The following is a 144,179-nucleotide window of genomic DNA, read 5'->3' as shown; positions in this document are numbered from 1 at the left end:
TATAGCTTTCTTTAGTTATGATAAAAGATAAAGTAGATATAAATAAATTGTAACTGCAATTCTTGCTTGATAACTGTTTTGTTATATGCAATTTTACTATGTTAAAGTTAAAGCCTTCCTTTTTGTTTAAATAGAAAAGGGGAAAGGTGTGGGAGGTCCTTCTGTCTATGTGTTGCTTTTATTGGATAATAAATAAAGGAACTGGTTTGGGCCTAGGAGGGGAAAACTAAACAGAATGCTGAGAGGAGGAAGGTGGAATTAGAGAGAAGCCATGGAACCGCCAGAGACAGACATTGTGAAACTTTGCTGGTAGGCCACAACCTCATGGTGATATACAGATAAATAGAAATGGGTTAAATCAATGTGTAAGAGTTAGTCAATAAGAAGCTAGAGCTAATGGGCCAAGCAGTGATTTAATTAATACAGTTTCTGCTAGCTGGGCGGCCTGGAAGAACAAGCAGCTCCTCCCCCTATAAAACCATGTGTTACAAGGTCCAGACAAAGTCTGAACACAGAGCTCTGAAGCCACTCAACACACGCTTGTTCCCTCTTCTCCCTCTCCCCCCTGGATCCTGGAAGCTACCCCTAGCTAAATGACACCCCAAATCACAGACTCCTCCCAGGGTACAGCTTTTAGCCTGTTAATTCTGGGTTCATTCATTTCCACAGTTCTGATTGCAAGGAGGAAAGGTCCCCAACACACCAGGCTCTTGGCTCTCACAGCGGGTGTGTGCTCAGGACATGCACAAACAATAACAGTATCAGCAGGGCAGTGGACCAAAGGAACCATCCTGGAGGATGCAGGAAGCCCAGTGTGGAAATGCATCCCTGTGTTTGTCCCCTCACACCTCCTCTTATGAGCATAGGGGAGAACATGTTAAATCCACACAGAACTCTTTATCCCCCCTTTCAACTATTCTGGACCAAATCAAATCCTAATACTTACATGACAAGCACCTTACCAACTGACCCATCTTCCCAGCCTCTAAGTGATTTTTAAAAATCTATAAATGAATTTCTTTTCTTTTTGGTATATTTTTATAGTAGAATATATTTATTGTATAAAAAAGTGAATTTCGTATGATATCTTCATACATATCAGTGACATATCTGTCTTCATCCCCATTGCTTACCCCCCCCCCCACTGGTCTCCTTCCTGTTTCTGAATTCTAAACATTTGTTATTGTTTTAAATACACATGCACATACACACAGAGTACACACACAATGTGCACTCATGCATTTGATCACACATGTGCACTCAAGCATGTGTGCAATGGAAACATGAACACACACAATGCAAAGGAACCAGAGTACACCAATCCACACCCTCTAGGACCATTACCAAAAACAAATTACACACTTATAAGATTTTAAAACCAAACTCATTTTTGTTTGTTTGTGTTCTCTTGTTGGTTTTTTAGACAGGGTCTCTCTATTTAGTCCTGACTGTTCTGGAACTTACTCTGTAGACCAGGCTGACCTAGAACACACTGAGATCCGCCTGCCTCTGCCTCCGGAGTGCTGGGATTAAAGGTGTGTGCCCCCATGCCTGGCCCACCAATTCATTTTAAATTCACTATTAAAACTGTCTTTCTCTATAACCCTTAGAAGCCAGTGTTTCAGAAAAGGACAAAAATGTTTGCCCCAGGGCATTTTTGTGACAGTAGAGCTGTGGACACCTACCATGACACAATGTCACTGTAAAGGGACTTCAAATCTAGATCCAAACAACAAACTAACAGCCTGTTGGCTGAACTCTCAGAAGCTACACACCTGGAGGCGCTCTGCATCGCCCACGCCCACCACAAGTGTCCAGGAAACGGAAAAGATGAGGCAAGGCGTGCACACTTGCTGTACACTCGCTTTAGAAAACATTAGAATGAGTCAGGTGTGGTAACGCATGCTTGTGTCCCAGATCGCAAGGCTGCGTCAGCAGGACTGTGAGTTCAAGACCAGCTTGTGCTGCACGACAAGCCCCGGTCTCAAAAGATGAAGAAGAAGGAAAAAAAGCAGTAAGAGGGCTATGATCACTAGCGACATTCCAACTATGATCAGTGCCATGGCCCTTGTAGGATCAGTCAGCTCTGTGCAGGTATGTGCCCTGTGCCCTGTTCCGGGGCTATCCTCAAAGGCTGTTCACTCTCTGTTCCCATCAGACCACATGCATTGCCAAGGCTTGACACTTCCCTCCCTCTTGGCCACCCCCCCTTCCACTGCACACCAACACTGAATGTTCACACTGAGGGCAGTGGCCATCAGTTGAAGGACTACCATAACCGGCTCACTGTCTTCCGCATGTGTGTTTCCATTTGTTACTTTAGGGAGGATTTTTCTGTTTGTTTGCTTGCTTGCTTAAAGAAGTGTTTTCTTCTTCTTGTGACTTGGAGCTTTCCTGTCTGAGGTTTTCTTTTAAACTCTAAATTGACTATAAGCTTTAGAATGAAAGTGTCTATATGTGATTAATCTGGAGAATTCCTTTCTTCCTTCCTCTCTTTCTTTCTTCTCCCCTCCCCCCTCCCTTTTTTCCCCCTATGTAACACCCCTGGCTATCCTGGAACTCCCTTTGTAGATCAGGCAGGTCTCAAACTCATAGAGACCCACCAGCCTCTGCCTCCCAAGAGGATTTCTTTCTTACGATGTTTTAAGGTCAAAAGAGCCATGTTCACACTGGGTTTACAGCTTCTAACGAACAGATTAAAATCACTTCCACCTACATTAAAGCCTGTTTCAACCCTGCCAAGCAGGGAGCAGAGTTCAATCTCCATGGCGCTTTCTGACCAGCTTGTCAAGCTTCTTGGATTTAATTACACGGTCTTTAAGACACAGTGCCCAGACTAGAGTAAAACGATCACCTCAGAACTGTTCTGCTCACTGGACTGGACTTCCACTTTTTTTTAAATAGTAGATAAAAAATGGAGGTGGGTATCTATGAATGGCAACATGAGAAGAATCTTTAGGATAGTCTCTGTTATCCAGCAGCAAATTCAAAGATTAGATTCTCCATTTGCCTCTTGTTTTCTTTAATCACCGAGATACATAGCCCTTAAAACAACAAAAGAATCTTCAGTTTATTTATATGGTTTGAGATGTATCTGGCTGAGAATGGGGTGGAGAGTCATTATAGTTCATCAATACCACGAAATCTATACAGTAAAACAATCAAGATCTTGGACTTTAGATTCTGAAAGACTTGGGTTGCTTTCTCAGCTTGGCCGCTTACGTACAACGCACACACAGACTGGTGCCTCGGTATCTCCATCTGTACAATTCAGCCATGATATCTGGTTTACCAAACTCGTGATTAAATGAGCTCATGAATGCAGAAAACAGAATAAAGAGTGCACTTAAAATAGTGTGCACTCAAGAAAGGACCAGCTACTGCTGCCATTGTTATCAGGCATCCACAGCATCAGTACCATCACTGCCTCCACCAGCAGTATCATCGTCATCATCATCATCATCACTATCGCCATCACCATTACCACCGTCGCTACCAGCAACAGCAGCAGCATCAGAATTCACAAACACTGAGCACTTGTTATAGTCAAAGCCCCATCAAAAACACAGGAGTATAACGTTTTTCCTTGGAAGATTATCTGATATTTGAGAAGCTATCAAGTATGACAATAAGTTTGCACACAATCAAGAAATACCTGGCATTATTATCACTTTAATGAGGCAATGTATAATCCATATTCATTCATTTTTAACCACAGGAGTAATTCAGACTATCTATTTTTAAAGCAAAGGAGGGTCCATTTGCTTAGACATTCATTTGTTAGCTGTTGGCTCTTGTGTCTAAGTCACTTGTGTTTTAGGAATTGGCTCATGGTCACATCAAATGAATAGGTTGAGAACAATTCTCAATTGTGCTACTTAATATCAGAGTTCACAGGGGCAACCCTGTATCCAAATGGTAGCCATTGTCATCATTAACAGTGCTTCTTATGGGACTTTCATCCACTTCTCTGGTCTTCTGTGCACAGGCTTGCTCTTTCCCCCCCACCCATGGAGTCTTGTCAGCCGGTCCTTCAGACCACCATACAGAACATGCAAAATGTTCTACGCTTTCTATACAAAACGCTAAATGGTAGAGCCCAGAACAGCGGTCGCACTTCCAGCGTCGGAGGGATAGAAAGTACGTCCTTCATGGCTCTCTGTGTCAGAATTTACAAGCATTACAGCTCTGAAAGACCTTCCACTGTTTGAACCCACTGGCTTCCTTGAGAGAGGACCATGTGCGCTAACAGCAGAAACACTCCGTTAATTCTTGGGTTAACCGAAACACACTCTGGCTTTGGCATCCTTCCCAACAGCTGGTGCTTTGGCCCCCAGATTAAGGGTCACCGCTGTGTGGGCCTCCTCAGGAGGGGCGCAGCCACAGACCAATTTGGAAGGAGCCACTGGAGGGCTTTGTCCTCAGCAGATCGTTTACAAGATTAGTAACAAAGAGTCCTGACCTTTTCTGAACGCTTTGGGGACTTCTAACCCTCGGGAGAGCCTGGAGTAGCAAGGCTTGTGCTGACTAGCCGAGGAAAATGGAAACAGATTTGTTATGAACCTGGAATTAACTTACTCTAAACATTCATTTTTGTTTCCAGTTGAAATTCATTCACCAAAGCTCAGCTAATGCCAGCTCCAACGGAATCCTTCAACTCTGACCAGGCCATTCTTTGTCCAAACGTAATTCCGGAAGCAACCTCAGGAGAGGTAGAGGACTCTAAATGGAGAAACCCTGTATGTTGTGATTTACATGCCCCTTCCTAGTAGCGCGCCGATTTGCTACGGGGAAACTCACCACAGATACTTGTGAAGCAGGGCAAATAAAGACATACACCATTGTCCAGGACGCTGTTTTCTAAGGAATTCCCAAGCTTTTGAGGAACGGTGGTGTGGCTTTCTAGCTCCAGCCACACCATGACTACAGATGAATGTTTGGCTACACACACACACACACACACACACACACACACACACGCCCTCTGGTCTTAACGGCCCATTGTTCGCCTACAGGGGCCGTCAAGGACTTGGATACAGATTTTCTGCACTGCACCTCCCTGGAATTCCCAGCATATGTGGAGTCTATGAGTAACTGTCAGATGTTGGCTTCCACTCTCTGTCACCAGATAATATCCCTTTCCTCCCACAAGCCAACTGGAATTTGAACCTGAAATACCCTTAGAAGGATATTTTCATTTCTACTCAGTCTCGCTGCGGCGTCAGCCAGCCAGGCAGGACACAGGGTCAGCACGCACTCCCACTGAGCCCGAGAGCCCAGGCCTTTGTCCTCTGGGCCTTACCAGCCACATCCGCCCATCGTGATGCCATGCCGTCTAAAGGCCTTCCTCAACACCCAGATTCTTCTAACTTATTATTCTCAGGCACTTGGCTTTTTTTGTCCCTGTAAAGTTGCTAACACAGATGGCTTTTCTTTCTTTCTTTCTTTCTTTCTTTCTTTCTTTCTTTCTTTCTTTCTTTCTTTCTTTCTTTCTTTCTTCCTGTGTGGATACGTGCGTGCCACAACTATTAGAGGAATTTTCCCCCCTAAAACTTACTCTGTAATCCAAGCTGGCTTTGAACTCACAGTGATCCGCCTGCCTCTGCCTCCTGAGTGCTGGGATTACAAGTGTGCGCCACCACTGCCTAGAGGACAACTTCCAAAGATCAGTTCCCTCCTCCATGTCCCAAAATTGTACTTTACGGCCTAGAGCAGTGGTTACTAACCAGTGGGTCACGACCCCTTTGGTAAACCTCTGTCTCCAAAAATACTTACATTATGATTCATAGCAGAAGCAAAATTACAATTATGAAGTAGCAACGACAGTGATTTTATGGTCGGGGGCCACCACAGGAAGAGCTATTGTAAAGGGTCGCAGCGTCAAGAAGGCTGAGAACCACGGGTCTAGAGGATCTAGCTTGCCACTCTTTTCCAGGACAGGAATATTTTTCCTATATGTTCTTTCCAAATACCTGTGTCCAGCATGGTATGTCCGGTAAAGGTGGGGTTGTGGGATTGAGACGAGAGAAATTCCAGCAAAGAGTCCCCAAATAAGGAATCTCAATGTGGATGCCGCCACAGGAACCAGCGGGTGCACTGCGGTCAAAAGATAATCCAGCAGTGTACACTCCTGAGAGGCAGCTGCCTCCTGGATTCCTTAACTGGGAGTGGAAGCAAACTGTTACCGAGTCCAATAGAAGGGGACCCTGGACGCCTTCCACTTCTGACTCCCTTCTCTCAGAAATGATGTTATGTGACTCCGAGTATACAGGTATATAAAATAAATAAATCTGGAGGAATGACAGTAAGAAAACAGAAAGTCTTAGGTTTTTTTTTTTTTTTTTTTTTTGTAATTAAACTACTGTTTTTCTAAACAAGCAGGAAAAGGTGTGTTCAGTAAAAACACTACAATTCATGTATGCGAGCACAAGCGTCTCATGGCCATGTGAGCAATACCTACAGGGGATATGGGCCCACAAAGAACAACAGTTTCCCAACTTGCTATGACTTCCGTTTTGCCATCTTCTTAAATAGTTCATTCTTGCTTCCTTCCTGTAGTTTTCACTTTTTAATGCTTCAATGTCTAACAATAGACATTTTAAAATGTGTGTCCTCGTGCTAGGGAGATGGCTGGGTGGGTACAGCGTCTGAGATTTAAACTCAGGTAAACATGAGGACCTGGGTTCAGATCTCCAGTGCCCCGGCATGGCAATGTGTGCATGTAATCCTAGCATTGGCCCGCAGAGACAGATGGACGGAGGGGAGCTTGCTGGCTAGCCAGTCTGCCCAAACCATGAGCTCTTGGCTCAGTGAAAGACCCTGTATCAATCAATTAATCAATGGAGAATCTCTGCAGTGTTTTACAGAATGAAACTCTACCTCAAAAAAAGAAAAGAAAAAAAAAAGAAACGCAATATGTTCTATTTAAAAGGGATTGATAAAGATAGGATTTCAAAATGTATCAAATTCCAAAAAAGGAAATAATAATTATTCGAATTAAAAAAAAATCATCAGACAAAAGCAGGTAGTAAACAACGAATTGATCTACCAACCCAGCCAAGTTGTGGAATCCTAGCGGGCACTCTCCCACCCTTTGGCTGTGTCAGACAGAAACATATGGTTTCTCCTGTAAGATGTTAGGTGTGTGGAAGCTGGTACTCGGACGCCTGTGCAGCCAATCTTGACGAATACACGAAGGAATGGATGAACCATGACCTGTCATGCTTCCTTCCCTGGTGACTAGGAGTCGCTGGAAACCTTTGCAGGTGTGTCCGGTAAAGGTGAGGTTGTGGGACTGAGACCAGAGAAATTCCAGCAAAGAGTCCCCAAATAAGGAATCTCAATGTGGATGCTGCCACAGAAACCGGACGGTGAGGCGGAAGGGGCGGGGCCAAACATCTGAGTACCTGGGTTCTGTTTGGTGCAAGCGGCTGTTCAGAAAGAGAAGCTAAGGCATAGGAAGAGGGGAAAGGAGCCTGGGAATCGGAGGCAGGGCAGGGAAGAGTCTCAGGGAAGGTGGGAAGAGTGGTAAAGACCTTGGGGAAAGCAGTGGTTTCAAGCTGGCTCTCTGTGTTACGGGGTGCCAGTCTTGGCTCTCTTTTAGGGAAATGCACATTCGTGGAGCACGGCGCTGTCAGAAGCAACTGAAAATGAGAGATGTGCTAAGAAGACATGGTAAAAGAGGCCATGGTGCAGGGGGGTGGGGACACAAGGTGGCGGGAGAAAGCAGCTCTGGGCACTCAGAAAGTGGCAACAATATATTGAAAAGCATGAAAATCTCCTGATGGGGACTAAGAAACAAGCTGGCCCGTGTTTCTTGTTCACATGTGAACCAGATCTCATTGGCACAGTTTCTCCTCCCAGCTCATTCATTGATTTCCTTCGGCAGTCAAAGCCATTCTTTCTGCTTCCACTGAGGAGTCCTCAAATCATAAAAGGCATGCTGAAGACAGTGGGGTGTCTTCTGTTGGCTACATCAACATCTCAAACTCCATCACTATGTTGCTTGGCAACTGAGGAAAATATTGTTCTGATTCAACAAGAATTATCTGGAGTAAATTCACAATGAAACAGCTAAAAAGCATTATATCCTCCTACATTCCACTAGTAAGATAAGAAAAGAAGGCAACATTGGGCCAGGAAACAGAAACACACATACAACACGGCCAAGAGCAGGCAGGCCAGGAAATGCCTGGACTGGGATCAGGAGTCCTGGGCAAGTCTTGGGTCCTTTGAGACTCTCAGGGTCTTTCATCAGCAGAGAGATCAAGTGTAGTTAATGAGCTCTGACATTTCATGATTCAAAAGAAGCAGTAAAAACTAGGAGGATACGACCAGTTGGTTGTCTGTTTGGACCACGGCGTCACAGGCCTAGTGGGAAAAAAAATCACCCACTCTCCACGGGTGAAGACTCCAGAGCTAATGCTTTCGCATACACATGCATGCGTGCATGCATGCACGTGCGTGCACACACACACACACACACACAAACACATGCACCACACCTCAGTAAAGTTCAGCGTTATCCTATTAAGTCAAAGAGTCTCTCCTAGAAACTTCTTCAAGACTATATTGAGCAACTCTACAGTTCAAGGAGTTCTGGAAAAACTACAGCAACTCCTTACAGAAATTACAAACAATGTACTGTACTAACTGCCAAAAGGGAAGCTCCAGCTGAAAGGGAAAAGGGCCATAGTTGGAGACCATGCTGTGGTGACCAGGAGTGAACAGTGTTGAGTTTAGAAGGGGAGGTTGAGCGCTCAGTTCTAATAACACAGCTATACTAACCACCTTAACAGGGGACACCATGGAAGAGGAAGCAGAAAAGAATGCAAGAACGGCAGGCTGGAGGGATGGCTCGGTGGTTGTGAGCACCCACTGCTCTCCCAGAGGGCCTGGGTTCTATTCCCAGCACCTACGTGGACGCTCACAGTTCCCAGGTGACCTGAAGATGTCTTCTGGCCTCCATGGGCACTGCACACAGGTGGTGCACAAACACAGACAGGCAAAATTCACATATTGATAAAGTAAAAATAAGTAAACCTCTTTAAAAAGGAAGGATCTAAGATCCGTAGGATAGGAAGGAACGCTGTAAAAAAAAATGTTGTCTTCTAGACATAATGTGGCTAGCTCAAGGTCTCACAGCGGCTGCGGTCACCTGCACAGGATCTATGCAAGAGCAAGCCAGCAAAAATATCCTCATTGATGGAACAGATGATGTCCTGACCCTGTCCCTTACTGAGGATCTGTTGGCAGTGGGTACTTGCTGGGGGGAAGAATCACTCTTCATGAGGATGTGGCCACTGGTAGGTTTCCCATGCTCTACTGGAGCTCCATCCCACACACTTATGGATAGTTCTAACTAGATTCAGTGAGTTAGCAATAAATAAATAAGTTGGGAGGGGGACATGTTGAGGCTAGATGGAAATAGGAAGGGAGAAATTGGGGGGCTAGGTATGGTCATATTTCATTCTACATATATGTTCCACATATCTGAACAATTTCAAAAATAAAGAATATCTTTTAAAAAGATGTCAAGTTCAGATCCTGGCTCTGCTACTTACTGATCAGACCAGTGTTCCAGCTCTGTGTCGGGGTTTATGCACCTGTGATCAGCATACACACCTTAACAGGTGCTGTATGAGTGAGCAGTGTGCCAGCAATAGTCACAGACACAGAGTTAGCTGCTGTTGTGATTCCATGGGAGTTAACAATAGCTTTTTTGTTGTTGCTTTAGACTCTTTGCTTTTGTCCTCCTGGAGACAGAGTCTCACTGTGTAGTAAGGCTGGTCTCAGGTAATTGCATGTGTGTGGGGGTGTCGTCTACATTGGGTTGATCTGTGGGCATGTGTGTGTGTGGGGGGTGTCTTCTACTTTGGATTGACCTGTGGGCGTGTATCTTGGGTATCTTAATTCAGTTAACTGACATGGGAAGGCACAGCCCACCATAGGCAGCACCACTCCTATGGAATATCATCCCTGAACTGTGTAAGAATGGAGAACTTGAACTGAGAACTCATTTTTCTCTGCTCTCGACTATGCATGTGATGTGACTAGCTGCTTTCAGTTCCTGCCCCTTTGATTTTATACAAGGTATGTTTTCACAGCAGCAGAAATGAAACTAAAACACTGTCTAAAAGAACTGGGTAGATTTCATATTGTGTTACTTTTAGAAGCAAACAAATGAATAGAAATATCACTGGAAAATACTAATGTGTGGTGATATTGTTGTTATTCAGCTCAAGTTTGAAAAGAGGCCTGAATTTCCCATCTTAGAAGACAGAACCTCAAGCAAAGAGCCAGCAGCGTCCTTGGGTGATTTATATCTGACCAACGATGTGACCTCAAGGCCACAAACTACAAAGGAAGAAAAATGGAAGAACCCCACCCAATCACAAAAGTTTGTTAGAGGCAATTTAAGCTCCCTCCCAAATTCTTATGTTTAAAGTAAACATTTCTTTCAAAATTTTTACCTGAATTCTAAAGACTGACAAACTTGTATAAAAGAGTTTCAAAAGTGTAGAAGTTCAAAGTGATGAGGATTCTATGAACGAAGCCTAGAACTATCTTCCAGGAGAAACTTCCATAACAAGGAGAAGAAGGAAGACCATTTCCCAGGATGGCTTTTTATCAACAATGGCTGCTATTGTTAGGCTCAGCGATGCCTTAAATACATCCTATATGATATTTCTAATCCTCAAGCAAGTCCCTGTTTACAAACGAGACCGAGAGAGCTTGAGCCAGTGAAGGGTCACCAAGTCCAGAGTTTGAAGTGCTTGTTGGGTCAGGCCTTGCATCCTGCTGCCAGGCCTGTGGCCATCCACAATGGACAACCAGAGGCTGATCCATCAGATGGGACCAGCCGGGCATTTCCCTAGGCTGGGCTATGTATGCTTCAGGCCTAACTGGGACAGTTACCCTGCCAGAACTAAAATACTGAGCTAGGCAACCCACTTTCTTTCTTCCTTTTTAAAGTTTCTATCCAATAGAATAAAGATTTCCAAACCAGACATGAAAAAAAATGATTAAAAAAAATCCTTTTTTTATTGTGGAAAATTTTAAATACAGACAAGTGAAGAAAGTGGTAAAAAGAGAAACTTAGCTCTGGTCACCACCACCTTCCTCTGGCATTTTGGCATTCTTATTTTATCTGTTCCTCTTATTTTCTGTGACGTTTTCAATTTCATCTCACTTCATGACATTTTGGTATTGATCTCTGTATATAAAGATGACATCCCCACAAACTAATTATCATTCCCAAGAAAAGTAATAATTCTCTATTATTCCTTAATGCGTTGTTTTTGTCTTTAATTTTCCTTTTATTTATGGCTTTAACTTATGGAATTGATACAGAAAGATTGTTCATTTTGTGGGGTTCCATGTGATATGTCTATGCATGTATACATTGTGCAACATTTAAATCAGGTTAAGCATATCTTGCTCTTCAAACACTTATTACTTTGAGAAATTATTCAAAATTTTTTTCTTTGCCTGTTTTTGTATTTCTTTTTGTCTTTTGAGACAAGGTTTCTCTGTCTAACAGCCCTGGCTATCCTGGAACTCTTTCAGTAGATCAGGCTGTCCTTGAACTCACAGAGATCCACCTGCCTCTTGCCTCAAGTGCTGGGATTAGAAGTGTGTGCTACCACTGTCTGGCTTTTCCTCACCTTTTTGAAAAACAGAACTGCTTAAAGTTTTTTTTTTTTTTTAACCTACAAGCTGGGTGGTAGTGGCACATGCCTTTAATCCCAGAATTCAGGGGGCAGAGGCAGGTGGATCTCTGCAAATCTGAAGTCAGCCTGGTCTATAGAGAGAGTTCCAGGACAGCCAGGGCAACACAAAGAAACCCTGTCTCAAAAAAAAAAAAAAAAATAGGTAGATAGATGGATGGATAGATAGATAGATAGATAGATAGATAGATAGATAGATAGATAGATAGATGAGGAAGAATTTTAACTCACAGTTACCTCGGAGGGAGATCATGGGAGCTGGAACCTGAGGCAGCTGATCTCACGCAGCTGCGGTCAGGAAGCAGAAAGAATCCCAGTGTTCAACTCCCTTCCTCCCTGTTATATAGTCCAGAACCCCGCCTCGTGACCTCACCCACAAGGGCCATGTCTTCTTGCCTTAGTTAACCTATCAAGACAGTTCTCACAGCCATGCCCAGAAGCTCTTCTCCCAGGCGATCTATGACCCATCAGGTTTGACAACTGGGATTAAACATCACACCTGTCTATAAGTGTATTAAATAGGTATATAAACCAAACATTTACTGATAGTAGATCATGAAATAAATTGAAAACAATCCTTTGATACACATATATTTTTACCATTAGAAAGTAAAGCAATTTCACATACTAATAATGAAATAGATGTAGTTATTTGTCTAACACAATCCAATCCAAACATATACTAATCTGATAGATAGTGAGAATGATAATAGGGAAATATTAAAAGTCTTTTGTTTTCCACAATTAAATCATTACATTTCTAAAAATCATATTTCAATTCATAACATATGGTAATCTGAAATCTAAGCTGAGCTTCTGGTGTGGAGAGAGAGAATACGCGGTGCAAAGCATGTGTGTTGTATGTTCAGAACCAAGGCTGCAGTGAAGTCACAGTATGCCAGACATACCTCGGAGCTGCTATGTATTTGACCCTGAATTAAATTTGTGTTGTGCACTGAGAACATACTTACTATTACCCATGGTTGCATGCTGCGATCATATCTAAGAAACTCCGAATAGACAGCTCACTTTTTCCGATACAACTATAACTAGGCAAAATGTCTTCTTTTTGGTTTGACTATAGTTCACACCTTACAAAATCTATCGGTTTGTTTAGTCCTGGGGAATGTATTTCCTGGAAACAATTACGAATGAGGAAATATTATTTCTAGATGGTAAAAGACATTTCTTGCACAATGGATGCGGGAAGACATAACCATCCAAGCAAAGCAAACTGTATTATCCCAGCCCTGTGCTTCATGCCAACTTGAAATTATTTCAGGGTTATACATTGGTTCCTGCCGTTGCCAGAGGCACAGCCTGGATCTTCATTGCAACGGGCAATGTGTGGCTCAATGGAGGAAACCGAATGAATGGAGTGGATGAGAAATGAACCTGTGGATTGCCTTAATGTTTATGTAGAGGATTATTTCTGAAAGATAAAAATATATCCACAACATAAACAATAATACACTTTAAAAATATAGGAGAAGTTTCATAGCATCCTCTATAATGTGAGGGATGCGTTTAAGCCATTTTGTGTCTCATAATTAATATGCAAAAAGGTTATTAACACATAAACCATATTTTCACCCTCTGTGGACCTCATTTTATTTTTTTACTAATTTTAAACAACTATTTATGAATTTTATGTATGTATGATTCGCTTTTTGTGTGCTGCAGGAGGCGATCAGTTGACAACTGGCTGGGGGCAGTGCTCTCTTTCCACTGTGTGGAAAGGGATTGAACTCACATCATAGAGGTTTGACAGCAAGCACCCTCTCGCCATCTTGTTGGTCCTCTAGGCCTCATTTTCTTTGGCTTCAGAGTGACGGTGTCAGTGCTGATGCGCAGGTAATGATCTTGGAAGGGCTCTCCTGCCAGTCATCTCTGCGGTACACACTGTGGTGTGCCGCTCAAACGCCTTTTCAGCACTGAGCCGCTCCTCCCCCAGGCTGCCTGGAGTCTTGGTAGCTGAGAAGCATAGCTAAACCTTCCCCTGAGAACAGTTACTGACCCAAATTCATACCCTGCCCCAATGGGTCACTCACAGCCACTGACTAGTTCACGTGGAGGTGGAAAGGTCCGGGCGTCAAGCCTCTGTGACAGTCGCTATTGCCACTGCCTGGGGTCCAGTGTCTCCTTCAGTTAATCCCTCCACCCACCCTGCTTACAAACCATATTGGAAGAAGCATTCACCTGCACACTTCTGGCTCCCAAACCTGAGTTCCAGAGTCTATGTCCTGGGAGCTAACAGGATGCTATGACTCACCTCCACGGGTCACATCTGGGATCTCACTATTTATCTGGTCCTCAAACCCCAAAACTGAGGGCTAAAACCCAATATCAACCAGAAAGGAGGCACCTTCCTTTCAAATACAAGAGTTCTGAAACCTATAAAACCAAGAGAACCACACCCGAGCAAACTTGTAGCCAGAATTTTCTCAGAGGTCAGATTATTTCCATAATCTTACTCAGTTACAACTGCCACCCACAGCTGTGAACCCAGAGAGGGGACGGGCGACACGACCCAGACTTGATAACCCACAACACCCCCATTTCCAGGGGATAGTTAATGCTGCAGCCAGAGCAAGCCTTTTAAACCAACAGCTGGACAGTGATGCCCCCGTGCCAAATCCTCCAGTCCAGTAGGTCCTCTTTTCAGCTCACCTTCAAGACAATCCTAAACCCCTACCTTGGACTCTAAGACCTAGCTTACTGCTAAAGGCCTCTCTGAACTCCTTCCGTGTGTCCCTTATTGGCCAACAGAGGCCTCTTTGCTTTTCTCTAATTAATATTCCATGCCTGTTGCTGCCTGAAACCTTTGCCTTGTTGTTCTTGATGACAGTTCCCTAATTAGCTTTACGTTTTCAACATTTTTTTTTTTTTTTTGAGACAGGTTTCTCTGTAGCTTTGGAGCCTGTACTGGAACTAGCTCTTGTAGACCAGGCTGGCCTCAAACTCACAGAGATCCACCTGCCTCTACCTCCCAAGTGCTGAGATTAAAGGCGTGCGCCACCACTGCCCGGCCTATGGTTTCAACCTTTCTTGAAGTCTCAATAGAATTCCATCGTACTAAGGGTGCTGTTATGGTTTGGATATGTGTCCCCAAAGGCCTGGGACCCTGTCTGGCACTGTCTTGGGAGGGATGACCATGAGGGGGTTTCTTAGGTCACTGAAGGCATTCCCTGTCAGTGTACACAGGATGCCCACTTAAGGCCCACGGTGACAGGGTCACCTGATTGGAACTGCTACTCCGAGCACAGAAGATCCTTTTCTCTTTGTGAATTAATCGTCCCACATATTTAGAAAGATCTTCAAAATAGCATATCAGCTCTCAGGTCATAAAACCCTTCCCAAGACACAGCCAGACTCTTGGGGGCTTATAAAGGACATACTTTTCAGAACCTCAAGAGCTAAGTCGGAATATAACAAGGGGAAAGAGTGTCACAAGTTCCCCAGTCTCAAATGACCTGTGGGAATAGGTGATATTCTCAGCCTTATAACATTGTACTATCCATGCAAAACCTGCAGGGTGCCAGGAAATGTTCACACAAAATCCTGATGCTGATTCTGAGCAAGTGTCATCATTCCAACGGCTAATAAAATATCTTCCTGAAGTTTAAGCAGTTTATAACACTGCTTTCCATAAAATGGAAAGTCTTTAATAGAGTTAGTTATTTACTACTAATACCTAAAAATTACTTTTGGCAAAACAAAACAAAACAAAAACTTCAAGTGATTTCTGGTGTTTAATTCTGGAGGGAGTCACAGACTTGACAAACATTGCTCTAATAGACTCGTTCTAGTCCTGCTTAGTTATACAGGTGACTTAGCACCCACAGCTCTGAAAACCAAAACTGTACGGAGACATCATTCGAGTTATAAGTCATGTTCAACCCTCGATGCTAGGACTAACTTAAAAGGGACCCTGAGTCTGTTTCAGAAGGTGAGATGTTTCCAGTAGAGTTTTGCTTTTTTGTGTTATAAGAAAATGTTAACGCTTCCAAGTATAAATTAATTCATTATTAAGATAAAGTTCTGGAAGATGAGTGAAATGGAAACACAAGTTCCAGGAGAAAATGGGATGTTAAGTGTTCTCAGCACTTCAAACGATACGTATGTGAGGTATACATACGCTGATTAGCTCAACTGAGCCTTTCTAAGAAGCAGCTGTTACAAAATACCACGCTGAACATAATAAATATATGTTTGTTAAAAAATAAAGAAAATGAAACGATATATAGACAACTTTGCTTACATAATTTTAAATAGATGATTATGTAGTTATTAATATAGTATTTAGATTCCCTTAGATACATATAATCATTTAATTTTCAGCGAAAGTAATGGATTATATAGTTTATAGGATATTCTAGTCTTTACAGCTACATATAATAAGCTTAGAAGAATATTTAAAATTGTGAGCATGGTGGCTCACGCCTGTGGTCCCAGAACTCAAGAGAGTTGGAGGAGGAGGACAGCCACAAATCATGGAAAATAAGGATGGGAGTGTATGACCCTGTTTCAGATAAAAAATAAAATAAAGTCAAGATTATCATTATTAGTCCCATAGGCATTAAAGGAATTAGGAAGATATACAAAATTCTATAACTACAAATACGGTAACTTAGATGGAAACAATCAATGCTTCAAAGACACAAGCTGCTATCATTCAGCCGGGCGGTGACGGCACACAACTTTACTCCCCGTACAGGAGGCAGAGGCAGGTGGACTTATCCCTCTGCGTTTGAGGCGAGCTTGGTCTACAGTAAAGCTAGAGCTACACAGAGAAATCCTGTCTCTTGGAAAGAAAAGAAAACACAGAGCTTATCATGAACACCTTCATAAAAAGAAAGTATCCCAGGCTAGATGGTTTCCCTGATGAATTTCCAAACATTTAATAAAAAAAAATATACGAATTATACACAACCTCTTCCAGAAAAGGCAAGAAAGAGAACACCTCCAGCCCTTTCTAGAAGGTCAGCATGGCTTTGATACCAGAAGAAGACAAAGGGCATTTATAGACCAAGTGGTACACACATGCCTTGAATCCTAGCATTCAGAAGGCTGAGGCAGGAAAATTGTGAGTTTGTAACAAGTCTGGGAAACCTTACAAAACCCTGGTCTCACATTACAGCCCTGTAATACTAGCTACTTGGAAGGCTGAAGAAAGAGTATTTTTGCAAGGCAAGTTCAAGTGCAGCTTGAGCAATTTAGCAAGTCTCTAGGGCGATGGTGGCTCTCGCCTTTAATCCCAGCATTCAGGAGGCAGAGGCAGACAGATCTCCGTGAGTCCCAGGTCAGCCTGGTCTACATAATAAATTCCAGACCAGAGCTACAGAGTATGACCCTATGATCCTGCCACAAAACAAAACAGGAAACAAAAACTATATATCTTTCAAGAACACAGACACAACAGTCTCAATAGAGCCTTGGCAAAGTGATTCTAACAACACATGCAAAGAATTCTAAACCACAAATTTAAGTGGCAATACCTCACACGTTACAGTTGATTGAAGAGACGCACAGCAGAAATTCCACAGAAATGACTCCCTATTAAAACAGAAACTTCCGCATTAGTTTTACTTGTAAATAATAAAGATAATTTCACACAAATGCCAAGAATCTCTCTATATATAATGGCATTTTCCAGAAGATTCTGGTCTTTCTGTGTGTGGAAACAATCTCCTAGCGCCTTCATTTATCCCGTGGAAACTCTGAGTACAGGCAGAGCCGTCCCGCCAGGGAGAGCCCAGCGCCACTTCCTCCTGCTGGCCTCCACACTGGCACCTCAAGCGGCTTTTCAAAACAGCCACCTTGCTGAATTTGAATTACCATAAAACTCCAATAACCAAGACAGTGTACACATATAGGTATAGCTAGGGCACGCATAGAGATGAATGGAGAATTAAAGTCTTGTTTATGTGTATGAAGTTTTGTCTGCATGTACATCTGCACATCACATGAGGACGAGCACCATGTGGGTGCCGGGAATTGAACCCACGACATCTGGAAAGTCAGCCAGTGCTCTTAACCACTGAGCCATCTCTCCAGCCCTACTCCTTCTTCTTCTATTTTTATTTATTTATTTTTTTGTGCGTCAAGGGCTCTTTATGAGTACTGGGGTTTCGTGTCAGCACCACCATGTGTGCAGAGGGGGATTTCTTATTTCATGTAGCTGAAGTGCTCTTTAAGCAGCTCTCGTGCTCAGTCAGTAGGCTGCACACTCAGCTCTCATTGGTTCATTCTGTTGTTCATGCGTTCATTTGTTTCCAAGCCAGGGTTCCTTTGTGGAGTCCTGGCTGTCCTAGAACTCACTTTGTAGATGAGACTAGCCTCAAACTCAAAGAGATTCTCTCTTGCCACTACCGCCCAGCTAAAACACTAAAGTTTTATTCTGAGATGAAGAGTTAACACAGGCTAATACTTTCAAGTGACTTTAAAACCCAGCAATATTCTGTGTATTCGGGAGTGAATCTTTGGCTAGCTTAACCTGTCGTCGGTAAGCACATTGTTTGTGGCCGTACTGGCACGACTAATCCAAGACTCTAATGTACATTGAAAAAGTGAAGAAGCGGTTATTGTGGTGTGACTGAAAATAAGAAGATTCAGGCTGTCATGATGATGTCACCAAGCCTGACAAATAAATACCCTGTGTCCTGTCCCCAGGACCACACGCCAGAAGGAGAGAACTGACTCCCAGCACAGGTCCTCTCCTAACACACAAATAAAGAAATGAAATTTATGTTGTTAAAATAAAAGGACCAAAAGATTTAAAGCACAGGAAGGAAACAGAAGTGTAAAAGCAATTAAACCAAACCCAACTGTCTTGAATTTGAGTAAGAGTATGCACGATCATGCATTTTATATGAACTACAATTTTTCAGAGTTGGTGAAATGGCTCAGGGGTTGAGAGCACTGGCTGTTCTTGAGGAGAATCCAGGTTTGATTCCTAGCACCTACATGACAGCTCACAGCTGTCTTTAGCTCCAGTTCTGGGGGCTCCGATGCCTCCTCGGGCATGGGGCGTGTACATGGCGCACATAAACACATGCAAGCAAAATATTTATACAGTTAAAATAATTTTTTAGCAAAAATATTAAGGTGATTAAAAAATTTAAAAGCAGTTTAAATTTTTTAAATAATTAATTTGAATTAAATAAATTAAATTTTAAAAGCACTTAAAAGAGGTTTCGTCCACTAAAACTGCCAGTGGGATGATTGTACATGTCTGTTGTACCAGTTGTACAGTTACTATAGAGGTTGAAGCAGAGGCTAAGAGTTTAAGGCCAAGTGCACATACATGCAGGAACTAACATATTATACAGATTAAATTTCTATTTAAAAATTTGAGGTAAGGTCTCCCTAGGTCATTCTGGTGAGCCTTAATCTTGCTCTGTAGATAAACTCACAGAGATCCACCTCCCTCTGCCTCCAGATTACAAAACCTTCCTTTCAGGGTAGATACAGGGATAAAATAACAGACACACCTTTAAAAACCCACTTGATTTTAATTGAACACGTATGAACCACATGCATGCCTGGTGCCCAGAGAGGTCAAAAGAGGGTGTTGAAGCCCTTGGAATGAAGTTACAGATGGTTGTGAGTCACTTTCTGGGTGCTGAAACTGGCAGTCATCTGTAAGAGTAGCTAGTGCTCTTCCTGCTGGACCACCTCTCCATCTCCAAGACAACACCTTTCATACCATGCCCTGCACGGAGATGCTAACTAAAACATGGCTCTGATTGTTTCTAAACCCACAGCGTTTGGGAGAATGAGTTAGACATGAGCCTTGTGGTCCGTTCCACCAGCACAAAATCAAAACAAAACAAGGTGCTGTGGATGACCTGGCAGGGCACGCATCTAACAAACAGAATTTTCCAGCGATGATCCTGAAATGGCAGTGATGTTTAACAGAACTCCACGGGACTGTGGCAACCTCTGAGAGCCTGTACTCCTGGCCCTGTCACCTTTCAGAGCTGAAGCGGCATCAAGGAAGGAAGGGCCAGTCAGACAGAAATCAAGTCTTTGTCCCGGCGGGCCACCCTTGGCCTTCCACACCCTCCACCTCCTCTCCTAGACACAAAGACAAGCAGGGACGGCTTTGCGGAGGAAGGAGCGACAGCTGCGGTGTTGGGAACTCCCTGACACTGGACTCTCAGAGCCAGGGCTCCCAGACACTGGGCTGCTTCATGCCCAGGGCAATCTGGAAAACAAGGTATTCTTATCCCACTCTGTCAACAAGCAAAGAAAAGTTCCGACTGGCGAAGGCAGTTGCCCAAGGTTATATAACCGTGGGGTGACTAAGCCAAGCTTTAGCACTGGGTCCAGATTCAACTCTTGTAAACAGCCGGCACCAACCTGGGACATAGACTGGCCCAGGCACCACATGTAGGACAGGACAGGACCAGTTAGGTCTCACCCAGTCCTTGTAACTTCATTGTACCCAGAGGAAGGTATAGCCGAGCCCTTGATGCAGCTCCCTCTTTACTTTAGCTGCCATACGCAACCCTGGAGTACTCAGTAGGATCCTGGGAATTCGGAGGCTTCAAAAATGTGACTGGGGGATGTCTTTGGCCTCTAGTGGCCACTTCCCAGAACAATATGGCCATTCACCTCAAGTCTGTGTCTTTGGAAAACGCATGAATGGAAGGTCTGCTCTGAGTCAAGCCACCAGATCCCCAAATTCAGAAAGCATAAGAGCCTCTTTTACAAGCTACATGGCCCACTGCTTAAACTCCATAAGCCAGAGTTCTAGTCTCAAGATATCCAGGGTTAACCTAAGTCTAAAGCCCCTCAGGTGCCCGGTACGTCCCACGGCTGTGAAGCTGTCCAGTTGCTTTCAGGTTGATTCCACCCAAGCAGAGCCAAGTGTCCTCCCTCCAGCATGGGACGGCGCCCAAGAACCATGTGTTATGGTTTCCATCACACATAAAGTCCAAGTTGAGCCTGTCATCTCTTCGAGCCATGTCACTACACATTACCTAGGTCACAGCTGCCTCACCCCCAGGGTCATCACTTTCTGCAGAAAAAGCCACAGTCACTTGCTATGAGTCAGAAGTTCCCCAAATGTCCGGACACAGCTCAGAAGCAGAAGGGAAGGGACAGCAAACAGACTCGGCGGGGGCTGTCTAGCCATGACATAACAATCGAGCACATTGACTTAGAGGAATACTCACCCCCTAATCAGACTTGCTTCCCAACACCTGCGGAAGCTCTCAAGCCAGCATTTCCATGTGGAGAGACAGAAAACTGGCGAAGCAGCACTTGTTCCCAAGGGCACGCTCAACATTCAAGGTCACCGGGCTGGCTCAAGCAACCCAGGATCTGGAGACTCAGGAGAGCCAAAGAACCCTTTCCCAGGAACTGAGAGTCTGTCTGAGCAGGAGTATTTTTCGCTGAGGAGATACAGTTTCCAAAAAGAAGTCATCCTTCAGCAAGAGACACATGGGGCAGAGAGTGGAGGCCAGGTATAGTTCCCCAGGGACACCCATGGACAAGGGATGTGGAATGGGAGTCTTCTGTCTGCCTCTCAGCCTCATTCCCTCAGCTCCTACAACAGTCTCTTTTTGATTATTTATTTAGCCTACCTAATGTTGGCCTGAAACCCACTAGGTAGCACAGGCTGTCCTGGAACTTACAGCCATCTCCCTACCCCACTCTTCAAAGACCACACCAGGATCCACAAAGGCCTTTGAATACCCTATTTGAGTTGCATACCTTGGGTAGCTTTTGAGCTAGTTGGAACAGATTCAAACTCAGCACCCCTGATTCCTTCAGTGGATGAGCCTGCCCTGGGATGTACAACCAAAAGGTCCTCATTAAGTTTGCCTGGTGATCTACTTCCCCTTAACACCACCGGCTTAGCCTCCTCTGCTCCATCAGGCCTTGGCTGTCCAGCCAAACTTGCCTGTTCATTCTTCTTTTGGTGGTTCCTACTCTCAATGTGGCCAGATCTTTTAGATACCATCTACCACAAACGCTGTACTTTCCTACTCCTATCCTGGGAAGCAAATGCCTCCAGCTTTTCAGATGCCATCAAATGAGCCAGTGACCAAGGGGTTATACTCGATCCCCTGCAACTGACTTTAGGTCCATATCTCATTCTGGGGGTACTTTATCCTGCCCACCTGATGTGGGATTCCTGTCTGTATGCTGTGATTACCATTGATTTAAAAAAAAAAAAAAACTGCCTTGGACCTATAACAGGGCAGAAAAAAGCTAGGCAGGGAAAACTAAATTGAATGCTGGGAGGAAGAAGGCGGAGTCAAGAGATACCATAGAGCAGCCAGAGGAGAAAGACATAAGCTGCCAGCCAGAACCTTGCCAGTAGGCCACAATCTTGTCATAAAATATAAAATAATAGAAATGGGTTAACCAAAGATCAAAGAGCTAGGTAGCGATACACTTAAGTGATTGGCCAAATAGTGATTTAAATAATATAGTTTCTGTGTGATTATTTTGGGAGCCTGGGCAGCCAGGAAAGAAACAAGTGGCCTCCTACAACACCCACCCAAGTCAGGAGGAGCTATGAAAGTAGAATTCACTTTACTTTCAGACCTGTTGTGGCATTGTATCTTAGTCTGAGTTATCAGGTTGCTTGTGTGTATATGTGTATTGTCTTCTATTATTTTGAGCTAAGTTAACATTCAAAAGGGTTATAACAGAAGTAGAATTTTAATTTAACTGTCCTTTAGTTTCCTATAATGCCAAAGGCTTATAGAATCATAGTATAATAATCAAAATCGGAAATTTAATATTTATATTATATTGCTACAAAAATACAATCTTTATTTAGATTTTTCTGATGTTCTTTTTGTCCCCTGTCAATTCCCCCTGCCTTTTTCTTTTTCTGTTTCTGTTTCAAGAGCCAGTCCACATCTGGCAAGATGACTCACTGCACGAAAGTGATGACCTAAGTTCGGTTCCCAGAGCCCATGTGACAACGCTGGATGTAGTGGCATGCATCTATAATGCCAACATGCCTAAGGCAATATGGGAAGCAGAGAAAGAACTGCCTTGAAATTCATAGGCCAGCTAACTGGGAGTAGATGATGTGGCAGAAACAGGAAGGTGAACACCAACTCCTGACAAGTCTCTGGTCTCTATCTATGGGCTATGGTATACATGGGTTACAATAGGCACACCACACACACACACACACACACACACACAAAACAACAACAACAACAACAAAAACAAAATGCCTGCACACATACACACACACACAAACATACACACGGACACATGGGCACATATACAGACACGCATGCAAGGTAAATACATGAGTGTAATAAAACATTTTTTAAAAAAACATAAAAAGATCCAGTCTGTCAGGCAGTAGTGGTGCATGCCTTTAATCCAAGCACTCGTGAGCACTTTAATCCAAGCAGGCGGATCTCTGTGAGTTTGAGGCAAGCCTGGTTTACACAAAGAGTTCCAGGACAGTCCAGAATCCCTCCTTGCCTTAGTCACCCACCCACACCTCATTAGTCTTCTCCAGTTGGGAGGCTTGTCTGTCCTTCACTAGTATACTGACACTCTGGAAGCACATCAGCTGAGTTTTGTAGAATATTTCTTTTTTTTTTAAATTATTTATTTATTTATTAAAGATTTCTGTCTCCTCCCCGCTACTGCCTCCCATTTCCCTCCCCCTCCCCCAATCAGCTCCCCCTCTCTCGTCAGCCTGAAGAGCAGTCATGGTTCCCTGCCCTGTGGGGAGTTGTAGAATATTTCTTAAAGTAGATGTGTGATGTTTTCTCACCATCAGGTTCAGGCAAGGCCATCATAGAGCCTTGCTTCTCTCTGCACATCCGATCAAGAGCACCCAATACACACGCATCTTGTTGCCATTGATGCTGATGTTGACCACAGAGTCAAGACATTATCTGTCAAGATGCTCCTCAGTTATCTCATTATCCTCCTCTTTGCTGATAGAAAGTCTTCTGGGGAAGATGCTGCCAAGGTACACAAACACTGTTTCTCCCTGAACTTTCACCTTGGAATTGATTACCTAGGTCAGCAGTGGTTCTTCTTCCTACAGAATTGCTAGGATATTCTAAAGTTGGTCACAAATAATTCTCTGGGTAGTCCTGTCACTTGCTCTACAGACCAGAGCAAGTGGCCTCAAATTTAGAAATCTGCCTGCCTCTGCCTCCCAAGTGCTGGGATTAAAGGCATGCACCACTATACCCATATAGATATAGATATAGATCTTTTCAATAGATTTTTGCTGTAAGAGTTGTCCCATTTATTTATTTAAGTCATTTATACCTCTCAGTGTGAACTCAATGGAATTATTTAAAAAATATGCAGGCAGGTGGAACACATCTGTAATCCCAGCACTCAGCGGGCTAAGGCAGGAGAATTGCCATGAGTTTGAGACCATTCTGGTCTATACAGTGAGTTCTAGACTAGCCAGGGATTTGAGAAGTAGAGGCAGGAGATCAAGGGTTCAAGGTTATCCTTTACTACACAAAAGAAGATGAAGCCAGCCTGGGCAGTCTGAGGCACTCTCTCAGAACAAAAGCAAAAATCAAAAAACATAATGTATCTATATACTTCATAACAGAATATATAGTTATTTATATTAAGAAAAATGCTAAGACCCTATCAAGGACATAAGACAAGGGGGGTAATGAAAAACCAGCCTGCCTCCATTTTGGGCTTGAAAGCCATCTTATAAACAAACAACAAACAAACAAACAAAAAACCAAAAAAAAACTAGATTTGTTCCTCTTTATGATTAAATCTGCTTCTCCAAGGACTGGGCTATGCCCCACTTGAAACCTTAACTACAAATGGTTCTGTGCTGTCTGTTTTAGGAAATTACAATCATGTCTTTGTTTCAAAAATTTATTATGATTACCTTGTTATATCCACCGTGCAACCAAGTCTTTGTTTCAGGAGGTTTATGAGCAATTTATTATGCTTATGTTTTGTTTCTGTAACCCCGCCTCTTTTCAGCCAAATCCCTATTTGGAAATCCCTACTCCTAAGCTATAAAAACCTTTATCTTCCCTATGTGTTGGTATCTTGAACCTCACCTTAGGAGAAGGCAGTCCATTACAGGCATAAAGCTTGCTTTAACTAATCTGGCCATGTTTTGGGTCAGTGGCCTTTGCTCTCCGTCTGTAGGATTAACAGTTGCTCTGATTAGTCTACTACTTTCCCTTAGAGCCTTGCCTGGTCAGCAGCAATTTAATCAAGAGCTTTTAATCTTTTTCTTTCTGCAGAGCTAAGGGTTGACTCAACGACCGTCTACCACACTCCACTTGCAGTCCTTGTTGTAAAGTTTTGAAGACAGGAATCATGTCCTCCTGGTCTTTCAGTTGGACTGTCCTTCACACTATATCATAGCATAGTTATGATTCTCATAAGTGATAATGTTTCTCTACATTTTAATCTTTGAAAAAAAAAAACGTTGTTGTAGATACGGCCTCACTATATTTCTGAGGCCTGGAACTCACTCTGTAGCCCACGAGTGCCTCTAACTTGTTGAGGTCCTCCTGTCTTGGCTTCCCAAATCCTGGAATTACTAATGTGTGTCACTATGCCTGGATTGACTCCTAATACATTTTTCTTGTGGCTAGGCCAAAAGGTTCTAGAATATTCTATCAGGTCATGAATGTCTAGCCTCCCGCTGTAGGGTACAAACTTATATCCACAGAGACAGGCTGGTAGAATTTGGGACAGGTGGCATGGAGTGAATCCAGATTTAAAAAAAAACAAAAAACAAAAAACAATGTTTCCTAGTTATTCCAAGTCACAAGTGGACTAAGATCAGACCGTCATTCACAACGTTGCTCTCCCTATCAGACAGGGACACCTGTGGGACCTCTTAAAAGTAATCTATTTATTTAGGAGTAGCCAGGAAGCCATCCATACAACCTGATAACTGCTGTCTTCATTTTCCCCTGGACCCTACTGCTGCCATTAGCATGCCTGGCCGGGGTAACTGTTTTGTCTAATGAGGGTGCCAGTGATCTGTGATTTAAAACAGGACATTTATGACAGAAAAAGATGGTAACTGGACAGATGGCTGAGTAGGTAAAGGTGTTTGTCCAGAGACCTGTGTTCCATCACCAGAATCTACATAGAGGTAGGAGAGAACCAATTCCATAAGGTTGTCTCTGACTACTATAAGTATGCTGTGGTGTGTGTGTGGCCCCACTGATAATAAATACATAATTTAAAAAATAAAGTACTTATAATTGCAATGAGACAAAAGCCCAAGTTGGGCCTGTCCCCTAGTAACCTGGGATACAGAACCACTGTGGGTTAAACAGCATCTCCAGGCGAAACAACTGAGGTGGGCAATGCTCACTAAAAACCAGCAATATCTTCAGAAAAGCCCACGGTAGTACCCAGTGAGGTGTGAAGGGGAAATAAAATTATGGCTGAATGAATATACAAAAACTTAGAAATGGCTGGATGGTTAAGAGACACTCTTATGGAAGAGAATCAAGGGACACCGGCAGAATATAAAAATACATAAACACACATCCTATGCCATCAAAAAGAGCAGGAAACATCTGTCTTGGAACCAGCTGGCTGGCACACGCCCCTGCACACATGTCCCTGTGGGCTGGTATGTAGCATGTACTCATTAGTTCTCTGAGTCCTCAACACTTTCTTCTAAATCAAAGACAATTTTAAGTATTCTGCCTAATAATTTCCTTCAAATATCTAGTCACTTAGATCACTTCCTCTTAAAAGCCGTGAGGCCACAAAGGAGGCAAGATGGGAACTCTCCGCAGGCAGGGGGTGTTCTCTAGGGTGCTGCTCCACCACGTTTGGAAGCAGTTGTGATTCCCATAGCTACCAGAGCTGTCTTCGGTTAGCCTATGGAGGAAAACACTTTTTGGCTCAAAGTCATCACCCTGTGTTATCTCTCTCCTGTTCTGCTGAGGAGGAAATGGAGCCTTCGTGAGGGGCAAATGGCCTGTTTAAGCTCTTGGCTTGATTCAGTAAGCACAGAGATGTGGGATTACTCATGCACCAGCTATGGCCCTTCTCTTTCAACTTTAATGGGAATAATCAACATCCTATTATTTGAGTGTTTATCCTGGCTTCCTATTATTTTGCGCAGAGAAAGGCATTTGATAGTTGAAAAAAAAATTTATTTCAAATGTAAGAAGTTTAAGACGAAGGGGGCTCTTCCTGGAATCCACACTGGAGACAGTAGCCTAGAAGAAACCCACACAAAAGATCAAAGCTAGACCAGCTACCTTGGGACAAAAGCCATGAGGGCCTGTAAGTATAAATGGCTCCTCTGAGGATCTGCTGAGTGGATTCAGTGAGTGCTCAGGTTAGCACCTGGCAGAAACAAGGTAGTGTACATACCACACCCCAGCCCCAGGGAAGACTGAGAGAGACCTTACACACGACAGAGGCAAAACAAGAGTAGGGGCTTCAAAATCACCTGCATTCCCAGAGCTAATTAAAATCGGGTGAGGCTGGGCAGTGACAGCGCACGCCTTTAATCCCAGCACTCGGGAGGCAGAGGCAGGTGGATCTCTGGGAGTTCAAGACCAGCCTGGACCACTGAGCAAGTTCCCGGACAGGCTCCAAAGCTACAGAGAAACCCTGTCTCACAAAACAAACAAACTAAACTAAATGAGTTCACAGGCATCCAATTGTTGTTTCAGAAAAGTCTGCTTCTGGGAGGTTTCCGTGGATGAAGCTGGAAGAAATGATAGGATTGGAACCACTATTTTATAACCCTCACGGAACAACCATGACCAGTTGCCATGGAGAGCACACATACAGGGATAATGGTAACAGGCGCTTCCACCACCTCCATTCACAAAACACTTTGGGCTTTTCTTGAAAAAGCTGAGACTAAGCCAGGCAGGGTGGTCCAAGCCTGTAATTATGGCATTCAGAGGCTGAGGCAGGAGAAACACCAGTTCAAGACCAGCCTGGGGTGCACAGGGAGAGCCTGTCACAACAACAACCAAACAAACCAAAAGACACTGCCAAGAAAATATGTAGCATATTTAAAGGAAATATGTGGTAGCCTACATCTGAATATGTGTAATATATAAATATCTCTATTATCTCTACATTTCAACATCTAACATCTATTCTCTTCTATAAAGGCCTCCTTGATCGGGCATGGTGGTGCACTCCTTTAGTTCCAGCTCTTGGGAGGCACAGGCAGGCAGATCTCTGAGTTCTAGACCAGCCTGGTCTACAAAGAGACTTCCAGCCAAAGAAGAATTTGATTAAAAGACAAAGACAACTCAATCTCTAAAATAGGCAAAATATTTAAAAGTCCCTTTGTAAAACAGGATATACAAGTGAGAAGGAAGCTGAAGTCAGCTCAGTGCCTGATTCTCAGTAACTGTAACTGACTGACAGGGTAGTGGGGAGCAGAGGAAGGTCTGTGAGAATGGGTATTGTCGACAGGAGCAAGGACTTCAAAGCTTCGTCCCCGTGGGAATGGCAAAGCTCCCTGGCCCAGGGAGTGAGGCTCATGAGGCTCAGAGAGATTGCAAAGCTTTCCTCTGGTCCATGTGCCGAGCCTGAGGGTGTGGGATATGTGCATCACAGCTCTCTCCCCGACACCCCGTGTTATGGCTTGAGGACTGCGCCCTGGAGAGACTGCTCCTCCTGAGATCAGCTAAACCTGCGTCTGGGCTTATCTATATGGAATAAACCCACCTCCTTGTCCAGCTGTGTGAAACAGCCAAGCCTCCCTGTTCATATATTTATATAATACGTATATAATATATAATACATATATATATTATATATTATAAGACATATTGAGCTTCTGTGGTGCTGAGACTTCTCCATTAGAAAGTGCAATTCACCTGATTCCAGCTTTTCTGTCCATGTGTCCACATGTATGTTTTTGTTCCATTCCCTTGATGTCCCCAGTCAGGTCAAGGCCCAAAGGCTGTGTGAGGGTACAATAAAGTGGCACAGAGAAGGGCCAAGGAAAATATAATGTAACTTGATTTGCAGTTGTCCAAATGACTCAATGCTATATTTAAGTTTTAAAGATTTGATTGTATGCAATTTATATGCAAACATACTCTAAAACTTTGAAGCACCTTAATCATTATATATTATAGAACACTTCCTGCATTTGAGTCTGTACTTATAGGGGAAATTACATATTTTCTTCAAGACAAACTAGTGCTAAATGTAAATAGATATGAATCAAGTTTAGCTACGAGTCAGTGATTACTCAGCCTTTGTGAGGAGTCTCCATTACATAGTGTGTGTGAGAGAGATCTTGGGGATCGAACTCAGGGCCTCTAGAACGTAAGCAAATGCTCTACCACTGAGCTGCACCCCAATCTCTCATCGCACTTTTTATTCTTTTTTTATGTTCGAAATTTCCCATAATAAACCTCACAGTGAAATCAATTAATATGTACAGTTAATATATATTACCAATGAGAACAAAATGCCTATGCCATTTTCCAATAATAACGAGTGACAAGAAGGCAAGAGTGAGGAGGCAGAAAGAAGAGGGAGGGGCAAAAGGGAAGGAAGAAAGGACAGAGGAAGGGAGGAAGGGTGGGAGGGAGGGAGGGAGGGAGGGAGGGAGGGAGGGATGGAGAGAAGAGAGAGGAGGACAGCTCCCAGCATGCTGGACACCATGTGCCCAATCACGTATGTTCCTAATGATGACTCTGAGTCATGAGAAAAGGTCAGGTTGTATTGGATATGTTTCTGACTTTACAAGAACGATTGATTTACATCCTACTTTGGAACACACTTTACAAAACGAAATAGAAAATTCAGAGGGAAGATGAGGGGACCGTGGAATAGAACCTGGTTCCCTTTAACAAGTGGAAACTGTCACTAAAATCAGAAAGCCTCTTGAAGAAAAAGTCTTCCATAGTAATCCATACACTTATGAAACTTTTATGCTTCGTTACTGTGTGTGCATAGGTTTATGTGTGTAGGCACCTGTGCACACGGGGATCAACTGAGGAGCTGGTTCTATCTTTATGGATCTTTATGGAGGCTCTAGGGATCATATGCAAGTTATCATTCCTTTCATGCAAACGCCTTATTACACCGAGCCACCTTGCCAGCCCCCATTCGCTCTTTACCATTAGTAAAACACTGAATTCTTGGAACAGCCCCGGAAAAATAATGACATCGGCATATCTTACGGAGAAACATCCAATTCCAATGTTTACTTTTTTTGCTGGCCAGTGGCCAGCCTTGCTTGCAAATACTTCATTTTTGTGGAATTCCTCCTCAGAAATCTACAAAGGTGAAGGACCCCCCCTGAGCAAGTTGTAGCTGTCTCCCATGTTTCAACGCCCGAGACAAAATCAAGAGCTGTGTCTCAGAGTGCTGACTTCCAATGGGGAAAGGAAGTCCGAGCAGCACCTTAGGGACCCAGGTTGATGTGAACACTTTTGCTGTCAAAGAACATTAAAAGCTCTATTCCGCAAAGGAGGATCATTGTCTCTAGGAGACTGAATTTTTATTCATAAAATTTACACTAGTTGGCCAACACTCAGGTCCAATATCAGGAAGATGGGTGGATTTGTAGAAACTGTGGAATCAAATAAAAATACACAGACTTTGAAAGTATTACATAACAGAATATAGAGCCTGGGAACATTCCAGTCTTTTTATAGTCAATCACAAAGGTTTGAGAGTGGTGTGGCTGAGGGCTCCAAGTAAGCTGTTTTCGTGTCTTCTTCGCTCTCCCTCTCCCTGCCAGCAGCTGAGCGATAACAGAATTATTGCTAGCCGTCTAGTTTGTAATCATGCGATTGCCTTACAAAAGCCAAGGACAATTGCCCAGGTTTTTGTTTTCCTCCAAAAGCACTTTCGGGTCATCATGAGATTCTGGAGTGCTTCTAGCCGGCTCCACGCAGGGTTTTGAAAACCGTTACCTATGCCTTTAATAGAATATAGTATTGAAGAATCACCCCTTCACAAATGAGTCGGAGGCACTAAAAACTTAAAAGATAATACTGATTTAAAATGTAGCCCATAAACCTCTCTGAACTTCTGAGGTCTTGGATATGTTTATTAGAATAAATGAAATTTTCTTTCCGGGGTATATTTCATCATAACTTTGTAACTGCCACGGGTGGGTATCTGTACCTGTGTAGGGGTGGGTAGATTTTAACGGGGAACCCGGTGAAGGAAAATTAATCCCTTTGCCCCAAATATTTCATTTCAGAAAATAAAATCAATATTTGAACTTCCAAATGTTGCAGGATATTTAAAAAAATAAAAATCTATTTTTCTCCTCTTGGCTGGAGACAGGTACAGGAACTAGAACACTGGGCAGAGACTACACACGGGGTCAGCAGGATGATTCCGCAGATAAAGATGGTACACCCATGGCACACGCTCACACGCATATGCTCACATGAAAGAAATGTTTAAAAAATTAAAGCTACATCAAGGTCCAAATCAGGAGCAGAAGGAGAGAGAGCACGAGCAAGGAACTCAGGACCGCGAGGGGTGCACCCACACACTGAGTCAATGGAGATGCTCTATCGGGAACTCACCAAGGCCAGCTGACCTGGGTCTGAAAAAGTCTGGGTTAAAACCGGTCTCACTGAACATAGCGGACAATGAGGACTACTGAGACATCAAGAACAATGGCAATGGGTCTTTGATCCTACTGCATGTAGTGGCTTTGTGGGAGCCTAGGCAGTTTGGATGCTCACCTTACGAGACCTGGACGGAGGAGGGTTTTCCTCGGACTTCCCACGGGACGGAGAGCCCTGATTGCTCTTTGGGCTGACGAGGGAGGGGGAATGGATTGGGGGAGGGGGAGGGAAAGGGGAGGCGGAGGTGGGGAAGAGACTGAAATATTTAATAAATAAATAAATAAATAAATAAATTAAAGCTACAAATTGGTAGTGTTTACGCCTTTCCCAGGTGGAATGCAGAAACGAGTCAATTAAGGGTAGCCACCTGCCTCTTTTTAACTCGGAGGATGTGACGGGGCCAGGGACAGTACAGCTTGTTTCTGCAGAGGCAGCGTATGAACTGGCACTCACCGCCCAGACATTGCCAATAGCAATTTTAGAGATGAGAGCCAAACAAAAGGCTAGCTGTCCTTGATGCTAAAGCCAAGCTATACGGCAAAGGAGGTGGCTAGCTGGAAGACCGGCAAAGGTCCCTTCTAGCCAGGCCATCTTTGGTTGTCCCCCTCCTTCCCATTTGCTCTTTCCTTGGTGGAACGAAGTGATTTGCAGCTCCAGACTTGTCAAAATAGTTCTGGTTTCTTGTTCTGTGTTTAATTTGCGGCAATGTTGGCAGACACAGACTGGCTCACCAAAGAGGAATGTCTTTGGCTATGTCCAGGGTCAAGTGCACTGGCAGTTGCTGTAGACTCACTGGGAGCCAGGGTGTGACCCAGTCCCTTAGGCCTGGCCCTGACTTGGTGGGACGCCCCTGGGCTACCACTGAGGCTCGCTGCTGCTGTCTATCCAGAGCTAAATACAGCTACAGGCTTGTATTTGGAAAAGGTCCTCTACTCACCCAGTTTACCGGTTTAGCTCCTCTGAGGGGCTTGGTTCCTGTTCAGGACAAGACCTTGACTACTAGGGGAGGGAGGGGAAAGCAGTTCAGATAAGAGACATTCTAGCAGGCAAGGAGGCATTAGAGGGAATGGCTGTGGTACATGGACGTGGAAACAGATGTAGAAAAAAGCGGGGAGAGTTTTGGTATAATGTCCTGTCTACTTGGGCTGTTAAATGCTACAGGCTGGGGGGTTTATAAAAAAATACAAATTTGGGACTGCCAAGAAGATCCAGAGGGTTCAGATACTGGCTGCCAAGCTTGACAGCAAGTGTTTGATTCCTAAGAGAACCAATGCATGAACACACACACACACACACACACACACACACACACACACAGATTTAAAAAGATGGCTAGGATACGCATTTGCATTGGGTGGTGGTGGCACACATCTTTGATCCCAGCACTTTGGGAGGCAGAGGCGTGAGGATCTCTGAGTTCAAGGCCAGCCTGGTCTACCTACTGAGTTCCAGGATAGCCAGGGCTACACTGAGGATTCCTGTCCCAAAACAACAAACAAGCAAAAAGATACAAATCTGGTCTCATGAAATCAAATAAATCCCATTTCTGAGGGTTCTGTAACCATTATCACCTCTTAAAGCTTGCACCTCCTAGTGTGATGACAGTGAGGGCAGGGATTCAAACTTGTGACTTTAGAAAGGGCACACAAACGTTTAAACCATAGCATGGGTTGAGGTATCAGGCTAACATTCCTTCTCCAAATAACCCTCCTATCCACAGCAATGTCTTAGTAAAACTTTTATGTCTTTTCATCTATCCCATGGAGTCTCCTAGCACATCCACTATCTGTGGAGGTTCCAGGAAGACCTTTAATACAAGTGGTTTTTGTTTGTTTGTATGATGTGCTGGTAAAGACTTAAAGGCCCACTCTACATTCGTGTGCTTGTTATACACACACCAACACAGAAGACGTGCAATAATTAAAAAATAACCAGTATCTTCAATGTCAGTTCCATCAAGCCAATTGAGTTTGGCAAAATGACATCATTGGTTTTTGTTGTAGGAAGCAGGACCACATTGCTGCCCAGGCTGACCCCAAATTCACCTCAGTCCTTTCTCAGCTGACATCACAGGTGGTTTATAGTAAGCACATGCAACTGAATTCAGTTGGTAATTATTTAAAATGAGCATGCAAAGTTCCCAAGTTCTGGGGAAGGTGCACAGATCGCCACAGCCCACAGTGACCCCACATCAGTCCTTTTCTCCTGGTTCCCTATGGTATGGAAGAATTATCTGGAGAGGTCATATAGGGATAGAGACCCTGAGTCTACTCTAGATTGCAGCTAGGGCTGAAGAGGCCCCGAATGTCTAGCACAGGACCACAGTGAGGAACTTTTTGGGTAATAAACACCACTACTTCATAACTGGGATGTAACAGATTTATAGTTCGTAACTGGTACTTCTAGAGTCCCCAAGACAGTATGAGCTGATTAAATTGTACTTGAGTATGGGTCTGGTAAATTGTTTACACAATCCCTTTCTCAAGATGGAGGCAGCAAATGAGAGCCTAGAAAACACTGGAAATGAACCTAGGAGCCGGTCAACTTTCCCACTTTTAATGTGGGGAGATGCAGGCCATCCCAAGGGCCCACTAAGGAAACAAATCCCCGAAGTCTATAATGACCTAAGGTAAAGCCAATTAGTACCCAGTCTTTCTCCCTGACACAGGAAGTCTCTGGAAGACACTCAGCCTTGTTAACCCTCATATCAAACCTGAGGCAGGTCACCTATCTACCAGCAGAAAGTCTTACCCAAGTATCACTTTCTTCTTTTATGTAGATGTCCCAAGTGTTTCCAGATTAACGGGCATCTCTGGTGTATCTGATGTCAAGCACTTAAGTGCAAACAGACCTCTGTCTCAATTCATCAGTTAGAGAACTCTAGTCCAAAATCCTCTACTAAAAGAACGTACTCTCAACAGCTGGCTCACCTAAGGTCAACTCATTCAGGCCGAAATTTCAGAAAACTAACAAGCCCAAGACCACAGAAACTACAGCAACTCTAAGAACCCAACATGGTGCCTATTTACATAGCGACAGTTAATCTCCATCCATGTGACTGAATTTCACATCACCTAGGATTGGCTGTGAGTGGTAGTCACTCACACTGGTAGAGCTCTTCCTGCCTGGCATGCCCATGGCCTGGATGGGGTTCTGTCATCAGTACGCAAGAGCAGCTGCATATTGAATCAACTAACACCAGTGAAGCGTGCCTCTCTGGCTGTGTCTGTGAGGAAGAAGATTGCTCTGAATGGGCAGTACCATCTCTGGAGCTGGGAATCCAGCATATATAAAGGGCGAAGGGAAAGCTAGCAAAACCAGGCCTTTTTGTTTTTGCTGTTTTTTGTTTTCCAGGACAGTGTTTCTCTATGAAACAGTCCTAGCTGTCTTGGAACTCACTATATGACCAGGCTGACCTCGAACTCGGAGATAAACCCGCCTCTGCCTGGGATTAAAGGTGTGCACCACCACTGCCCGGCCCTCTTCTACTTCTTATCCACCATATTTTCCTTGCCAGGAGGAAGGGAATTCTCTGAAACTGTTGAGCCAAAATCTTGTCAGTTTATTTCAGCAACAAAATTTCTGAGTAACACCACACATTCCAGAGAGAATTCTGAAAGTTGCTGCCGGGAGACAGTTTATGGAAATGACTTACAAAGGCTGGTTGAATAGAGCTCGTCTGCAACCCCAATGCCCAGGAGGCTAAAGCAGGAGAATCATGGCTTCTAAGCTAGCCTGTGCTACACCATCAGAGCCCAGCTATAGGCCCACAGGCCCGTCCTGAGCACCGTCAGATGGCATAACGTCAGTGTGCAGGTGATATACTTCGGAGATTCATACTGTAGGGTAGCTGGCCCCCAGGTCAAGGAGCAACCCTAGGCACGTAAGGATAGACAGACTCTACGGTCATCTCTCACCCACAGCAGGACCTAAGTGCTGTTGAGAATCCTTCTGTCTCCTGCCACTTAAGAAATGTCTACCTAGGGCCTGATCTTAAATGTTACAAGGAGCTAGTAGGTTTCTGAGTTCTGTTAGGCTTTACCAATCAAGGAGGCCAACATTTGTCTAGATCAAAAGCTTTCAAAACTCATGTGTACAAGAGCATCAGTTTAGGACCTGTGCAGCGTCTAGGTGCTTGGCCCAGGGGCTGGCAGAGCCGGGGAAAGGGCGCCTTCGGGCGGACCCTGGCCTTGGAAAGACATCAAGTCTGCCACATCACCTCACGTTACTCTAACCGGGACCCTGATCTCTCCAGACCATCCTGTCTTCGGTCTGGTATTAAGGTTATATACACATTTATAATTACTAGTCTAAATGAGGGTCTAGGCATTCCAACTGTTTTTTGAGACAAGGTATATGAAGCCCTGGCTATCCTGGAACATACCATGTAGACCAGGCTAGTCTGTAACTCAGAGATTCACCTGCCTCTCTCTGCCTCCCAAGTGCTGGGATTAAAGGCTTATACCATCCTGCTATACTCTGTAGAGCAGTGAGTGGTTCTCAACTTTCCTAAAGCTGCGGCTCTTTAGTACAGTTACTCGTGTTGTGGTGACCCCCAACCATAACATTTTTGTTACTACTTCCTAACTGTAATTCTGCTACTGCTATTAAATGTAATGTAAATTGTTGGGGAATATTATTTTTAGATGAAAGTTTTGTTTATGCTGCATTTACCTGGTGGTCCTAATAGAGATGAACAGCCAATAGCAAGGCAGGAGCAAGGATAGGTGGGGCTGGCAGGCAGAGAGTATGAGAGAAATCTGGGAGGAGGAGAGAAGAAAGAGGCAACAAGAGAACAAGGAGAGGACACCAGGGGTCAGCCACCCACAGAGTAAGAAAGAAAATAAGACATACAGAAGAAAGATAACCAAGGCAAAAGGTAGTAGGGATAATTTAAGCTAAGAAAAGCTGGCTAGAAACAAGCCAAGCTATGATCAGGCATTTATAACTAAGAATAAGCAAGCATTCATGTGGGATTTCCTTGGGAGCTGGGTGGTGGGACCCCCAAAAGCCAAAAAAGTAAAACATCACACACCAGTATTTAATATGCAACCCCTGTGAAAGGGTCATTTGATCCCCAAAGGGGTCATGTTCCACAGACTAAGAATCATTGCTCTAGACTGTTAACTTTATATTGCACTTCTTCACATTAGGGACCATGGTTCGGTTGTATGGGGACGGTTCCCTCTTTCCTCCACAGGAAATGCCAGATCTGAATAAGCCATTAACAGCGGGGTTGACAAGGTCTGACTCAAGTGCTTTGGTAGCTACATAAAGACATTCCTGACCAAGAGCATCTTTCAAACACGAAGGAAAGAAACACACCAAGCCACTTAAAGATAATTTATGTACATTTATGGCTTTATACAATTATAGTAAAGATTGTTCTTATATCTGTAAGTACATCATCATCATCAGGCACTTCTCAGATAGTATCGGAACAGGACCATGGAATCTGCACGGTTACTCAGTCAGGTGGTAACATGTGGGAGGGTGTGGTTATCCTGATGGAACTGATGTGGCTACTGCTGGCCGCAGCGCCAGGCTGCTCTGTGTGCATCAACCACAATGCACATGACACTGAATGATCACTCCCCAGTTGAAGCCGGAGACAATTTTCACTTAAGAGCTGTTAACTAAGAATTCCAAGGTGGTTTTTTCTTGGGGGGGGGGGCATATATTCATCAGTTGAACAAGTTCAAATTGCACACCTTTGGGGAACGGTTTCCATTTTAAGTGTCTTTATCCCTTCTTCTTATATTCCAGGATTTGACATTTGGTAATTAATTTAGACTCAGTTTGTCCCAACAGAACTCTCCATGTTAAGTACACTTATCACTCAAATATATTCCATACCTCTACATTATGGGAACAATACATCTTTATATTTAAAATATCCGAATAGCTCTATAATACAGTATGCTTTGAATAACAGTACAAACCAAAGGAAATAAATCAACCAAGGCTGCATAGGTGAAATCATTTCACAAAGCAATCATGTACAATAATATACCAGGTACTCTAGAAAGTGAGCATTCGTACAGAAAAGGACTCCCAGAGGCCACACAATGTTTGCTTTTAAGAGACACAAAGTCTTTCCTGGACTTCACTGTACCCCAGAAAACTACACATGATTCATTCACGTTGTGATCTTAACATTAAGGAAGCTGGGGGCGGAGATTTATGCAGCTTCAGGAGGGAAGACACGCCTCCAAGTCACTCAGCATTGTCCGCAAAGTCTACCACTGATTATTACGGTTGTAGCTGCCTCTATGTTGAATGATTAAACGCAGAGGCTCTTTCTGCAATGAAGAAATGACACAGGAAAGAGAAAAAGTGAGACCTAAGTTCTTTGACACCATTGAATTCTACTCTGACCGGAGGAACGAAGGCTTCTAAAATGAGCCCTGTTTTAGAGTGCCGAACCAAGATGATGATCAGAGGTGCAGTAGTCAAAAACAAAACAAAAACAAAACAAACAAAAAGTCACATCGGGAAACTTATGACAAAGCTGACCAACAGTGAAAATCAGGAATATCTGTTTTCTTGTTAACGCGCCCAGAAGAAATACTAAGCAAAAGGGGAGGTAAGTAACACGTTAAAAACCAGCAGATCTGATTTGGGCTTTGTACATAGAACCAGGCCTTCTCAAGGCAAAGAGGAAAGCTGCTGTACACATATTCCTCAATTTGCAGTAGCTTCGGGCACTCAACAGGACTTGGAAATGTTGATGGATGGAATGGGAGGCAAAACCAATTATTCTGGTCTGTCAGTTACAGGTAACGAGAAAGTATTAAAGTTTAATGTTTGAGATACAAGTTAGGCTGCTCAAGGCCAAAAAAAACACCTCTCAAATTCTTAAGATTTCAAAATAAATGTACACTTATACTGGTTGGCTTTCGAGTTTATTGTCTCAATTTTTAACTAGTTCTATGCCATGTGGTAAAGAATACAAAGCACTACATAAATCACCCAAGTCCTGTTTGCAAACGTCCTCCGTAAGTGTACACTGTTTAGAGCCAGAGAACAGGGACGGAGACTGAGGAGTGACAGGATTCTTTCCAACCTGGATAAAAACCAAGAGCTCAGATGATGAGGAAAACCTCAGCTAGACAAAGGAACGTCATTCTAGGTGAAGTTCTCCTTTCCTGGCCCACAGACAGGAGGCTTCCCTGAAGGAACAAGGCATCAATCTGCTGTGGCCTCCCCTCGGGAACTGTGACAATGTGACACAGGGCATCTGTTTGGAAGGGACTCACCGGAGCGGCTCTAAGAACGTGACCTGGGACACCCACCTCAGACTTGCTGCTATGCGCTGCACACAATTCACTGGGTAATAGGAGCAGGTAAAAGTTCTTTAAAATACACACATAAAAACATATTAAATTCTTCTACATACAAAACACAAAGTATCTGTAAATATACATCACTTTCCTGCTCAAACAGGGCCAGAAACATTGTGTATGCAAGTACTAATTACAATGATTTAGGATTAGTCAGAAACATCATCAGGTAGCATCTCAAAGTGTACAAACCAGTGAAGCACGTATAAAATTAGTACTAATCCAGTTAGAAATACAAAGTGAAAATTATGAATGCTGCCCCCAAATACCTTTGATTTCACAAATTTACAAGCAGACAATGTAACAAAGTAGACTCTAGTTTTAAGAAAACATTACAGTTCAATATCTATTCCAAAAATGATCAAGTCCTAACAATAACATCAAAAGTCATTTATCTGGAAATTAGAACCATTTTAAGGTGTTTGTACAAATTTGCAAATAACAAAATAAACAACAACAAAAATAATAGAAAAGACCTGTACAAAGCTGGCACTTAATCTTATTCTGCCCCAAAGTTTCACAAGTCCACTTATTCAGCAGATTGATCACAGGCTACTTGTTTCTCAACGAATCCTGTGGCAAGATGATAAGTCATTCAGCAGAGGTGCAGAATGGAGATCTTAGTTCGTGATTCATCACTTTCGCAGAACACAGGTAGTACAAAGCAAAGTTTATCAAGACATGAGACCATCACAGTATTACAAAAGAGTATAAACTTTCCTTGGACCAAGTAGATATTAAAAATACACACACACACACACACACAAATACAATTCTGTGTCTACTGCATATATACAAAACTTGAAAGCACGCCAGGATCTGAGTCTTTTCTGCAATTACACGGTGTAGTGAGTTTGGCACGTCATTGCAATGGTTCCCAGCGGCACAGTCCTTATCTGCAGGAGCACATAACCTGCAAGCGCCGGGCAAACATCCTGTACAGGAAAGTGGCTCTGCTGCCAAGTCTGATGAAAGGAAAAATAGGATTTTTTTTTTAAACCAAGAAAACTAAAAGGAGGGTGAAGGGCATCTTTGGACTGCTTCTCTCAGTTCCATCTGTCAGACACTCTGCAGTACTTTTAAACGTAGCCTAAGGGGGAAAAACACACACAATGAAAATATAGTCAAATTTAATTCAATTGTATTTAACCAACAGAGTAACAGGCACACTTAGGGGTGAGGGAAGCTTCAGCTTTCTCAAACAGCTCCAACATTATTAAACAGGGGGAAATTCCTCATTATTAAAAAAGGGGGGACCTTTGACATCTGATTTGTAACAAACTTGTTCATTTATTCAAGAGCTGGTAAAAAGAATGCAGGCATCGACAAGTAAAAAGAAAATACAAGCTATCAAAGGAATCTGCACTGTATTTTAGCCTCAGAAGGGAAACTGCTAAGCTGGGAGGGTGGTGGAGGATGGTACATATGCTTCCCGGCATGCAGTTAGGTGACATTAGAAAAAAAGCCCAACATGATCCCAAGGAGTAGTTCTGCCGGAGTGCTGTCCTGGGTTAGAGCCCCAGCACCACACAGCCCAGGCATGTGGAGATGTCCAGATACAGAAGACGCTGTCTTTATTTTTAAAGAGTCTAACCATGAAGACATGGGTAACTGTGTCCCTCTTTCAAAAGTCCTTTAGATACCAGAGGGAATGAACTTACCTGCTCACTAGCTCTTAGCCTGACACCCAGCTGTGTGTCGTAGTCTTGACACTGTGTGGGAAGCTTTGGTTGGGCAACACATTATCAAAGTTAAAATCCAAGGTATCTCCATCCATGAGGTCATTCCGAATGATGGACTCCATGTCACAGTCCAAGTGCTCGATGAGCACTCCATCCAAGTCACTTGGGAGCTTCTCCTGGTGGAGGACACCCATCCTCCCATAGCCATTGCAGCTGCTCACAGAGGAGTACCCACCCAGGGCACTCATCTGCATGGGGTGGGACAGAGGCACTTGTAACGGTGTCTTCACAGCGGTCAAGCGGTTCATGGCAGGCGTGTGAGGCATGGGGTTCACTCCGTGGGGCAGGGCGCGTCCATTGACTGAAGATGCTTGCTGTGAATGTCCAGGGTGGGTGTGGGAACTGGGGTTCATCATTTTGTTATGAGATGCCTGGCTTCCATAGGCTGGCATGACTGAATTAGGGCCCATCATCACATTCTGGCCCAGGACCCGAATGTTGGGCTGGGCTACTCCAGGATCAACTGGTGACATGATGTCACCGTGGGGAGGAGAGTCAGAAGTCAACAGCTCTTTTAAGAGTCCTGGTGCACAGTTATACTGGTTCAGTCCTCCATAACTGGATTTGCTGTCCTGAAGAGTCTGCATGGGCATCTGGGGCAAGGAGCTCATGCTGGACTGGCCATACGTGTACTTTGAGTAGTTTGGGCTGGGTGAATTCAGACTGGTGTTCGGTGGTGCAAACGAATAGCAAGGTGTCTGCTGCATCATGCTGCCAGGCGAAGACTGGGTTGATACAGTTAAAGGCGTTGGGGATGACAGAAGATTGAGATTATCCAAAAGGTTTTCCATGTTTTCAGGATTGCTGATTTCAGACAGACTGGGCAGAGTGGAAGCCATCTTTGCAGTGGAAGGCGGATAGACCAGAGAATGCACATCCCCATCTCCTAGGTCATCCTGTTCCGTCATGATGGGAGAAAGCCTCCCACTGATCGTACTAGCATTTGAGCTGGTTCGAGGACGAAATGTACTCCAGTTATCAAAGTCATCGTTGCTGTGGGACCCAGGACTTGCAGGCCATTTAGAAAACTGAGACCCAGGGCTGTCCCCGGGACCCTCCTGCCCGGACTGGAGGGATGCTTTTTTCTTGGCAGCTCGACCCCGGCTCTTAGCAAATTTACTGTTGTTGTCCATGGACGCAGCTCTTCTCCGAGGGGATTTTCCACTCTTGCCTCCCTCTGGGTTGAGCATCCACCAAGAACTTTTTCCAGTTCCTTCATTCTGTACACGGATAAACTTACTGTGAAGGGACAGGTTATGACGAATTGAATTCTGTAAAGCAAAACAGTATGTTAGAAGGATGGCACTCGCCGCTTGGAAAACATACTGTTCCACATGATCATCACATAGTTCCAATCTGAACAGCCTAACAGTTCTTTACTTGTGAGGAGGGCAAATGTACCACAGTACTTATGCCAGAGCACGTATGTGGGTGGCAGAAGTCAAGTTCACAGTCTCTTCTCGCCTGCTACCTTTACATGAGTTCTGAGAATCAACGCAGGTCACGAGCTAGGCTTGTGCCACAGATGCCTCACCAACTGAGCCACACCACTGGCTCTCAACAGTAGAAATAAACTCACTATAAAAGACCTCAAATTGGTGTACGAGAAATAGCGTTTTTCTTTAAAACATAATTAGCGCTTATGTCTTTAACTAATTAAATACAATTGTATTTTCTTTTATACAGATCAGCTACATTTCTTTTATATATAGTTTCCGAACCTATCTCAAAAACAAAGCCCTTTCCAATTATTTTTTCATTACAAAGTGAGATATTTTATATCACTGGGCCGACAGGCTCACAGAATGGGGAGAGAAAGCATGATCTATCCCCTCCCTGCTCGGGAACCATATTGCAGACAGACATTCAGCAAGCACTTGGGAGGAAAAGGTAGGAGGACTGTGAATCTGAAGCCAGTGAGCTTCCTCAAGAGGCCCATTCCAAAAAACAAACAAAAACCCAAGTAATTAAGACCTCAATTCATTTATACCTTGAGTCTTTGCATCAGACAAGTAAAAATAAATATAAAGGAAACAGTTATTCTCTTGAGAAAGTTAACTTGCCATAAAATGGAACGTTTAAATTCAAGAACTCCTCTAACAGAGAGCAGGAAACCACCAGCTCCAGGACCTGTACAAAAGGGCGCACTTTTCCCAGAGAGAGATGAGAGGAAGGAGGGTGAAGACGGCACCCTAAGTGACACTCCTCTGCTCCTGTTCAGCAGGGGTGAAACACACCCACAGCAGGCGTGTGCAAACTGCAAACACACGGGAGAATAAATGGGTCAGTCCCTTAGTCCTTAGATGAAGACATGTGAACTTGGAGGAGCCTGTGACACCCACCTAGGGAAGTGAAAACGCTTAGTTCAAGGAGGTAGCTCATTACTTAAGCCTTCTGCCCCAGCCCGGTAGCTAAATGTTCACCTGGCAGTCTGATTAGGTCCTGAGAGAGCTAATCCCAAATCCAGGAACAGGACTCTGAGCACCTCACAATCTTCAGAGCAGAGCTATGCACATGGCTACCCACTTTTTGGCCTTCTCTGCCAACTGAGTGCAAGGCTTAGCTGCCCAAATACTCTGTGGCCCCTCTTGGACCACAAAAAGACTCTAACTAGATTTGTGGTCACCCGAGGAGGCAGCCACAATGCCCACATCCTCATGCTGTTGACTGGGAATGAAGGTGCTCATGTGCCAACCATTGTGCCAGAGCAGAACAATGCAGGAGCAGATTTCCACATGACCCCGACCCACTCACGTCTTTTCTTAACAAGAAGAGGAAAACAAAAGGAATGTAGTGGCAACCTTACTTTCTAAAGACAAAAGTCAGAGAGAGGCCCAAGAGAGCTTAGAAACCCACACTTAAAATGCATTCTGCACTACATTCCCCCCGAGGATTGCAACACAGCAGCTGTGTGTCAAGTGCTCTGCCAGGGTGCGTGGCCTAACAGGAGCTTTCCGGTTGGATGCCAGGCAGATATGTAGGTATGTGGCGGTGGTAGTCAGACTCTCTCTCTGCTCAGACTTCATTCTATACTCCTACTTGGGATCTCTCCCAACTCTAGGGCCTGTTAATGAGGGGACAGGTGCTGAACTCCAAACCTCTCCCAGAGAGATTAAGGGATACATGTCTTTCATGTCGTATTTTCAAAAACCTTGCTGCCCCAATCCTCCCTGTCATCCTCTCCCCCACCTCATCACCCTGAGTTAGCTTTGGCTGCCATGATCACCAACACTAGTGATCAAAATTCCCAATTCCTCCTTGAAAGCAGCAGTCTGCCTGGGGTGGGCTGGAAAGCAGCCAGTTCTGTAAACCTGCATTCCGCAATGCCGTCTACATGCTGGAAGTCTGGGCATTAGCACAATATTCCATCATGACAATTTCACTCTCTGAACACAATAGGCATACAGATAAGCTCTGATGAAACCTCTGGAGGAGAGGAAGCTTGACTCCTGTCCAGTCACATTTAGTTAATAACAAAGGAGTATGGGGGAGATCTTCCCAGAGATCAGCTTTCTGACTGCCTGCAACTAAGGGGGGAAGAGGGGCAAAGCTCCATAACACCCAGGCCAGGACGATCCTGCCAGACCATGGCAAGCACATGTGAGGGAGGGGCATTCTCAACAGGCCTGAAGAAGACGTAATAATAATAAAATCTTCAAAAAAAAAAAAAAGTTTAAAAACAGTTCACTAACTTCTGGGTGAGTATCTACTAACTGCTTGGACTTATTTTTTTGCTTTTGTTTTGGTCATAGCAATCCTTTACTTATCAAAATATCACACTACATATTTTTCTGAGGACATTTTAGGTCACTCTGAGCAACAGAACTGTACACTAGCTTTGCCAACAATTACCCCCTTCCCCCAACAGGAAAAAAGTTTGCTCTGCAGGGCTTGTTACATAAATTCCTGTTTTTCATGCAGCCAGTGGGACATTAAAGAAGGGGCAGAGTTTGGGGAGGTGCTGTGTCCACAATTCTCTGCTGAGCTGCTTGCAACCCTCAGAACTGAGACAGTGTGCTCTCAACACCGCCACAGTGAGAACCACGGATAGCACACTCACCCAAACCCTGGTTCTCTATGACACCATTAGACGGCTACGGCAGGCCATCTCCTCTGTATTAGCCAGTCTGCTAGCTTTTGGGGCACACTCAAGTCTCAGCCACATTCCTGGTGCTACCTGAGTGGCTGAACACTGCATGCAGCACAAGACATCCCAAGGAAGCCTGACACAAGCTCCGGCAGTAAGGTAGACAGAGACCCTGGTGGACTCTGATGCTCAACCTGTTCTGCTCTTGAGCATTCTTCCCTACACCCTACAGACCAGACTCCAAGTCCCTAAACACAAGAAGATTAAACTTAAGTTTGTAATCAAAGTCTTGAGTAGATGTTCTGCACAGAAGATTAATTCAATAAACCTTTGTTGACCGACACCCCAGAAACATTACAGGGAAGATGCGATGTCTCACTGTTATCTCATAGGCATCCACTTACGTTCTAAATTGTGACAGCTCATGGTACGGGGCTTTGTTTTTGCTAGCGCAGGAAAGGATGTAGGAAGGAAGGAAGGCACGGGCTACCCTCCAGAGATTTTGTGAAGGGAAAGGAACAAGTAGGGAGTCATTTGACAACCCAGCAGATGCATTCCAAAGAACTGTCTAGGAGTAGCAAACTCCCCCCTTGGCTCTATCTCGAGGACAGTCCAACCCATTAAACACAGTAGTGCATGTGAAGATGTTTGTCTCCATCCAAACAAATGAAGTTTACGCTACTAGGACAGGAGCATCTTTAGACTAATACGTTTTATACTTGTTTATATTATATATACATATCATATAATGTATTTTTCCCACTAATACAAGGCATTTATATATTATTTACTGGAAATAGTAACTCATGTTGACAAAGGTTATGGTGGTCTTTAGACATTTCTACAGTACTTGTTGGCCCCCCAGGTCTGTGCTGAAAAAAACTGCCCAGCTCTCTGAGTACCAGTTACACTTAAATTCCAAACTTTCTTACTGTTCACAACTGTTACAGATACCCAGCAAGTCTCCATCTCCTCCTCCTGCTTCCTCTCTTACACTGTCTCTTCCTACACTTCCCAAGTGAAAACAAACTAAATTCCAAAAACAGCAAAACTCACGATTCAGAGTTCCCATCTGAGTTACTAATAAAACGACTTTAAATTGTCTGGTGTGCTTGCAAATGAGAAAGAAGTCATGTGACATTTGCTCAACAGTTTGTGTGTATGTATGTGCATGTCTATCAATATAAATTGTCAACAATGTACCATAATTGGACTCAAAAATATGTCACAATGGAAGATTTGCTATGGACAGTCAATCCATGCCTTTCCATAAAGATGATCTCATTTCCCAGAGCCTCTCCTCACCTGAACACTGCTTAAACCATTATCTGTCTACACAAACGTCTTGGCACTAGTCAGGTGATCCCAAAGTTGTCAAACTCATGGTCCTCAAAGTGCTAACACAAGTTAAAGGTGCTAACACAAGTCACCTGGTCTACATTCTCAGTGACCCTCTTACATGCCATCTAACATGTAACTGGAGATTACCAAACTGCTGTGGATTCACATTTCCCTCTAAACTGCTTTATCTGGCTCAACTCATTCCACAGTAAGGAGAACTACTTTCAGGTAGTCTTCCACCGACAAAGGATGTGGGAGAGTCTGCCGTCATGTAGGTGAGGGGATTCATGGGTATCGTGGGAAGCCTCCTGCATTTGGGGAATGCCTGATGAGGTAGAACCAGAGGTGCTGGCCCTGGAATTAGTCTGGACTGGGCAACCCCGGGTCAGTCAGTGGTCTCAGTGAACACTGGCTCTTAACATCTGTCGGTAGCCATGGCGATCAGAGGACTACCTATAATATATGTATCAGAGTGTGCTAGTGGGCATAGAAAGGGCTTGAAATATCACTTTATACAAAGTGAGGGAAATAAACTGGCTACTTTGTTATAGGAAGTAAAGGAATATATAAACAGGAATTTTTAAGCCATCACGAATGGTTCCAACTTGATTAAGTCATTCATCACAAACTTCCTGTTTAGAGGCGTCCTCAGGCTTGTTTCCATGTCCTCACAGCTGAACTGCAATCCTTGGGTTTTTCTCCTCCTTACAAAGACTGCAGATTAATTCTGGTTGTGTTTAGCATATTTTGGTGTCTTTGGCAGCTTATATCAGAATGCCAACAAGATTGCTCCAGGAAAGGGAAGACAGGCTAGTTGACAAATCAAAGATCATAACTGAGATAGTAACTATGAAAATTATGCTTTTCCTCAAATACCGATCCTTAGGATTACTTTACGGTACCTACCACAACTGTGGACGGCAACTTGTGGCTTCTTAAAACTGTCTGTACTGCAAAGGTCTGAGTGAATTCCTGGGTCAATGTGTACTTTGACATGGGGATGGCCAAAACCAATTGGCCCATGGGAAATGGCAAGTTCTTTCTCTGGAAGAATTCTCTATCCCTACCAATTCTCTAAACAAGGCCTCATTTACATTAAAAAATTTAAGCTGTACAGAAGATGGCCTCACTGTCAAACAACTTCACTGCTCCCCAGGAGTGAAACCTAAGGTACTAAAGGAAAGATGGGACAGAAAATGGCTTGAGCCATCCCACGCTAATGTGGAAGAAAGGGTATGCTTACATCCTCCCCAAAGTGAAGAGACCTGGGACTGGGAAACAACTCAACAGTTCTATTTCTGAGATGTCTGGTAATCATACTCTAGAGACAAATCCGGTCATGTAGAGCTTGGTCACATTCTTCTACACCTATTTATATTAATGATTCCCTTTCCTATGAGGGGTACCGCTCTAATCACCTGGAGTCCCAGTGGGCTCCATTCAATTATTCAGGGTGATCTATAGCCCTACAATTTAAGTATCATTTACTTTATCACATGGATTAACAATAAGTATGTGTGAATAAGGCTCCTTCAAATAAAACCAGATAAAACTGTCAAGTGATTTGGGCCCATCTTCTGGTTGACTAGATTCAATAATGATAGCAAGGATATTATGGTGCAATTGTATTGACACATCCTAAAATACAAAAGATTATCTCGCTTGCTAATATTACAAAAACAATCACTGATGAGCTTTGGGTCTTTAATTCCTTTCACCTGTAAAACATTCCTTTGTTTTCGTTGCTACATAGTTACTGTTATGCCCTCCCTTACCACTTTATAGCCTAGTGAGAAGCATTAAGGTGAACCTGCCTTGATGAAGGGTGAAGATTCATCCTGAATATTTAAGAAATAGGGAAGGGGGTGGGGATTGTAGGGAGCACAGGAAGCCCTGAATTAGTAAAATCCTGACTAAATGTGTATTTCAACATGAGCACAGCCTGTCAAGGACTCCAAAAGAAACTGGCAAAGCCATCATCACCCATATGGGCAATGCAGAAGAGAAATGACAGAGGTTTTCTTGAAGTCTGAACGTGCGTGTTAATGAACTAACACTGATCAGTATGAGCGCAGGTGATCAACTGTGGCTTCCTGCTCTTGGGGAGTGGGGGATGTTACAGCCTGAGACTGTTCTTCCAGAGACTTCATACCCAGACTAGTTACCCCTCCTCCCGTGCTATACCTAATCAACATACTCAAGCTCCAGGGGCCTGGCAGTGGTAGGATTAAGAGAACCCCACCTGATCCCAGCGTCACTGCTTGTGCGTGTGTATGCGTGTCCACGTGTGTCCTTTCTTCATCCCCCCGCTGCCCCAGGCAGGCAGGGTTCTGGGACCCAAGCTGTGTGGGACATGGCAAAGGACTTGACATCTATTCTAAAACCCTGACCATTTAACCTCAGAGAACAAACTTTTAGAGCACCTAAGAGCATGAAGGGATGGAGAATTCGAGAACTTACAAAGAACTGAAGGCAAATTACAAATGAGTGGGTCTGTTCTAACTATGAAGAAACAGAGATGGAAAGTAGAGGTACCACAACCTTAAAAAGCGGAGAACAAAGTTCTGAAACAAAAAATAAAGAAGTCCATGGCTTACCAGCTCATTAGTCAACTGATCTATTCCATACTAAAATCTCATTTACTATTTAAGAAAAAAGTGCTCTAGAATGGGACTTTTTAAAAGAAAATGTACCAAATAATATTAATTCTGACAAGTTTTTGATTCTTGGAAGTAGTAATTTTTAATAAATGGTGTTTCACCTTTACTATAAAATTTAACTATGTCCCACAGGACAGCCTATTATTAATGAAATTACTTTTGTGAAAAAACAAACTTTTAACATTCATATTGTGGAAATGACTCGGTGGGTAAAATGCTTACTGTATAGCATGAGGACCTGAGTTTGAATCCCCAGAATCACATATACCTGCAAACCCAGTGGGAAGATGAGAACAGAGACAAGAGAATCCCCCAGAGGCTGGTGGGCCCGCCACCCTGGCCATGTGCAGAAGAACACTAAGGGCCTGTCTCCAATAAGGTAAAGACCAGCATCCAAGCTTGATGACCACAAGCATGCCTTGATAGGTAGATACCACATCACACAGAGATTTAAGAGAGAAAGGAAAATGAAATGCCTCCAAAGACAGGTGAGAGCAGCTCTTTTAGATGCATCTTCCCCTTCAGCCCAACCACAGGCCATTTATCTTGATCACAGCTCATCTACAACCTCTGTCAACCATTGAACAAACGACTTGACACTCTCCAGGCTCTGGTCTAAATGCCACAAAATCTAACAAGGCCAGCTATATACAGCGTTGCCCTAGTTAATAAGGTCCCAATGATAGATATAGCTAAAATCTTGTTCTCCCATAATCTACCATTGTTATTATTTTAAAGGAATCTACAAATGTTTCAAAAGGAAGCTCACTCTCCTGGGATTATTTCCACTTCCTTATACCATGCAGGTGTTCCCCAGAGCCCTAAAACCTCAGTCAGAGGGACACAGAGTCCAAGTTTTATCAAGTACACAGCACTCACCCATAATTCCCCTCCTCTGGCAACCAAAGAACCCATCCTTTCTGAAACTTCTACAAAATTTTTATGTATATGGGTGTTCTGCCTGCATGTATATCTGTGTGTGTATGTGACTGGTACCCACAGAGGATGGAACGGGGTGGTGGATCCTGGAGTTAACTGATGGGTGTTGAGATGCCACGTGGGTGCTGGTAATGAAACCCAGGTCATCTGTCTGACCAGCAAGTGCCCCTAACCACTGAGCGTCTCTCTAGCCCCAAAGCCTTCCCTTAAAAGACTGCTCACAATGCAAACCCTTTCTGCTGCTCCTTGGAAACAGCTGTTTAAATAGACAAGGCCCCACCACAGGAGAGTATTAAGAGGAATCTCATTTGCTGGTAAAGTGATTCTGCTGTTTCCTAATGAAAATCTTTGTCTATTTTACAGGCCATACCATTTTTTTCTTAATCTAAAATGGTTCTATAAACACACAGCATTAAAATGTAATTAAGTACTTTATCTATTTGGCTACAAGAATTAAAAAACAAAATAAAAATCTAAACAAAGTAGCACATTAGGACCTATTTCCTCCTGATAAAGAACTTTAATTGAATATAAAGGTAAGTGCAGAGTAGACGTTTAGATCAACTTTAAGGATTTTCAAAAGTTTAAAGACTAAAGTAAACTTTGCTAGAGTTACAGCATTTATTCCTCTAACATATACAAGTATAATGAAGAACTGCGCATTCTTTGTAATATAATAGTTTCTTGCGAAGCTTACAGAGAACCTTGTCACTAGCTTGTCTATTCTGGCAACAAAGGCTCATGCTTGCTAAATAGTCACTGCTGGGGTAATAATACCTTCACCCCAAATTACTAATATTTGTTTCTAATTAGATACCGAAATATTGCGCTGGCTGACCCAACATTAACAGAACTACAGGACCATCACTAAGTAAAGTCCCATCACAGGCCCAAGCCAGGTTGTTCCCAGACTTCCCACTGACAAGAGGGCCAGTAGGCCTTTGGTGTAGCAGCCCCACCCTTCACCCTTCCTTCGGAAGACAGTCTTCCCCAGAGCTGCTGCTACCTTAGCAGCCCTATCTGCAGACAAATGTTTCTACGATGCTGTTCTATTAAGGTTCCTGAAGACCATCAGGCACCATGACCCCTCAAATTCTCCAGCGCCCACCTGAAAGCCATGCCTCCTAGTCACAGTTTTGCTTCTTCTTCCTGAGACCTAGTTTCTGCCCCACAGTCAGCAACCACGCTGTGAGTGAGAGCACAACTAAAACACAAAAGGAACAACTTGAGGAGCAGCAGGAACATATCAGCCCCGGGGAGGGAGAAAGGTGCTTGAGGAGTGAAGACTGGGAAGACTCTTCCTATGGTATGCCCTAGGGCCAGGTACAGACGACCCAGGGCTGTCAGTCAGAGAAGTCAAGGAGGATGAACGGTACAGAGGATCCACCTGCAGCACTGCGGGGGCACCCCTGCAAGTCTCACCACCGGGGCAGGGTTTCTTACATGTGATCTTTAGCCTTATAGCTTGAAAAGTGTCTTCTTTGAAAAAGTTAGTATTATCATCATGAATTAAGAGTACAAGATTATGGAATGTCACTGGGTATATTAACCATACTCCATGGCAGGTACCACGCACAGAAGATGACTCCAGACAGGGACAAGGCATAGAGTTCCACACCACCTGATCCTTAGTGGAGTACACTTTAAAGTATTCCGTGCTGTTTTACTCCACAATGTTCAGTGTTACTGAGCTAAGTTCCTCCAAGTTGTCTTTGTATGATTCTTCCCTACTCTGAAAAGCATCCTCTCGTCTTCTGATTTAGGAGACTACTGACCCTCGAATCTAAGATGGTAAAATACTGGAGTGGGAACTATTTGTTGAAAACAAATTTAAAAGCCTCCCTCCATGAAGTCTGTTTTTAAACATTTTATTCAACATTCTCAACATCTGGCAACACGCAAACTCAATTCTTCTATTTTGATGGTTTATCTTTGTTTCTTGAGGTCATTATCTAGGATCGACCAAATCTTTCAGGTGTTTTTGAACAGCTTAAAGGAAATCAAGGGGAAATGATGCCTTACAAGGCAACAATTACTCGGTCATGAACACAGACAAACTGACAAGAGATTATTACTCACACTCTGTCTGGCAGGTTCATGAAAAGCATGGCTGACCTGGACCACTGTGTCTCGACTGAGACGGACTCTGATTAGTTCCCTAACGTACTCTTGTGAAATGAAATGCTGCAGCCACCTCCAAACCTCCCACCCCCAGACACGACATCTAAACTTCCCCAAAAAACATTTCTTAAAAATTTGTTTTTATTATGCTAACAGTGTTCTCTTTGCATGTATGCCTGCAGGCCAGGAGAGGGTACAAAGATCTCACTACAGATGGATTTAAGCCACCATGTGGTTGCTGGGAATTGAACTCAGAACTTCTGGAAAAGCAGTCAGTGCTCTTAACCTCTGATTCATCTCTCCAGCACCCCAAAATATCATTTTAAAGGGCTAATGATTACTCCCATCTGAACTCAACTGTAAAAGCAGGTGATCAGAAGACCCCGCCCACATTCCTTCTTCCACCAGAGGAACCCTGGCCTGTGACATCATTCCTTCCAGTCTTCCACAAAGCAGCTGAGCACTGTGCAACTTTCAGCCACACCTAAAAGGCACAGTTACTATCAAACAAAGAGACGTCAACAAACAGCTTATCTATTCTGCAAATATAGGTCAGCTCCCGGGATAGTTGGGTAGCTGAGGAAGGAGCACTCATCCCCGTCAATCCAGGTGTTAGCTGGAGTGCTGGTGCATGTGCAATGCTAATACTGGGCCGGCCTTGGCAGACGATTTCTGAGAATCTCACACCAGTCTGGACTACAGCATATGACCCTTTCTTATAAAACAACAAATTAAAATCTACAACTTTCCATCTCCTGGATTTAAAGAACCTGTGAACTTGTAAACCACACAAATTGGAACAACTTCAACTGGCTGAGAAAAAAGTTGGTCCTGGGAAACAGGAATGGCGGACTGATGATGTAAGATTCTGTATTTGCCACCTTGGTTTGTGACTTTAATGGCAAGTAGCATCATTTCTGTTTGGTTTAAAGAAACTTGACTTCAAAATGTAAAGGCAGAGGAAAGAACTGACTCCTGAAAGTTGTCCTCTGACCTCCACGTGTGCCGTAGCACACACTCCTTTACCATCTTCCCTGCAACTCCCCATTAAAGGACAAGACAATATTAGTATTTCTTAAAAGGCGGCAGTAGTGATGACGGTATGTGGGGGAATGCGCTTCAGCAAATGCTGCCCCAAGTGCACACGATCCATCTTGTTCTGAGTTCAGACCGCCTACTAAGTACAGGACCACAGCCTGGCAAGTGTCAGGCTACAGTGTGCGTATCTTTACCTAACACACCTGATAGAAACGGTTCTAGAATGTTGATTGTGCAGACTGATACCTTTTGTGCACTCTATTTAAGTTCCTCTTTGGTACAACATACCAGACCTCCAGGTTTGTTTTCATTGACACAACAGCTCCAAGCAGCCACTATGTAAATGCATCCTCTGGATTCCCAGAGAGCACTTTTTCTTTATTCATCAGGAGAGATCTCCTTCTCCAGCACTTCCAGGTTACTTCCAACACAGCAGCACACCATGGTCTACCAAGGCATTCTTCAATGTGTGCTTCACAAACAATGGTTCCTTTGTGGTGAAACGACTTCATTTGAGTAAGTCTATTTGAGGCATAGACTTAAACAAGGACTCAATACTACACGTTTCTTTTTTTTAAATAAATTACTTTGTGCTAATTTATATACCAAGCAAAGAAAATGAAACTACACTATTAAATTAGGCTTTCTGCTACGTAGGCACAGAGGACAGATAGGTTAGTAAACTGCATGTGTGTGAAAGTACAACCACATAGTACAGCACGTTTCTGCTCGGCCTACCCTATTACAAACTAATGTACAGCAGCACACATTTTGGGAAAAACTCATCTAACAGAAAGATGGTAATTGAGGGGTAGAAGACCTAAGCCTATGGGAAATTATGATAAATACATTATGTACGTATCTGAAAATATAATAAGACTCATTATATTCATAACCAATCAAAGTGTCTTATGAGATCTAACCCTGATTGATTGATTGATTGATTGATTGATTGATTTGGTTTTTCGGGACAGGGTTTCTCTATAGCTTTGGAGCTGTGTCCTGGAACAATCTCTGTGGACCAGGCTGACCTTGAACTAACAGAGATCCACCTGCCTCTGCCTTCCAAGTGCTGGGATTAAAGATGTGCACCACCACCACTTGGCTGACTTTACCTTTTTTGTAGTCATTACTTTGTACAACTTTTTAAAAAAAATCTCATGGTTTTGCTTTCTTGCCTAGAATATGTCTTAACTGCCTCACAGTGGTGTGAGCTGTAACAGATGCAACCGCTTCAAAGGCATCTGTGAGGTGTAAGTATGCTTAGGGCAGAAAGGGCACTTGAGTTGAAAGCTTCAGAACTGCTCATGTCTCTTAGCAAAGAGCACACCTGAGCTAGGTACCTAGGAAGCCTTGTGAGCCCTGATGGTAGAAACGGGAGAGTGCTGCCTACTGGTCCTTAGCAGACAAAGAACCAGCTGCTGCAAGCCACTCAGTCTCCTCAGTGTGGAGCAGCTCCTGCAGTCAGCCTCCCTTCCACAAACACCAGAAAGTAAGCTAATAACAGTTTCTTTAACAGAAAAATGGATCAAACTTCCCCTACCTCTTTGAATGCTTAAGTTAAAGTGTTCAAGTGAGATAAAGGAAGGTAAGTGATATATGGAAAGTAACAGGAGGAGGAGACAGCAGGTGACTGGCTGAAAAGACAGGATGAAAGAAAGAATCTTAAGACATCTGGCACAAATAAAACAGTCATAGCTACAATAATACTCAAAGAAATGTTATGAGGTAAGTGATGGGTTCTGGGGTCATGGGAACTGAGCCCAGAAGAAAGGAATCCACACACAGGCTTTCCTTATCAATGATGAGAACTCAATTGGACAAAAATAGTTTCTATACATTTGACAGTAGGCATCAACCTTGACATCTTTGACATCTCTACTGTAGGCCATTTATTTATTTTATTGATTTTTATTGAGCTCTACATTTTTCTCTGTTCCCCTCCCTACATCTCCCCTCCCCCTCTTTAGCCCTCTCCCAAGGTCCCCATGCTCCCAATTTACTCAGGAGATCTTGTCTTTTTCTGCTTCCCATATAGATTAGATCTATGTATGTCTCTCTTAGGGTCCTCATTGTTGTCTAAGTTCTCTGGGATTATGATTTTAGGCTGGTTTTCTTTGCTTTATGTTTAAAAACCACTTATGAGTGAGTGCATGTGATAATTGTCTTTCTGTGTCTGGGTTACCTCACTCAAAATGATGTTTTCTAGCTCCATCCATTTGCCTGCAAAATTCAAATGCTGTTATTATTATTATTATTGCTCTGTAGTACTCCATTGTGTAAATGTACCACATTTTTCTTATCCATTCTTCGATCGAGGGGCATTTAGGTTGTTTCCAGGTTCTGGCTATGACAAACAAAACTGCTATGAACACAGTTGAGCACATGTCCTTGTGGCATGATTGAGTATCCTTTGGATATATACCCAAAAGTGGTATTACTGGGTCTTGAGGAAGGTTGTTTCCTAATTTTCTGAGAACTCGCCACACTGACATCCAAAGAGGCTGTACCAGCTTCCACTCCCATCAGCAATGCAGGTGTTACCTTTACCCCACAACCTCTCCAGCATAAGTTGTCATCAGTGTTTTTGATCTTGATTATTCTTACAGATGTAAAATGGAATCTCAGAGTTGTTTTGATTTGTATTACTCTAATGACTAAGGATGTTGAACATTTCCTTAAGTGTATTTCAGCCATTTTAGATTCCTCTATTTTTAAGCAAAATAAAATTCTTTATTACAATTGTTCAAGTTTTGATAAGTCAATTATTTGTAGTTAATTATTTACTATTACTTAAAATTACCTTTAAATTTAAAAATTAAATATATCTGGCCAATGCTTGCTAGGACAAGCATGGTCAAAGAGCAATTTGTGGGAGTCAGGTTTCTCCTACCAATATGTGGATCTTGGCAATCCAATTCAGGTCAGACAAGGTGACAGGTGCCTTCACTGAGCCATCTCTCTGGCCCAAACCATTTAAAAACATACTTTAACTTATTGTTTGCCATCTATATAAAGTTACACAATGTATCTAGATCATGTCTGTCCTTCTACTGTAACTACCTTCTCCAGCACATTCCTCTCCTGCCTTATAAAAGACACTGCCTCTGGACAGTGAATGTCCTGAGAATTTTCAATATCTAGTTTACCTCTGTGTATACTGTTTGTTCTGCAGTTGTGAAAGAAGTAATTTTCATAGACAGAATAAACTATATTGTAGAAAGAAAAAAACAAAACCTATGCCCTTTCCCCAGTCTTTTCTTCACAGAACAGAGCTTCTATCCAATAGAAACACACTAATAGATTTGTACATGCATAAAAGCAATTATGAACATTTGCATGCATCACCAAGCAAAAAGTTGCACTTTGCAAACTATATGCTACGACTTTTACTTTTCTAAGAAACAAGAGAACTTAAACTGGGCAAGGAGAAGAATTTTACACAAAGCTTGGGTAGATGAACAGCTTTTTTTCCACAAATATCAGATAAACTTAGACCCAGGTGAGTGACGGCTTCCATGTCCCCAAGTGCAAAATGAAATGATCCTACAACACATTTATTACAACACAGATATTACACAGCACTGGCGCAAAATTTCAAACCAGAGGCTAGCACCTCATTCCAAGCAAGGCAAACGTCCACTCAGTTCATGTCACCTCCCTGTGTCTCTCACCTCAGGAGAGAACCCAGTACCGGCACACAGTCCGACAATAAACACAGGGCCCTTATGCAGCCACCGTTAGCAGTAAAGGCGAAAGTGCAACCAGGCAGAGGAAGAGCAGGAGTGTACCACTCGGCACACACCTCACACATGATCTCAAGCTGCCTGGTTAGGTAAACACAGGCCTTAGGTTAGGTCAGGACACCAACATTTTTAGTCCCACTAGAAGAGAAGACTGGAACGAACAAATAAAAACACAAAACTAAATCTTGGAGGGTACAGAAAAGACCACCATCTTTTCTGGGTAATGTATAAGGTGCCAGAACATACTAAAGTGTCACTAGAAATCATGGGCTGTGATCCCTTCCTCCTATGAGCCCTGAAGAGAATGTGTCAAAGTCACACAGTGAACTCAGCAGCCACTCAGCCTTCCCACTTGTTGCTGAGACACAGGCCTTGACCTCCGAGAGACAGGAGGACTTGCAGGGGGCTATCCTTATACAATAGCATGAATTTGTGTTCAAACCAGGAAAACAGCTGTTCTTTGATCAGTCATCCTTTTATCACGAACAAAACTTTAATTAGCCCCCATCTGCTTCCAGTTTGATGCTACGTATCTTAACTTTCGCCTGCTTGGACTAGAGTGTAGCAACTATACCTACAGTAAATGGAAACTAATTTTAGTGAATTATAATTTTAAAAGTAGCACTGAACTATTCAACTAATAATTTTCTCACAAATGTCAATGTTCTATACTAAAAATGCAACAAAACCGCCCCTGCCTACTTGCATCTTTCTGCCTTCTGTGACCTTTTTCCCACACAGCAATCTGAAAGGTTTTCAAGCTGTACAGCTTTGACTTCCTGATGTTAGTGTTGACTTCGGGACCAGGTCATGTCCACGGACAAATTTCACAACTATAATACTGATATTTTTAAAAGGAAATTGAATTATTGACTGAGACTTGTAACATCTTTGAGTTAAAGGGGTGGGCAGTCTTACACGGACTTATGGGCACACACCTGCCAGCTTCATCCTCATGACCCCAGCTCTGACTCAGTGGCTGCTTCTGGAGAGGTAAGAAGACTATAGGAGGACCAGTGGTATCTGTGAGAACTTGGAGGCAGATGTGGGACCTAATTATCTAAGTCTGTGAGCCCTTCTAGATGTTTGGAGTACTTCCCACGCTGAGAGGCGGAGCTCTAGCTGCCCCTGTACTTTGTGAAGCTGACAAAGGCAAACAGAGTTGAAGCACATTCACCAAAGATTGACACTACAAAGCACACGCAAACCATCAGGTCGGGGAGGGCCCTGCTCAGACTCACCCACATAGTACCCGCAACATAAATGCCATCTGACCGGGCCTCACCCAGGGATTGCTGAGCTTGACCCTTACCCCATTTCCCATCAGACTTTGAGTTTTTCCTCCCGCTACTCATAAGCCCAACAATCCAACACAACAAATCCAATTTCCTTTTCCTCAACTTGAAAATAAGTGGTGGCCAGTCAGGGCAATGGTTGGAAAGCTGCACAAACATTCCGAGACTAGTACTCAATTGGTGTGGAGTGAGGCCCAGAATCTGTTCTAAACATCAATCAGGCCTGTCAATGTTGAGACCAGCTTCATGTCCAAGATTTTTTCAGCTCAACCATGTTATTCCATATAGACTGCGCTTCAATGGGAACAGAGTAAAATTCCAGAATATTCTTAAGGCCTAATCACATGGCTGTCAACTCTGAGAAACTGAGAAACACGAGGTTAGCACTATTAGTATCAAATAATATAAGGCAATTTTATAGGTGTTTAAAAAGGATATTATTCTCAAAATATAACCAAGAGGCTCTGGACAGAAAGCCAGTTAATTCTGGAACCAATTCTGAAGTCATCTTTTTTTTTTTTTTCAGAAGGAAAACTAGAAGCAGAATTAATGAATGTGGAATGTCAACCTCACCTTTCAATTTCCTAGAATTTTCTTTCCCCGCTTTCCGTTTTAATATTCAGTATTTCCTTTGAACACACTGAGCTGACTGCACACAGCAGAAGTTAGGTCCTCACCCCACCCCCATGGAAGAAAGCTCTTCAGAGTCCATCCTACCCCAGCCAATCACAAGTCACGCCTGCACAATATAGAAAACCGTTAAGGAGTCATTTTTTTTTTCTTTTAAATCCAATACTAACATCAACAACAAAAGTTGTTTATACTTCTTCCAACCCAGCCAATGTCAGGTTAAGGGAGGAATTTATATTTGAGGAAAAGTGCAATGAACTTTGAGATGGAAGCTTCTGAAGACAGCTGGCTATGGGATCCCATGAGCCTGAGCCTGTGAGGAAAGTGGCCTAACCAACAGCAGCTGCCCACCTTCAACAGCTGAGTATATTTAAGTGTCAAACTCTATCATGTTTAGTCTGTCACTTGGGACTTAAAGCTGTCTTTCAGAGCTGGTTTAATTTTAACTAGTTCCATGCTTAGACCAATTTCAGAGACTAGTGATGTAACTACCTAAGTCCTCCGTTGTCTTCGAGTAGACTGTGCTCCACCCCCATTTCTATCCCAGACAAATCTTCCATATATGGAGATGCATTTACCTCTTCCCTGACTTCAGGGATGTTGCCAAGACTTGAAAGTCTTAAAAAAATGTGGATTGCCCCAGGCTAAAACTCTAGACCACAATCCATAAAGTAGTAAAAATCAACTTTGAGAGTCAGGGCCAGCAACTTTTTACACAAATTAATACAGAGCAAGTATATTTCCCATTAGTGGGTAAGTATAATATTATTTTGTAAGGCACTGGTATCGTATGCATATGTACACGGAGTCACACTGTAAGACATTTTCTCACTATGCATCAGGCTGGGAGCCAAATGAAAAAGCCAGAAACGGAAGGAAACATACTACTTCCTACAGGATATGCTCTCTCCCTCTAAAAAGCTCCATGACAAAGGTCCAATAAAATGGTACAAAACTTTAAGCTCACCATTTCTAGAGACCCCACTACATCCAGTAACCAATCAACTGCTCTATGCAGGCTCTATGCAAATCTCCACCAAGATGTTTAGCAACCTCAATAAAGTTGTAACTTTCAAGGCCTGGGACAGTGAAGGACACCAGTAGGAACGGTTATATAACATTACATTTGACAGTTTCTGTAACCAGGAGCTATGGCTACTGTTCACATATGGCTTGTACCTCAAACTCATGCAGGAGCTTAACCCCCAACACCTATTTAGGTGTTAAGAGAGTGACACACAGACCAGAGTGCTCAGAGCTGGGCATCTGAACAGACTGACCAGGCCACTGGCACAGATGGACTCCTGGTGTCCAAGAGAAGGAACACATAGTGACATACACATTCATGCTTCAGCACAATGGAAGCAGCAAGAGGAATGCCCCTCACCTTTAACATGCATGTTTTGGCTTCCAAAACTGAACTGTACAAATGTATTCTTCTTTACAAAGTAGCCTACTTTGTTTATTTCATTATTTGTAATGTAAAGCCGACTCATATACCAAATAATTTCTGGGTACATTCATGTTTTCAGCAAAATGAGCATGGCATGTTACACACTTACACAGCACATCTTTAAAAAATACCATGTAAACATTTGATCTGCACAAACACTACCTACCAATTCCTTTCAGTACTTACTGATGTGCAGCCAGGACAAGGGAGCCAGGCCTCAGCCATGCATGAAGAAATGAATTTCGATTACCCTTACAGCTGAGTTAAGGAGCTACACCAAACAATTCTCTACTGGAAACATTGCTGTGTGTTTTTAAACTGAAGATTATACTACCACTTAAGATATTTTTTCTCTGCTATTTTGCTCAGCATATTATAAAACTGAATCTAGGACTGAAATAGCAGATTGCCTCAAGAGCAAATGACAATATTTGTACCAGAAATGTTGGCAACCAGCAGTACAGATGGGTTTCTGCACAGCCATCTTCAAACTGGGGCTCTAAGAATAACTCCACCCACTGCACCAATGTTAAAGGATGACTCCAGTCAGAAGGGCTTATTATTCCACACTTTCTTCTGCCCCCTTCTTTTTTAGAAAGCATGTGTACCTGTCCGACCTCTGCCTGGAAAGGGATGTGAACAAAGAAAACCGCGAAAGAGACCACAGCTAAAGGAAGGCATTAGGCAATGAAGTTTTGATTATCCACAGGAAGATATAAAATTGACAAGCAAAAGTCCATATTAGCCAAACTGGTTACAAGAACTTACTCTTCTACTCTCAAAAACAAACAAAAAATAATTTCATTTGTCTCTCTCCAAAGATGACTTATCCAGGGTTGAGGAGTCATTTAAAAAAAGATGCCGTTTTGTACCCCCTCCCCAATCCATACCCGAGAGAAGAGCTGATATTAGCCATGAAGATCATGAGAATGGCCCAGGGTATGTTGCCTCCTCCCAAGCTTGCAGAAAGAGCCACTTTCAACAAAGGAATCAGCTGTTTATCTCATAGCAATTCTGCATTGGTTCTTTTTGCCAACCAAGAGGTAGAGAGCTCTCCCTCCATTCCCTTGCAGCTTCTACCAAATGTTCTAGAAGCACAAATGGAACAAAAATCTTCACTTACAGAGACACCTACTACAAAACCTATCTCACTAAAGAGCAGTCACAGCCTCTGTGAGACTTGAGGGTCACACTACCCAGGGCAAGCCAGAGGGGTCTTCCATCTGAAAACCAAAACAATAACCTTTTCTAGATAGAGATTATTTTCACACTATAGAATGCAGAGCACATATCATGGATATCTGGGGATATTAAGAACTGAACAATTAACAAAAGGTTCAGCAAAATGGAATCTTTCACTTAAGTATATATTCACTTCAACTATAAAAGCTACATACGGAAAAACACAGAAGAGCTCCTTTCCCATCGTTTCCAAATGATAGGTATGCTTCAAACTGCCAAATACAATTCCCTCAACTGTGTGCTCACCAAGGTCAGGTGCATCTGAAAAACAGCCCTGTCTATTTTCTTTAGTAAGCTTAGCTTCTTTGCCTGAACCTGAACACTGCCAAGGTGTGTCTCAAGTGAAACAACTCATAACCTCATGTTTGTCTTGTCCATCAAATGTAAAGAAAAGAAAAATGGCTATTAACCTCCTTCATAATCAGCAAACCAAAGCATCTCAAAGAATCAAGACCATTAAAAAATTTCTTAAGTCTGCAATTCATCTTCACAACCCTATGTTTGACGGAACTTACTTTAACTTTAAGACTGTTAAGATGAAACCACACTGAAGTGGCTAAGAACTGAGATTGGATGAGTAACGGGGCCTAGGGGAAACATCTACTATTTGCTAAAGAACCTCACAATAAAATGTCTCCTAAGAACGTCCTGCAACACAGAGATGAGTGCCCTCACTCAGCTTTCATCTGGGAAGTTTCTTCTTGTAGGAAGTAGCAATTAACACAGAGACCCCAAGTGAACAGTGTGTGGAGGCTGAGAGACTGGGTAGCATCATCTTATTCGGTGTTGTTTTTTGAAACAGGGCCTCTCTGTATAGCCCTGGCTGACTTGGAGCTTGTTATGTAGACCAATCTGGCCTCAAACTCAGAGACTGCCCACCTCTACTTCCTGAGTACTGTGCTGGGATCAAAGGTGTGCATCACCACACCTAGCTGGAGCACTCAGTCCTAAATGAGATGACTTCATCAAACTCCTCACCATGTTTTGTTTGTTTGTTTTTTAAATTTGAGGATGTTTTATTTTGCTTTTGAATTTGGTAATTGTTGTTGGTTTGTGATAATTTTATTTTTCATTTTTGTTTTGTTTTTGAGAGAGACCAAGAGAGACCGAGAGACCACGAGCAATATAAAATTGAGTGGATGTGGGGGTAGGGAAAACATGATCAAAATGTATTGTATTGAATAAAATTAAATAAAAACAACAACAAAGATGAAATCACTTAAAGGACTAGGAAACAATAAAAATTTCTCCTGCATTTATTTCATCTATTAAACCCTAAAGACCAGGCTTCATCAAAACACGCCTTAAACCAAACCTTCAATACAATCAAATGGGCACATACGAAGCTTTTCTTGGTAAAATAAAAAACAGGTTTGTCACAAAGTCAGTAACAAAGAGAGCAAAGACAAAGTGAAAGGAGCACAGATACCTACAATCCCTAAGACAGGTGGTTACTGATGGATGTATAAAGAAAATGATGTATACATATCAAGGAATATTATCCAGCTATAGACGGGACAAAGTTCTGCAATTTAAAGCTGGGCAGAACTGAAGGTAAGGCAGGACAGAGACACAATCTCGCTTATCCATGTAATAAAAAAAGAAACAGAGATGTTACTGGAGATCAGGTCGGGGGCCCAGTCAAAGGGTATTACATTACAGCTGGATGGGAGAAATATTCTGGGTCTGTTGTATGGCAGGTTGACAAACCATGAAGATGACAACATTCCGAGTATTTCAAAAAAAGCTTCTTAAAAGATCTTAAATGTTTCTATCAAAAGGATTATTTTTAGGTGCCAAATATGTTTACCTGAATTTGAAAATTACACGATACAAACAAATACATGGAAACATTACCTGGTACCCCTTAAATATGTACAATTTTTGTGTCAACTAAAAACTTTTAAAAAGTGACAGCAAGAATGTGTACTAAAAAATTCCAAACACTTCATCTATTTCCATAAACAACTCAAACAACTTCAATGCAATGCTTGCCAATTTGAAAGAAGAGACTGGCACAAAATTTGCATTTCTATCCAAAGCAAGACCTTCTTTTCCAATTAGGACATGGGAAACTAAAAGAAAGTACAGTCTATATTATTTTTAGAAGCAATTAGCTAGATTTTCTGATTTACTTAAAATTCAAAACTTGCTAAAAAATAAGACAGTACACAGTATTAAGTGTCACTAAAACCAGAAGTACTGCAAAGCAAAGATCTATTTCAGAGTTAAACTCAAAGATCTGTGTTGTAAAATATTTGGTCTTTGTTATTTTCTCAACATTCAATTTGTAGAAAGGAAACATGTTCTAGTTTGGGTAATTAACCAGCAACATAAGTCAAATAATGAATGCGGCCACCTCCTTAAATAAAGCAGAATAGATTAACAAAAATCTCTCAGAACCAGTCTCAAAGCCTCTGGACAGCCTTGTCTGAAGACTAAGAACAGGAAATGTGCTTTGACATGTCAGCAGTGGAGATGCTTTCAGGAAATGCTCACAGAGCTCTTGGGGCTGGTCACTGGAGCATGACCAGACAAGGCCAAACCAAAATGTCCAGGGCTGCTCAGGAAAAAAGACATGAGAAGGAAACAGTATAGTAAAGAACTCTTTTGTCACAGGGTGCAACTAAAGAAACAAAAGTTCTACTCAGTGCTCTCTCCCAGCCCCTCCCAAGAGCACTCTGAAGCAAGTCTTAAGTATTCTACTTAAGATGTCATCACTTCTGCTACAGCAAGACGGCTCGCTCAGTAGGTAAGGGCACTTGTCAAGTCAGACATAGAGTCCAACCCCGAGAGCCCACACAGTGGAAGGAGAGTGGTTCCTCTGGTCCCACCACGACTGTGCCATGGACATGTGCACACAGTAAGTATTAACAAGCAATAAAACTTTCTAAAATGTCATTTCTGTCAAGAATGACCGGCAGCAGCGACAGAGAAGCCCTCTCAGATGTTCAATTAAGCCTATTCTTACATAACCATGAATTTGATTAGGACAGTACCATCTTGTATCTAAACCAAATAAAGCAGACAAGAGTAGGAGAGGCACCTACACTGTGGCTAAATAACAGTATCACCTGCTGCTGAGATTCCTGGCCTCTTCTTACCTAAAGACTCCTGGTGTCCACTGTCCCCCAAACACTTTTCTTTCCATAATGACCGCTTCTTAAAACGCACCTCCTCCCAAATCTAAAATCAAGACTGTGAGAGGCTGTCACCTGTCAAGGGTGCACAGGAGAGAGACGGCCTTAAATCTGCTTTTCTTGCCACACCTGGAAGGAGGCATCAGGCATAAGACAGGAAGCTCATCTGGCAGCTAAGAACCAGGTGAAATTCTTCACCTTTTGCTACTCCGTGTCCTATTCAACTGAGAACACAAGACCCTTTAAATTCTAAAAATGTCAGAATTAAGAAATTAGGGGAGACCATTTCTTAGTAACCCACCAAAAGTGCGGAAAGAGGGATGTAAATGTGGTGTATATTCTACAGAACAGACTGGCTGCCCCACAAAGGGATGGCCCTAGACGGAAAACATGAAGCTCACAACCAGAACCCTGAAATTCCAGATGAAGCAGCACAAAGTCAGAGCTGCAACAGATCTGGTTGTGATCTCTGTCGCACAGCAAATGGAAGCAGTCTCAAGGCAGAACTTGGTCTGCCCACCCAGGTTCGCTATTGGTGGGAGAAGGGCAGTAGGCACGGGGTGGACACGTATTGAAGAGACAGTTCACTTTAAATCAATGAGAAGCAATGCCTTCTCTGCAGGTTTCCTCTAAATCAATAAATAGGTAAGTGAACAGATACTAGAGTCACAGGGTAAGTAACAAGCTGGGCTGGGGCTGAGAACAGGAAGTTAGAGCCTTCCTATCCACCTACCAGATCTGGGAAGTAGAGCAGCAGAGTAGGTGAAGACATATTCAGTAGCTCCATGAACTGACAACACTAAAGACCACAAAGGCCAGTCGACTTGTAATGTGATGTCACTGTTCTGTTGTTCTCTAGATAATGCCCATTTTCCTGTAGTAGATATGTGTGTGTGTGTGTGTATATACACACACTTGAATATATGTATTTGAATAAATTGATGCAAAAACCATGAAATGAGGTCTTTTTAAAAATTTTTTAAAGGGACAGGAAGAAACGTTCTTTCTCTGGAGACACAGTTGTTGAGACGTCGCCAGCAAGCAGCCTGTAACACACTCTCTTCACAGTCGGGCTCTCTGGGTCATCTCCTCCCACTCCAAATAACACAGCCAAACAGGGAGCAGCATCCTGACCTGCAAAAACTGTGCTTGAATAGCCACTAAATTCTCAAGAGCTTTGTCATTCAGCAAGGGAGTCTATGTCATCTCCTTAAAGCCTAGACACAGAAATTTCTGTGACTGAAGCTAGCACTTCATTCCAGACAGAGCTCACCAGCTCCATACTCAGCCACCTTCCTATCCCCAGACTCAAAGCCTGTTGATGGCCCTACAGACTATGAGAGTGTGTCAAAAGAATGTACTGGCTTTTTACTTGATGTTTTGAGAAAATGTATGTACACGGTACCATATTCAAAGGAAGATCTGACCTTTACAAATGCTCACTTAAATATCACCTCAATGAGATCACTTCCAAAAGCCAGCAAGCAGCTACTTTTTTTCCAATAAATAAATACATGTGAGACAGAACATAGTATTTCTTTATTATCATTATTATTTTATTATCAGTTTTTCTTTTCTTAGAACATAGTATTTCTATGTCGTTGCTTCAGAGACTGTGAATCCCCATCAGTCTGCAGCCTGGCATGTGTGGGGCACCTGGCACATATTCCCTGGAAAAATACAAAGAGGAGGAAAGTCCATAGGACATGGTTGTCGCTGTGGGAACCACACGTGATATTCAATGTAGGGCAGCTCTCACCCTAGATTGAAGCTTCTGATCTACCCAAGAGCTTCCAAAGAGACATGTCTACTTTACAAAAACAGTCAACATCTTGCCTTGAGTACACCTCAGGATGTAATTATCTGAAAATAAAGGTCTTTCCATTCAGTGACAGGTAAAATTCTCCTTGAGGTAAGAGATTCCAATGCATACTTTTCCTTCTGTCAAAAGCATTATAGACATTCCTATGCTATCTCCTTTTCACTTTACAATCCAAAAACCTATCAAAGAAACTAAACTTTCAAGAACACAGACAAAGGCTGGATAGAAAATGGTTCCATGGACGGGTGCTACTTAAATTTCCAATTCTCAGTTCTCCCATCCTCCCACGAAGTTGCTAGCAGCATCTGTCCCAAGTACAGTACTTAAAATCATGACATCATCAGAAAATTTTCACTTCCCAGGCTCAGTAAATTAGAGCTTTGCAAAGAGATGAGATGAAATCTCTCCATCTGTGACACTGTACCTTCCGCACCCACCAAGGCTACCTAAGTATCCCATTCCTAACTGGATACGGCATAACCTGTGGTCCTCATCTCTCAGCCTGAACACTCTTTGCCTCTTTCAACTGTGATCTGACTACTCCATCCTAGACAAACTAATCTTAGAACACATATACTGCCCTCATTTAAAACTGACACCAGGACAGTTTATTCTTCTCGGTACAGGACATGTTTTCTGAGCTTTGTCTGGGGTGTCATTAAAGGAATTATTCTGAAACAGTGTAAGCAGAGGGCCAGTGAGCCTGCTTGCCACAGCTTGACAATCCGAGCACATCCCAGAATCCAATTCCAGAAGAGAACAAAATGGCAAAAGTTGCCCACTAACCTTCACACACACACACACACACACACACACACACACACACACTAAATAAGTAGAATCACAAAACTGTACTAGGCATAGACTGATCTTTATTCAAAGAACCAATACAAAGAGCTTCCTTTTCCTTAACAGCGGGAGCTGTAAGAGAGAACTAGAAAGGGACTTGGTTCCTCCCTCCTTGAGGACATTTTCTGAGCATCTTGGATTCGGGCTGGTCTCTTGGAGGAACTCTTGCCTTGAACGCAAGCCCTCAGAGATGAAAACCTCTAGTTTACAGCGTTTGTCTTTCTGCTGTCCTTAGCACAGCCAGACAACTGAAAAAGACCAAGCTGCTGCCTTTTTACCCAATTTCACTAATACCAATTTTCCATAATCTAATCCCTTAAATTACTACTTTATGGTAATGGCAGGCCCTGTTTTGCGATGAAGCTTGGAGTACATAAAGGTTGGCTCCAAGCCTCTGTCACTTTTTTTGAAATTTTTCCCCAATATAATATCCTTATTAATTATTTGAAATGTCATAAAATGCACCCTCCTCATGCTCACTTCCCACTCCTCCCAGGTCCACCCCTCCTTCCCTTGCACCCTGCACCCAAAAGAGAAGAAAAAAACCAACTAAGTTCACTATGTGTTGTCCATACATTCACTGGAGCATGGGTGAAGTTCCTAGTGCCCAGCCCCTTAAAGATAACTGAGCCATGTCCCTCCCTACTCCTAGAAGCCATCAACTGTGAAGCTACACATGAGCATTTTTGTCACAATGTTGAAGGAGACTAGTAACTTCCTGTCTGGACTGTCATAGAAGCCTTCAATGTCTCTCATTCTCAATTATGAGTCTGTAGTCACTGATCTCACTGCAAAATACACTTCCTGGCTCATGACAGCCACCGGTGGGAATGATGGTGGTAGCAGCATGCACCTCTCAACATGGTCCCCACCAGCAGCAGAGATCAAGGACATCAACATGGCCTCTAGCTGCAGCACGACCCACAGATACTAACGTGGACTCTGATCACATCTGCATGGTCTCTGAAGGCAGCAATCACCATGGACACTAACATGGCCCCCGGTGGGAGCACAGATCAGGGACACCAACATGGCCTCTGATTAAGCCTTGTATTATTAAACTCTATATACAGCTATTTCACAGGTGAGATAATGATTATTTGTACAAAACACTATGCTATGAAATATGGGGATGAGGGAGAAGGCTGTCTGAGTAAAACTGCTTTAGGCACAGGCCTCCTAAAATCGCAGAGCCAGGGGCTGGAGAGATGGCTCAGCAGTTAAGAGCACTGATTACTCTTCCAGGTTCAATTCCCAACACCCACATGGCAGCCCACAACTGTCTGTAACTCCAGTTCCAGGGAACCCAACACCCATGATAAAACACAATGCACATAAAATGGAAATAAATAAATTGAAAAAATTTAAAGATAGATCAAAAATACTAAGGACAGCTTATGCTGGAGAGGATGTGGAGTCAGGGGAACACTCCTCCTCCACTGCTGGTGGGAGAGCAATCTTCTACAGTCATTCTGGAAATCAGTATGGCGGTGTCTCAGAAAACTGGGAATCAATCTACCTCAAGACCCAGGGAGATCACTTTTGGGCATATACCCAGAGGATGCTCAATCATACCACAAGGACACTAGTTCAACAATATTCATAGCAGCATTATCTGTCATAGTCAGAACTCGGCAACAACTAGATGTCCCTCAATCGAAAAATAAAGAAAATGTGATACATTTACACAATGAAGTACTACATAGCTGTAAAAAAAAAAAAAAAAACCAATGACATCATGAAATTTGCAGACAAATGGATGGAACTAGAAAAAAACATCACGAATGAGGTAACTCAGACTCAGAAAGACAAACACGGTTGTACTTAGAAGTGGATACTAAGCTGGGTGGTGGTGGTGCACGCCTTTAATCACTCAGGAGGCAGAGGCAGGCTGATCACTGTGAGATTGAGGCCACCCTGGTCTACGAGAGTGAGTTCCAGGACAGGCACCAAAGCTACACAGAAATCCTATCTCAAAAAACAAACAAACAAAACAATCCAACCCCCGCCACACACACACAAAAAAGAAAAATAAATAAATAACTAGATAGCTACTAGCTGTAAAGTAAAGGATAATCATATGTTGCCATACACAGACCCAGATAATTGGGAACATGGGCGGCAGGTGAAAGGGTGGAAAGGGAGAAGGGAGGAAATGGAAAAAATATATAGCTCAATAAAATCATAAAAAAAGTTAAAAAAAAAAAAAAAACCAAAAAACCCAGAGCCAGATAGTAGTTGTCACCTGTAATGCCAGCATTTCTAATAAGGCAATACAGAGAGGAGACAGAAACAAGAGAATAAGCCAGAAATTCCCAGAAAATCTCATATCAAGTCCTCTCACCTCTACACTGACAAGGACACCTCCCCCTCCTCAATTAACTATAATAATTAATTCCTTTTTTAAAGTTTAAGTCTGGGAGATAGCTTAGATGGTTAGGACATTTGGCCTGAATTTGATCCCTGGATCCATATAGTGAACAGAGAGAACTCATTCTTTTTTTTTTTTTTTTTTTCCCTTTTTTGAGACAGGGTTTCTCTGTGGCTTTGGAGCCTGTCCTGGAACTAGCTCTGTAGACCAGGCTGGTCTCAAACTCACAGAGATCCACTTGCCTCTGCCTCCCGAGTGCTGGGATTAAAGGTGTGCGCCACCACCACCTGGCGAGAGAACTCATTCTTGCAAGCTGTTCCCTGACCTCTATGCATGCGTTGTAGCATGCACACATGAGCAGACATACAAACAATAAAACATCATGAATTTTAAACAATCTACCAATTATGAAGCTGGGTGTGGTACAGCACACCTCTGATACCAGAGGCAGAGGCAGGTGGATCTCTGTTTGAAGCCAGCCTGGACTATGTAGTGAGTTCCAGGATAGCCAGGGCTACATAGTGAGACCCTGTCTCAAAAAAACAAACAAAAATAAAATCTATGGCTCAAAAGGTTGGGTACTTGACTATAAGTTATCTATATAATACAGAACTGAAAATCAGTCCGGAATTTCTCTAAAATACTGCTCTGCTCAACCTAGAAAATATAAACTATGGCACCACAAACGTATTCCTGCCACACTGCTTGAAAGCATTTCAAGTTCACCTAAACCTATAAGCTGGTTCTGCACATTCCATGGGAATGAAGGGCAAAGCAGAGCTTTTCCTCTTTGATATTGTCCCAAACATTAGCTATCTAAAGAATCATCAAGGTTCCAGTAAAAGATATTAAAATATAGCAAAACAATTAGGGCTTTATCTCTTCTGAGATAATTTACATCTAGGGACACATTTTAAGGCACCATGTCACTGTTAACAACACTACCTGATGAGGTCCCCTAATAAGAGCCGATTTGAGGACAGCCACCTACAACTGTTAATACAAATGACAGATCAGTGAATCCAGTCTCCTAAGCACGGGGAAATGAGGGACTAAACGGCGTGTCGTGCTAGTTAGTTGGCTTCTTCACCTGGTACTGTGATAAAATATCCTGAACAAAAGCGACTCGGAGGAGGAAGGATTTACTGTAGCTCACATCTGCATGTTAAAGTCCATTTACTGGAAGTCAGAGGCAAGAATTCAAGAACATAGTTTACAAATAGTTACATTTTGTTAATGATTTTATACCCAGCCCTTTCCTTTATAACAAACTTCAACTTCCACACTAGCCTTGTGACACAGTCAGGACTTCTGCTATGTCTCCAAACCCTTATAATGCAGCTTTGGGGCCTTTCCTCTCATTCTTCAAGTCATAATCTTCCCAATGGGAAGTGACAGGAACATGAGCAGCTTTGGTATCAGAACCTTCATGTAATCCTTTTTACACACACATTTCTGATACTTGGACTCCTGAGGCTTGTCTTTCTCAGTTTGAGGTACACTCACTTAAGAGATCAGAACCTAGAAATGAAAACCCTCACCATCTGGAGGGCCTAATCAAGGCCTCCACAAGGTCTCTGAACCTAAATGACAAAGCCGGGCTAATGGGAAGCCACAGCCCTGCTTTATCCCTTGCTGAAGTCACTCAACTCTTAGAACCATGGGGCCCTTTTCTAGTCAGTATGAAAGTCCCCTTCACCACGACCTGAACACCCTTCTCCAGCCCCAAGAGCCCTTTCAGAGGTACTAGGTGTGCACGAAATCTGATTAAGTACGTTAGCCATGGGCAGTGTGGTACTGCAGTACCCAACAAAGTTACATGCCTGGGAGCAAGTGGACAAAGCCCTCTCTTCCTGCTCAGCTGGGTAAGGCTGGCAGGCAGTACAAGGGATACCTTCCCTAAATGCTCTGCTCTCCCTACTTCAGAGTCAGCTTCTAGCTGAAAACCAGTTTGTGGTAAGGGTTTTCTCAGTTTCAGAACACAAGCTGGCAGAGGTTAAAGACTGACAATTACGAACAGAGTACGGTAGGTGAGGTGAGAAGCTGCCACTCAGGAACAAAACCCACCTAAGTGGGCAAGACACTATTGGAAAACTGGCTCTATACAGGCACACAGCTTGGTGGTGGTGACTTTGTCAAGCTGTGTATATAAGGTACAGTAACAGTTGGCAAGACTTTACGATACTGTTTTGAAAGAGTGTTCACAAACAATACTTAAGTATTTCTTATTTCTTTTCCTAAACTTATGATTGATTTTATGACCTTTTTCATTGGTATATTATTTGAAAGAGAACAAAAACTCATGAAATCGCCAGGTGTAGGGGCTCACATCTTTAATCCCAGCACTCTGGAGGCTGAAGTAGGTGGATCTCTGAGTTCCAAACCAGCCAGCATTTCATAGTAAGATTCTGTCTCAAACAAACAAACAAAACAGACACCCAAAATGCTAAGACTTTCTTGTTGGACTATTTACACAATCACGGTTCAAGTCAACATTACCTACCCAAAATTGTGGGTTCTTATGTGCTATGCTCTTGTTTTGCTCCTTATATGTCCCATCTCTAAATTTTTGCTCCTAACTGGGCTGCTTCATATATGGCAGCAGGACTAGTAGCTTTGGTGGGATGTTGGAAATAGTCTAGCTATTTCTATGAGTCATCTCAAAAGGTATTTTATTATTTAAACAACAGTTGAGCTAATTTTAAAGAGTTCTATAAAGTGATTTTCCCAATGCTAATAAAAAACACTACACAGCCGGGTAGTGGTGGCAGCGCATGCCTTTAATCCCAGGACTCAGGAGGCAGAGGCAGGTGGATCTCTGTGAGTTCAAGTCCAGTCTGATCTACAAGAGCTAGTTCCAGGACAGGCTCCAAAACCACAGAGAAACCCTGTCTCGAGAAACAAAACAAACAAAAACTACACAAAAAGTAATGTTGCTATGTACATTATTGTAACACTTATTACATGCCTAGGAAATTTCCTGCACCAAACACACACACACAACAACAAAAAACAACAACAACAAACAACTGGGCAGTGATCACACATGCCTTTAATCCCAGCCCCTGGGAGGCAGAGGCGGGTGGATCTCTGTGAGTTCGAGGCCAGCCTGGTCTACAAGAGCTAGTTCCAGGACAGCTAGAGTCACACAAAGAAACCCTGTCTCAAACAAAACAAAACAAAACAAAAACACCCCCTCCCCAAAATCCCGCATTAAGTTGTATTCTGCTCACTTGAAGGTCATCTTTTCAAGGATGCTTCCTACAGCTGGACGTTGTAGTGTGTGCCTGTAACTCCAGCACCTGGAAGATGAGAGCCAAGAGAACATCTTGCCAGCCTAAGAAACAAAGTGACACCTACCTTTAAAAAAAAAAATCCATCTTTATTAACTAGAAAACTGTGTGGTGGTTTGGGGAAAAAAAAAAAGCCTTTCTGTGGCATGCACAAGATGTAGAACTCTCAGCTACCTTTCCAGCACCATGTCTGCCTGCATGTTCCCCTGACCCACCATGATGAAAATGGACTGAACCTCTGAACTTAATTGAGCCACCCCGATTAAATCGTTTCCTTTTTAAGATCTGCTGTGGTCAAAGTGTCTCTTTGAAACCCTAAGACATTCTGGAAAATAAATCTTAAGCTTGCCTTCAATACATATTTATTATTATCATTACTGTGTGTGTGTATGTGCAAGCGTGTGTGACATCATACATGCAGGGAAGTGAGAGGACAGTTTTGTGGAAATGGTTCTCTTCTTCCACATTTACATGGTTTCTGGGGACCTAACTCAGGTCACCAAGAGCTTTTACCTTTTGACCATCTCTCTGGCTCCTAAATACATTAAAAACACAGCCGAAGTTCTTTGCAGGATGTATGCAAACAGGCAAAGAGTTAACTGCCTAATCTATTAAGTCATACTTCCATCATTTCTATTGAAGACCAAACATCAGCCGGGCGGTGGTGGCGCACGTCTTTAATCCCAGCACTCGGGAGGCAGAGGCAGGCGGATCTCTGTGAGTTCGAGACCAGCCTGGTTTATAGAGCTAGTTCCAGGACAGGCTCCAAAGCCACAGAGAAACCCTGTCTCGAAAAACAAAAACAAAAACAAAAACAAACAAACAAAAAAAAAAGACCAAACATCACCATAAGCAAAACACACCATAATAAATAATAAATGCAAATAAACAAAGCACACTGAGTGGTAACTACAGCTGTGTACTTCAGGTGAGTAACACAATGAAAAAACATTCAAGCGTTTCTGGCTGGGGATGGAGCTCAGCTATGAAGTGTTTGCCCTGAATTTTGTCACCAGCATTGCAAGTCTCCAAAGCCTAACCGTATGCAAAGTCAGGCTAGTGAGGCAGTAAATCAGCTATGCATTACCAACTGACAAACACTATTTTTGTCTAACAAGGATGGGGTATTCCCCCACCACAGACCAGTCACTGTGCTCAACACGGTACATGCTTCCGAGCATGTAAGTCTCACCACAGTGTTTTACAGGATGGGCATAAGACTGTTTTTTATTGAGGTGAAATTTACACAGCACTCAAGAAGGCAAGTATTTTGCACATAGGGGTAACAGCCTTCTGCTGCTTCTACTCAGCTCATTCTTAAACCCTATTATTTTACTCTTGTTCCTCAGTCAGGAGTCTCTCTTCCCCACAGTGCTAGCATACCTTCTAGTTTGTCCACAGCTAGAGTTAACCATACGTCATGTACCGTCGGAAGCCTGGCTTCTTTTGCTGAGTGGTTCTGAAAGATGAGGATGACTGCATAAGAGAAGAGGGTTAAATAAAATATCCAGCGGGAAGGGGAATTCCCAAGGTGGGGAATGGTTGGTAGAAGGATGTGGGAAGGGAAGCTTTTGAAAAGCTGACCCTTCCAAGGGTTAAATGGTTGTGAACTCTAGACAGGTAGGACTACAGCCTAAAGACATCTGAAGGAATGAGTGACAGAAAGAAAGCAAAGCCTGTGTAAAGCACCTGCTTCCTCATCAGAGACCACTTACGGCAGCAGAGCACAGGAAGACCAGAGGTGCCGCCGGTGTGCAGTGGAACCTCAAGAGGCAGGGAAGGGAGAGAGAAGTTAGCTGGCAGCGTTTCCCAGGTGCTCACATGGAAAACCATTCTTTTGAAGGGGGAAACTATTCAAAACCCAATGGAGGGAAAATTACGTGTAGGAGGGGGCTGTGACAGTGCCAGGTCTTCCACAACAAGAGAGCCATTTAGTGTCTGCTGGACTGAGCAACCAGACCAGAGCGCAGGCAAAGATGTGGAGATGCTGACACTGGAGGGTTAGACCTGCCCAGGCCTCCAAAGACCCGAGTGGATGTCCAGGTGATGGGTTGAACGCTAGAAACAAAGGACCACCAGGAAAACATCAGCCAATATTTACATAAAACAAGAACATGCAACAGGACAAGGGACACAGTAGCAAGACTAGCTTCGGTTTGCAGCAGCAGCAGCAGCTCCGCAGAGGTGCTCAGTCTGAAGACACCTGTTCTCAGGGCCCACTCTGACTACCAAGTCAGTCTCCCCGGAGCACAAGGTCCCAGAATCCTGTTTAGTCCTCCAGCTACTTCAGGGTTTTACCTGCAAATTATTGTCTTAGTATGCTAACCTAGTAAATTACTGTTTGGGAAGACTACATAGCACCCCAGTACTCTCAAAGAGTTAATGGGGCTTCCATACTCTAATTTAGTCCTAGTGTAATTTTGATATGAGAGCTCTAACCTAATTTGCGTATCTCCAGTGAGATTTAAAGGCACTCCACTAAATTGAGCTTTCAAATTTCTGGCCCAATTGCACAGAACAAATGTTTTCATTTAGATTTCTTCTTCACGCATCTGAAGATGATTTTTAACCAATGAACACTGCTCTTAAGATATTGTCCATGAATAAAAGATGAAAAGGGGCTAAGCTGGTGATTCATGCTTATGGTCCAACATGCAGGAATCTGAGGGACAAGGGCCACAAGTCAGTCCAGCCTGGGCTGCATAGTCAGCCCATGTCTCAGAAAGAGTAAGTGAATAAGTAAGTCAATAAATCCAGGTAGGGAACTAAGACTACTGCTTTTGAAGTGTTGAATACACAGCTGAGTCTCTAGTCTATAAAGAATGCATCTAGAGCCTCACTAATACCCTTTTTTTTTTTTTTTTTTTTTTTTTGAGACAGGGTTTCTCTGTAGCTTTGGTGCCACTCCTGGAACTAGCTCTTGTAGCCCAGGCTGGCCTCGAACTCCCAGAAATCCGCCTGCCTCTGCCTCCCGAGTGCTGGGATTAAAGGCGTGCGCCACCACCGCCCGGCTTACCCTTTTTTTTTTTAACTGCACTTATCTCCCTCTTCTCCAGACTGTACTAACTTTCCTGGATGAGGAAATAAAAACAAATTTACTCATTAAGGCACAGTCTGGAAGACATTAAATGAGAATTCAAGAGGAGGTACGTCTTTTGTCTGAACAGGCAAAATAAAAAGTAATACAAGGAGAACTTAGCTTTAAGGCTAAGGCTTCTAAGGCCTTTCTGTGTGGGGTAGGGGAGACAATTTCTATTGCAATAAGACTTGTCTGTACCTTCCTATATAGCCTAGGATGACCTTGAATTTGTGATCCTCCAGCCTCTATCTTCCAAGCACTGGGACTACAGGCAGGTGTCAACAAGGCCGTTTATTCTGTGCTGGAGACTGAAACCAGGCAGGCTTTCATGGATGCCAGGCAATCCTCTACCTACTGAACCAAATCCCCAGCCCTCTGCAACAAGTCTCAATCTGCTTGGAGAGCTGGCAAGATGGTCCAACAGGTAAAGGTATTTGCTGCTCAGGCCTGGAAACCAGTTTGATGTCTGGAACCCACTTAAAACATGAAAGGGGAGAATGGACTCAACAAAGCTGTTATTCAACCTCCTAGATCTCCAAACATGTACCATGGCTGGCCCACCTGCACATGTACGTGTACACACACACACACACACACACAGAGCTTTCTAAAACTAAGAGTATGGTGAGGCTGGAGAGATGGCTCAGCAGTTAAGAGCACTTGTTCTTACAGAGGATGGGGGTTTGAGTTCCAGCACCCAAACGGACGCTTACAACTACTTAACTCCAGTTCATAGGAACCCAACACCCTCTTCTGGTCTCTGTGGGCACCAGCACAAATGCAGGGCACACACACATACAGTCAAAACATTCTTACACAGAAAAAAATCTCCTTAAAAACCTAAGAGTATTAGTCTGCTCAAGTCAGTTGCCAAGGTATTTTGCACATTTATTGGTTGAATTTATGTCTGTTCATCAAAATTAAGCTTGCAAGCTTTCTGTACATTAATCAGTTACTTTTAAATAGTAATGTATAGAATGAGAAAACATTTCTCCTGAAACATTAGCTTCAGTTAAAAATGTTCTTTTCTGTTTTAGATTTTGAACTACACGTATTTAAAATACACAATTTAGAGCCAAACTTGTTCAAGCCCTCAAGCAAATCTGAAAAAAAAAAATCAATCTTTTTGAACTTAATACATCAAACACAGATACTGCTAACAAATTTTTTAAAATTCCACTATCTGTAATTAAATGGTTTTTATTAGGCTGGCACTTTGCCCGGCATGCATGCCCAAGCTATGTCCTTGCTTTATCATTATCTACTATTTATTATTATCGTGTAAAAATGTAACAGTTATCAAAAGACTTTTCATACATGCAGGAGTAGTTCAACATATTCATGGGAGTTTAAGGGGCAAAACTTGAATCTAGGTCTTCAGTCCAGGCATGGCGGTACAGACTTGTAACCCCAGCACCCGAGAAGCTGAGGTAGGAGAATCAGGGTGGCAGCCTGAGTGGAGCCTCACCTGGGTGACAGGAGATGCGGGAGGATATGATTATGAATATGTTCTACACTGTAACCAAACTACATGCGCATGGCTTTGAGCGCCAAGATGCACTGGGTGAAAACATGCACGACAAAATTCCCACAAACTAGTTTCATCACAGAAGTTCTACTGCAACAGGAACTAATTAACATTTTACCCTTGGTGAAAACTCAGTCTCCAAATGAGGAACACCTGTTGAAGGCGACTCTTCTCATTCTGGTTAGAAACAGCATTTAATGTTGCTTATGAAATATCATTCTTTTCAAACTTGAACAATACGTTGAATTTATATCTTTAATGTCTTAGACTTTAAGTCGAACGTGTTTCTTGTCCTCAAAAGTGAGACTTGAGGGAAACAAAGAAGGTAGGCTTTTAAAAGTCCTCTGCAAGAATAGCCAGTTGCTGCTAGCTGCTGAGCCACCTCTTGGCTTCAGAGTGTTCTCATTCTCTCTCTCTTCGTCCTTCCTTTCCTCCATCCCTGTGTAACTGTCCTGGCTATCCTGGAATTCTGTCTGACATCATATTCCTGTCCCAGTACTCAAAGGGTTAAGGGATAAGGGCTCCTCTGAGTTCAAGGTCAGCCTGGGCTACAGGTGATCTATCTTAAAAGTAACAGATCACCTGCCTACATGGCATGAACAAGGGCCTAGGTTTGATGCCCAGAACATTAAAACCAAAATCTATGCATATATACATGAGCATACAAATACAAGCTCTCAGCTGTCAACCAGTCTGCATTTTAAGTAAGCCAGGTCACATTATCAAAACAATTTAAAATGTCCCTAGTAAGTATCAAGAGGAGTAAGTAAGGAAACAGAAGCACTAAACTTGAAGACCCACTGCTGGACCATACTCAGCCCAGGAATCACTAGGCGGGGTTCCTGTGTGCTGGCAGGTGCTCTCTCATGATGCTGAGTGGTCCAGCGCTTCGGTCTGCCCCTTCAACTTCTTAAACAGTTATCACTGTCATCACTAAGCACAGGAAACTTCCTGCCTCAGCAGTTCTCCATTTTCAAATGTCGATCATGGAGACACGGTCTTCAATTTCAGTCCCATCTCCAATAGCCCAACCCCACCCACTGCTTTCAATTTTTGCCCTTAGGCTGTTGCTACCATACTGCACCTCCTCTCATTCCAGTCCCTGCAGCCTCAGCCTGCTGAAACTGCATCTATGATTCAGTGTTCATCTTAAACATGGGCCTTGCTTTTTCCTGGCTCTCCCATGGTGTGCTGCCACTAACCACTAAGAAATGCCTACCCGGCTGGGGAAATGTCCCGATGGCTAAGGGTACTTGTTACACGATCATTAACCCAAATCCTCTGCACTCAGGTAATGCTGTGGTGTGATCATTCAAAAGCAACTCCTATAGGGGATCTGGGGCTTACAGGCCAGGGAGAAACACTGTCTCAAAAAACTGACAGAGCAGGAAATCTCATCTCCTCCACTGGCTTCCATATACAACACACATACATGCAACGCCACACATTCACCAGATGCACACACACTCACATACTCAGTCACACACACACACAAACACACATAAAATATAAAAAGTTTAAATGTCTTAGTATCAGTTGACAACTACTTAAATGTAGTTAAGTATCAACCTTATAAACTAGAAAATGTACTAAGAACAAGCAATAAAAATATATTAGCAAATACAGCACAAAATAAAAGATGTCCTAACACAGTGATACAGTGAGAGTCACTAAAGAAAGGCATGTTTTGCTTAGCCAAACTACAGTAAAAAAAAAAAAATAAAAAATAAAAAATTTCAAGGTATTATTAGCTAAACCAAAACAAAGCCATTCATTACATTAGTAACTAAGTGGACAATCTTTCATATCAAGGTCTTTGATTCTTCAGTCCTGACATACACCATGCCTGTCCTTGCTGCCTCAGGCTGTTGATTGCATGAACACACATTTCAGAAGCAGTGTAATCGCTGGTTAGCTTATGAAAAGGAAATTTTATATGACAGATATCACAGTCTCTTTTATGGAAGGGCAAGGGAAGAGGCAGGGCCAGAAGGCTGTAAAGTGTTGCTCATATAGATGCTATATGCTAGGTATCAGCCCAGCCCAGCTCCCTACCCACAAGGATGGTCACGCACCTTACAACTGACTGCATTCCTGAGATACAGATGAAATTTACAGAAAGCGCTGATCTAACTCTGCCTCATCTCATCCTACAGACTATGTTTAGGCTCCTCCAAATTTACTGTGACACTCACAGTTCCCAGAAGGCTCTCCATAAACGCACATCTCTGGTCTATTTCTCCCTACTCTTCAAGTTTCTTCCCATGAGCTCCTCCTTATCTCTCGAGCATGGCTCTATCTTCTTCAGGGCTCTGGCACAAGGCAGTATACCTATTTTCATGTCTGCCTTCAGATAAAAATGTGCATCTTGGATGACAGCAAAACACTGCTGGTGATACAATAACAGAGAGTCAGAGGTCTGCCTACGCAGACCGCTGTCCACCCTAGTTGTGGAAACAGAAAACCACTATTATTCTTGGAGATATTAGAGGACGTCTCCCTTAAGCCCCGACTTGGATATTTTGTTTTCATCCACTCCTTCAAATGTGTTATAACCATCAATGAGAGACTACAGTAGGTGCCACAATGAATGAACGAGGCGTTAGGAGCTTAGAACCTACTGCCACTTCTACACCCAGTACAGCAGTCAACAGACAATATTATAAGCTGTAAATGGTGACAAACATCTCAAATCCTGGCACCTGGAACGTTGAAGCTAGAAAACTGTGAATTTATGACCAGCCTGGACCACGTAGTGAGTCTGAGGTCTAACCAGCCCAACATAGTGAGATCCTGTCTCAATTTCCCCTCTTAAGGCAGTCCACATAAGTAATCGGTGTCCACACATTCACCGGTTTTACTCTGGTCAGCTGCCTTACCACGTCTGGCTACTGAAGTGATTTCTATTGACTCTGGGCCTTTACCAAGCTTGTGCACAGGCCTCAACAGTAAGTAGGGCTATGAGCACCAATGCTTAAAGCCTGCCTCTAACGGTCTTACACCTTTACCTTACAGAACATGAGGGAAGCTATGTGAACTGCCTGACTCACCTCCCACCTCCTCCCCACTCCTACAGAATAGGGATCTGCCTCAATCTCTTTAAGCCTCAGATCAATGCTCCCTGACCCTTGTTCCTCACCTGATTGATGTAATACACCCCATGTCTTGTAAACTACACCCACATACACATGTAAAACTGAACTGGTGTTTGCTGGGGCAGAGACAAAGACATAACCAAAGTAGTAAGATGGCCCCACGGTCTCACAGCCAACCACTCGCATCAGTCACGAACCCTCTTACCAAATGTGGCAAGGATGGACGCATTGGTCATAATACTTCCTCTCTGACATGTGTACTCCCCCACTGCCTCTGAGCGGGAAAAATGTACTCTGGATTTCAGGACACTTTACAATAGGATGCTAGAGAACTTGACCCTATGCAGGGCTTGGAAAAGGATGCTAGGGTCAAAGAGGTGGCTCGGAGGTTAAGAGGACTTGCTGCTCTTGTAGAGGACCTGGGTTCAATTCCCAACAATCACATGGCAGCTCACAATCATTTTTAATTCCAGTTCCAGAGTATCTGATGCCCTCACCTAACCTCCACGGTCACGTACATGGTACACATGCATGCAGGCAAAACATTCATAAACATAAAATAAGAATACAACAAAACCAACACAAGACTGAGGCCAGACTCCTGCTCTTGTACAGCTGACACCTTCATGAAAATTTACTCAAGAATCACTTTTGCCTTGGCCTCAAAGACACATCACAAAGTGGACTGTCTACGCAAACCCATACATATTAGTAAGAAATAAAAGCAACAGTTGCACGCCACTGAGAAGTTGTGGCTTGTTGTTATGCAGCAATAGCTGACTGACATATTCTACCCTAAAACCAAAAGCTCTTCTGTTCTAACTGTTGTTGTCCCTCAGGGTGACAGCTCAGAGCTAATACAGCACCTCTAATTCGATTTATTTTCATTTTATTAGAACAGGTCTCCAAATTAAAGCATTGTCTTCAAGTAATTTCCTGATTCATAAAGTAGGTATTATGTAAGACGGTGGAACAAAATTATTCTTTTAGAATCACCGCACAGAATTCCTCCTCCTCCCTGTGAAGCATTAGGCTTTGTCATGACCAGGTGTTAAAAGGTAACACTATTCAGCTGATGTGATGGATCCTACAGAGCCAGTGGGAAGGGCGTCCATGTGTCTTTCACGGCAAGTAGTAATGATATTTTTAAAAGGTTGTTTTAAAACCCTCAGGTGGAATAAATGTTCAAATACACTTTTGCTATTTTAAAGGACTTCCACAGTGGTGTGACATTAAACAGTGACAGCTAATACAAATGCAAAAGTCTTTCAGTTTTGACATTTTCTTACTGTAGCACAAAGCTCAGTGCTATTCAAACCACTCATATTTAATTATCTATCAAAATCATTTGTAAGTTTTGAAGCTTGGTAGACTTGAAATAAAATTACCTTTGGATGACAAACACATTATGCAATAGAGTCATGGGTAAGGGAATAGAGCGTCAAGTGTCACATAGCGCCACAGAAAACATTGAAAGGGTCTACCTCTTCAGGAAGAAAATGGTGGGCTGTATGTATGTTGTGGGCAGCCAAGGCCAGGCCGGACTTGAAACAGTATCCCTCTTCCCAGGTTCTGAATTTCAGGTACATGTTACACCTGACTTGGACCTGTATTTCCTTTTAAAGATCTTTATTTTAGTGTTGTGGGCTTGTGTGTGAGCCTGAGCACGCGCATCCAGGGACGTCAAAAGGGAGCATTTGCTGGATCCCGTGGAACCAATTAGAGGCGGTTATGAGCTCCTGGTGCAGGTGCAAGGAAGCCTGTAAGAGAAAAGGCCGAGCCATTTCTCCAGCCCTGGCATCTAGCTACTCTTTGACATTTTATTTGTTGGTGGTTTTCTTAAGAAAATTGAGTCTCACTTTTCCCCCTCTTGAGCAGATAACTAGAATTTGGCCAAGAAAACAAAATCTTTGTGGTTTAGAACCACAAGATCAATTTAATTGAATGTCTATCTTTACTATTTGCATATATTTAATTTAATGTCTAAGCATTCTTAGGAAAAAGCAGTCCCTCAATGCCAGACCACTTTGTAACCCAGATCCCATCAGCAGAACATGGTTTAGTGATCAACAACAATAACAACATCACAGAATGAAAAAGAATACTTTGACTTTTGCCAAAACATTTGAAAGGTAGCCAACAGTAGTGGTACCTGTGACAGACACAATTAAATATCTGTTACTTCTGAGAGATGGCACAACAGTTAGGAGCACTTGTTCTTGCCAAGGACAAAGGTTCAATCCCCACCCAACAGTGGTTCACAACCATCTGTAATTTCAACTAGCTTCTGCAGGCACTAGGCATAGATGAGGTGCACAGCACACACAAGCAAAACAATCGTACACATAAAATAAAAATAGATCTAATTAAAAAACTTGATATTTTCATGTGATAGCTGCTGTCAAAAATATAAAACATTAGCTGGGCTGACAAGATGACTCATGAGTAAATGTATATAATGCTGAACTAGGCAACCCAAGTTTCATTTTGGAACTCACATATTGGAAGGTGAGAATAATGTCTGGCAAGGTGCTTCTGACCTCCATACATCCACCCCCACACACCCCACTCACGTATACATGCACACACACAAACTGTAAATGTAACAGAAAATTTCTAAATTGAGCTATTAACTAGGAATGCAGTTTACTAACAGAACATCTACCTCCCATGCATCAGGCCCTGAATTTAATCCCTGGCACTGTGCTCCCACCGCATACAGGGTTCCAAGCAGTTATCTCCTCATCAGCTCTCCACCACTGAATCTGACTACATGATGTATCAATAAAGAAACACATCTGCCATGGGGTGTACTTGAGCTCTTTGGATTTTTCTCTGCAACCCCATGTGTTTTTTATATTCTGTATTTTATAACATTGAAGACATACCACATTTACGTCCTACATCCCACTCTTAAGGTGTCTATTATTACTAACTAAGGACATCTGGGGGTTTTTTCCCCCCATGGGAAAGATCATGAGTGTACCAGGGAAAGAGAGAAGATGATACTCGTGCTCGTTCTCTCTCTCTCTCTCTCTCTCTCTCTCTCTCTCTCTGTCTATAACGGTGAAATTTTAAAAATGGCAATTATAATGAGGTATGTGTCTATTTGGCACCATCTAAAACCAGTAAGCAGTAACTGTGCAAGGGGTGTTTAGTGTGTAAGGCTTAGGACACTACACCGGAAAGCCTAAACCATCCAACTTGTAAAACATTGTAATAAGCAGGTACTACTGGGCCGAGCATCCAAGTTTCTGCCCTAACCTGTTCCTTATGATTATGATTTTAAAACATCCCAGTGTCAGCAAGTTCACTGTGAGTCAGGCCTGCAATAATAATGGCTTATTTTCCATCACGATGGAGGAAATATATCATTGTTCATTGTGGCTCGCTTAAGTGAGGCTGTTTTCACAGGAAAATATAAAAATAACTGTGTTATTCTGCCTCACAGTTTTAAATTTTATTAACAAGGCTCTATAACTACAACCCATTCTAAAAGAAAGAGCATGTTTTCAATATGGGCTCTAAGACAATAGCGCAATAACACCTAGAAGGGAAAACGCACAAACACCAGAAAGCCAAGTTCATGACCAATAAACAGCCTGCAATGCCAAGATAACCAATCAAATGCACTCACTTCATCAAGATCAAGTGCTGCTCATTGTAAAGGCCATCCAACAGCTAGGAAGGCAGACAAATCTCTCCACCGTGCATTAAGGCTGTTGGGGTCTACTAAACTGCATGTATTCTTCACATAGCACAGAAGTTATGGGGACCAAAGTCTTCATTACTACGCCTCTCAACTAATATTAGAGTTCTTTTTCAAAAAAAAAAAATCTGGAGATGGCTCAGCCGTTAAGAGCACTGGCTGCTCTTCCAGAGAACCTGGTTTAATTCTCAGCACCCACATGGCAGCTCACAACTGCCTGTAACTCCAGTTCCAGAGAATCTGACATCTTCGTACCAATGCACATAAAATCAAATTAAAAACAAAACAAAACGTTTATAGGGCTTGAAGATACATACTGCAATGCCAGCACTAGGGAAGTGGAGGAAGGTTTTAGAGTCATATAGCCTGGGTGAGACCCTGAACCCCCCTCCCCAAAGCTTATTTTAATGGCACCTTTACTGCAAATGTAGGATAAATGTAGACTAGAAGAACTAAAGTAATGGAGCAGTAATGCACTCAAGACAATGAATGTGGGTTCTAGAAACCATTTGTGACACTATTTCATAATGGAAACAACTTATTCAAATCATGCAGAGTGCTACTACAATGCTTAGGACATATTTAATTTAAAAATCTAAGACACCACTGCATTCAACCTTACATGTACAACATATATTTTAATAAATCTCTATTTAGAGATAAGGTTCTCAGTGTACAACGTGCACAGTGTCTGCTAATTATTACGATGAAGAGTTGAGCCATGATTGTCTCATCTTTCTTCAAACAGTACAGGCGAGAGCCTGCTAGAGGACTTCCCAGTATTTAGTGTCCCTCCTTCTGTGCCTCTAGCATGAAGGGGCTAACAGGAAAGAACGGAACAAGGCAAACAGCAGATGTGCTGGGGTGGGTGGGTGACTCTTATGAGACAGAAACTGCACTTCCCAATGAATCTGTGTATGCTACCAATGGTGAACAATAAACCTAAGAACCAGGAGCAGGCTTTCTCCTGCTGTGTTTTACAGGGTAACCAAAGGCAGCGCTGGTGATTGAGAGTCTGCCAGAAAGGACCGTGTTCAGTACCCCACCTACATTTGAAACACTACGGTTCCTGATAGAAATCTAGAGTCCTATAAACAACAGGCAGGTAACACAGAACAACATTAAAGGGATGGAATGTGCAACCTAGGAGGGAAAACTGTACCAAGTTCTTCATGAAAGCATCAGGATGACACCAGGTTTTCATTAGAAAGGTACCCCTCCTTTCTCCGTCCCTCCACTCTATGAGTTAGTATGTATTTGCACACATACAAACATGAAAGTTAGTTAAGATTCCCTGGGAGAAAGAAAAGTGGCAACACAGGTTCTGTGGCCAACAAAGTTAGCAACCCAGGCTCTCTCCAACATTCCTCATTTACAGAAACTTTTTAAAGAGCAAATGACCCACAAACTCTACCTCTCTTGCCCCCATATTTCCTTCCTCAAGACACAAAGAATAAGCTTCATGTCAGACACAACTGTAAAATGGCTGTGAGATGATCCCAGGAACGAGCACCTTGGAATCAGCATTGTAGAAAACCCCCCAGGGCAGGCGAACGCTGCTCTACCAGCGCCGGCATCAAGTCGGTACTGTGAAGCTTGTGCTCTGAAGAACAGAATCTGCAAGGAATGGTTAGCGGCCTTCAGGAGGAAAGTGAAAAGCACTCTGGCCTGTCTGTCATCTCTTTCCTTTAGGTAATAAGGAAATGACACAGTTATATGTGGTGTGCAAGAGGCCTCCTCCCTCTACGTCAGCTGTTACTGTTTGACGTTGAAAGAAGGAAAGAGTCACCGCACAGACTTGAATCACATCACAGTGTGAAACAAGAGCAGCTCAGCTTCCATAGCGATCCCATGCCACTGTCTAGGGCATTCTCGCAGACTCTGACTGAGAGCACGGGGTGTAGCTGGGTTAGAGATGCTGTGAACTGAAATTTCCTGGCTCTCATTTGTTGAGATTAGCACGATCACGGGGCTTCAAAAGGACACAGTCGGGGCACTTGAGGAACAGAGTAAGTCCACACTGCCTGCCCTCTCAGTTGCATGATCTTCCATCATGACTCAGGACAGCTTTAGATTTAAAACTGGACCCTGGAGGTGGGAACCACTTTTCTAAGAGCCCCTGAAATGTGTTAAGAGGCAGAAGAGAAGGTAAATCGATCCCTGTAACGAGAAAAGAAAACTGGGGTGGAGGGACTAGGGTGTCACTGCTTTTAACTACTGGCAGGTACCCTTTCTCTACCTTGCAACCTAAGTTTCCAAAGGTATTTTCCAGCAATTTTAGTTCCTGATTTCAGTGGCTTGTTTCAGAAGAAAGCATAAAATTCAATACAAAAAGGACTGTTGGGGAAGTCCCAAGGGACTCACTCAGGGTCAGCAGTTCTACACAAGCTCACCCAGCCAACCTATGATGCCAAACTCATTTCTATATGATTGGTCCTCACTTGCTTCCTACTCTTCAAGTAGACCGAACTTTAAGGTTAAACCCAGTTCCCTACCAGGGTATCTGCTGGTCATGAGTTCAGTTAACTTTGAAAAGGCAAGAACAATGCAGAGAATAGGACCTCACATCATTTCAAAACGTGATCCTGCAAGAGGAAGGCAGGACATTTAAGCCTTCCCACCCTGAGAAGTAACCTACACAACTCAAGGCCATTGACGTTGTGAAAGTCGTGAAAATGGCATGTGTGCCCATCTCAACCTGTGAATAGACGCAGTGAAAGAGGGACATCACATCTTCCTATTTTGTTGGCAGTGGCTATGAACTCCTCGGTGCTGCAGTCAGTGAGAGGGCGGCTCTGAGCCTGCAGAGAAAGCACAGTTCAGCAGAGAACGCTCACATCTGCCAGTCAGCCTCCCAACCACCTCAGCCATTCATAACACACTCAGACTGTCACCAATCATGACCCAGGGTCCAGGGAACTACACAGCAGTGGCCTCCAACCCTCCCCCAAAACCTGCTGCCGTCGAGCTGTGCCGGAAATGAGAGCCAGTTATTTTACACTTCACTGTTCGTTTCCTTTCCGAAACCCCTCCCCCTCTTAGCTTGAGAAGCATGGATAAATAAAGTAGCTAGGAGGCCCATCTGGGCAATGTGAAGAGGTGTCACCAATTCCAGTAAACACTGTATAAAGTGGCAACCACCAATGTTCCCACGACGACTTTAGCTATCCCAGTGTGCAAGGCTGAGTCTCTGAGAGAGTGTCTGTCTAGCGCCTACCGCGTCCTAAGCAAAGGAATGAACAAAGCAGACAAAACGCTTGTCCTGTGCAATCTGTGCTGTGCCAAACGAAACAAACACCTTCCCAACATGGAGAGCAAACGCAGTGGGAGGGCAGACCACACCGAACAGGTGACAGGCAGATGAGGCAGAAGGGGCCCCAGACATCTGTTGCAGACAAAGGCAGAGGGAAGGTGGTCTGACAGGAGGATATGCATGGGCGAAAAGGAAGTAAGGAAAACCACTGGGGTCAGATCCTGGAGATAGGATGAAGCACGGTGACCCTCTCATCCAGCTGAGAGCAGACTGCAGGAAGCAGAGGCAGGGGCCAGTCAGGAGACACGGGGAGCGCTAGTGGCAATTACAGTGGTCTGGACTAGGGCAGCCATGCACGAGAAGAGAATCCAAGGGATGTGTGTACATGCAGCAGGTGCTCCATAGCACTGTTCTGGTGAACACTCATGAAAGTGGCTCCTAAGGCTGCAGTGGCCTTGTGACATCATAGCAGTCTCAGATGGTTCCCAATGATGAATCACCAACACACATTTCTCATAATCTATCCCATTGTTGGGCAAATTAAAACCGTATTTTTTAAGTTAAGGTCACAGAATTTTCTGGCAAGTGGCATATGGTTAGTCTTCCTCTGGAAGGATTAACAGAGCTTTTAGTTATTTGGAGTATTTGTTTGTAACTCCCCAAAATATGTACGTTTAGTTCAGCCAATACTGCACACACACAAAAACAAAACAAGTGAACAGAAACACTAAGGCTTAATAGACAAGTAATAAAAAATGGGTCTGGAGGAATAACTCAGTGACAGACAGCTGCCGAGCACATACGAGACCTCGGGTTTAATTCCCAGCATCAAAAGAAGAAAAACAACAACAACAAAAATAAACAAGCAGTTACGGAAAAGTAAGAACCACAGATGGTATCGCTACATGAAGTTCTATGGGGGAATGAATCTTAAAGATGAAACAAAGTAAGTCTAAGGAAAGATGGGGAAAGAAACTCAAAAGAGGTACAGAGGGCGAAACGCACTAGAGGGGCCACTGCCAGGGCCACTCTGAACAGCTCTACTTACTGCAACTGGGAATACACAAGGCTGAGTACAGGAAGAGGAAGGTGCAGATGAAGTTGTGCCTCTGAGCCTACCTCAAAGAGAGATGAAGTTGTGCCTCTGAGCCTACCTCAAAGAGCTGTGGCAGGAAGAAGGCACAGTGTAAAAATATAAATAAGCCTTGGAAGCAGAGCCAAGCTATGGAAAGAATAAACACTACAAGGTGGTTGACACTGGGAGCCAGAAGGAAGGGAATGGAGAAAGACAGGAGCAGATAGCCAGGCTGTGCGCGTGTAACCTTGGGCCAATGAGTTTATTTGGTAGTGATCACTTCTCCCAGATTTTTATTTTGGCCGAAATTCCCTTGTGCTTTACTCCATCCCTCTCAACGTGCAAATACGTACAGTCTATCCCCATACCCACCCTGCTTTACAAGTAACCGAGCAGATATTTTTAGATGTGTTTCACATTAAATACACTCCTTTATGGCACTCAGGAAAGCACGCCATCCCTAATGATTGGGAAAGGTAAACAGCTACTAACTAGGGCTCAGCACTCAGGCTTCTTAATGAAGGACAGGGAACACCTTTGTGGTAGCTGGAAAAGGCATCTAGAACCACACCACAGATCCATGGCACACAAGCCTCGAGATGCTGGGACCCCTCTTCTCCTAACTTGGAAAGGGGGTAAAGTTGTTGGGGAGGGCAGGATCTGAAAATGGAGTAGGAGGAGGAGCCTTCCCACGCCTTGAGAACCACTCTCTCCACCAACAGAGCAGCGGTGTGGACGCGCATGAAGAGCCTGATGGGAGGTTCCTAGGAAGGGCTGTGGGCACACGTGGAAAACTGTGGGGCAGAAGGAAAGAATGGGCAGCGAAGGCCTGTGTTTTACGTTTCTTCTCGGCTTGAGCCTTCCTTAGGCAGGGCAATCTGTTTACCAGCAGTGTGTGCCTGAGGATCTGGACTCAATTATGACGTAACAGAAACAGCAATGAAGATTATTAATCTGGAGGTGGGGGAGATGATAAAGTAGAAACCCAGTTATTTCTCTTTTCTTTAAAAATATTATTTTAAAGATTTTAAATTTTCTCACTTTTAAATTATTCATTTATTTCATGTGCACTCGTGTTTTAGCTGTATATATGTTGTGTGACGGTGTCAGGTCCCTGAAACTGGAGCTACAGGAATTGTGTAATAGCTGCCATGTGGGTGGGGGAACTGAAGCCAGGTCCTCTGGAAGAGCAGCGAGTGCTCCTAACAGCTGAGCCATCTCTCCAGCCCTCCGCTATTGCTCCTTTAACTTGAGGATTTCCCCTGTAATTAGCCTAAATTTTCTATACCATTTGCAAGCACAGCAAACAACATCCAATACATGAACATCCTTTGAAGGGAAGGTTCTAGAACTCAGAGCTAAGGTGATAAAGGACAAAAAGAGGAGCTCCCACACTTCAAGTCTCACTTCTTCAGGTGCAGAAATCAATAAACATGCCTGTCAAAATGTCATCAACTGATGTCGCAAGGTAACCCTCCCAAAGCAGTTCCAAGTTTAAAGATAAGGACATACAGCAGTCACAATAAAACACGCGCCATGCAGATTCCTACATTCAAGCTCCCCTTTCACCCAGCTCCTACAGCTGCAATCCACGTTGCAGAGTGGAATTAATTTAGAGGCTGACCAGGCAATGCTGAATAATGATGAACATGGAGCGAAGACTGTAATCTTCCGGAACAGCAGAGCTGTGAGGCCTGGAGACCACCTGAGCTGATTCTGAGTTGATACTCCATCCACCTGAAGGATGCTCTACTCATTGTGTAAGAAGCAAAGCTCCAGATCAGGGGTGTGACTCAGACTTCAGCCCATACCAATCACCTTACTATATTGGCTCTGGTATGGCATCTATGCAGACTAATTATTAGCAAAAATATCTCTCACCAAAGATTACTACTAATCAAAACAAGTCTCCCAGGGTTGGGGGGCATAGCACCTTAGGAGTACAAAGCCTTGAGCCAGTCCCACCATCAAAAATAAACACACACACTCCTAATTAGCACATATTCACCTTACTCTTGAGTCCCCCATACAAAGATTTTTTGAATAATGAAATGAAGGAGAGTAGGAAAAAGAACAACAGAAACAGAATATGGTGTTGTGGTACGTCAGTCAAGTACCACTTTCAGATCACAGGAAGTTACTGGTCAGATCACACCTTCAGGACCAGATCAAGTATCTCTTTGTTAGTATACTTTAAAGGAAATGGTTATTAATTCTTGACATAAAACTAATCTCTCCGGGCGGTGGTGGTGCACGCCTTTAATCCCAGCACTCGGGAGGCAGAGGCAGGCGGATCTCTGGGAGTTCGAGGCCAGCCTGGTCTACAAGACCTAGTTTCAGGACAGGCTCCAAAGCTACAGAGAAACATTGTCTGGGAAAAAACAAAACAAATAAAAAATAAATAAATAGAAGGAAAAGAAAGTTCTGAAAATAGATGGTAATAATAGTCACAAAATGATGTGAAAAGTATTTAATGCTATCAAACAGCACAATTCATAAATGCTGATATGGTATGTTTTTGTGTACTTTACCACAGTTTTTAAAGAAAACAAACGGGGCCAGGTACTTAAAGCACAGGCCTGTAATCCTGCCACTTGGGAGCTGAGGGAAGAACGCCTCCGGTTCTAGGACAGCCTACGCTAAATAGCCAGACTGCCTCAAACAATCCAAGCGAAACAGAAGTACTATTACAAGCACTTACAATGGGAAATGCTGGAGACTTAGTCCTACGGAATTCTGCTCTTATTCCCTCTCCCCCCTTGTTTTCTGGCTGTCCTGGAACTCACAGAGATCTGCCTGCCACTTCCTGCCCCTGCCTCCCAAGCGCTGGGATTTATATGACAATACTGGAAACTGTGGTTTCCAAGGTGCCCAAGATAAAGTCCCTTCTTCACTTTATAACTTTTCTGGCAACACCACAAAGACTTACTTTGGCCAGGCATCAGTATTTCAACTGGTTTGTCTACAGAATTATGTAACAAACAGGTAATAATGGTTTGCTATATAACTAATGACAAACCTCACAAAGACATTAACAAATAAACAGTAGTATAGTGAATAAACTAAATATAAACCTAAGAAGCTGAAGAAAAAAATGTCATTCTAAATGTATAAAAAAAGTGGCTTTGATCCCAATTACACACACACACACACACACATATCCTCTACAGATTCAATGTCAACTCAACAACTAAATCTAAACCTCTATACCTAACTTGTACCATTTATGATTCTTAATCAATTAAATGCATAAAGCATCTTTCTTGTTGGGCATTTGGCATTACTGTAACACCAAAGAAATGCATACAGGACTGAAGAGGTGGGCTGAGCATTCCAGAGCTCTTGCTGTTCTTTCAGAGGATTGGAGTTCAGTTTAGTTCATCTCCTATGCCAGGCAGCTAACACACCTCTAACTCCAGATCCAGGGGTTCCAATGTCCTCTGTAGGCTTCTGAGGATGTCACAGGCTTCATTACAGTCACTGTGGTTACTAGTGCTAACTGCCAATTTGACCGTAAGAAGTACCATTCCCTGGCTGAGACCCTGCTTGATCAAAGTGCAGAGAGGGAGCTGAGCAACAGTAGAGCATCCCTCCCTCCCTCTCTGCTTCACCACAGGCTGGGCTCCACATCACCAGATCCCTTAGGCTCCTGCTGTGATGGAACTGTGATGGAGCCAAAAAACCCTCAAGCTGCTTGTGTCAAGGTTTGGTTGCTGTTAAACAGTGTCTCACTATGTAGTCCTGGCTGGCCTATAACTCAGAGATCTACCTGCTCTGCCTCCTGAGTGCTGGGATTAAAGCTAAGTGCCCCCACATCTGGCATCTGGCAGTATCAGAGTGGCAACATCCTGCTATTTTATTACAGCAACAACAAAAAGCAAAACCTGACACTAACCAAACAACAGATCTGGAAAAACGCTGCTTCCCATTCGGACTCCTCATCGCTTCCTATGGAAAAAATGACAGGGGAAGATAAATTTTTCTGTAGGCTACCAAATATCAGCAGTTTTACAGAACCATGACAATGACAGCTTCACTTAATAGTTAGAAGGAAATCAATTAAACGTTTCTAATAAACAGCCTTTAAACAGAGTGAAGCATTAGACTTAATTTGTAATTGAATACTACAGTTCATATAGAGGAAAGTAAGAAGACGTGTTATACATACACTGTTTAGGCGATCTTTCAAAAAATGAGAAAACACTATCCTGAGTGAGGTAAGCCAGACCCAAAAAGAGGAACATGGGATGTACTCACTTATATTTGGTTTCTAGCCAGAAATAAAGGACATTGAGCCTATAATTAATTAGTGATCCTAGAGAAGCTAAGTAAGAAATAGAACCCAAAGAAAAACATATAGGCATCCTCCTGAATATTAACCTTCAGCAGGCGATGAAAGGAGACAGAGACAGAGACCCACATTAGAGCACCAGACAGAAATCTCAAGGTCCAAATCAGGAGCAGAAGGAGAGAGAGCATGAGCAAGGAACTCAGGACCGTGAGGGGTGCACCCACACACTGAGACAATGGGGATGTTCTATCGGGAACTCACCAAGACCAGCTGGCCTGGGTATGAAAAAGCCTGGGATAAAACCGGACTCACTGAACAGCGGACAATGAGGACTACTGAGAACTCAAGAACAATGGCAATGGGTTTTTGATCCTACTGCATGTACTGGCTTTGTGGGAGCCTTGGCAGTTTGGATGCTCACCTTACTAGACCTGGAAGGAGGTGGGTGGTCCTTGGACTTCCCACAGGGCAGGGAACCCTGATTGCTCTTTGGGCTGATGAGGGAGGGGGACTTGGTCGGGGGAGGGGGAGGGAAATGGGAGGCGGTGGCAGGGAAGAGACAGAAATCTTTAATAAATAAATAAATAAAATAAAAAAAACGAACAGGATGGCTCAAGCTTGCAATCCCAGCAGTCAACTCAAAAGCTGGCTGCCAAGCACAACAGAAACTTTGACAAATACTCTGTCTGCTATGACAATAATGAAAAAAATCTTCACAGAAATTCTGGCACAGTATTTTTACAAAGGGAACTCTGGATAATGTTAAGATCTGAGCAATCCTTTAATCTAAACATCTCACCTCTAATCGCTGCCTACTACAACTGGGCCAGCTGGTCACCCCTGTAGGAAGGGCATCAGCACAGCCTGGGACAGGAGGGTGCTCCAGGGAGTCTCCCACTGACCTTGATCAGCGCTGCTGCCCCCTTTCCTGGGTACCTAATGGATCCCTGTCCTAGGTCTACAGGAGAAGCAGTGGGGTCCAGCTAACCCCTGCCAAACAAAGCTACCCAAACTCCTGCAAGACCTTGGTTATTTCAGAAACCCCTTTCCTAACCTGGCAGGTGAGAGTGGTGAGAGAATGAAATAGCATCTAACCAAAGAGCCCAGCACAGTGGCTGGCCAACAGAGATCCTTCAGGGACACGGAGAATGCTTCAGACACTGCTCTTGAAGAGCTGTATCATCAGCTCATTGGGTGAGCTCATAAGCCTCCATCATCATCAACCCACTGTATGGGAACACTGACGCACAGAGAACAGAGACCCTGGCAGATAAAGGCCCTCCCCATCAAGCCTTAGCTGAACCTCTAGTACATACATGGTGGAAGGAGAGAACCAACTTCTCCAAGTGTACCGTGGAGTGCACATGCACACAGGTGTGGATGAACAGACAGACAGACACACAATTAATTGGACTGAGAATTTCAATCACAAGTAGAGGGCATCTGGATTCAAGGCTCAAGCTCAAAGATAACAGCTCTTATTGGTCCCAGATGTCACTCTCAGCCGAAGCCTTCCTATCAAATACTCGCCAACTCACAAGATTCAGTGTGTGTATGTGTGTGTGTGTGTGCGTGCGCACACTTTGTCCCATGCTAAACAGTGGTAATAATAGCTTCTAGTTATAAACATTTTCTACACACCAAACACTATAGAACACAGTTCATATGTTATTCAATTCTAACAAAAGCCTGCCAGTTGTTTAGGTTTTTAAATGAGAAAAGGCGGGGTTGGACAGATGGCTGAGCACTGAGATGGAAGAGCACTGGCTGCTCCTCCAGGACTCAGGCTCAATTCCCAGCACCCACATGGCAGCTCACAACTCTCTTTAACTCCAGTTCCAGGGATCTGACACTTTCACACCTATACACATAAAGGGAATTAATTAAATTAAATGAGGAAAAGCAAGGTAGTCAAGCTGAGTGCCTGAGTAACGAAACTGCTAAGTGCTACACAACCATGTGATACAGCTGACTTGCAAAAACCCAAGCTGACTTCCTCAGCTTTATGCAGAGAACTTTGAAATGTATGGTTAAAATAATCAACCCCCAAACATCTGTCTATGTGTAAACTGGACATTACACACGAGACTCAAGTTTTAGAAGCCCCATACTTAGGGCCACTTCTAAGTGGCAGGACATCATCTTTACCACCAATAGTCTACCAGTCACCTACCAGTGATTATGCCTGCCACTTTAATTGGGGTTTAGAGGAAATTCTTAAAAATCACTAGTACAAAGTGAAGAAAAACATAATACAAAATAGTAAGCTATTTTTAGGTTCCCTTATCCATTAAAACTGTGCTTTGTCATTTATCAAATGTTTGCTTCCTGCCCATTATATGCAGAGAACCATACATACATTCAGGCGCTTCCAAAGACCAGGAAAAAGATAGGGCTCACTAGAGAGAGACAAACAAGGACAGGGCGAAGTTCCCAGAAAGAGCACAGCTACTGCAGAGAGTCATAAGCTGGGGAAGAAGAGTTCAGACACCCGGAAGAGGAGCTCAACACAAGCTTTGTGAGGGAAGTGGAGTGCCATATGCCTGGGAAGAGGCAGGAAGGAAGCAACGCAGAAAAGACAGGAGGACAAGGGTGAGAAGACTCGCCCACCCCCACCGAAGTTCCCAAAGGCAGCAGTGGTCTTGCATATGTGCCCTTCTTAAGACAGTGATGAGATATGAGGCAAACTGCATTCAGGATAAACTGGGGATGCAGAGGGCAGAAGATACTTCCAGGAAGTGGAAAGGGTATGCAGGGGGTGGATAGGCAAGAAGCCAGAATGTGGGAATCACCCAAGGTGGTGACAGAAGGGGAAAGAAAGCCTAAGAGGAAGTGACAGAGAACCTGGGCAAGGTCACCGATGCTTCCTAAGTGCAAACACAATCTTACCATCAGTAGGTTTACTAGTGTGAACTCATCTGAAGGAATGTGATCAACAGCAACCCAGCGCTGCTGCCTGTGACAGGGGGACCCATCTGCAGTACACACTGACCACCCCGTTCTGTGTGCCCAGGTACACAGGGCCACCTATTTTTCTGCTGGTTTAAATTTTAAACAAAATTAAGACCTTTGAAAAAGTAGAAAAGGGGTAAATATAACAAGAAGATACAAAAAAAGTTCAAAAGTAAGAAATTTGTATGAACATTTCCATTCTGCTGTTTTTGATTTGAGGCTTGAGGGTTGGGGAAGGAATTGGGCAACTCATTTTCTCAACAAACCCAAGACAACAGCTTGGACAACAAAGAGAAAAAGCTTATCAACAGAAGAGTCAGAAAGTAGGGAAGGCCCTCGCTGTCTACCGGCAGAGAGCACAGCCTGTCTGACCCTCTGTGACAGTCCAACCTCCAGGGGTGAAGAACTGGGGTCACAACAATCTTGCAGGAGCTGGCTCTTTCCCTCCACCATGCACTTTTCTGGAATCATTAGATTGGCGGCAAGCACCTTTTTACCTGAATGCCAGCTCACCTGCCCTCTCTCCACCCCCAAAGAGCTTATTTCTCAACCTCAACATTTTTAATTTTGTGGGCCAGATAATTCCTTGTTGAAGGAGCCTGGTCCTGTGTACTGTGGGGTGTTCTGTAGTACCTCTGGTCCTTAATCACTAGGTGTCAATACCAAACACTATATTCTTAAGAAGTTATAACAACCAGAAAGTTTCCTGAATTGCCAAGTGTACCAGGTGGAGAAAAAAAAAAAGAAAAAAAAAACCCTGAGAATATTCGCCTATTCTTTTGTAGAATGCAGACATACTTAGAATCTTCCCCCTTCTCTCTGAAAAATCTACAATTTAAATAATAAGAACAAGAGGCAACAGCAGTCTTTGTTCTACATGAAAACCCCATGTCTTAACCTTCCACAATCCTAGAAGTGTTCTTGCTTTAGACAAGGAGACCAAGAGTTAAATGCTAACTGATTCAAGCTTAAACTAGGCAATTTCGGTTAGATTTTGACACTGTTTAAGGTTCTTAACATCACAGGACTTCTGTAAAAAGAACTCTTGTACTTAAGTAAACAAAATTCTACTATTTTAAAATTAAAACTGTGTTCAAAAGTACTAATTGTGTGTTTCTATTAATCATTTGCTCAAGAAAAGGTAGCTTGGCATACAGTGATACACACCTTTAATCCCAGTGATGTGGGATGGCCTTCTGTATATGTACTGCTTTTATTGGTTGATGAATAAAGATGCTGCTTTGGCCTATGGCAGGGCAGAGTAAAGTCAGGCAGGAAATCCAAGCAGAGATATACAGAGAAAGTAGTAGGCAGTCAGAAAGACGCCATGCAGATGCCGAAGGAGGCAGGTGCCATGTAGCTGCCCAAGAAACAAGAGGTAACAAACCAGGAGCCTCATGGTAAAATACAAAATAATAGAAAAGGGTTAATTTAAGATATAAGAGCTAGCTAGACAACAGCTAATTGCCTGAGCTGTTGGCCAGTGCTGCAATTAATTTGTGTGATTACTCGGGTCTGGGCAGTAGGGAAACGCATGAACAGTCTCCACTTACAAACCAGCACTCAGGAGGCAGACGTGGGTGGATCTCTGTGAGCTCAAGGCCAGCCTGGTCTTCAAGGCAAGTTCCAGATCAGCCAGGAAAAAAAAATTTTTTTTCACCAAAAAAAACCCCAAATGGTAATATGCCACCACTTCATATAAGCAATACCATGTAAAATGACTCAAAAGAATGAATCAATGTGAGTCATGAGTCTTAAGTCTATCCAGAAAAGAGAGGATGTTTGGGCAGGGCTTGGAAGCAGGGTTCTACACCAACCCAGATGAAACTATGAATGTCTCTCTTTAAGTCATAGCGTTTCTGAGATCCCAGATAATTTCCCTTTCTGCTATAACAAAGTGGTCACAGAACTTCATGCACTCAATCAGTTTACATGTTTTGTTTTGCTTATTAACTACCCTGGAGTTTTGCTATTCACTATCACTAGGCTGCCTTCCACACGCTGGGCAAGTTCTCTACTACGGAGCTACAGCCCTATCCTCCCTATCCACTTGTTGAGACGAAGTCTCAAACTCGTGTTCAAGCGATTCTTTTGTCTCAGCCTCAAAAAGGCAAGACTACAGGCACATAAATAATCTTCCTTTTTCATGCTTCTAGGTATTCCCCAGTCCAACAGAAGTTTCTCTAAAACATAAAATCTAAGAGGCAGGGTGTGGTCGCATAAGCATTTAATCTTGTCACTCAGTAGGCAGAGACAGGCATATATGAGCCTAGACTACAAAACTGCATTTCAAACCATCCAGGTTTATACAGTGAGACCATGTCTAAAAAAATAAACCAATAACAAGGAAAAAAAAACAAAAACAAAACAAATAAAAAAAAACAACAACAAAAAGCCTCCAAGGGGCAGCAGTCACCCTCCTGCTGCTGCTCTTCCGAAGGAAGGAAAGACTGGGCCAGCTGGGAGGGCAGTGTCCAAGTCACTGATCTGGATACCAATGTGAGTGTTGGTTTGAGAAATCATTCCAGAATGTGCTTCTCCCTTTTCCCCCGCCCACCTTACCTCAAGTTTAATACATATGGTTGTACTTTTCATATGAAATAAATGTAACTGCTGTACACTGCTATAAACTTATGAAGAATAATCTGCAAAAAAAAAAACAACAAAAAAAATCTCCAACAACAAAACCCTTCAAAGGCACAATAGTACCTACCCTTAACCTCCTTGTTACAGAATTATGAAGATATATCTGTATAGTCTTTGTTATTCTTTGGGTTCTGGTTTGTTTATATTTTAAAGTATTCTACAGAATCACAAAGCCAGTAGCCTCTCAGTTCCACTGAATTCTAAGGCCAAGCATTTTGAGTAATGCTATGACGTAATTACACTCTCTCTTGAAGTATTTCAACTTGTCTACAGTATTTCTCAGTAGTAGTAGTAGCCCCATTTTACAGATGAGGGTGCTGGTACAGTTATGACGTGACTTTCAAGGTAAGAATTTTATGGCTAACAATCCAGGAACAGAGCCCAAGCCTCCTAATATCTACTACAGAATCACAGCCAGAGTTAGGCTCTTGAGGATATTACAAAAGACAAACTCTAGAGCTGGGCAGTGATGGCGCACGCCTTTAATCCTAGTACTCAGGAGGCAGAGGCAGGCCTCTGTGAGTTCGAGGCCACCCTTATCTAAGAGCAACATCCATGACAGGCTCCAAAGCAAGACAGGAGACAGAGAAATCCTTTCTCGAAAAACCAAAAAAAAAAAAAACCTAAAAAGGTTTTTGGGGGGGGAAATGGCTGGGGGTGAAAGAAGACCAGACAGAAGCCACTGTGTGAGAACAAAATCCAAACGAAACTGGAAGAAACTTCAAGACATGAGAAAGACAAAAATGGGTCAGGCAGAGCGGCACATGATTGTGATCCTGGCACTCACTCACACTCTCACGCATGCACTAGAGAGAGGGTGGGAGAGGAGAAAGAAGTGCATGCAAGTGCTTCATGATGCACCGGGTCGCACAGCTCCTGCCGACTCCGGCGGTCAGACAGCGCTAGAAACTGGAGATCCCAATGACGCACAGCCAAACCTCTGTCTTATCTATTCTTCACCCAAAAAAGGCGGTACTATACCCCATGTCATTCAGGCACAGAAAGCAAACTTCCTGCACATTTTGCCTCCTTTTGCTAACGTAAGAAATTTCTCTAGTCCATGACCTCATAATTTTAAGGCCAGATATTAAAATACAAACTTCCAAATGTGAAGGCAGGCAACACTATTCTTTATTCTTCACTTTGTATTTTTTTTTAAAGAATCTATTTGGGGTCCTACATTTTGGCAATAATATTCAAGTACATAAAACTAAGTTCTCAAAGAAACTTCTACAACTTCAGCCTGGTTAGTTGAGAGAATAAAATTTAGGGGCTGGCTTCATGCCTCTAATGGGAAATCAGCCACAAGCTAATTCAATGCAGCTTCCTAACCCAAAGCAAGATGTGTAGAAGGGGTAATTTACAGAGAAATAAACCAGTGTAGTAACACAAATTTTTTCTTTTATTTACTGTTTTGGTTAATTTTTCGGACAATTCCATCTATGCATTCATATATCTTGATCATACACAACACCCATTACCTACTGAAACCCTCGATCCTCTCCAACTAATCCCCTCTTCCTTTCATGAACACAAGGAGAGCTCATTTACTGGAGGCACAAGCAACTTCCCAGCCACTACACCACTGAAGAAAATGTCTCCCAGCGTTTTGTTTTTCTCATTATTATAGTGTGGAGAAAGGGTATTCTTAAAAGCCTCCAAATGGCCAACCAAACAAAGGATATACTGTATCAAATGATTTAAAACCCATTTAAAAACAAATTAAAGAACATATACACAAAATAAAAGAGCTGGCGAGATGGCCCAGTGAACAGCACTTGCTGCTTACACAGAGGTCCCAGGTTCAGTGCCCAGGGCTAACAATCTTCTCTAACTCCAATTCCAGGGGGCCCAATGCCTTCTTCTGGCCTCTATGGGAACCAGACACACTGTGTGTGTGTGTGTGTGTGTGTGTGTGTGTGTGTGTGTGTGTGTGCGCGCATGCACAGGCAAAGCATGCGTGCACATAAGATATAAAACTAATCTTTAAAAGCTGATAAAATACAATTCTGTTTAAGTGAAGTGTGGTGGGCTCACATCTGTAAGAAATCACTGAGGAGGTTCAAGCTGGAGGATCACTCAGAGTCCATACTAGGCCAGGCGGTGGTGGTGCAGGACTTTAATCCCAGCACTCAGGAGGCAGAAGCAGGCAGATCTCTGAGTTCAAGGCCAGCCTGGTCTCTAGAGCAAGTTCCAGGACAGGCTCTAAAGCTAGAGAAACCTCTAAAAACAAAACAAACAAACAAAAAACAGAGTATAGACTAGTCTTGGGTACATACTGATTTTCAGGACAGTCAGTGAGACCCTGTCTACTAAAAAAAGTAAAAATCTTTCCAAGACATCATGGTGGCCCATTTTGTCACCTGAGCACTTTATGAGGTCAAGGCCGTCCTTAGCTACACAGCAAATTTGAGAGTAAGGTGGTCTACTCGAGATGTCTTTTTTAAAAAAAGAAATCAGTTTAAGCTAAGACTCCAGGACTTCTTATTGTATTACAAAGATCAATAAGCTTAAAACCCTTAAACTAAAATCTATGAACTAGGGAACAAGTGACATCAACACTGAGAACATCACCAAAATCTGCCAAACATCGAATCTTCTACTTGCAATGCCTCTGAACAGGATTAATTCTATTAATAATGCAATGACTATACCCAAAGGTGAGAGCCAATACAAAGGTGTTACACCATCTATAAACTCACACTAGCAATCAGCAATGTGAAATTTGCTCAAATCAAATACTTTAAATTGGAAAGAAAAGAGATGAAAAAGCAAAGAGGCAGAAAAGTTGGGGAGGGAGGGGACACCTTCATTTATTACAAATCCACTCAGATTCTACATTAAGAAGGCAGTTAAAAACAAAACAACTGGCTTTGGTCAAACCTGCATTTCCACCAGGCTTGACCCAAGATGAAAAATGGAAAAGTAACAAACAGAAAGCAATCCTATGGGGCTGGAGAGATGGTTCAGTGGTTAAGAGCACTGGCTGCTCCTACAGGGGACCCCGGTTCAATTCCCAGCACCCACGTGGCAGTTCACAACTGTCTGCAACTCCAGTTCCAGGGGATCCGACACCCTCGCATAGGCATGAATGCAGACAAAACACCAATGCACATAAAAGAAAATGAAATAAAATCTACTTAAGAAAGAAAGCTTACTGATGCCCCATAGGATGGATTCTGAAGAACCATATCTTCTGTAGAACTCTAGCTTAACTGCTTGCCTCAATTTCTGGACATCTGAATTCTAGGACAATTTAAAACAAGTCATTATTTATGGTACTTCTGATTAATTTAAGAAGCAGGTGTAATTCAGTGCTATAGCAGCATACAGCTTTCCTCAGCTTGAACTACTCTTATGGCAGGCAATAGTCTGGAAGAACGATCAGCAAAATGCCAAATTTCAGTTCATTTTTTTTAATTTAATGTTTTTATTTATTATGTATACAGTGTCCTGCCTGCAAGTACACCTGCATGCCAGAAAAGGGCACCAGATCTCATTGTGAGCCACCATGTGGTTGCTGGGAATTGAACTCAGGACCTCTGGACGCACAGCCATTACTCTTAACCTCTGAGCCATCTCTCCAGTCCCCCCCCCCCAAATTTCAGTTCTTATTGTAAAATGTATATGGATGCAAAACTGTTCAAGGACTTCAAAAATCCAACTAGTTAAAAAAAATTATTCCAAACAAACGAAAAGAAATACAATTACAGAATTTTCTTGCTCTACACTTAACCAAATATTTTCCTCATCTCAAACTTCTATAACGTATGCCAATTCACCACACCCAGCAATGTCATCAATACCTTCTTCATGCATTCCAGACTCATTTCCCCACCCACCCATTCTCCATCCTGTTCCACCTCTGGTTGAAAAGCCCAAGTGTGTACTTCCCCATGCTATCACAGGAAGCAAAACGAGGGAATTCCAGTTAAACTGAGGATGTCAAACTCCCAGACAGAATACCAAAAGTTATGTCCCATATTTGGCTAAAACATTACCAATGCATTTATAAACAGAAGATGAAACTGCACATTCAAAAGCTTTCCGCTTATAAAAAAAACTAGAAGATTAATTGGGTTTTTAAAGCCTATCTCAGTATGCTGTCCTAGGAATACTCAAGTCCATTTGTTCAAAGACCATCTAACAAGTCACCCAGTTTGACGACTCCAGTGGGTTTTTGGTGCAATATGCTCCTAAAACTTTTGCAGAAAGATGGCTGCAGCTTATTTGAGGTCACAGCAAAAGCAACCTAAGAGGGCATGGTATCTGTCCCTACCAAAGTAAGCTTTTCTGCAAAAGGCTCCTCAGAGATAAAACCCTGGAGAATCCAACCCAGAGTCTCAGGTACACCTCTACTAAAGAGCTACACTCTGACCCAAATCAGTTTTCTAGGTGAGTCCTGAAATAACCCCAACAAGCTAACAACAAGTAAGCACAACACAACAAACAGGACAGGTGGCAAAGGGAAAGTACAGGTGACTTCATTGCAAATACCAGGCATGTTCTCAGTTCAGTCTGGGCCAGGAGTGGTGGGGCATGTCTAATACCCTCTACTTGAGACCGAAACAGGAAGATCATGAGTTCCCAGCTAGTCTGGACTATACCGGGCCAACCCCAACTGCAGAGACAGTCCCTGTCTCAAAATGAAAATATAAAAGCACCTTAAGGCAGCATCACTGGATTACTGAAATAGAGCATTATAGAAGGGTTACCATGAGCAATGTTGTCAAAAACAATACAAAAGGCAAGAAGTTTCCAATTGTATCAAAATGTGCCCAATTATAGAAATTTTAATTTGATCAAATACTTCAGCAGAGAACTCCCAAAAGCAATAAACCAATGTTAAGCATTTTTAAATTAGTAATTCTAACCAGATGTGATAATGTATGCCTATAACCCAGCACTCAGGAGGCAGAAACAAGAGAACTATGGTAAGCTAAAGCCAGTCTAACCTATACTGCAGGTCAAAGCTAACCAGGGCTACACTGCCTTAAGACCTTGTCTCTAAATAAACAAAAAAGAAAAGTGTTCTACAGTAACCTGAAAATTTTTGTAGCAATACAAATCTGAGATCTACAGAACTTATTCTATTTTACCAATTCCATCCCAAGAAAGTACTACACACACACACACACACACACACACACACGTGAGTCTTTCACATTTGATATATTCAAATCTCATGACAGGTCACCAGGAAGAAAGCTAAAATCCTAATATGCTGACTGAAAGAGACCCAGTTGATCACACATATTGGAGGAGGGAGCTGTAAAATGGTACACAGGGTTTTTTTTTTTTTTTTTTTTGCATTCACTGCATGCAAATTTCATGAGGGTTTCTTTATCTACTTATTCGGAGAGTAAAATTTTCCATTAAATTTAGAGATTCAACCAGCTAGCGACCCAGTACACAAACAACCTCAGTAAGTGCTGCCAGCTTCCCTCTCCTTGGCGTCCCTTCCCCTTCCTCCCCCTCCACCCTCTCAGGAATTAGGCCTGTAGAGAAAGCTCCCAGATGCACATGGGGGCAAGTGTAAGTCCTTAAATGGAGTCTGATACTGAACTCTTCTCTGACAGTCATGATTCTCAAGTGAAGCCTTGTAGCAAGAGTTATAATACCACATCACCTCTGATAAAAAGTTACACTGACCAAGCACATACATCTCTCTTGATACTCTGTATACAATCCGACATTTAAGGCTATGGAATAGTGACTAAAACTTTTCTCAATCAAGACAAAAACACACGTTTTGACCATTACTAACTCAAGAATCTGTCAAAATAAGGTCTCCAGTTAAACCATGTGCAAACCATTTCCTTTGACTCCAGGCAACCAAACTGTCTCAAGCACTTGACACTTGTACAAATGTTTACAGGATTTCATCTTCAAGTTTTGAAGACACAATATTTATTTGTGAGTTCGGGAATTAAGTGTTGCTGTAATTTCCCCCCCCCCCAAATTAGACTAGAAATCTCAGTGCACGGATTGTGTGGATATGTAGTAGTGTTGTATCTTACCCTTGCCTCCCTACAAAGAGAGAAGATCCCGTGTGTGAAGATTTTTTACCCAGACAAGGATTTTTCCCTTGGCCATTTGCACGGCAGGCTTCTAGATTTCTAGATTTTCTAGATTTAAAAATAGAAACAGAGGAAGGAGAGATGGCTCCGCAGTTAGGAACACCAGCTGCTCTTGCAGAGGACTTCAGTTCAATTCCCAGCACACATGTGTTGGCACACAACCATTAAACTCCAGTCCCTGGGGTCCAATGCCCTCCTCTGTTCTCTGTAGGCATTGCACACAGGCAAGTAGTCAAAACCACATCAAATTAGGGGGGGGAGGGGAGTAGTTTTAAAAGAGAAACAGAGAAAAGGAAGAGAAGTAAAGAAAGAGGAAAAACTCTGAGCCTCTAGGCTTCAGCTAACTCACCTGAACTTGGGGCCACTGAAAAGATAACCCTTATCTTCCCACATAATCTAAACTAGTGTCCCTATCCTCTCTCCCTCCCTTATCTTACTTCCTTAGGCTCCTCCCTTGCTTAAGATCTGAATTTGACTTCTTGGGTATCACTGCTTTCTATAGCAGCTACAATAGGCAGCCACTATGAGATTAGATATCAGGGTCATTTAATTCCTTCTCAAAGTTTTAACTGAGAAACACAATTATGAAGGTACTTCACAAAGCCAAGTTGGTACTTTTAACAACTTAAGGATGGGAAGAAACATGCCTGTAAACAGAAAAATATTTTTTCTCAAATCCAATACTTATAAAGTTCCTGGTCTAATACAAGTAAAGATTCACAAAACCATGACCTATTTTCCAGATTTGGGAGGAACAAACAGCAATGGAGAAACCCACGTAGTCAGGAAATCTCTTCATTTTTTACACTAAAAGCAGACTCCTCCCTTCTTCCCACTCTTCCCCTAACCATAGCTTCACTCTAACCAGATGAAGATGGGCAGTTTCTCCATGGCTGTTAAGGTCCTAGATATGTCATTAGGATGAGTTCTTAACTCATGCCACAAATGGCACACTGTAATTTAAGACAAATATCACACATCAAGGTAGAGTTTTGGTTCCCGGAGATTGAAAGTCACTGACACTGAATCTCAGTGAGAAAGGGGCAACCTCAAGGTTTCCATGGGCGGCCAAGTTGGGCTTCCTGCACACTGCAGCAATTCTCAGGGGTGTTGTGTTGTAGACCGAGACAGTACGGCAGAGGGACCATTCTCTACAAATGCAGAGGTGTTTTCATCCCAACAATTAAAGAACGCACCTAAAGAAGTCGGAAGTGACAGGGATCTTAGAAGAAAAGATTCCCCTCCCCCCAGATGTACAAGCTGATTTCTACCTCTCCTCCATGAGGCAGATAATACCCTATACTTTTCCCATTGCAAATTACAGTCAAGAGGAGACACAAATTAAAGGTCAAAGGCGGTTGACAGTATCTCTCTACTTACAAAATGAAGGGTGTGGGGGGGGATTGGGTTGAAATTCAGAACTGCACTAAATTTAAAAACATAAGTATCATTTCAAATTTTTTAAATCAGTTGATTCCCTTAGCCTAGTATAATAAACCATCATACACGTGCGGTAACTAGTGTGTTCTAAAAACTATTTTCTCCATGGAACATACACATAAAACCTGCCAACAGTGGGCTCTTCAGTTTATGTTTAACTGTCTCCCATCCCCCAGAAGGTTATCTTTCATATAAAATATTTCCTAGTACTGCTATAAGCACACTACTAAAGCAGCTACATTGTATCTAAAATGGCTCCTCAGCTTTAATAAATTTTTATGTATGAACCTTTTGTTATGCCATAATAAAGTTGTACTGCAGCCAGGCCTGATGGTACACTGCTGTATGTAACACCAGATACTGAGGATAGAGGGTCTTAAGTTCAATGCCAGCCTGGGCCACCAGTAAGACCCCCCCCCCCGCCATCTCCCCCCCCCCAAAAAAAGCTAGAGTGCCTGCCCAGCATGGGTTCACTTCATAACTGAGGAAGATCAGTGCTGCACAAACTATTTGGTTCATCACACACTAGTCAGGCATACTCTGTGTTCTGAACATATTTAATCTAGTCAACTGGCATTGTTTGAGGTTCAGACTTACTTTCAGAGGCTGGAGAGAGAGCTCAGTGGTGAAGCACACTTGTTCTTGTGGAGGACCACAGTGCAGTTCCCAGCACCCACATGGGTCTGATGTGTCTTGTCACCTCTTCAGGCAGTAGGCACATGCACAATGTACACAGGTACATGCAGGCAAAATACTCAGACACAAATAAACTAAATAAATCTAGAACCAAAACCAACCACCAAACAAAGCCACGAGGGTTAGGAGCGCGACTAAAGGGGCTTAGAAGCAAAAGATAGAAGAAACATTACCGCACCAGGGAGTTCTCTTTGCCTAGCCCAATATAATGCAGATATCAAGATACAGTGTGCAAAGCATGAAGTCCAGCAGTATCTCTGTCTGCTGCTCCTCTTTCAGCAACTGGAGACCTCAAACAACTCCAGCTTTCTAAAATTTAAAATGAAATTTCTGAAACTTAAATCAAAATGCCAGCCGGGCGGTGGTGGCGCACGCCTTTAATCCCAGCACTCTTTTGGGAGGCAGAGGCAGGTGGGTCTCTGTGAGTTCAGTGTCAGTTTGGTCTACAAGAGCTAGTTCCAGGACAGGCTCCAAAGCTACAGAGAAACCCGGTGTCAAAATATAAACAAAAAACTAAAATGCCTTATTTTCAGTACTCAAATGTTTGCTACTTAACAAGACTAAAATTCACACCCCCTAAACAGTTGCACCATTCCCACTATCTGCAACAAAATCAAAACCATAGAACAGAAGATGACTCAGTGGGTGGAAGTGCTTGCCATAAAAGCCTAACAGTCTGAGTTCCATCCCCAGAACCACTGTTCCGGGGACATTCCGACTACAGAGAGCTAGTGTGCACAACCCACATTTACATACACATTTCCTATGCACACCTTTCGGGTGAATGCAGACAATAAAAAAAGAGCTTTAGCACAGTGGGAGGGGGTGCACGCCCTTAATACCAGCGCACAGGGCAGAGACAGGCATCTCTGAGTTCAAGGCCAGCTAGCCTACAGAGCAAGTTCCTCCAGGACAGTCAGGGCTATAGAGAAACCCTATCTTGAAAACCAATAAAACCAAAGGCTACGAATCCTATAATAATGGTTCATAATAAAAAGCCACCAGGAAAAACTTCTAAATAATTTTAAAAATTATAATTATGTTTAAACAAGTCAAAGAAGACATGAATATACTCCAAGAGAATGAAAAAAAAAAGGATAAGTGAAATAAGGAAGGCAACTTAAAATAAAAATACAGCTAGAATTGCTGATGAAAACCCACATTGAATTAATGCTGAAAGGGATCATGTGGAAAACAAAGGTGGAGCCAGGAAACAAAGGAGAGCAACTGGATCCTTCAATAAAAGTCAATGAGAAATGTAAAACAATTTGAAACGCTAAGGAGAGATCATGGGAAAGCTTTGGGATCGCGTGGAAACACTTAACCATCAAATTACAAGAACAGAAACAGTTCAGTAAATTATAAAAGAAAATTTCCCAACTCTAGAGGAAGAGATACCCATCCAGGTACACCAAATGAACAGGACCTGAAAAGAAACTCCTAGACATAACCAAAACACTTGAAGCACAGAATAAAGAATGGGTACTGACAGCTGCGGACAGAAAGGTTAAGTCACTTACTTACAAAGGCAGGCCCGTTGGGCTGACACCTGGTTAGCTAACACAAGCTTCTAAAGTCAGCAAGGCCGGGAAAAACGTATTCCAAGCTCTGAATGATCCCCAGCAATAACTATCTGTTATAATACTCAGCAAAACTGTTAAAATTGAAAGAAAAAATAAAACTTTCCATGAAGAAATGGCTAAAGGAATTTGTGACCACTAAGCCAGCTCTCCAGGGGATACTTAGGTCTGAAGAGGACAAACATACCCAAGAATTCACAGGGAACAGACAATGCCAGGACACTTAAAAGAAGTCTGAGAAAACACCACAAAACCATCAATATAACAGGAGTTAATACACATCCGTCAATAATAACTCTTGGTATTAACTGTTCCAACTCCCCAGTAAAAGATATAGACTAGATCAGATTAGAAAATGGGCCATATATATGTGTGTGTGTGTGTGTATACATATATGTATGTGTACATATACATGTATATATATATCAAGCAAACAACTAAAAAAAAAGGCAAGCAATTATTTTATGAAAACTAATCAGAAGTGATAAGGGAGGTCACTTCATAGTCTCCAAAGGAACAATCTGCCAAAGATACTACAATTCTAGACACATATGAACCAAACACCTCCATACTACATAAAACACAGGACTTATCTAAAACTACGAATTAAACTTCAACACAGTAACTGTGGGTGACTTCAATATCCCATTCATACCAATAAAAAGGTTATCTAGACAAAAACTAAACCAAGAAACATTAAATAACACTATATAGCAAATGGACCTAACAGACATCTATAGAACATTCCACCCAAACATTAACGAATAATATGGTTTTTCTGAATGAGAAATGTGCCTGTGTTTAAACACTTGGTCCCTGTGGTGATCTGAATGAGAATGGACTCCACAGGCTCATTTATTTCACCGGAAAGTAAAACTGTTTGGAAGGTTTAGAAGGGTTAGGAAAGAAAGTATAGCCTTGTTGGAGTAAGAATACTCACTGTAGCTGGGCTTAGGTTTCAGAAACCCATGCCAGGTCCAGTGTCTGTCTGTCTCTCGGTGACTAAGACAGTTCCTCAGCTGGAGGTCTGGGAGGTTATGGAACCTTTAGGAGGCAGGAGCTTTCTGGAGGAATGATGTTACCAGGGGTGTGCTTTGAAGGCTCACGCTTTACCCCACCTCCTGTTCTCTCTTCCTGTTTGTAGATGAAAAATGTCATCAGGCAGCTTCCTGCTTGGTCCAGAAACACTAGGTTTTCCCAAATGGCTGCCTTTCCTTTCCTGCCATGATCAACTTTACCCTCCTGTCATTGTAGGCCAAAGCAAGCGGATCTTAGTTTTCTATCACAGTGAAGTCAACTGAGAGCAGACAAGGCAGGGACAAGACAAGAACCTGGAGGAAGGAACTGAAACAAAGACAATGAAGACTTTGCTGCACCCACAGTGGGCTGGACCTTCCCACATCAAATATTAACAAGAAAATACACCTACCAACTTGCTTATAAGCCAATCTGATGGAGGCATTTTCTCAGTTGAGGTCCCTTCTTTGAGGATGACCCTAGTTTGTATCATGTTGATAAAAAACAGACCAAAATAAAACCCTTCCTTCCTTCATTCCCTGTTGCCATATTTCCACACAGCAACAGAAACACAACCATTGTGAATACATATTCTTCTCTGCAGCCCATGAAGCACCCTTCAAAATCAATCACATGAGGACATAAAGCAACTCTAAAAAGCACAGGAAGAACCAGGCGGAGGTAGCGCACATCTTTAATCCCAGCGCTTGGAAGGCAGAGGCAGGTGGATGGATCTCTGAGAGTTCAAGGCTAGCCTGGTCTACAGAGTGAGTCCCAGGACAGAGCTACTCAGAGAAACCCTGTGTGTATGTTGGGGGGAGGGAGGAAATAAGTACAGAGAATCAAAGAAATGAACTGGGTGTTTGAAAAGATATAAAAGATTAAGAAATCTTTAGTCTAACTACTCAAATTTCAAAAAGACCAAAATTAATACAATTACAGGTAAAAATGGATACACTATAAAAGATACTGAGGAAGTTCAGAGAATCCTAAGAACAAACCTAAAACTTACATTACACTAATCTGAAATTTTAAAAGTAATGAAGTAACTTAAACAGACTCCTATAAGATTAACAGGAAAACTGCTACTCTGCCTAAAGCAATCTACTGATCCCAAATTTCAGAACGACTTTCACAAAAAAAAAAAGAAAAGAAAAGAAAAAATAATCTCAAAAGCATATAGAAATACAAAGGACCCAAGATAGCAAAAACATTCCTTAGTGATAAAAACATGGAAGTGTGATTTCTAGCAATAACGGCAGGGTACTGGCACAAAGACAGGCAGACACACTGATCAGAACAGAACACTCCTACAGCCGATTGATTTTTGACAAAAAGGTCAAAAGTACACATCCAAGAAAACTGGACATCTAAATGTAGAGAATGGAGCCAGAGTCTCACCTCTTGGCCCACTCAAAACTCAACTCCCAGAGATCAAGGCCTTCAAAATAAGACTTAAGAGAGGGGGGTAGGGACTATGTTTCCATTTACAGGCCCGAGAAAGACTTTCTGAACAAGACTCCCAGAAGTGTAGGCATTAAGATCAACAATTAATAAACAGAATCTCATGACCTAAAAAGATTCTGTACAGCAAAGGACACCATCATTCTAGAAGAGGCAACCCAAGAAATGGTGGGGTGGGGAGGAGTTAACAGCTATAAAACTAACATTGGGTCAGTATTTAGAATATACAAAGAACCCAAAAGATAAACAACAAAAACCCAACCAAAGAATACCACCCCCCCAAAAAAAAAATCATAAACACAAAAGCCAACAAAACACAATTAAAAACTGGGGCATGGAACTAAACAGAGTTCTCAAAAGAAGAAATACAGATGGCTGAGAAATAGTTTTTCAAACTGTACAACATCCTTAGCCATCAGGGAATGCAAACTAAAACTACTTTTAGAGATTTTTCTTACTCCAATCAAATAACTAAAATGAAAAATATAAATGTTAGCATGCATATTAATTATAAACGTCAACATATTAATTATAAACATTAGCATGCATAATGACGATGTATACTACAGCTGGGTGTTATGGTGCACAGCTTTAATCCCAGCACTTGGGAGGCAGAGGCAGGTGAAATTTATGAGTTGGAAGACATCCTAGTCTACACAGTTCCAGGTCAGTCAGGGATATATAGTGAGACACTGTCTTAAAAAGGAAAATGGATTACAAACTGGAACATGAACCGTGGCCATGTGTGTAGTGCTTCCTCAGAAAGCTAGAAATAGAGCTACCACATCTAATCTTGCTATCTCAGTTTTGGCCTTATTCTCCAGTAGTCTATAACCTACTAGAGGCATTTGCTGCTCTATTCACAATGCCTAGGAAACAAAAACAGCCAGAATATCCATAAATAATAAATGATACAAATTCACCACTGATGAATGGTGCAAACACACAATGAAATATCATCCAGCTATAAATAAAAACTAAATTATGAAATTCACAGGTAAATGGATGGACCTGGAAATAATCATTTTGAGAGAAGTAACCCAGACATAGAAAGACAAACACTGAATGTTCTCTTTCATATGTGATGGCTAGTTGTGAATCTTTAGATTTGTGTGTTTAAATTGGAGATTAAGGAAATCAGGAAACTAGCCAAGGGTCATGGAGGATTTCAAGAGAAGGGAACAGAACTTAGATGCATGGAGGCAGAAATGGAATTAATGGGAGGAATAAATGAGGTGTGGGTGGGAGGGAAAGGTAGAGGAGGGAGCATGGGGAAGGATAATTAACAGCAAAGACATCTGAAAAAAGTCATACAGAAACTATTATAGATGTTTCCTAACACACACACACACACACACACACACACACACACACACGGCATTTAAATGATATTATCACCCTATAACAGAGGAGGGTAGTGCAATGCTTTTTCTAGATCCCACAGGCTATCAAGTAAGAAACCTAGGTAAGGACTCCCTCATTTCAAATTGCTGGTCAGCAGGGTACCATAAATTCTCCTACTCAAACAAAGGACTATAGCTACCCCGCTGCTCTTAATCACCACCAAGAACTTGACAGTAAGACACTGTTGCTAAAGATACTACGTGTCTAAGTCAAAGGGTGCAGACAGATCAAGTTAGCCTTCACAGGGCTGGAAGGGTCTATGCGCACTATTAGGGGAGAAAAGTCATCCACATTCACACCCAGCTGTGAATCCAGAAAGCTAAAGCAATGGTTACCCTGGCAAGATCAGGCACGGGTGCGGTGATGGCATGAACGGTAGAGGAATAACCAACCACTTTCTTTTTTTTTTTTTAATATTTATTTATTTATTTATTTATTTATTTATTTATTATGTATACAATATTCTGTCTGTGTGTATGTCTGCAGGCCAGAAGAGGGCACCAGACCCCATTACAGATGGTTGTGAGCCACCATGTGGTTGCTGGGAATTGAACTCAGGACCTTTGGAAGAGCAGACAATGCTCTTAACCTCTGAGCCATCTCTCCAGCCCAACCAACCACTTTCTAACTGGATTTAAAGCTCACTTCTCAAAATGAAACTGGTACTATTTACTGGGCCAAACCCCACGGCTGGCTAGGTTATGAACTCTAGGAGAGAATCCAGAATTATTATGCTAAATTAGCATACTGATAAATTGTCCCCTAAAGTTATCTTAATAGCTATAGATTAGCTCATTTCTCCACACTCACCACAGTAGCCTCTTTTAGCAGTAGATTGCAAAGAGCCACAACTATTCAATGTGCAGAGAATAAGACTCTGGAATGCTTAGCTCTAAATGGGACCTCTAAATCCCATCACCACCAACACCTCCAAGACTCAAGAGACATCTTAGAAGAAGGGGCAGAAAGATTTGAAGAGCCACGGGTAACAGTTATATACAGCAAAACAGTATTTGTTGGGCAAGACAGGGCTAGGACTACAAGGCTAAGACCTGAACAAGGTCAAGCCAACCAAAACCACAGCATGGCTGTGGGAGTGGCTCCTAAGTTCCCACTCTTAGCTGAGGAGCTACCTACAGCTGATGGCAACAGAGGAAGGAGTCCTCAGAAGCTACCCACGCTCTAGTACATAGTCCTACACCCATGCACATACAGACAGCATTAAGTAGTCTCAGTGCATTTAACACCACAGCACAGGAAGCGAGGAGGGTAAACATGTTGGGGACAATGAGGGAAGAGCTGGAGGAGAGGGAATGGAAGGCAGATTTGATCAAAACATATGCATGTATGAAAAATCCTTAAGCAACAAACATGGAAGATCCTTCCTGCTGAGAAAAAGTTCATAGGAGAAGTGTAATAATAATGTTCTTCTATTTTTCAGATTTGGCATCTATTTTCTGTTGTGGAGACTTGGGGGGAGGGGGCTTGCTATGAAGCTTGGGTCAAATTTAGTCCTCTTGCTATGGTGTCCCACGTGGGAATACCACACAGGACTCAAATCTCTAAAATGTGTTTTAGCATGTAACAGCTAACACACACACACACACACAAAACACTTAGCTTCACTGTCTCCTAACCCGCCCCCATTCTCTTCATCTTCCCAGGTAGCCAGCATATTGCAGGTCTGAGGGTTTTTGTCTGAATATAAAAACGGTTTTAAGGTAACAACGTCAATGACCACAAAAAGAAAAAGCACCAGACACTAGAAATAGGAGCTGGGTAGGTGGGTCAAAGGTTAAGAGAAATTGCCACTTTTGTAGAGGACCAGGGTCTGTGACCAGTACCTACATCATGGCTCACAAACCACCTGTAACTCCAGGGTATCCAACACCTCTTCTGACTTCCATGGATGTCTACACATGGTGAACACATAGACACAATGAAATAGGAAAAGTACCATAAAGTCCTCTCCTCCGTCTCAGAAAGAAGGGCTCTCCTAAGCCATAGGTATGTGTGAACAATACAATAGCCACCCTCCAGTCAGACAGCTGCAGCTACTCACCTATAGACCAAAAGACTTAACTGCAGACTAAAGACAAATCTGAAGATATTAAGAAAATACACTATCATTTTATTGATAAATTTAAAGAAATTTCACTAAAATTAACAAGTAGTGAGCTATTTCACTATCTTAAATGTTAAAGTCAAGTAATTTTGTTGTTGCTGAAGCAGTGTCTCAGATACCCCAGGGGAGCTATCTAGCCAAGAATGACCTTGAACTTCGTATTCTCCTGCCTCCACTTCCCGAATGTTATGATGAATGCTGTGAGCACCAGCCCGCACACGCTGCACACAGGAATAAACCAAGGCTCTCCTGCATGCTGGGCCGTCTGAGCCCCCAGCCCTAAAACATGTTTTAAGTGTTCCATCAAAACAATAAACAAGAGTCAACTCAAAACCGCCACCTTAAAAAAAAAAAAAATCCAACACTATGTGCTCACAATTGCTACTTCCCAAGCTTCAGAAAGTCTATGCTAGAAAACATCGTGGAAATGAAGTTTCATGGTTTACAAATACTGTGCTATTTAAAAGACTCGGGTTTTCCAAGTGTTAAGTTCCACTCCTGTGTTACTTCTGACAGTTCCAGTCGTTAAAAAGATAAAAAATGCTGGGGGAGAGGGCCCTGGGCTGACCCCCTGGAGCTCATTTCAAGCCTGCCTGCCAAGTCCCTAACCAGCACAGGAAGAGACCCTATTGAGACCAGCGGTAGGGACTGAGGAAGACCTCCCATTCCAGGCATACCAGCTGACAAAAGTGTGCTTGCACACACAGCGAAAGACAGATGTTACTTACACACCATGTCCACAAACAGGAAAAGTATATGCTCAATGCTTGACTAAACAGTAAAAGGTTTTCTTTCATTTTCTTTGACTCAGATGGCCCAGAGTGCACTACGGAGCTAGGGATGATTTTTAACTTATGACCTCTTATCTCCAATTTCTGAATGCAATAGTGTCTATCGGGCATGTTTCACTATGCCCGGCTTTAAATTTATAATTTACTCTCCAAAAATGTCTGACCTGTATAGACAAATATGCACCATTTCCCTGTTTACCTGGGGACTACAGAGGAGCACTAGAAAAATAGCCTGCACCACCACACCCTGTTTCCACAGGGCTAGGCAGTGAACCCAGAATCTCCTGCATGCTAGGAGACCATTCTACCAACTGAACTATGTCCTGATTTCTAAAATTAAACGTTTGGACACTAACAGCTTTCCAGTTATTCTGTCCCTTGTAAAAGACTTTCCAATTCTCAGGGAAGTCCCAGGAAGTGGGTCACAAAGCACAGTTTAATTAACGACTCGGCCAGTTCTCAACAGCTAATCAGAGGAAACACTCTGCTCCAGAACTGCTTCTCCCTGGCACGACAACAGTTAAGTTCTGCTTCATTTGCATCTTAGAATCGGATTTTAAGTCGTAATATCATTTCTTCCTCTTATGAATTTTCAGGGTTATCTTTCAGATCTGAGAGTGAAACTTGGTTTTAACAAGTTATCACAACCGAATCTTATGAAAGCTTCAACCAGAAGACTAGTTCTGAGTTACAACGGTTCAGGTTTCCTCTTAAAATACCCCTTTACTAAGACTGAAAACACACTGGCCACAGCTTAGGGCACACCGACAGACTTCTTACAGTCAAGCATCTACTCCTTTGAAAATGTGGTGACTTGCTCCTCCACCCCAAAACTTGCCAGTTGCTCGAGCAACAGTGGCTAGACCTCCACTTCTGAAGAACCCTTCATGCTTAAGAAGTTTCTTGGCTCCAATGAGAAAAAAAAATTAAAAACACATAAATAATTACACTTGAATTATTAAGAAATCTAAAGGATGAAAATAAAATAGCTTTAAAAATATGAGCCAGAACTCTATTTTTCTAAAAACTAATTTTTAAAATTAAGGTATAGTTCTAGTGAAGAGTATCTTCACACAGCCATTTGAAAGGCAAACTAGAAATATCCGCAAACACTGACTTTATCTTTAAAGGCACTCAAACAAACTGAAGAAGGTTGTATCTCTTTCCAAAAACATAATTATACACTGTACTTCAAGTGTCCAAAGGGTTTTAGGCTTTGTTGTTGTTGCTGCTTTGTTTTAATGACAAATGCTTCATTTAACAGCTGAAGTTCCACAGATGATTAAAGCAGTCAAAAACTTAAGTCAAATTGGATTTTATAGAGAACCTCTATTTTTGTGAATTACAATATGAGAAATTGGTATTTTACTTTTTGGAACACTTGGTAAGAATATTGCATGTCAGATAGTATATACCTTTAAAACACAGTGTGGCAAAAATAAAACCACCCTGGCTCTTTCTCTAAGAACTTTCCTAAGGTGTGAGTAACTTGACCTTTTAGATCCTTTAACCACAGGGATGTGCGTGAAACCACCTTGCTGTAACAATCTCTGCTAGGCTGTACAGTCAAGACCAGGAAGTTGAAAAGCTAAACGCTGCTGCGTTCAACTGGAGAATCTTAAGATCTGAGTTCCACCTGTGCCGCCGCCGAGACCCTGTCAGCCAGGGGTGACCACCGCGAGAGTGACCCCGGTGCAACATCTCAATTCCTCCTCCAAAAGGCCCCAGGCCCTTACATCACCCACCACCACCAGGTAGAGACTTCGCAGTTCCAACTCCTGAGTCCTCCTCCCAGCCACCTTCAGAAAGGTAAACAAGGACCACGAGCACCTAAATCTACAAATCTGCAACCTTCCTTCGAGGCAGACCATCTTTGGCAATTCCCTAAGCGAGCACCCCACTTAAGACTTTGACCAAATACTTACTCAAAGCTCCCACTTGCCCCTCGTGGGTCGCTCCATGCTTTCCGGTTAGAGAAAGCACTCACAAACACCCCTGCAGAATCTAGTCACGAGTAGCAGCTTCGGCGCTTCCAATTAAAAGCGCCCCTCCCCAAGCAAGACCAAGTGTGGAAGCACTTCCCCGAGTGCTAGTGCGGCCTCCCAGGCTGGAGGCACTGGCCCTTTAAAGGCCCTAGCTTCCTGTGCACACGGTCCCTCCCTCCCCGCCGCCTCCCGCCCCGGCCAAGGGTCACACTTGAACTTTAGGTTGCCCAGAGCCTAAAAGCCGTGGCCGCCCACTTGCACGGGTCCGACACCCTACCCAGTGAGTGGGCACGCGCGACCACCTGCTCAGGCCACTTTGGATAAAAACCAAATCTGCACCGGCCTCGGGAACCTTCGGCTACTGCGGGCCTGCACCTAGCTCTGCCAGCCGCGCGTCTTTTAGCCAGTCCACCGGCAGCCGGAGCCCCGAAGGGTGCGTGTGCGGCAAGCGGGATGTCGCCAGGACTCCAGCTCAGACCTCAGTTGGCGGGTCGGGGACAACCTTGACCGCCAAAAGCTGGGAGAGTGGGTGCGCGTGTGGGCGGGGAGCAACCGCCCGAAGCCTCGCAGGTCCGGGGTGGCAAGTGGGGAGCCCTTCGAAGTGAACCCCCTTCGCTCCGACAGCTAGCTAACTTTCACGCCTGCTCTGGCGTTGCACTTAGTGCCCAAACAAGCCCTTTCCGGATCCCACTTCGAACTCCCTCGCTGCACCCGGTCCAAAGCTCCAGATCTCGGAGGATCCCCCGGCACACCTGCCATTTCACACCCGCTCTCCCCGCGCACGCCCTGCCATTTCCGGGACCCGCAAACCCACACCGCCGATCCTCCCGCCCGCCCCACCACGTCCCCCAGAGCCACCCCCAAGAGGCCGCTCACCTTCCAGCCGGCCGAGCTGTTGCTGTCGCCCTTATCCTTGAAGTAGGGCACGCTCTTCACCATCCACTCGTAGATCTGCGACAGGGTGAGCCTCTTCTCGGCCGAGCTCTCGATGGCCTTGGTGATGAGGTCGGCGTACGACAGGTTGCCCCACGCGTTGCGACGCGACGAACTGCTCTTGCGCGGCTGTCCCGCGAGTGGCCCGGCGGCGGCGGGGGGCACGGGTGGGGGCTGCGCCAGGGGCCCGGTCGGCGGGGGTTGCTGCGGCGGCGCCGGGTGCACGCAGCCCGCCTCGGGGCCCTGGAAGTCCCCGCACAGGCCCCTGCTGGCAGCAGCCGCGGCCGCCACAGCCACGCAGCCGGGCGCCCGCGCGAAGTCCTCACTCTCCTCCAGCAGGCTCAGGTTGCTCATGAAGTCGGTGCTGACAGCGGACGCCGAGGCCAGGGTCGCCGTGGCATCGGGGTTGGTGGCCGCGCCGCCCGACGGCGCCGGGCTGGAGGTGGTCGAGTTGGACTGGTTAAACTCCGGCCTGGGCAGCGGCCAGGTGCAGGAGCGCTGCCGAGGCAGCGGCTCGAAGTCCGGGTCGGTCTCCACCACCTGAGGCGCTTCGGCCATGGTGACCCCCGCCCCTCCCCCACCAGCAGAAAGGACCGGGAGCCGCGGCCACCGGGGGCGCGGAGCGGGGCGACCGGAGAGTCGCTCCGAGATTGGGGGCCGCGGTCAGCGGACGCACGCCGGAGCGAGGCGCGGCGCGGCGGACGGACGCGCCCAGAACTTAACTTCGCTGCTGGGCCACCGCGAGTCCAGGATCCTCCGAGTTCGTGGCTTGGACGGGACACGGACCAGGCCGCGGGGCCCGGCAGCTCGGGCGCCACACTCCTGCTGACAGGGCCGCGGACGCGAGAGCAGACGGGCGGACGCCGCGGGCCGCTCGCTCCTTCTCCCCGCGGCCGCGCGACAGCGGCGCTGCTGCCTGTTGAATGTGGCGGTGGCAGGGACTGCAGCGACTCCGCAGCCTCCCGACTTACGGGATCTGCAGAGCCTCCCCGCCCGCGGCGGCGCGCGCGCCGACCCGCCCCTGACTGACAGCCAGCGCGGCCAATGGACGCGCCACATCTCCGCCCAGCTAGCCAATGAGCGCGGGCCGGGGCGGGCGCTGCTCTCCCTCGGGAGGCGGCAGTAGGTTGGTGGGGGGTAGTGGGGTGTTTTTCTTTCTCACACACTTTTTTTTTTTAATCTCCGTTATTATTTTTCTGTAATTTTCAAGTGTTTCTGAGTCTCTCGCCTCTCAGAGTTCGGATTGTTCGGAGGCAAACCAGCGAGGAGGCGGCGACCATACTTTTGTTTACTACAGAGTGTAAACGAGTACTCCTCGGAGCTCAAACCCCGACTCGAGGGGTGGCGCGGGGCCGCAGCGCGCTCCCGGACGCGACGTGGGCGGCGGGGCGCCTCGTGGATTCCACTAAGCCCGCTCCGCCCACGCGTCTTCACGGAGCTCCGGGGAAGTCAGTGGGGTTTGTTTTGGAGGAATGTTTTCTTAAGCTGGCATCTGTCCGGGCCGCCCCAGAAGATCCTACAGTGGAGACCAATGGCTCTGCGGCTCCCTGTCCCCCCCCTTCCCCTTCCCACGTTACCCTTGCACACCTGCGAGCTGAGACGCTGCGGTTCGGTCCAGCCCCCAGCTGCCAGTCATCCTGAACCCTGAAGAGGTGCGGCTCGGGGGAGAAGACACTACGTTTGCACAGACACACAGATCCAGTAGCGCCTCGGATCTGAAGTCTTCTGTGGGAACCGCTTTCCTGCGGCGGGAATCTCACTGTCCCCCTGAGAACCGGAGTGGTGGCCAAAGGGTCAGGAGAGCGTTTAGAGACAACCTTAGTTAGCACTTTATTACCCCTGGGTTGCTTAGTTCTTTTAGAATGGAAGCGATGAGGTGTTGAGTGAAATCGAAAAAGGAGATCAGACCCAAGAGTTGGGGCACGGCCTCCACCCACCCCACCCCCCGCCCCGGGTCCTTTAAGCTTCCTGCTTCTGCGCCATCGGCCTGCTCCCACCTGCACCTCACTTTTCCCAGTGCGAGCTCCTACATCTGGATATCTAAGATCGGCAGCAGGGCCAGAGGTACAAAGACAATGATCCTTTTCGTCTTACCGAGCAGGAGAAAACGTTTCCTAGCTTGGTTTTCTGATTTGCTTTCTCTTTTAAGAGAAAGATGGATGGCATTTTCTTTTAATGGATAGGATGCCTTAGACTTGAAGATGAGTATTAGGGTTTTGAATGTGTCCAAGAAAGACAGCTCCTAATTTCCTGTTGCTGTTGCATTCCACTCTTCTTTCCTACGTGGAATTCTTCTGTTTAGAAGGAGGCATCTAAAAAAAGGCAGGTTCTTACAAAGGTTAAAACTATGTAGAGGTTTATTCCTCCTTGTCTCAAGCATCTCTCTAGACCAGGCCACTGTTTCTTCATAATCCTTTCATTGCAATGGTTTCCTAGTGATTTGAAAAGAGATGTGGGTGGCGATCCTGAACCAGAAGTGCTGGGGAGGGATGGGGGTTGGCTGTCATCTCTTCTCTTCGCCTTGACTAGAAATTCTGGCAGGTGGGGTCTTCTTTGGCAGCCGCTAGGAGACTTGAGTAAATCAGTGAGCATAAACGGACCACAAAGCACAACTCTTTGCTACTCCTTCCCATTCCTGTCCCAGAGTGCCGAGATGGGCCCACATTCAGACAGCCGCACCCTGCAATAGGAGGAGGATTAGTGGATCATTCTTGGCAATGGAGCCCAGCCGTGAATTTGGCCCTAACCTCATTTCTATTCCGGGTTTCACGGGACATGTTTCTCTGAGATAAGAGCATTTGATTAAAGGAGTTTTCTTAAATCTTTCCCCAAATCTTCAATTTCTCTAAGCCCACTCTCCCCTATTGTTTCTCTCAATAGTATGGGCTAGTGGGAGAGCACAGGCTTAGTGTGTGTGAAGAAGCCCTGAGTTCAGTACCAAAAAGGAAAAGAATTCGAGAAGCTGTACTGTCAGTGTCCTAATACAAAGGACAAAATATGTTTAAGGTGTTTTAAAAGGTTGATACAGACAATTATTCTACAGTTGTGTCAAAATGTCAGCTTACTGAAGCACAGGGCATTGCTGAGTGTCTCACTTGTTTCCTGACTTTGCCTGGTACAAACTCTTCTCAAGAAAAGCCTTGTGGAACCGTCACTTCCCAGCCTCGCAAGGATGGAGAAGTGTGTGAACGCAGGAGTCACTGGGAGAGCAGGCACCTACTGTGGGAATTTTGGAAGAAACAGGCGAAAAGTTATCTCTAGTTGAACTTTCTTTTCTGATAGCCCTGCAAAATGTTACATTTGGCAGTAAACGTGGAGCTTATCTCTGATCTCCTTTAATTAATAAGTATGAAGGCAGCACACTTAGAGGGTAGCAAGGGCCAGGGCTAGAGCTTCAGTCGCTTGCTTTCCCATCCATATCAGCACACCCAGAGAAGCATGAGCATCCCGTAACACCAGTGTATGCACAAACACTGCAGCCTGTGTGTGTTCTTTCTGCTAGTCATGGCTCATCGTAATCTCACTCAAATGAATTCCGCCAAGATGATGAGTCTTGGCTCAAAAGAAAGCTGGATTAAGAAAGCTGGACTTGTGACTTAGCCAGATGGGTGAGTCCCTGCTGAGTATGCACGGTGCCCTAGGTTCCAGCATGAACTCCATGAAGGTAGCACACACCAGTAACCCAGCACTTCAGGTGGAGAAGCAGGAAGGTCAGCAGTTCAAGGTGAGTTCCATGCTAGCCTGGGCTACACGAGACCCTGTCCCCCTCCCAAAAGAGGGGGGGGGGAGGAAGGATTTAAAAAGCAGAGTGGGGAAAAAAAGGAAGATCCTACAATAAAAGTTGTTTTCATGAGAAATGTCGGCTTGCCCGGAGAGGTGGTGCGGGCCTGGAAGCCCCGCCCGCAGGGAGGCAGAGGAAGTCAGATCTCTCTGGGTCCCAGGCCAGTCTCTCCTATGTCGTGGGTTCCATGCCAGCTAAGGCTATGCAGTGAGGCCTTGTCTCAAAAACTAACAAACAAATAAACAAATGTTTTAGCTGGAGCTAAAGGACCCACATCCCAGAAATTCTCAAGTTTTGGGTCTCCTGGGCTACAGAACGCGTTAAAGTCTAATTAGAAAAAGACTTCCTAAGACCCTGTCTCAAAATATGAAGGGATGGGGATACAGCCCAGTGGTAGAGACCGCCATCTGAGGCCCTAGGTTCAATCCCTGGAGTACTGGGAGAAAAAAAGAGTGGAAATAATAAGTAGATAAAATAGAGTTATGAGGGTGCAAGTGTGGCTCAGTGGTGGTCTGTGTACCCAGCCACTGGTGTGGGAGACACCAGCTTTAGTCCCTAGCACTGTGGTGGACTAAAAGTATCTGAAATGATCTCCCACAATGCTGGTGATACATTTACCAGCTCGGAAGGCGCCCCTGGCACCTAAAGACGGCTATATCACTTTAACTCAGAGCCCTCATGTTTCAAATTAGGGAAGAGGACTGCTGAGAAGGTAAATGATTTGCCCAGGTTTTGTGCAGTTTCTAGGGCTGGGTGCAAAATTCAGAATTCCTCTTGTTCAGGCCAAAAATTGGCTTACTGTCCCACTGCTGCTGATATCACTCTGGGTGCCTCGGGGTTGTGAAACCATCTGATGAGATTTAACCCATTTTAAATAGTAGGCCCTTATACTATTTTTTTAATAAACAAATTCTGAGTCCAAACTTCATGCACGTTAGAATTAAATTTTTTATGACATTGAGGACTCACAGTGTGGCCATAAAATTAATAGAGAGCACATGAAACTTCAAATTCTCCCAGTGTCACAAATCTGAACCTTGCATTCATTTTGAAACACAATGTGTTTTCACTATTTTATTTCTGTTTCTTGTCATATTAAAGCTTTTCCCATGCTTTTCCCGAAAGCGGGACATGTGTATTAAATAAGAAAACGCTGCCATGCAGAACACAGATGGTAGTACATTTTTGGCAGAGAGGGAGTTGAACAAGGCATTTTACTTGGAAAACTAGTGTGCACGAATGTTCAAGTTACAAAGTAAGAAATCAGTTGCTGTTTTATAACATCGGTCCATTTCCTTTACTTTTCTAATCTATCATCCTATATTTCTAGAGCATTCTAGCCCGGCAAGGGGGGTCAGATGTGATTGCAAACAAATGATTAGCAGAGTCCAGGACAGTAAGAAAGAAATAATTGAAGAAGAAACTACGTGTGTGTGTGTGTGAGCGTACTCATGAGTTCACATAACAGGAAATGTGTGGAGGTCAGAGGACATCTTTCCTGGTTCCAGTCTCTCATTCTAGGTTGTAGACCCCCCAAGGAGATCAAGTTTCAGCACCTCAGGGTTGGCAGCATTTTTTCTCACTAGTCAGGTTGATGCTGGTCCTGCTGCTAGCGTTTTCTGGTGACTAATTACATTGATTGTCATTCGTTGATTAAAAAATAATAACAAGAGGTAATGGCTGTGTAGTCAGTTAAGGGTGTGTGTGTTTTTCTATAATGTGTAGATTACCTTGTCAGAGAGGGTGTAGAAATGGGAGACAAGAGATTATGAAATTTCAGGGGCTGGAGGGATGACTCAGAGGCTAAGGGAACCGAGTGCTCTAACAGAGGACCACGTGGTGGGTCACAGCGATGTGTAAATCTTGTTTCCCGGGATCCGACGCCCTCTATTGGTCTCTGCAGTTACTAGGCATGAACGTGCCTCAGAGACATACATGTAGGCAAAGCCCCCATATATACATTAATTTTTTTAAAGAGACAGGGAGAAAAGGATTCTTAAGTATTGGATTTAGCTGACTCAGAGGGGCCACTCTTATGTAAAGTCCCTGTGGCAGAAAATAAAGAGTCAATGTATCTCTTTCAGGATATCATGTTTCTGTTTTGCAATTTACAGCTTTTAAAAACACATGGAAACACTCTATATTGTAAAAATCTAACTTTTGCTTATTTATTTTCGGTTTTGAGGCAGGGTCTCCTATAGTCGAGGCTGGTCTTAAATGAGTGTGTAGCTGAAGGTGACCTTGAACCCCTGGTCCTTCGCCTCCATCTCCTGAGAATGCAGGGAATATGGGGTTCTTGCCACGCTGAGGCTGAACATTTAAAAATGGAATTTCTAATTAGCAGATGACTGGGAGAGCCTGGAAAGAAGCTAATTTGTCTCCAAAGATGCCATATGTACTTTAAATAATCTCATATTTCAACAACAAACTGAAAACAGGATATTTGAGTTATGGTGCACGTTTCAGCTCTAGAAGATTCCAGCTCGGAAAATCTCTGCAGTCTCACGCTAAGCCCCACTGCATGTCTTCCTTCTGTTTCTCTGATTTGCACATCATCTGAAACAGAAAGACCTACTGTACGATATGGCTGAGGATGCCACTCGGTGGGACGAGGTCCTGGAGTCAAGTCTACACCATTTCTCCCCAAACTGAAACAAATAGTCTATATGTATTCGTGTGCATATGTTCGTGTCTAACGCTATGTCTTAAATCATAAACCCACATGTACATACGGTATCACCCTGAGCTAATTCATCTACGCATGCACACATGAAGCTTGTGTTGTAGGATGGATGGTATTGCACCGAGCTAACGTACATTGAGACCCTTATTTGGATTCTAGCAACACGAGGGAAAATACCTACATACTTCTAACAAAACATATATTTAATCTGTCTCAATAAAAACTCTACTTTGAACAGTACCTACAGACCAGGCAACTTTTGTGGGCTTTTTGAGACAGGTTCTCACTATGCAGTCTTGGCTGTTCTCCAACTCATAGAGATCTCCCTGTCTCTGCCTCTGTAGTACTGGGCCCGCAGGTGTGCACCACTGCACCTGGCTTACCGCGACCTTTTGAATAAATCATGCAAATCCCCCCAGTAAGGGAAGGGATAATATGCTTTATCTTTACTGAATGAAAACTCGGGTACAAACAGGTTTATCTTAGAAGCTGATCCAACTCCAGTCAAACTTGACTGGAACCAACTGTTATCCGCATTCAGAGCTCATCTGTTTCACGCCATACTTTCTGCAGCTATACAGCGTCGGGACTAGAAATTCATCTAATGTTAATTTCATGGTTTAAAGTGATTTTCCTAGAAAATTTACATTCGGGAAAATTAAAAGAGAAATGTATCTCAAGCTTTTAATCCCAGCATCTGGGAGGCTAAGACAGAAGGACTGCAGCAAGTTCAGGGCCAGCCAGGGTTCCCTCAGCTGCAGGCCAGCATGGAGTACAAAGGGGAGGGGTTCAGTGAGGGGTGGGAAGATGGATAACATTCGAGAGAGATCTCCTTTCTCCTTTGATCACTATTAGCAGTGTGCTCTGCTTACAAACCAGTTCAAGAAGCTAGAGGGATGGCTCGGTGGTTAAGAGCGCTTGCTGTTCTCCCAGCGGTCCCAGCACCCACAACTACCTGTGTATGGGAGAGTATTCTCCCTGTACTACCCAGTGAGTGTAAATATCATAGTTATTATTAAAGGATAACTTACTTTGGGCATGGGATGGGTTGGACATTTATGTTTCTAACTTTCATTAAACATCCACCCCCATCCCACCTCACCCTACCTCCATCCCATCCCACCCTACCCTACCCCCACTCCACCCCACCCCCACCCCGCAGGGAAAGGGGAGGGAAAGGAAGGGGAAATCACAGGGACAATCAACAACTGGCAACTTACAAGTACCTGCAACTCCAGTTCCAGGTGATCGGCTGCCATCTTGTGGTCTCTGGGAGTGCTGCATGCATTTGGTCCACACATTCATATGAACACAAATACATATAAAATAAAAATAGATTTTAAAAAACCTAGCTCAGGGGCTGGAGAGGTGGCTCAGCGGTTAAGAGCACTGGCTGCTTTTCCAGAGGTCCTGAGTTCAATTCCCAGCAACCACATGGTGGCTCACAGCCATCTGTACTGAGATCTGGCACCCTCCTCTGGCATGTGGGCATACATGGAGGCAGAATGTTGTATATACAACAAATAAATAAATCTTAAAAACCTAGCTCAGTTTATTCTAATAAAAGGAGCTTAAGACGCACAAAATTAACGATAGTGATGATTTTGCATTTGTATGCAGAAATAAAGTAGGGCCGATCCAGCCATTGGCACTTGGCTGTTTAGACAGCTTCAGTAGCCAGCTCTTCAGGGGTGGTTGACCTATCTGAAGTCTTCCCTGACTCTCTTTATCCTGAATCAAACTGAGTTCTATAGGCACCAGAGAGTGATCAGTATTGCATTTTGTATACAAAAGACATCCTCCTTCCTGAGTTCCAGAAGCATGGTGTTAGAACTATAACAGCTTATCCTACGTGATGGGTCTTGTTCCATTTAATATAGCTCTGCTGACGTACTGCAGGAGTCAAATCCAGCTCACCGCCAGGAGACAAGGGACAAAGGTTAAAGCCAAGAAAAACACATAGTCCTTGCGGTTCCTCTCTGTTTCAAATGTGACTGCGAGAGAGAGAGAGAGAGAGAGAGAGAGAGAGAGAGAGAGAGAGAGAGAGAGAGAGAAAATGTGTCCTCTCTATTACCCAGTGAGCATAAATATCAGAGGTAGGTATGTATTTATTGTTTATTTATTTAAGTTTTTTGAGACAGGGTGTGTGAGTGTGTGTGTGTGTGTGTGTGTGTGTGTGTGTGTGTGTGTGTGTTGAGGTCATACAGTGAGTTACAGGCAAACCAAGTTCCTGTGGGAGTGAAATAAACTCTGAGTTAAAAGTAATGGTGAGCCGGACAGTGGTGGCGCACACCTGTAATCCCAGAACTCAGGAGGCAGAGGCAGGCGGATGTCATTGAATTCTAGGCCAGCTTGGCCTACAAGAGCTAGTTCCAGGACAGACTTCAAAGCTACAGAGAAACCCTATCTCAGACAACCAAAGGAAAAAAATAAAATAAAATAAAGAGTAACGGTGAGACTAGGGTGAAGAGGAAGAAAGGAGATAATAGATATAACCAAACAGGAGTCATGTTTCTGAGATAGTCACAGCCTGCGTGGACCCAAGTGAGACAGCCCGTTTCTGGTTCTGGTCTGGACTAGGCTGGCACAGAGTGAAGCATCCAGGAGGACCACTGCCCCCCTTGGCCACCGTTGCTGTTGTCATGACAACAGTGTGATGCCCTTTCCAGGCAGTGTCAGTTCATTTTCCTGTGATGAACGTCTGGTCCTGGGTTGGGATGAAGGCCAGGGCACCGAGGAAGGATCTGGATGGGCTTCCAAACCCTAGAACGGACTGGAATCTGGACAAGTTGGAGACATCGGAGACACTTTAAAAGAACTGATGAGTATAATCTTCTCAGTGATAGCTTCTCTTAAACATGACAACGCAGGGTGGTCCTCCAAACATAAGTTCACAGCGGTAAATCCTGTCTTATAAAGGGTACATCTTCTTCTAAGAAGGGCCAGAGGTAAAAGCTTGAGCCAAGTTTTACTGGTTTAAAAAAAAAAAAATTAGCGTAGACTTAATAGTGCAGTTCATGTATTTAAACACCCAGGCTGGTGGGCTCAGTGGAGTTTCCAGGTTACATTGAAGGCCTTACTGACGATTTTAACTATTGGCAAAAGGAAGAGAGGTTCAATTGTTGTGGAGGTGGTGGTGGTGGTGGCAGCGGTGGTGGTGGTGTTGGTGGTGAGATTTTTGTTGTTTTTGCAGTCAATAGACCGCTCTTATAAATCACGGCATGGACATGAAGGATAACAAAGCATACCTTCCGTTTGTATAAATGTTTACATGTTTGTCCTTTCCCTGTAGGACTTGAGCGAGAGCAACCAGGTCTGCCTGTTGTGCAGAGGGTGTGCCCCGTGGCAAGGCTCGTGCCCCTATGTGGCCTATTGGGCAGTCACTGTGGCTCTGGCTCTCTCGGCTCCATTGATGATCTCTCTGTTTCCATCAATAAACAGATTGGCCTCTGCATCAGGCAAGGGAGAATCCTGCGATGTGGGCCACTGGCCTGAGAAACGTCCAGCAATTCCTCACAGTCATGGAGGGGCACCTCAGGTTGGAATCAGGCACCTACGTCCCAGCCTCAAGGGCCAATCAGACAACAGGCTCCATTACTGAGTGATGTGGGCATTTGATGTCCACCAGTCATTTGCCCCTTGTAGGGGGGTTTCCACGGCAACGGAAGCCCTTAACTGGTATAGTGGTTGCCGCTATGGTCTGCATACAGGATTGCCGACGGGAGGCCACTCGGACAGATACGCTAGAGGCCTCCACCAGGATCCCAGGATCGACGGCAAAGCCTCCTGGGTGAAAGGTGGACCCGTTTAGTGACACCCGGGAGGGCGAGGGCTCCGGTTGGAGTCTGCTTTAGTTTCTTTGATTTTCTTTCTTTTTAATATTTATTTGTTTATTTTGTATACAATATTCTGTCTGTGTGTATGCCTGCAAGGCAGAAGAGGGCATCAGACCCCATTACAGATGGCTGTGAGCCACCATGTGGTTGCTGGGAATTGAACTCAGGACCTTTGGAAGAGCAGGCAATGCTCTTAACCTCTGAGCCATCTCTCCAGCCCCTCTGCTTTAGTTTCTAAAGGCTCGTTCCTCTGTTTCAGCCCATTTTAAAGACTGGTCTCCCAGAGTGGCAGAATAAAGGTGATGGTCTATTTCCACACAGCCAGGAATCCAGAGCCTGAGAGATCCTGGCGCCCCCAGAAATTCTCATACCTGCTCCTTGGTTTGAGGATGGCTTCCTTTCGGGCAGCGTTGAGTTTCCTACCTTGAGAGAGCTGGGATCCCAGATAGGAGACCTCTTGTCTGGTAGAGCCCAGGCTTCTTCATGGAGACATGGAGATATTCCAAAGTGGTGAGTAGCTGGAGCGAGTCCTCTGTGTCTTACCAGCAGGTGGCGGGGCCAGCTGCTACCAGTAGAAGGTCATCTACATACTGGAGCAGAGTGGAGGCAGGCTGTGACATCCCAGATCCTGCTAAATATTTTTGTAGTGTCTCCCCAAAGAGTGTAGGAGAAGTTCTGAATGCTTGGGGCCACCATTTCCAGGATAGTCTCGTTGGACATTGGATCACAGTCTATTCAGAGGCAAACAGGAGCTGGCACACTGGCGCTGGAGGAATGGAGAAGGAAGCCTCTTTAAGGTCCAGGACTGGGTAGATGTGTGGGTCTTCTGGGAAGAGACTGATCCAAGTGTGTGGATTTGGAATATGGAAGCTCAGATTCCAAGTCCATTGGTACGGGGGTAAGGATGTTAGCATCTAACAGCCTCTTGATATGGGGAGCAATTTTCGGTCTAATCTTTTGGTTCAGGGGATACTGTCAGGCCCTAATAGGCAAGACTGTAGCTGAGAGACTTAACCAGGGCTGGTGGGTGGTCAGTTGCCAAGCCTGGAGCGTTTGTCTCTGCCCATATGTTATGAAACTGTTGCAAATCCTGGAGCAGGGCCTCTGGGTCTGCATTTGTTTCCTTTGTGAAGTCTGGGAGGGCTAGAAGATATGTTTCAGACAGAGAGACAGTCAAGCTAAATCCAAAGGCAGGTGCAAAGGCATTTTTGTTGTTGTTGTTGTTGTTGTTAAGAAGTAAAGGAATGGTGGTGCCCACCTTTCCACTGAGATCTCTGCTCAGAACGGGGAAGGGACCACCATGAAGGAGCCAGTCGCCTGCTTGTGGCCAAGGCTAACTGTTCTTTGAGGTATGAGGTTCTGGAGGTTCTGGTCCCTAATTGCACCCATGACTCCCTGCATGGGCATCTTTTTATTGGTAACTGCCTCCCCTCCTTTTTTTTTTTTTTTCTTGTTTTTGAGGATCTCGCCTTTGGTTATGAGCAGGACACGCAGTATGGAGCTGAGGGGAAACTGACCAGAGAGCATCCAGCACGTTCTCTGCCTGCCTGTGTGGCCCCATCAGCAAACAGGCAGCTGCTGCCTTTTAGAGGCTCGGTTATTGTAAATTTTTCATACACTGAGAGGTATCCATCCCTGTAAAACCCTCTAAATGATGGAGGTCTCCTTCCCCTTCCCCCCCATGTCTGAAGCTAATTGGGTGACAAAAGTCAAACTGAATGTCCTAACCTTTTCCGGAACCAGTGGATCTAAAAAGGTGTGTGACCTTTAAAAGCTTTTTTTTTTTCTTTTTCTTTCTGTAATCTCTTGAGGAATGTTCCAGGAGACTCTTGTGAGTCCTGAAGAACCTCAGTAGTTGCAGACAAATTCGTGGGTTTTTGAGCTGTACCCCAAAGTCCAGCAATAAGGTGGTAAAAAGTGCCCTGGGCCTAGGAACCTGCCTGCCTGAGTGAGTGCCTACTGAGGTGTCAATCAAGGTGCTTGGGTGGGAAAGCCGCTTAAAAGACAGTAGCTTTGCAGCATCAGTACCAGTGGCTGAGGAAAAAACAACAACAACAAACGATTCTCCTTGCCTCTGCTCTTTTCACTTTAAGTAAACAGAGTTTGAAGGAATTGCTGACGGCCTCCTCACATAGGGCACAGCGTCAGTAGTTAGAGCTTGGGGATTATCGGGAAGGAGTGGGGTGTGTGAAAGGGAGGGGGTGGTGGTTTGGAACTTCAGTTGTACAGATCTGAAGTAAAACATCATTGCTTCCCCCGCCCCCCCCCCCCGCCCCCACAGTGGCGTCTGTGACTCGACTCTACTGGGGGGCGATCGCAGCCTGCCCAGGTCCCGGGGAAACCTCACTACATGAAGCAGAACACAGTTTGTGTGTGTGTGGGGGGGTGTGGGTGTGGGTGGGGAGAGGGGGAGGGGGAGGAGGAGACTGAGAGGCGTGGGAATCGGGGTTTAAAAAAAAAAAGCAAGCACCGTCGTGCAGAGGGTGCCACCTACTGGCAGAATCCGGAAAACCAGCAGAACGTCAACCAGTGAACCGGAGTCAGCTTCCCTTTGCATGGACAGAGGAAACAGAAACACCAGCCGCAAAATTAAGAAATCAAATCAACAGCTCCCTGGGCCACACTTGCCGGTTACACAGTTAGTCCTCTGCACAGCTGGCTGGCCATTTATTCAAGTAAAACCTGTATCTTTCCCGGGGATACAGGATAAAGGGTCCCCCACTATTGGCGCCCTAACTTCGTGTGTGGGACTGGGGGAGAGTTTCCTGTCAGAAATTGTCTTCCCAAACCAGAAAGAGCCTTTTAACACCCCTCTTTTCCAGAAGAAGACTTAGCGGACAAAAAGGCCTATAACCCTTACTAGGGAACTCCCGTAGGGCTTGACCCCTTTAACCAGAACTAGACTCCAGAACCAGAACTCATACTGATTAAACCAATGAAAAGTCTTGGTATACTTTTTCTTTTCTTCCTTTTTGGGGAGAGGTTGCAAGGGTGGGGATGGGTCTGGGAAGACTGGGGAAATGAATGTGATCTGGGGGCATTATGTGAAACTCTCAAATAACCAATAAAACTATTATGTTGGGAGGAAAAGTGTCGAGTCCCGTATTCATGGCCAGACCAAGAACAGGCCCCTGGAAAGTCTCTTGATGCCCGACCTTCTGGTACAGCATTACCGTAATTACATCAGTGCTGGCGGAGGGGGGCGTTAGTGATGGCTTTAGAGCGGCCTAGTAACATTTATTTTCTTCACAAGGGCCAGTGGCATCTTCCAGACACTACATATTATGTTTGGACTATGGTCAAGGTCTTGGACAGTCCCAGAAGTGTCGCCAAGGTGAATGTGGCTTTTGGAGGGGTGGACGGTTGAGAAGTGACCAGGCAGGCACAAAATAACCTTGGGACTGGATAATATTACCTTACATATACACATATAATATGTATATGTATATATATGACATATATATAATATATGTCATATGATAGTTATATATGACTGACTATATATATGGTAAGGTTAGGGTTAGGGATATATATATATATATGTGTATATATATACACATATATATATATATAAAATGTTGCCTTGAAGAAGCAGAAGTTGCAGGCATATCTATTTCATGAACAAAATACAAAACAATAAAATACCCAAAATCAGATTTCTAAGGGAAAAAAAAGATTAAGAAAGGGAACAAACAGAACAATTACAAAAAATCTACACTACACTACTAAAGGAAAGCGGAATCCGCTGGCTTCCAGGTCCAGCATTTCTTCTTGTTTGTTCTTTCTTTAAGTCCCTTTTAAACTAGTAAGCATTTCTCACGGGAGAAGTCCACAGCCTAATTTTACTGTTCATTTTTTAAAACTAGAGGGGGTTCCCTTCATGTAAACAAATCACAGCACCTGTATTAGCGTCGTACGGTTATTCTTAGCCTGGCTGTTCTCAGTAATTGTACTGTCAAACCGCCTGTCGATTTGGGTTTAGATGTGTATACATGGTAGCATTCTACCAAAAGAGCCCATAAGTGCCACCTTATTTGTAATTAAAATAGACAACAAATTAAAATAGACACCAAATGCTCAACTGCCTTTTGGAAGATTTGTCTAGATTTCTCATATTCCGTTCAAAAACCAAAAGGCATCTAAGCAAAGAGAGGTCATTTGTCAGGGATTCAAAGGCTTTGTCCTTGTCCAAGGAGGATGTGTTTACCCTGCACTTACGACGTACCAGAACACTTCCCTATTGAAACACATTCATTTCCATAAAGCTCTGTATGCGTCATAAGAGCAAGGGCTGCTTTACTAGAGAAACAAAAGCAAGAGGGTGTTGAGGATGTGACAAAGCAGCAGAGCCCTTGTCTAGTATATGCAAGGCCACATTCAACCCCCAGCTTCAGAAAATAAATAAAAATACGTAAAATAAACCTAAGGACTTTTGTTTGATTTTGAGACGGGTCTCACTTTGTGGCTCAGGCTACCCTCAAACTCATTGTCCAAGTCTCTTGATTATTGGTATTAAGTGTGCGAGCCACGATGCAAGGCAAGATAGGTTTTTTGTTTTTTAAATATTTATTTATTCAATATTCTATCTGTGTGTATGCCTGAAAGCCAGAAAAGGGCGTTCAGATGGTTGTGAGACACCATGTGGTTGCTGGGAATTGAACTCAGGACCTTTGGAAGAGCAGGCAGTGCTCTTAACCTCTGAGCCATCTCTCCAGCCCCAAGATAGTTTTTTAAAAATAAAATAAAAATAACTATGGGCTTGGGAGGTGGCTCAGTGGGTAAAATTGCTTGCTGTGCTAGCATGATGACCCGAGTTCAAATCCCCAGTGCCCATGTAAGAACCGGACATGGCAGCACATGCCTGTAACCCCAGTAGAGCAGACACAGAAGTTTCTCGGGGGTTTGCTTACTAGACAGGTTACACTAAGAAATTTGAATGTTTTTTTGTTTTTTGAGTCATTAAGGCATAGACTGAATTCCTCTCAGAAGACCGTGTAACAGCTTAGAATTCTAATTCAAACCACGGCATCCCCGCTTACAGCTACCGTTCCAGACTACCTCTTAAATTACCAAATGTTACCTGTGTAGACCAACCCGTGTAGACCGTTCACACACCTGCCAGACACTTGGCAGTCCAGCAAGGTAGGGAATGTCCCAGCCCTGCAGCCAAGAGGCATAAATTCACATTTAAACTCTACCCTGATCCCCCACCCCCAGGAAGTTCTCTCAATGAGTAACTACCAGTATAATGGGCTCCTGCAGTAGGGGTCAGTCCAGATAATGGCGTAACAAGGGCTTGCCTGTAGGATTAGCACATCTGGTTACTGGTCCTTTTATTTTTTTATTTTATTTTATTTTTTTATTTATTTTTTTTTTTTTTTTGGTTTTTCGAGACAGGGTTTCTCTGTGGTTTTGGAGCCTGTCCTGGAACTAGCTCTTGTAGACCAGGCTGGTCTCGAACTCCCAGAGATCCGCCTGCCTCTGCCTCCCAAGTGCTGGGATTAAAGGCGTGCGCCACCACCGCCCGGCTCCTGGTCCTTTTATTTTAAACCTGAAGTTCCTTTAAATGATAGAAGAGCTCTCTGCTGAGAGGTGATTCAAACTGTCTCAGCCCACAGAGCTTGAAGCTGCTGTAGATACAGCCCTATCGCAGCCCTCCCTGCACGTTCTGTGCCCCGGGAAACCAGCCTGCCCACGGAGAGGGAGCTGCGCCTCCCGGAGACCTCGTTGGAAGGTAGGAAGGGTACAGAACAGCTCCAACCCACGACAGCAAAGTCATTGCAGGGCCTCCACACCGCCAGACTGCTCCCCACACTCAGTTCCCCGAAGGGGAAACCCCCTACCTCATCCACCACGACTTTTGCAGTAAGGCAAACGAATTCCAAACTAGGCGGATCGTAAGGGCTTGACTGCCATCTAGTGGCCGCTGTAGCTTGCTTGAGGCTTCGCATACATTGGGCTTGCAAACAGGTTTTTCGTATTTCTCTTTTTAGTTTTGCGGTCCTGGAGTTGGTGACCAGTCTTCTGCATGCTAAGTAGGCAAGTGCTTTACCACCGGAGCTAAAGGCTGTCACCGTTTCGTACTGGGTAGGGATTGCACCCAGGAGGACCTCATTCATGCCAGCCAAGCGCTCGGAACACCTGCATCAAATTCCACAGTACTTTTCTTTCTTTCTTTTTGGTTTTCTGAGCCAGAGTTTTTCTGTAGCTTCGGAGCCTGTCCTGGATACTTGCTGGCCTCGAACTCACAGAGATCTGCCTGCCTCTGCCTCCCGAGTGCTGGGATTAAAGGCGTGCGCCACCACCGCCTGACCGCAGGATTTTTCTTTACGTTTATATGTGTGTACAGTGTTTGTGTATTTGTGAGGCAGTATGGCCCATGTGTGCACGTGTGGATGCCAAAGCTCCGTGTCAAGTACGTGGCATTTTCTTCTAGTGTTTGTTTGTTTTTCCTTTTTTGTTTGTTTGTTTGATTTGGGGTTTTGGTTTCTTTAGAACTGGGATTAAAGGCATGCGCCACCACTTCCTGGCTTTCCTTACTTTTTTAGTGAGTTTCTTCACAGAACTTGAATTTCCCTGTTTGTTTCCTCAAGTGAAGGTGTTTCTGTACATGGAATTTGACCAAGCTGATGTCCCTATGAGGAGACACGGGATGGAACATCCAAAGCTATTATTTTCCTATGGGAGAAAAAAAAAAAAGTTTTTGTCAAGGCAGGGTTTCTCTGTGTAACCCTGACTGTCCTGGGACTCACTCTGCACAGCAGGCTGGGCTCAAAACTCAGAGACTCACTTGTCTCTGCCTCCCAAGTGCATATGCCACCACCACCTGGCTGTGTAGAAGAATTTTATAAAGAAAAAGAAAAGAGGCAGACACTAAAGCAACCACAGGAAGCAAAGTAATTCATAAAATGTTAAAGCAAAATGTATAATTTATAGTTTTGAAATATTTTAGTAAATAAACACCAAACTACAAAGTAGGAACATACTTAGAACTTCTATCAATGCAAAATTAGCATTCCTAGTCCAAACTAATTTGTATGCACTAATAAAAATGAAGCTAAGTACACATGAGAAAATATTTATTTTGTTTTATTACTAATCTCTCTCTAGTTTTGTCTGTCTAATTATCTATCTATCTATCTACTTATTTATTTAAAGCAGGGTCTTTCTTTGTAGCCCTGGCTAGCCTGGAGCTTGCTACGTAGATCAGGCTGGCCTCAAACTCAGAGAGAGCCTCCTGCCTCTACCTCCCAAGTGATTGGATCACAGGCTCACACCATCATGCCCGACCATGAGGAAATGTTTAAAAAGCACTTCACAAGTCAACGGTGGCTTCTCATTTGGGTCAGGAGTGACAGCCATTGAGACAGACAGTTAAATTAGAACCACATGTGTGGGCCATGTCAAACGTTGCCTTCAATATCAAAGAAAGCCATAGATAGGTCTAAAAATAAAGTAACAGATTAGATTTTCATCAAAAAAAAAAAAACCCATACTTTACATGTATTTGACTTGCGACAGGAAGGGATGTGGAAAGAGCAGAGCAATGGCGGAGAATGACGGCTAGGGAACAGCATCAACATGATGATATTATCTATGGAAATACAGCTTTCCGAGTGTAATTTTCTTTTTTTTCTTTTTTTTTTTTTTTTTGGTTTTTCGAGACAGGGTTTCTCTGTGGTTTTGGAGCCTGTCCTGGAACTAGCTCTTGTAGACCAGGCTGGTCTCGAACTCACAGAGATCCGCCTGCCTCTGCCTCCCAAGTGCCGGGATTAAAGGCGTGCGCCACCACCGCCCGGCTCCGAGTGTAACTTTCAACTCTTCCTCTCACTATCATCACAAGGACTTTTCTCATTTAATGTCTGGGTGTGAGGAATATTACACCATTCAGTTCATTTCTATCCTTCCATCTTGCATCACGGAAGGCTGTTTCTCTTCTTTTCTATCCACCGGGATGAACTGCTTCTCTCTCCCAAAGAACACATTGTAAAATAAACATTAGGATCTTACCTCGAGAGACCACGGAATTGTGAAAAGCCTCTCTCACTGCACCTCAGCTCTTAACCGTCATTGCTTTACAAAGACTATAAATGAAATCATTGGAAGGTAAAAAACAAAAGCACCAGATCTCACTATAGATGGCTGTGAGCCACCATGTGGTTGCTGGGAATTGAACTCCAGGACCTCTGGAAGAGCAGTCAGTGCTCTTAACCTCTGAGCCACCTCTCCAGCCCTGAGCCAGCCACTCTTACAATGATGTCCTATGACTGCTATGTGGCCACCTACTGGCCCTGGTACTATGAGGTCACCATGAATCAAGGTACTTGTGTCGGGACGACGGCTGTGTCATAATTCAGTGGGGGTAACGTCTGGGTTCCCGAGTGTAGCTGCAACATTCTCGTCGTCATTCTATGGTCCAATTCAGCTCGTTGTTTTTTTTTTTTTTTTTTTCCTGTGATATTCCATAGCTCTTGAGGCTCTCGGGCCCCCAGATGATAATCGAGGAGATTAGAGCCGTGGTTTTCACTACAAGCGTGGTAATAATCGTCTTGGTTGCAATCGCCCTCTCCTGTGTGCGCATTTTCTCCACCAGCATGTGGATTTCAGCCAAGATGGTAGATCCAAAACATTCCCCACGTGCACTCTGCGTCTTGTAGTTGTGACAGTCTGAGATCAGATAGTGTCGACTGTGTAAAGAGAATTTCAATTGTTTTCTTCTTCTTGAAACTTCTGCTGGCTGAAGTATTCTACACAGCTGCACCTCCCACTCTGAAGCCCCCCATTTATAGTATGGGGAAGAAGGACACAAAGGGAGCCTTGCAAAGACAGCGCTGCTATGAACACCTGATCAGAGGCCACACTAACAAACTCCTGCTCTTACTAGGCTGTCTTTCCAACTGCTGACATTCTTCTTAAATTTTTTCAAAAATGGATATTACGTAGTCTAGAAATACTGTCTATATCTGAGTAAATTCAACCCTGGTTGTAGTGGAAGGTGTTGTGGAGGGTGCAAAACATCAGACTATGTTTTTTGTACATTTTACATGTTATTTTCATCAAAATTTGTATTATCTTGTAGCGCGCGGAGATGTAGCACGCACCATGGCGCTGTCATGTCAGGGGCACGGGGCCTGGGCGCCATTTGCTGTTCCACGTCAAACTTGACAGCTTGTGAGCAACTTGTGCGCATGCGCGCCCACAGCGCATGTGCCCGCGAGCCGCCCCCCTCCCCCCAACGGGGGGGAGTATTTCGATCTGGCCATCCAATCTGGCCAATCATAATTTAAGCACGATCACTCCATTCTGGCCTGAGCCATTGGGTTGATGACACGTCAGGGCTTTGTCTGGCACCTTATATATTCTTCTGCGTCACGGGGACGGGGTCTTTTGCCTCTTTACAACCTCAAGTGTAAGTGCTCCAATAAAGTGTGTTCTGAGAAGAATCCTGTTGCAGTCGTCTCTTCTGCTGGCGGGAGCGGCGTGCTGCATTATCTCATTAATATAAAACTATACTTACATTAACTATGAACTAATTCTGTATGTGTACAATACAACAAGATCAGATGTAATTTAAAGCAACCAAATACAAAATAAGACAAAGGCAGCATGCACTCAAAATGGCTCTGTAATTGCAAAATATAATCATGTAGGCTGTAGATCAATGCTTTTAAGGTCAATTGTAATGCTCAAATGAGATACACTTTTTACGGTGGATTAGTAAACTAATGGGGGCACACAATAATTGTATGGTTCCGTGGACAGGAAAAAATGTCCATTTTACCTGATGTGTAATGAACATAATACTGTATTCAGATAAGATGTGTGTCTCTCTTCTTTGCTTGTGCCATCCCCAGACAAATTTCCTGGAAGCTGTTATGTATCACTCCCAGAGTTCTCTAATGTATATTTGATGTATGTGCCCATTTATATAAGACATATTATCATTAAATATTAATATTCAAATTATAATAAAGATACCATCATACCCTTTCATCTGAGTCAGGGTGTCTGTTGCTGTGATGAAACACCATGATGGAAAAGCAAGTTGGGGAGGAAAGGGTTGATTGGGCTCTTCCTTCCACACGGTAGTCCGTCACTGGAGAATGTCAGGACAGGAACTCAAACAGGGTGGAAAGGAGCTGATGCAGAGGCCATGGATGGTGCTGTTTACTGACTTGCTTAGCCTGCTTTCTTATAGGACACAGGACCACCAGCCCAGCCCAGTGATGGCTCCTCCAATCATGGGCTGGGTCCTACTCCATCAATCACTAATTAAGAAAGTGCCTTACTGGAACTCACTCTGTAGACCAGGCCTGGCCTTGAACTCACAGAGATCCACCTGCCTCTGCCTCCCAAGTGCTGGGGTTAAAGGCGTGCGCCACCACTGTCCAACCCGAAGGGTAATCTTTAACTGCACCAAAGTGTTGAATGAAATAATAGATTACTAATCACTTCATTATGACATCAAGGGAAGGTAAAGAAAACGCCTTACAGCTGGATCTTAAGGAGGTGTCTTCCTCCTCAGATGACTCTAGCTTGTGTCACGCTGACGTAAGACCAGCCAGCACACTTGCTTATAGTTTCATTTTGAACTTCTTTGAAATTTTATTTCTCATAGAAAATGACTATATATTTATGGAGTAGCACGTTTTCTTTGATATATTCATAATGTTGAATGACTAAACTATATGAATAAACACTTCTATTTATATAACTTGAAATATCGCTATTTCGATTTCTCTTTCATTTATTTTGGAAGATAGACATTGCCATGTGGTGCGATGATTCGCCACAACTTTCTCTTTCTATTTGACTAGAATTCTGTAACCTTTAATTAATTTCTCCTTTTTCCAATCACTCTTCCCTTCCCTCCGAATATGGTTCCTTGTGATGGTGTCTCTGACTGGCTTGGAGATTGCCTAGTAGGCGAGCATGCTCCAGGGATCTGCCAATGTCTGCCTCCCAAATGATGGAATTATAATTGGGCATCAGCACCACACGAAGTGTGGGGATCAAATCAGGTCCTTAATCCTTGCAAGGGCAGTTCTTTACTGAGTGAGTTTCCTTCCTAGCTTAAAGGAAGGAAATACAATATTTTGTCTGTGTGTACGTCTGCAGGCCAGAAGAGGGCACCAGACCTCATTACAGATGGTTGTGAGCCACCATGTGGTTGCTGGGAATTGAACTCAGGACCTTGGGAAGAGCAGGCAATGCTCTTAACCTCTGAGCCATCTCTCCAGCCCCTTAAAGCTGTATTCTATAATTGACAGAGAACTAAAATTATTTGAAGGCCAAACAAAGAAGTGTAGTCCATGATCACCAAGTCAACCCCCCAGAATATAATACTTAAAAGAAAAAGATATCCAGAGAATTAAGAAATACAGTCCCATTAATGAGAGAACAGGAAAGAACGAGTTTCATAAGAAAAGCAGATGAACAAAAGAGAACTAGGAAGGAATCCATCATCATGCAGAACAAGAAAAATTAGTAACCCTCTAATACTATTGAGAAATAGAGGAACAAACAGTAACACAATGAACTAGAAAAACAACAAAATTACAGGAATTGGTAAGCATGTCTTAATAGTATCCTTAACTATAAATGATCTCAATTTACCAACGAAAAGGCTCTTTCTGCCTTCTGACTGACTCTGAGGCTTCCCTGCTCGTACCCCACCCACGGTATCTTCCCATGGTCCCTCATTTGGGGACCCCTGGATGCAAACATCTTTCTCTATGGCAGTCATTTCTGCATCGGCAAGCCTGTGCCCGCATGTGTGACTGTCACAAATCCTGAGGACATTTTACAACGCTATGCCATAGGATCACGGTACCTGTTCTCAGCTGGGGGTGATTTCAGTCCTCCGGGGGACATTTAGCAATGTCTAGTGTCACATTTGTGGTTGTGGAAATTTGGAGAAAAGGTGCCACTGGGATTTAGTGAGTAGAGGCAAGGGAGGCAACGGAATGTCCTACGATCACGAGGAAGCGACAAAGAATTACCTTGTCTCAATGTCGCTGCTGAGAAACGCTAGGCTGTCGGGGGATCCCCAAGGTAAAGGTGCCATTATGGTTTCTAGCAGCATTTTCTTTCTACCCTGCGCACTGAAATCACCGGGGCTCATTTAAATGTGTGCTGCCGGCACCCTCCCAGAACTTCTAATTTGGAGTCTGGGATTGGATGTACGAGTCTGCGTTCCTAACAAATAACAAGGTGCTGTCGACGCTTTGGCTTCAGCACGATGCTTTGTGAATCATTGACCTCATTTACAGCAATCCCCTCATTATTTTACCAGAGTCTTTGGTTTCCAGAGTAGCCCTTTTCTGGGCTATTCCACCCCCCACATTACTGGGGGTTCCCAACAGACAATAGCCAGGAGTTGCTGTTGACGCGGAAGCGGGATGAACTGCTAAGCTCCACGTATTAAAGTCACATTTGTGACTTGATTAGGAAACACGCGAGTTAGGAGTATGTTCCAGTTAACCACTGCTGCATAGCCAATCACACCAGCACAGGCGGCTTAAAGTAGCAGCCGTTTTATTAGAGCTCACGGCTTTGTACATAGGTCAGGTATTCAGGCGAGGCCGAACCAGCTGACGTGTTTCATGAGGCATTGCTGGAAGCCTCTCAGAACACGTACTGTCCAGTGGATTGGTTCATTCATGGGACTGATACCTCATTGAAGGCTGAGTTCTCTGCTGGGACCGTCCACTGAAGTCTCTCCATGTGGCTTTTTCAGTACGGTCACGATGTCAGGGCAGTCAGAGGCCTACAAAGGTTAAGGCTCTGTGCAACATTCTGGCTGGCAAGGCGGTCTGTTGAGACCAGTTTCCCGGAGCCATCCCCCCTTTGCCACTCCACTGAACTCAGATGGCAGGAGCACTCAGGGGCCACCATTACCCTTTCTCCACGCTCACTGATAGGAATTTTGGAGCCATGATATGATTGGCTAATCGCCGTCGTCAACTTGGCCGGATTTCTAACGTAATCATCTAGAAGTCTCAACACTGTGTGGGTCTAAAAGGGAGTTTCCAGAGTGGCATAAGTATGACCTACGCTGGCATAGAGTGTTCAGCCCTGCCTGAGTTCCCAGCCCACCAAACCACGACCTGTAATAAAGTGTCTGCTATTTGAAGCCACCAGATTTTAGCACGGTTTGTTATGCAGCAGCGATTAACTCGGATGGATTCCTAACTAGCTATTTCACTCTTGTTTTTTAGATTTATTTTATGTGTTTGAATGTTTTGCCTGCTTGTATGTATATGTATGTGCACGCCTGGTACTCATAGAGGTCAGAGAAAAATCCCCTGGGACTGGAGTTACAGATGGTCGTGAGCTGTTACGAGGGTGCTTTCTGACTGCAGGGATGGGGTGCCTAGCATCCTTGAGTTCCTGCTGCCTTGCGTCCCCCACCAAGATAAGCACCCGTTTTGCTTTGGTCACAGCTTTGAGAAAACCAACTAGTATACTTCTCTAAGTTGCTTTTTGTTGGGAATTGAATACCAGTGATGAGAAAAGAAAGACACGCCCACATTTTCCTTAAAAGGGTGGCCATGAACTCAAAGGTGTCTTCTTAAGCACCTTCCTGCTGCTGGTGCAAAGGGAGGACCCGGAGAGCTAGGGACCCAGGACTTTATAACGTGACTCCACCATTCTGTCCTGAGCTTTCAGTGTTGGCTCTTCTCCCACGCGTCACACAGCCAGGTAGCACCCTCCTTACTGCCTGAAGCTTTCGACGGAGCTGGAATTAGCATCGCTACATCAGCGGTGCCTGGCACAGTAAACCCTGCAGTGACACACACTTCCTTATTGCATCATACAATGTCACCACCTCTGAGGACCCGAACCCTCTCGTGGTTCTTTTCTCCTCGTCGCCTCAGGCGCCTGTGACACAGCCTGCTTACTATCTCCATTCTCAGTGTGGGGACAGGAGGTGGCACAAGCAGATGCAAATGTTCTGACCCTATGGTCTCTGCGGGAGACAGGAACAGGCGGAATGATGCCTTCTTGAAGTCCCCGGGACTGTACTCTCCTCCAGATCTTGTGCCCTGTGAGCAACACAACATGTCAGTGGGAGCCGAGCGATGACCTCAGCGGCCACCAGGGCTTCATTTGATCGTATTATTCTGTCATAATCTACAAGGGAAAACAGAGTGGCTTAAATAGGCAGCCTTTGCTCTTCCAGCACAACAGAGGTGCTCCTGGAAATCTTTCATGTTTTAAAAACGACACTAGAGGGCTGGTCTTTGTTCTACACTCATCACTTACCATTTCCTAGCAGAGGCCCCCGTGGCTTGGCTCTCATAAGAGGGGGGAAATTATAATGAGTCATTTGTATACATTTGTCCTAGTGGGAATTTGATGTGGCGGAAATATTACAGGAATATTACATTAGTAGCACTACCACAATATCGTTGATTTTGTTTGAAGTCAGGCCCACGGTACATGCATTACACAAAGCCCAAATATGCCATGGTGGTTCTGTGATTCTCAGACACCATTATGGCACTTGATTTTTATATTCAGTTATGAATATGATGTATTTGATGTGTGTGAGTACAGGTGGGGGGAGAGAGAGAGAAACAACATTCTGGAGTCGTTTCCTTCTTTGAATTCTTTTGACATCCTGGGGTCTTTTCATACTCTGGGGCCAAATGCAGCTCACCGGGCTTTCCCATCAAGCACCCTTACTCATTGAGCCTTCTCATTGGCCCAGCCTTGGATATTTCTAAACAGGCTCATAGGTGGCCTTCTCCTGGTTCGAGGCCTTGATAACTCCATTGCTGGAGAGTTTTCCACCGTGACCTATCCCCAGTCATTTATCTATCACACTTTCCCCCCTTGAAACTGTGGCTCTGTGGCTCCAAAGTCAGACACATGCTCAGCTGTCTTGCTCACCGGCAGCTCTCTCCCTTCAGGCTTAGACCTCAGCATCTCACCTGGAGTCATAGTTGACCATCTCCTAAGGTCTGAACCAGGAAACCAAAGCCACCAAAAAACTGGGAATAGAAGTTTCTTTGTGGTTTGAGCCTTAAGTATCAGTTCCCGACAGAATCATGTGTTTTGAACACTTGGGTCACAGTTGGTAGCTCGGTTCTGGGAGGTTTAGAGTTTTTAGAAGATGGTTGGCCAGCTGGAGGAAGTAGATGGCTGGGCCTTCAGGGTTATAGCAAAGGCAATTCTGCTGCAAGCTCTCAGCTCTTTCTTCCAGGATGTAAGAATCTGAGCCACACACTCCCACTGCCATGAACTCCACCAAGCCTTCCCCACCACGGTAGCCTATATCCATTCTAAGGACAGGCCCACCAGGGGACTCGGAGGGTAGGAAGGTTCAAATTCATGGCAGTGGAGCTTGTTGTTGGGTGGACCCTGGAACTGCAGTGGTCCTGCTAGCAACCAATGGAGCGATAGGAGATGTCCAGCTCAAAGGGAGAGGATGGGGCAAGGAACCCCCATTTCTCTTCCATTTTGCCATCGTCCACCTCTACATCGTTGCCCCGGAAGAGCAAGACCCTCCTTGACCCACAATGCTGCGAAGAGACCGCAAGGCACAGATCTGAGGAAAACAGCAGTGGTAAAAATAACAAATTGTAGAATGGACCCCAGGATTTAATGCAAAAAAACACCCTGTACAGAAAAATTTCAGGCTTCTAACTTCACTGAATCCAGAACTACACGTGCTTCTTTATACTCCTCAGCTTCTTCCAAATCTTTTTCACTTTCTAGTATCTGCTGAAGATCGGTATATGCAGCCTCTAACCGGCGCTGGCAATCTGGGATCATCATCCGGGACTCTTGAAGGATTTCTGCCTGCTTCTTAATGGCGTAGTTCTCACCATCTTCAGCCTTCATTTTTTCAATCTTTTCTTCTTGCTGCTTCGCTTCTTTCTCATACATCACTTTTTCTTTGACCAATCGCTTCACCACGCCTGTCTTGATCTTGATCTGTCTCACGCGAGGATCGGCCATGGTCCCTAGAGCGCCGCAAGGAGGAGGGGCCCTACTTCTTCTTTTTGTCCCAAGTCTCTCTCAGTACCAGAAAGAAAAGAACACAAAGTCTTCGGAGGCCGTCAAAGAGAAGGGTGAGACTCTTACACTTATCTCTGAAAATTCCAGCAGCTACAGACGTAGACCATGCATGTCCACTCCTTCCTAATCAGTGGTTTCCCCCAACACTTCCAGCCTGCTGCTCTGTGCCCTCCCTGCTCAACTTTTACGTTTTGCTCTTAGCACTTAGTGGAAAACTTCTTCTTTGGGAAGCGGTATAGCTCTGCACACAGCTTATGAAAGCTCTGAAAGCTTCGGTGGCTCGTTACTTGCCTTAGACCTTCACCATTCACAT

The 144,179-nt window shown here is 43.8% G+C and overlaps 2 protein-coding genes across 2 annotated transcripts; both read right to left on the bottom strand.

Annotated features, from left to right (window-relative positions):
• Positions 1-36,610: 36,610 nt before the first annotated feature.
• On the bottom strand, positions 36,611-118,237 carry Foxo1 (forkhead box O1). The gene is made up of 3 exons (XM_050138277.1): positions 117,481-118,237; positions 40,287-41,638; positions 36,611-39,715 (listed from the first exon to the last, which is right to left on the bottom strand). Exons 1-2 carry the CDS (start codon positions 118,093-118,095, stop codon positions 40,301-40,303), a joined length of 1,953 nt encoding a protein of 650 aa, XP_049994234.1. The 5' UTR covers positions 118,096-118,237; the 3' UTR covers positions 36,611-39,715; positions 40,287-40,300.
• A 25,203-nt stretch (positions 118,238-143,440) lies between these two features.
• On the bottom strand, positions 143,441-143,830 carry LOC126499293 (tubulin-specific chaperone A). Its single transcript, XM_050138455.1, has one exon. It carries the CDS (start codon positions 143,804-143,806, stop codon positions 143,480-143,482), a length of 327 nt encoding a protein of 108 aa, XP_049994412.1. The 5' UTR covers positions 143,807-143,830; the 3' UTR covers positions 143,441-143,479.
• Positions 143,831-144,179: the final 349 nt, after the last annotated feature.

Source organism: Alexandromys fortis, unplaced genomic scaffold (genome assembly GCF_014885135.2).
Source record: "Alexandromys fortis isolate MF-2015 unplaced genomic scaffold, M_Fortis_MF-2015_v1.1 scaffold_15, whole genome shotgun sequence".
Classification (NCBI taxonomy): domain Eukaryota; kingdom Metazoa; phylum Chordata; class Mammalia; order Rodentia; family Cricetidae; genus Alexandromys; species Alexandromys fortis.
The sequence above is the reverse complement of the archived record's forward strand: the minus strand, read 5'-3'. Positions and strand labels throughout refer to the sequence as shown.

What these genes read in the sequence shown, in the direction of transcription:
- Foxo1 (XM_050138277.1), bottom strand. Translation starts at nt 118,095, where the DNA reads ATGGCCGAAGCGCCTCAGGTGGTGGAGACCGACCCGGACTTCGAGCCG. An exon ending in ACAGCTCGGCCGGCTGGAAG is followed by an intron (nt 41,639 to 117,480) that starts GTGAGCGGCCTC and finishes TTTGCTTTACAG; the next exon opens with AATTCAATTCGTCATAACCT.
- LOC126499293 (XM_050138455.1), bottom strand. Translation starts at nt 143,806, where the DNA reads ATGGCCGATCCTCGCGTGAGACAGATCAAGATCAAGACAGGCGTGGTG.